Source organism: Sceloporus undulatus, chromosome 3 (genome assembly GCF_019175285.1).
Source record: "Sceloporus undulatus isolate JIND9_A2432 ecotype Alabama chromosome 3, SceUnd_v1.1, whole genome shotgun sequence".
Taxonomy (NCBI): Eukaryota; Metazoa; Chordata; class Lepidosauria; order Squamata; family Phrynosomatidae; genus Sceloporus; species Sceloporus undulatus.
Genome location: NC_056524.1, coordinates 47,120,258 through 47,221,251, shown reverse-complemented (window position 1 = coordinate 47,221,251; position 100,994 = coordinate 47,120,258). Strand labels below are relative to the sequence as shown.

General features: G+C 40.8%; 3 protein-coding genes and 2 non-coding genes across 12 annotated transcripts in view; 4 read left to right on the top strand and 1 right to left on the bottom strand.

Moving 5' to 3' along the window:
- Positions 1-12,886: 12,886 nt before the first annotated feature.
- On the top strand, positions 12,887-57,494 carry RCSD1 (RCSD domain containing 1). Of its 2 annotated transcripts, none has more exons than XM_042460316.1 (6): positions 12,887-13,121; positions 39,494-39,598; positions 41,846-41,935; positions 49,439-49,510; positions 51,411-51,608; positions 54,231-57,494. In XM_042460316.1, exons 1-6 carry the CDS (start codon positions 13,071-13,073, stop codon positions 54,843-54,845), a joined length of 1,131 nt encoding a protein of 376 aa, XP_042316250.1. In that variant the 5' UTR covers positions 12,887-13,070; the 3' UTR covers positions 54,846-57,494. The 2 variants fall into 2 exon arrangements, with proteins under 2 accessions (XP_042316250.1, XP_042316249.1); XM_042460315.1 differs by lacking the exon at positions 12,887-13,121 and adding an exon at positions 30,815-30,919.
- Positions 57,495-62,091: 4,597 nt separating this feature from the next.
- On the top strand, positions 62,092-78,189 carry LOC121926476 (myelin protein zero-like protein 1). 5 transcript variants are annotated; one of them, XM_042459491.1, is made up of 3 exons: positions 62,092-62,149; positions 69,964-70,154; positions 77,773-78,189. In XM_042459491.1, the coding sequence occupies exons 1-3, from the start codon at positions 62,116-62,118 to the stop codon at positions 78,163-78,165; spliced, it is 618 nt and encodes a 205-aa protein (XP_042315425.1). In that variant the 5' UTR covers positions 62,092-62,115; the 3' UTR covers positions 78,166-78,189. The 5 variants fall into 5 exon arrangements, 4 of the variants coding, with proteins under 4 accessions (XP_042315425.1, XP_042315424.1, XP_042315423.1 ...); XM_042459490.1 differs by lacking the exon at positions 62,092-62,149 and adding an exon at positions 65,205-65,312; XM_042459489.1 differs by lacking the exon at positions 62,092-62,149 and adding an exon at positions 65,467-65,684.
- On the top strand, positions 62,158-62,229 carry TRNAP-CGG. Its single transcript has one exon. It is a non-coding gene; the product is annotated as a tRNA-Pro (tRNA).
- Positions 63,509-63,580, bottom strand: TRNAP-AGG. The gene has a single exon. It is a non-coding gene; the product is annotated as a tRNA-Pro (tRNA).
- Positions 78,190-100,385: 22,196 nt separating the features above from the next.
- LOC121925361 (myelin protein zero-like protein 1) overlaps positions 100,386-100,994 on the top strand; it is a 40,819-nt gene continuing 40,210 nt past the window's right edge. For all 3 annotated transcript variants that reach the window (XM_042457417.1, XM_042457418.1, XM_042457419.1), the window contains exon 1: positions 100,386-100,510. In XM_042457417.1, the coding sequence (XP_042313351.1) occupies positions 100,411-100,510 (100 nt within the window). In that variant the 5' untranslated portion in view covers positions 100,386-100,410. The remainder of the gene's footprint in view (positions 100,511-100,994) is intronic.

The window sequence follows — 100,994 nt, the reverse complement described above, 5'->3', positions numbered from 1 at the left end:
AACCTGTTACTCCTTACTCCTCAGCCTTGCTTGTACGTATTCACCATAGCTTTCTCACACAGGTCCAAAACATACTGCAGAACTAATATATATATATACATACATACATATATATATATATATATATATATATAGTTACTCCTTATATATATCCATCCAAGAAAAACAGAGGACATGACCACATGGAAGCTTCAAAAACACTCCTATAAATGTAAATTCATGCTTCTCAGTCATGCTCAAAATGGAGGACATTCGGGAATTCCTCCTGGACAGAAGGTGGAAATGGAGGGCCTGTCCTGGAAAAGGAGGACATGTCTGGCCTTCCTGCCTCTGAACAAATCTTGGCAAGAAAACCCCTGACGGGTTCACCTTTAAGGTTGCCATAAGGTGGAAACAACTTGAAGGCACACAACAACAACAACAAGGCAACTCCATCATGGGATTTTCTTGCCAAGATTTGTCCAGATGAGGTTTGCCTTTGCAAGGCCAGATTAAGACCTTTAGAGACCCTTAAATGCCTTTGTTGCCCCATATATTTCTAATCGAAAATCTTAATAATAAGCCGTAAAATAAAATGTTATTTTGCTTTTGTACTGAACCCAAACTACTGTGAGATGGGTTTATTTTGCTAGATTTGTCTCCGCAAAGTTTTCTCCTACTTTCTTCTAGTTGCAAAGTCTTTGATCGGAGCCTCAAGACTCATCTCACATAAACAACGCATCTGCTCCTGTGCTTCGTAGAGATAAGGCACTGTTGCCTAGTTGTTCTCTTGGGATTTTTAACACACTTCAGTGGAGAAAATGAACGCTCAGCTGAGCAATTTGTGGCCGTTAATGTTTAAAATATAGCAAATCAAATGAGGCTGAGATGCTGGAATAGTAACAAGACCTATATTTGAGTCATTATAAGGTTAATGACCATTATAAGGTTAATGGTGAGCTATGAGAATACAGATGATCTTCAGCTGTGTGTGTTTAGCTCTGATCAACTTTTGTGTTGTATTATATTTGTTTTATTTGCTTCAGTTTAGTTTGTATTTTGTTATTGTGATTGCCATTATTGCTATGATTTATTTCGTATCATTTATATATATTGGCTTTGGATCCTTTTGTTATATATGCAAATATATAATGCAAAGAAGCATTAACACACATCTTTTTACTTTCGGGACTTCAGCAACAATGCATTTCCAATATCGCTTTATTTGCGCAATTGCGTGTGATATTTGCGCAATTACTCGTCATTTTCTCTTTATTTGTGGGATGCTTTAAATGCACTTTAATCTCTCTTTAATGTCGAAATTAGCCCCAGTGTGATAAACTCCTCAGTGAGGTTTCCATGGCTGAGTCGGCATTTGAATCCTGGTCTCCCAATGTCCTAGTTCAACTCTCAAACCACTACACCACACTGCTTCTCTCTCTCTCTCTCTCTCTCTCTGCCAATGATATATCCCTTAAATTCAGATTTTGCCAATGAAACCCACTAAAAAGGGTGCTTTATGGGGGACTGAAATATGGACCTGCTCAACAGCACACAGAGCACTCCCAAAGCCGCCTAAAAAGCCAACAGTTTGCTTCCCTGAACCCTCCTCTAACTCCCAAAAACAGACCAAAAAGGGGAAAATAGTCAAATTGGTAGCTGGAAATGAAATCGCATCACTTTAGGCATGCTGAAATGTGCTACTGTGGTTGCCATGCGCGTGCAGGAAGGAAAAATGGCCCCTGCCATGTATGTAGTTGCCAGTCCACCCATTTTAGACCTTTTCAGTGGTGTGCTGGTACCAATGCCTGTACACTAATCTATTTCTTACATTTTCCCTCCATGGGAAAGCTTCTAGCTGTGCAAAGCACAGGTCAGTTCCCTGTGTGTTAAACCTTGCAAATGTCCCAGTTTGGTAGAGGCAGTCCTGACTAATCTGTTGCTCCACTTTTTCAGATGCTTCGGGAATGTCCCACTTTCTGTCTCTTCCTCCTGCTTTCCCTCTTTGTCCTCATTTTACTTCTATTGCTGAAAACTCAGTTCAAAGTGCAAAAGTAGTTTGAACTCGGCATGGAGGAGAGGAGAGGAAGCAGGTAGAATCTGGTCCTTTTCAATAGACTCAAACAAAAGCAAACTGCTGCAGAATCTCCTGGCTTGTGTGTTCTTCCTCTTTAATGACATTTGTTGTGTTGCCACACTCTGATATTGCTTTGCCACATGTGTCCCTGTTTTCATCTGTGAAATATTGAAAAGTATGGGATATTGGTTCACAAAACTGCCCAGCAACTTCCAGGGATGCAAAGCAGAGCTCTAGCATGTCCATTCCCAGTGCATGCTTTATGGTTGGGTGGATATCTGATAACCTGGAGTGCTAATCTGACCACACTGGCTGTGTTTTTTAATGTACTACCTCAGAAAACACTCATAGAATCACAGAATCATAGAATCATAGAATCGTACAGTTGGAAGAGACCGCAAAGGCTATCCAGTCCAACCCCCTGCATGCAGGAAATCCAAATCAAAGCATCCCCAACAGATGGCCATCCAGCCTCTGTTTAAAGACCTCCAAGGAAGGAGACTCTATCACCCTCCGAGGGAGTTTGTTCCACTGTCAAACAGCCCTTACTGTCAGGAAGTTCTTCCTAATGTTGAGGTGGAATCTCTTTTCCTGCAGTTTGCATCCATTGTTCCATGTTCTAGGCTCTGGAGCAGCAGAAAACAAACTTGCTCCCTCCTCAATATGACATCCCTTCAAATATTTAAACAGGGCTATCATATCACCTTTTAACCTTCTCTTCTCCAGGCTAAACATCCCCAGCTCCCTAAGTCGTTCCTCATAGGGCATGGCTTCCAGACATTATGCAAAGGCAGGCTGTGTTACTTTTGGTTTGTTCTGTCCACTCTTGGGTTCTTGTACTATTGGTACAATCTTCCTGTATCATTAAAGCCATTTTCCCCAGCATTCTGTCATATCCCTGTTCTTGTATACCATCTTTCTCCCCATGTAATTCAGTGTAAAACCCTCCTGATCAGATTTGTGAGACTCCTAGCAATACATTCTTTTCAACTGCTGCAAGGTGCAACCCATCCCTTGACAGAAGTACCTTTTTCTGAAATCACAGCCATGGTCCAAGAAGACAACTCTTTCAAAATAATAATAATAATAATAACAATAATAATAATTTAATAATAATAATTTATACCCCGCTCTTCAGCCAAGATGGCACTATCTGCAGAGCCAGTTGTTCACTTCTTGTATTCTCCCCAGTCTTGGACTCCTTTTTGTTAAAAGGAAGGTTCCCTAAGATTCTTTAGCTTCCTCCCTAGAGCCTTGTAGTCTCCTGCAATACTTTAAAGGCTATATCTTCCTGTATCATTAGTTCCAGCGCAGATCAGACAGAATGGGTAATGATCAACAGACTTGATCAGTCTCTGTTACCTCATGGATCTTCATCCCTGGGAACAGCATATCTCTCAAGCCGTTATGCATTGTTTTATGATGTATTTATATTTTGCCTCTTTGAATGATTTTATATAGCTCCTGAAGAAGGCTTTTGAAATGCCATATACTGGCTGAAACATGTTGGGCTTTTCATTAACAAACCATTGAATGTCTTGAGACACAATTTCTTCTGTGGATTTTATTGGGTGCTCCCAAGTTTTTTGCTTCTTTCCTATAGGGTAAATACACTCACAAATATCATCCAGAGACTTTCCAGCAGATTTTGATTTCCTTTCTGCATATCCCTGTTTGATTAACAGCAGAGCCAACTGCAACAGAAAGTCTTACCTGGTTCAGTATTTTCCACTCAGTGATCACAAGGGGGTGCTACTTCCTTGTTTAGTTTAAAACAATGCTCTAAGAAAGAGTCCAGCCACTGGCAGTTACTAAAATGATGGCAATTGTTGTGTCTGATGAGCTTCACAGGTTTTGTTTCATTTTTAAGTCTCTCTCTCTCTGTGTAATGCAATAAGTCCCCAAGAAACACTTGCTGGATGGATGTGCTGATATAGTTCAGTGGTCCCTCCACATTCACTGAGGTTAGGGGTAAAGCTCCCCTGAGAAGGTGGAAAAAACACAAATTTTAAAAATGCTATTCTTTTTACCTAAGAGAACACCTCTAGGAATCTCCAGGTTCTCCAGTGCAACTCTATGGTCAACGTCTGCCAGATGTTGATCATAGAATCATGTTGGTGGACTTACAAATGCCTAGAGAAGTGCTTTCTCTAGCAACTTCTAGGTTTCTGACGTTTCACTTCTAGAACATGGCCACATAGCACGAAAAACCCACAAAAAACGATGGATGTCGGCCATGAAAGGCTTCGACTTCACAACTTCTAGGTTCTCCAACACAACTCTATAGTTAGCTTCTGGCAGAGTTGCGTTGGAGGACCTAGAGATTCCTACAGAAACCATATTAATCAAAACCGCAAATATTCAAATCCACAAAAGTCAAAGCTGTGGTCCAATTGTATGAAACACACCTCAGTGGATTCTGAGACACAGAGGTAAGAATTTGAAATTACATAACAATATTAATTTAACTGAAATCAGCCAAAAAGTTTGAAATAAAATATTGCAAAGAACCCCAACCCCATCCCACTGTGCAACTGTTGAATATGGGCTTTTTCAGATGGGCAAATAAGATGGGAGCATAGCAGGATGCTCCCGTCACTGTTGTGCAATTTGGTGAAGATTTTCAGATGACGTTGTGTGACATCGCAATAATTCCACCATTATCCCGTGAATAAAGAGGAGCATTCCATCCACTTTTCATTCACAAGACCTTCCTATGAATTAAAAGCAGCTGGAAAACTCCTCTTTATTCACAGGATAATGGCGGAATTATCGTGACGTTGCGCAACATCATTTGAAAATCTTTGCCAAATCACACAACACTGATGAGAGCATCTCACTATGTTTCGCTCTTTTTTGTCCATCTGTTTCTATAACACATGTGCAATGTCTTCTTCTCTCATGACATAACAACAACAGAAATACTGATAAACCTGATTCTGGAAAAAATCAAGTGATATGAGTAAAATAGAGGAGAGCAGGTAATGGGCATAGTTTTAACTCTTTCATATTCGCCTATTCAGAATGTATGGGATCTTCATAAAAATAAAAATAAAACCCCTGAAGTCCATGTCCCAGTGTTTGAGAAGGAAATACAGATTATATATTTTCATACTGCTGTGGCTTATTTCTCATCTTGCAGCTGTGTTATACATTATGATTTCTCAATATATATGTTGGTTCAGACAGATTTGATTATGCTTTTTGTCAGCCATTAGCAATCTTGAGCATATTTTAAAAGCAAAGTAAAAATGCTTTTAATAAAATAATAAATCTTCCTTCTTCTACTCTTTTCAACGGTTTTTTCCTTTTCTTTCCTTTCCTTTTTTGCCAGACGGAAGCATGTTACCACACTTTCACAAGAGAGTTGCTGTTTCAAGGCTGTTGCACAATACGCTGCAGGGTTGCCGAGTATAGCTCCTGTTTGTTCTTTTCAGCAATAATATATATATATATATTTAAAAGCCTAAGAAAACCCTCTGAAATTCATGGGGACGGCAAAATCGACAGGCGACTTGAAGGTACATACACAGTGAAAGCAATATGCTCCAAGCTGGGCTAGTCCTGCATTCTCAAACTGTTCTCATTTTGAGAGAGGTCATTTCTGTCTAGATAACCTCTTCCCTCTGTCCAGATAGCTGTTCTTTAAGGGGAAGGGCCAGCCCTTTCTCTCAGCCGCCTGTTTCCTTTATGAACTGAGCCAGTCCAGCTGTGTCCTGATAACAGTATTCCACCATGGGCAGGATCTGCCTTCTTTCAGGATAACATTGTTATTGTCTTGGCCTTATTTCTGCATTACACAATAGAGTCTGAAGATTACCACTGCCTCTGTCTGATGTCCATCAAAGCAAGCTATCTGACTTTTTCCTCCGTCTTCCTCTGGAGCTAGACCAGCTAACACAACCTGCCTGTGCTTCTGGTCTAGTGTAACCAAAGCTTGGGGAAATTATTTTTGTGAGTTTAAGTCCCAGAATCCCCTAGTGAGAATAACCAGTGCCCACACTGGCTGGGAATTCTGGCAGCTGTAGTCTGCAAATGTTTCCAAACTTAGTACAATGGACCCTTGATATCCACTGGGGTTTGGTTCCAGGACCCCAGTGGATATCAAAATCTGTGGATGTTCAAGTCCCATTAAATACAACAGTGTAATAAAATGGTGTTCCTTATATAAAATGCTAAATCATGATTTGGCATTTATGTATTTTAAAAATATTTTCAAGCCGTGGATGCTTGAATCCATGGATGAAAAATCTGTGGATGTGGAGGGCTGATTGTATAACTTAACTAGTTTCTCAATAAAGTAAGAGCCATTTTTTCAGATCATGTAGATTCATGAGCTGTCTGGATAAGGTTAATTGGTTCATGAGTATGACTGCTTCTGTGCCTATTTAATCCCCGGGCACTTTCTGACAATGGTCAGACTATGTACTCAGCCAGCTTTCTGTATATAAGTGACAACCACTAAGATGAAAGACTCTCTGGGATTTGATGGCTACCTTTGACCTCTATTACAGCATTTATCTAAAAGCTGGAGAAACCAAGGGTTGCCAAGTGCAGCCTTTTCCTGTGCTTAATCCTTTTGACTCTTTGTTAGTTAAAGCTTTGTAGCATCAATACTGATATTGCTGAAGTAACTATGATGGGCAGTGGCCTTCTCCAAATGCACCTGAATCATATTATGAGCCAGGCTAGCTTCTATTACAAAGCTAGAAAAACACAGTAGGAGAAAAACTCAGTGAGGGCTGCATCTGCACTGCAGAAATAATCCAGTTTGACACTTGTCACAACTCAGTGCTATGTAATTCTGGGAATGGTAGTTTGTTGGGGTACCACAAGTGGTGTGGTACTGGAAATGGCTATTATTAGTCTGCACATTCGCCTATCAATCTCCTATAAAACTGGATAATTTCTGCAGTGCAGATGCAGCCTTCATTAAGAACTAAATTGGGTAAAAACAAGATGATTGAACCTATGACTAAACAGAAAACATGCAGGGGTAGTTGTGTTGGCCATTTAGTAAATTCAAACAAGGGGGAGAGGGTGCAAATTACACAAATGACAACCAATTGGCAAGAAAAAGGCCACAACTTTTATTGAAAACAGCAAACAAGTAAAAAAGAGGGTTGACCTGAAAGCATGAGATCTGGATCTGACATACACCACGAACCAAAATGCCTCCCTGGTCATGGCCAGGCTTCAGGATGACAGAGGGGTAACTGGCTTAAAGCACGTAAGCCAGTTAAGGAGCCGGTTATGCGCAAATGCGCATCTTCACCCCATGTCACCAGGGAATGCTGAATCGATGCCTCCCCAGGACTGGTGACATTACAACCCTCAGCACCCCTGTGTCCCAGTGGGACTCCTGATCCAGTGTACCACAGTCCGGGAGACCATGTCCACCAGATCTAGGGCCTATGCTACCGCCACCCCTGAAAGTTGTGACAGAGCATCACCAAGCCTAACAAGGGAGGGAGGGTGGGGAGCCGACTCAAAATGGCTCTGGAAGCTGTCCTACATAGGCCTGCCAACTAATAAATGGCCAGGGCCCGCCCCTCCCGGCCTTCCTGGCCAATCACCAGGTGGCAGCCCCCGTGCCGCCCGCCAATTGGGGCCACTTCCGTCCTCGCGTCTCCCAGCTTGGAAGTGGCCCAGCAGCCCCTGTGGCATGGCACTTCCACTCCCAGAGCTCCTGGGAGTTGAAGTCCACAAACCACGTGGACTCCAAGCACTGCAGCAGGGCTGCAACCCAGGAGAGACCCACTGCCTGGTCTGGCCGTGCCGGCAGCACCTCCACTGGACCGCCAGGGAGAGCGACTGCCCCCTCTCCCAGCAACTGGACCAGCCCAGTAAGTCGGGTGGTCCCATTTTGAAGCTCCACTGGCTTCTTCATCAGGCAACATGTTACATACAGGAGAAAAATTAGAGATGTTAGGTCTGCCGTCCTTCAAGAATTGGCAAGACTCTGCAGTGTTATGCTCTGTGGAGTGCTACGTTGTGACTGTGTTCACATGTCCTCAACAGCAGCTGCACAATGGCATCAAAGCTGTCAATAGTACAGACAGTTCCAACTGATTTCACTTCCTGTAGAAAAGTCCCCCAAGACTTGCAGCATTCCTTTGGTTAGAGAAAGATCTTTCAAGATATACTTAGCCAGTCTTTGGGTCACAAGCAAAAGCAAAATTCCCACATTGAAATGGCTTGTGTTCATTTCCTGTTGGTATTGTTAGAGAAGGGTTAAAGGCACAGACGCTGTACAAAAACAGGATGTCGACTTTTGATTTATTAAGCTACAAAATGCAAATTCGTTTCCGTTCCTCCCCTCTTTAATAACAGATATAAGTACTGTAAGAACAGTCTGAGTGGTCAGATGCCAGTGTTCAACATCTAAATGGAAACCTGATCAGAACTGCTGCATAGTAATCTCCTTACTGGCAAAAGTTCTCCGAACTAACAGCCAAATAATGCACTGATGCACACATGCACAATGCCATTGTACAAATTCCAGTTCTAGTGCCATTTTAAGCCATAAACAAATTACTTTAGAAATAGATTGGATCAGTTATCAAGGCTTGGCCTTTTCACTTGCACATATGCACTCAGGAAATAAAATGTCCTTTTTTTTATCCAAATTAAATAATTCTGTATAACATGTGTGCATTTGTCTGTCCATACCATTGTCAATGAGTATACACCCCCTTTTTGGACTGGAATATATGATGTTTGTTTGGGAATAATTTTGTGAAAATATGTTCTGGTAAATACAGTCAGCCTTCCATATCCAGCAATTTTTTATCCATGGATTCAAGCATCCATGGCTTGAAAATATTTCAGAAATATAGACATTTCAAAAAGTAAACCTTCATTTTTCCATTTTATAAGGGACACCATTTTACTATGCCACTGTGTATAATGGGGCTTGAGTATCCACAGATTTTGTTATCCATAGAGGGTCCTGGGTCCAAACTCCATAGGATACCAAGGACCCACTGTACTGCAAAGGTGTTAGAATTATTTTGATTTCTTATATGAAAGCATACATATGAAGGATAGAAAAGCAGCATGAAAATCTCCCTATTTAAGGCATAGTTTTGATGTACTTACTGGTGTGTTTCTCAAAATGCCAATGCTCACTTCAGAGTGAGTGTTGTTAAAATATTAAACTGTTTTTCATCTTATTGATTGTCACTTTGTCTGTTTTTCAGTTCTCGCCACATAGAGGCTGCAAGATTAAAAGCTAGCACAAAAATCTAGCTTTGCTAAACCCCAGGAGTGTTATTCCGGAGCTCTCCCAGACTGGTCTAAAGAAGCATGAATTCTCACAATAGGGGTCCCTCAGTTTTGTTGGTTGTTGTCACCTTCCTCTCTATTCTTTTGATTCTATTGAGGGGCTATTAGTAGTAATAAGAGTTAGTAGTAATAATTCTTTTTTTAAAAATGGGTCATCATTGTCAGGGTGGTTCTATGTGTGAAGGGCAAGTTTTAGCCTCTCTAAAACTCCAAAACTCTAAAAAGAAATTAACAAGGGGGAAAGAGGGAGAAGAGAGAAATTGTTATTCTGACATGTTTCAGTATTAAGAAACAGTCTTGAGAGTAGGAATAAAGAGTTGTAGTTGGTACAAGGAATTGTCAGGAATTTATCTGGGACAACAAAAATATCACTAAGGACTTTATCATATGGGGAAAATTGGGAGTTTAAACAGTGATTATCCTGTGAAAATCATGCAATCACAATTAAGTTTTTCACACAATGTTGTGATTAAAGAGCTATTATCCCAAGAATAATCAGGCAATAAACAGCAAGAAAGCATTCATGGGGAATTCCATGAATGATTTGTTACTGTATATTGCCTGGGTTATTCCTGGGATAATAACTCTTTAATTGCGAAGTGTATTAACATCACAATCGCAATCATGCGATTTTCACAGAATAATCACTATTTAAACCCCCAATTTTGACTGTGTGATAAAGTCCTTGGATGGTTTTGTAAAATACCCAAGAAGAAACCAGCAACGGTTTCTTCTTTTAGAGGCTTTGCATCTAATAATGGACTTGATCTCTCTATTACTTATTCTAAAATGCCATTCTTCTGCTATGGAGGGTATATTTGAAAGAATTATTATGGGGAGGGTAACCTCTTCCCCCTCAATTCTACTGATGCTCCCATCAATCCTACACACCAGCTGTTTACATTTTTAAAAATATGTACATTAATTGTATTTCTGCATTAATTGAATATTTAATTTGTCCCTATAAGTCAAAGATTCATACTGCTTGCCTCAGATGACATTTCCCATCTATGAACTCTGAGTTTTGGTGATTTCCATAAATAATATATTTTCTGCATAGTCCTTGTTTCTGGGTTTCCTTTGTTTTTTCATAGCCCTTCCCTGCCTTTTTGGGACTAGTAGCCTCATACCAGACTAGAGAAATCTATGGCATCAGCTTAGTGGAAGACATTTCCTCACTAATAGCTTAATTCTAGATGTACAGCTTTGAAATAAGTCCCACTGAATTTAATGGGGCTTACTTGCAAATAATGGAAGATGCAAGCTGAAATATAAATGGTTGCTTCACACAGCAAATTCCTTCCTGCAGTTTGGTGCACCAGAGTTTGTTGTTATTATGTGCCTTCAAGAAATTTTTTGTTGATCATAGGATAACCCTATCAAAGGGGTTTCTTGGCAAGATTTGCTCAATGGGGTTTGCCTTTGCCTTCCTCTGAGGTTGAGAGAATATAACTTGCCCAATCACCCAGTGGGTTTCCATGGCCAAACAGGGATTCGGACCTTGTTCTCCAAAGCTATTGTCTCAAACCACTACATGACCTGAGCTTGTTGTTGTTGTTGTTGTTGTGTGCCTTCAAGTCATTTCTGACTTATGGCAACCCCAAGGCAAATCTATCATGGGTTTTCTTGACAAAATTTGTTCAGAGGAGGTTTGCCATTGCCTTCCCCAGATGCTGAGAGCATGTGACTTGCCCAAAGTCATCCAGTGGGTTTCATAGCCAAGCTAGGAATCGAACCCTGGTCTCCAAAGTAATAATTCAACACTCAAACCACTATGCCATGCTGCCTTTCATGACCTGAGCAAAGAAAAGCTAATTCAGATTGGACCATACATCCAGGGCCAGTGTGGTATAGTGGTTTGAGGGCTGGACTCCAACTCTGGCGGTCAGGGTTCAATTCCTAGCTCAGCCATGAAACTCACTGGGTGACCTTGAACAAGTCACATTCTCTCAGCCTCAGAGGCAGGCAATGGTAAACCTCTGAACAAATCTTGCCAAGAAAACCCTGTGACAGGGTCATCCTAGGATCAACAAGAAATGTTGATTATGTGCTTAAGTGGAAGGCAAACAACAACAAACACAATATCCCAATGATTAATGCTACACTCTTCTTATTCACAAATGTTTGGTGTTCTAAATTAATAAATATTTTTCTCTGATATCCTGGAGCCAGAGTTAAGATAAAGGAAAACTGATTAAGTTGCATCATTTCCTTGTTGCAATGGAAAACAGAAAATTAGGAACAGATGGATAAAAGAAATCTCCTTGACCCTGCACTGTAATTTCATCAGCTGAAGTGGCACTTTGCAGAGAAGCAAACAGGATAAACACACCTTTGGCATCCGACTCCTTTCTTTAACATTAATATGGTCTTAATGTAAAAATTACCCAGACTCTTGTGGTGGAAAAAAGCACAGTCAATAAATTTGTTGACCCTAAAATTCTGAGGTCTTACACCATAAAATATTAATAAAATGTATATGATAACCAGGGAGAGGTTGACATTAAAGTTCTTAAACTTCACCTCTTAAATTTAGATTCTAGGATATTCATTTGACAATACTGTATCCACTTCCATCAAGACAATGTCATCGAAAGTTGCCTTATACTGAGTCATACCAATGGTCTTGTGACTCCATTATTGCCGAGACTGTTTGACAGTGGCTGTATAGAGTTTAGCATTCCCTGCCCTACTTGGAGATGCCAGGGATTGAATCTAGGACCTTGTACATACCAAGCATGTGCTCTACCACCAAGCTATTAGCCTCCTGCTCTTCCGTTTTGAAAGCAAAAGCCAGAAGCAAAGAGTCTAAGGGGTCATTCACATGTCAGGGTTTGTTTTTTCAGCGCAATGATGTGATGGGGTTGTTATTCACACTAGGGAACTGTATTGATCTGCATCAATGTTCATCTCTGTGAGTTTGGTCATTCACACATGCAAGGATTTGAATAAAGATGGAGCCGATGATAAGAATGGATTTGGAAACACTTTTTTGGTATGCAGTGTTTTATCTCGGTTCTATTATTCACACTACCGACTATGCAGATCTTTTTTTTTTTTATGGGGAAAAACCTAATATAAATTATCCCAGATTTAATGGGGGGGGGGGGGTTTTGGCACCCCCCCCCCCCAAGTAATCAGGTGCATTCGGGATGTGTGTGAACAATGGAGATTTAACCCAGATGGAACCTGGGTTATTTAGTGTGAATAACCCTTTTGGCTACATCCACATTGCAGAAATAATCCGGTTCGACACCAAAGCGAATTATTTCTGCAGTGTGGATGCAGCTTAAGAAACCCATGGAAAAGTACCAGAGCAAACATTCTCACCAGAAAAGATGATGCAACATGAAGAAGATTGAGAAAGAAATGAGGAAACAAACAAGGTACAGAAGAGTTGGTGCCCCCTATGTGTATGAGTCTTTCTTGTGCCCTCCTCTCTGGGAAAGGCAGTATCTGTTTAGATTGGTGTCTAAATTTAAACCCCGATGGCTTTGCCTCCTTCATCCGCCCTCCCCACCCTCCCTTCCTCTCCGCCACCCTCCCCTCCTTCCTTCCTTCTTCTCTCTTGCAGGCCACATAGGGCTCCTCTCAGTGTTTAAGCTCAGCTGAGCTGTGGCTGGGATATTCACACTTCCCAGCAGTGTGCGTCCTTTTTTTCCCTTGCCTGTCAGAAGCGTTGTACAAAGGGACAGGACAGACAGAGGGAAACTAGAAAGAGGAAGGGATGGGGGAACAAGTATTTCCCAAGCACATCCCACAACTGCACAACAGAGAGGTAAACAACAACAAAACTTTTCTTTCTCTCTTTTTCTCTCTCTTTCTGCAGAACTTGATTCAAACAAATGTGCATCATCTTAAAAACAGCTCAAATGACTGGCTAGGTCCACTGTCCCCACATGTCTGTGACTCTCTGGGTTTGCAGTTTCTGATCTAGCTCAGGGGTGAAATGCCAGACTTGCATTTTTGCCCCTTACTTCGGGTCAAGTTGATGTGTTTTGGCCCCAGAAATTGTTCAAGAAACTCTTGGAAGTTCATTCATTTTTGATCCTGTCACTAAGGAATGCATGCTTAATTGGTCGCTATTATTTAGAGTGAAACAAATGCTTTTTTGAGAGCATGTAGCAACTCAGTGTTAAACTTCATAAAGTATTCATAAGCTGCTGCTAAAGCTTAAGCTTCTTTTTCCCCGGTTTGGAATGTTATAGCTGTATATTCTCATAACTGTCATTGTTGCTCAGAGCTCAGCTTCTTATCGCTCACCCGTGGTCATATGTAGTGTTTTCTTTTTCTTTCTTTCTGACCTGACTCTTAGTGTCTTGTATCACTATAAATGTGAAAATCCAACAGGTGAAGTATTTCTTATCATGAAAAGGCATTAGTCAGGTAGTTGTCGGGTTTCTGCCTGACACATGTATCTTAAAGGCATAGGAGTCCTGCCAAGAAAAAAAAACCAATAAGGTAGATAACTCTATAAATCTTAGTTCAAAAGCAAACATTTTATTCCCGCTCTAGTTTCTTATGTGTGTCTTTTGAATAAAGTTTAGAGTACTGATGTTCTATCAGCAGGACCTAAGTGAGCTTAACTTTCTCTATATGGCTTATCATCCTCTTAGATATTGATATGCAAGTTGTAGGTTGATATCTAGAGGGAGGTGGTTGAATACTGTGTGAGAAGACAGATTTGTTTGCAGAATCCCAGAGATTAAAAGGACCTGATGGTTTGGATTGTAGGTAAATGCAAAATTCTTTAGGTTTACATATGTGTTTTTCAAGTGTACATTTTTTTTAAAAAAAGAAGAAGAAAATAGATATTATAAAGGTTTATACATTATAAAGAAGGCATGAGTTCTTTGTGCCATAACAGTCAACAGCTCATACCTTTATCACTCTCTTTACTTCTAGATTCCTACTGTATGAACGTAACTTGGTATCTAATTCTGATAACTTCAGTGTAGTCTTAGGGTGCACGGTGGAGTTATTGCATAATAATTGCAGATTGTTTGTGTGCTATCTATTTTTCTCAGCTAAGTGTTCTTTTTTTTTTCTTTTGGCAAAGATGGCAAACCAAGCTATTTTGTAGCTTATCCTTCAGGCAAAGCATTCATTTCTATTGTGACTGCTATGGAATATGGTTGTGTGGAGGGGATTGTGGTACATTTGGTGAAGAGGTCCAGCTCTGGCTTTGTGGCTATAACATGTTGTGATTGTTTTTAAAGGTTTCTAAAAACAGATTAATTCTTCACAGGTTACACATCTCTTTTGTTCCATTGCCTCCATAACCCTAGTATGAAAGTATTTATTTAGTTTGATCTTTTGTTAAGTGGCTAAATGGACCTTCTACTCTCCCTCGGTGATATGTGTTGCCATGTTGTAAGCCTTTCACCTTGGGTTGTTGTAAAAATTTTCAAGGTAGAGCACCTAATTCTAAGATAGCATGCATGTTTGTTATTAAAAGGGGGGGAAGGGTACTAGGCAAAGGGAAGCTACACACACACACACACTGGTTAAAATGCACACTGCCCAGTCAAGATATCGTGCTACTGTGATTGAAAAACAAATTGCAAAAAGAAAAGATGGGCCTTGATCTATCATTTGGAAAGACCTCTAATTTCTCTCTGTCTGTATTCTATCACACCCTAAAGCAAGGCGGAAATAGTGTAGCCCTCCAGGTGTTATTGGATATCAGCTCTTCAGCATTTTTCACCAATAGCTATGCTAGTTACATATGCTAGGAATCACAGTTCAGTGTGGAAAGATCAGGGATACATGATTCCCAGCCTTGTCCTTAAGAAAAAGTACATAAAGGAAGGGCTGGAAGTTCTCACCCAAGCCAGCAAAGACAAACAGCTAAGCAAAACATGATCACTCCCAGAAGAATCAATTTCAAGATGTGTTACGTCCATTATGAACTATTATTTGAGAAGAAAACAGTTGCAAATCAAATTGCATATTGAAGTTTCAGAAGACTGATTGCATTTGGCCTTTTTCATCCTTTCATTGTAATCTCTCTCTCGAAAGATATATCTTGCAGATTCTTTTCCAGAGAACATACTGAGAGTGTGTGTGTATATAAACTTAGATATATCTTTTTTAAAAAGTACAATTTCTAAAAGCAAAATCTTTTTTATTATTATTTTGGGGCTGGCAGCAAATCGAATCACAAGATATTAATTACTGTGCAGAGAATCACATGCACAAAAACAGCTTACACAGTTAGAATAAACAGTGGCCACATCCAGGCCATCAGAACAGAAGCACAGTTTTCTCAGTTCCCTTTTCCTATATGTTCCAGAGCTCATCAGGAAAGAGAGAAGAGTAGAGAGGTAAAGGTGGATATTTATTTGGTTTGGGGCAATAATAACATTCTAGATCTAGAATATTAGATCCAGATATTATATTACAAGATGTCACTACAGGGTTTAGAGCAGGGGTGGGCAAAGAATGGCACAGTCGGCCCTTCTTATACACGGATTTTTTATACACGGATTTAAGCATACACGGTTTGAAAATGTTCCAAAAAAGTATAAATTTACTTTGATGTTCCATTTTTTATTAGGGACACCATTTTGCTATGTCATTATACTTAATGGGACTTGAGCATACACGGATTTTGTTATACATGGGGGATCTTGGAACCAAACCCCAGCGTATAACAAGGATCCATTGTACTGTACTCCAGTTACTCTTGGACTGCAGCTCCCACAGTCTTAACCATTGGGTTTGCTGGCTAGAACTGATAAGAGGTGCAATTCAAGAGCAGCGGGAGGGATACACTTCACCTCCATTACTTCAGAGTAATTATATTTTTATTTTCCTCTGATTTTTTTCCCCAGTAGAAACTAATTCCAATTTTCCCTATGATTTAGTACTCATGGAATCTTTTGCCCTATCTTATGGTTTGTCAACAGTAGTAGTGTTATATATATTGAAACCTTTCAAACCTGTGTATTCATGTGAAAAATAAAATAAAATAAAATTTAACCTTAATGAAAAGAGTTTAAAATATAACACAAGTCTTTTGAAGATTCTCAGCCCACAATAAGTACGGTAAAGTATTTCTAGATTTCTGTAGCTGACAAGGATAAACTTGTAGATTTGACTTCTTGGTCAATAATGAAAGAAATTTCCTCAGTTAAGCCATAGAAAAAGTACATTTCAGATATATAAACTTGGGAGCTTGTTGCTTTAGATCCCACTCCTCAAGCGGATAATTATTATAGAAAGGTAAAGGATACAGATTCTTATCTAGAATAAGAGTTTTGTGGTGTTGTGAACTTAAAATAAAAATTGTTCTCATCAAATAACATATGTGAGCTACATTTGATAAAACTGGCCAGAAGATGTTGACCTATATAACCTTGCCAGGTGCAATGATAAAAATAGTTTTCTGCAGATCTAGGATTAAGGCATAGAGACAACGGAAAACGACACTTTCACTTCCCCTTATGGGAGCCACTTTAATTAGCTTTCATGCAACTCCACACTGTTTTGGCTTGATTAGAGATGGTTACACCCAATACATATTTTAGATGTTTCCCAAAATCAACATTAGAGCAGCAGGAAGAAATAATGTGCAGATGGTGTTGAAATAGTTCATTTCGATTAGTTTCTGGAAGTAATTTAGTTGATGATGTTTTCTTGCCTGATTCATACCATTTAGATTAAAAAAAAAGATTTTGCATAGCAGTTTAGATTGGCATGGCATCTATAAATTAACCACTACCAATAATTGATGAAAGCAAAACACTGCATATTCCCCAACAGGCCCAATTTGGCAGGAACAATCCCAATTAATCCTCTGTGTCCCATTTTAAAGCTGCTTTTAAAGTGTCCCAGTTTATCTCACTTCCATCTACTTTCCATCTTTGTTCTCAGTGACTGCTAACTTAATTCAGGCAAAAGCAAACTGCTGCAACTTCTCCTACCTTTTGTATTCTTCCTCATTAATAACTTTGGTCCTCTTGATCACACACTGATGTTACTTGGATCACATGTCCCAGTTTTCATCTTTGAAATGTTGGAGGGTATGCCATTTAAATGTGTTTGGGGCTTATATTTCCAACAACTATTCATCTGCCTTCAACTTCACAACTATCCATCTGCACTAACCAATTTCTGGACTGTATTCACAAATAAAACAGCCCTATTCACCCTGCTTTGCATTGCTTTTGAACCTACTGGCCCTGAAGTCAGTTATCATCATATTGCCATAGAATTTGGATAAGCCCTTCAGTGTTTTTGCACTTCATTTTTTAGTTTTGCCTTCATTGTATTGTACCCTTCATTCTTCATAGCTTTAGAGAACTTATAAAATAGAAGAGTCTCAACAGAACTCCATGGAAACATATGACTGTCCATGTTTCCTCATAATGAAAAGTTGCTGTTAATTTTTAATTCTTTGTTTGTTCTCTCTTGACTAGCTGACCATTGAAAAACCATTTTCATTCTATCTCACAACTTCTTAAAGTGTATTAAAATGCTTTGCAGTGGGATTTTTTTTTAGGTATACTGTACTATATTTATGCAAAATACAATCAATTTTATAAGATGGATTAGTACTTTCAAATAATTCTGATAGACTGGGAAATTATGATCTTTGTGCATTTAAAAGTTGTATTTGTTCCTCCTTCATGTACTGTACTGTGACCACTTATTCTACTTGCCACAATAGTTTTTAGTATATAAAGAAGATAAATAATGGTTTGTAATTTGTGGGATTATCTCTGAGGTATAGAAAGAAGACCATTGTCTTTTAATAAACTGGTGCAGTGAGATTCCAGAATTAAGCGTCTCTTCATACACTGTCTAAGGCTGCATCTACACTGCAGAATTAATACAGTTCGACACCGCTTTAACTGCCATGGCTCATTGCTACAGAATATGAGCTATTGCGAGCCTTCAGTATCAGCAGGCTGACCATCTATGGAACAGAACTCCTGTGATCACAAATCCCAGGATTCCATAGCATTGATCCATGGTGTCAAACCATGCATTATTTCTGCAGTGTAGCAGTGCCCTCAGTTCAGATCATCAACTGTGATTGCATGGTAGGTTTTACACATACATGTTTATTCTTCACAACTTCCTTTGAGACCAAGGAAAAGAAGATAACAATCTTCTGTCTGTCCCTCATTTGCAGCAAACCATAATTGGCTGTTTTGTTGAAGTAACAGCAGACTGGTTTGTTATGAAACAAGGATCCAACATCAGGATGAATTAATGGCTTGGAGCAATTATTTGGACAAAAAGGCAACCAGAAAGAGTTTCTGATGCCCCAACAGAGCAAATTGTGGTTTCTTGTAACATTAAAAATATATTCCAGAACATCTGAAGTGCAAATATGAGGGGAACATGTTCTAAACCTATATCATGATGTTAGACTCATAAAAGACCCAAGGTTGGCTGTGGTTTTCTTGTGTGTGCCACACATGGAGTAGCAAAACACATTGTGGTCAGTGTGTGTTGATGTATCAAAGTGTGAAGCAGCTTTAATGGAACTATTACACATATAGATTTTGTAAATTCTTTTCAATGCAAACCATCTTGTCAACGGTAGCTTTAACTGCATTACTTAAAGCTTAAGCTATTGACTCATCAATTTAAGTTTTTCGAGGTGTAATGCTTTAAAATAATAGACTAAGCATTTTCCCCAAGCAGTTTCACACAGATCTGAGATGTGGGAATTAAATGTTTCCTGTAGAGAAAAAAAGATCATACCATTCCATTAGATGTTATGCCATCTCCCGTATCTAAATGTACAAATGCATTTTCCAGGTGACTCCCAAGGGTCAAATAATAGAGATGAGGCCATAAGTAAATGAGAGAGCACATGCTTTGTATGCAGATTGTTTCAGGTTTAATTTCTGGGAGCTCCACTTGAAAAAGACTTCATGTATTAATGCTTGAAAAGAATTCGGTTTGAGACCTTGGTGGATTTCTGCCAGGAACAGTAAACAAGACTGAGAAAGGCAATTACTGGCAGTCTACAGTAGGTGTGTGTGTGTGGGTGTGCGCGCGCATAAGCCTACACATATGCAAACTATCCATGCATGATAAAGGAGGTATTTGCAGGCTTGGTGGAAACCAAAGGACTGCAAAATCACTAATATCCCCAAAGTGGGGCAAAAAAAACATGGAAAGGGGAAGAACAGCTCAATCAGGACTGAGTATGATCAAAGACTGATTCTCAAGGGTGGGAAATAGTGAGTTGCTGTTGTTTTGTGCTTTCAAGTCAATTCCAACTTATGGTAATGATCGTAATGTGGACCTAGCATAGGATTTTCTTGGCAAGATATGTCCTTGCCTTCCTCTGAGGCTGAGAAAGTGTGACTTGCCCAAGGCTACCCAGTGAGTTTCCATGGCTGAGGAATTAAATCGAATAAACTGGATGAAGGTATGACTGGCTAGTCATGAACCTGATGCGGAGCATTCCACACATGTTAACATTTGGTTGCAAAGTGCTACTTGTATCTATATATGCATGAACTTCCTGTTTATGCTTCCTGCCTCAACCTGCCAAAACAGAAAGCTTATCAAAGCCCAGTCAGTGCATAATAGGTAGCTCATGATTTACATTCATCAGATCACAGATTTGGCAGGCTTCTGGTGAGGAGATAGGTCTTATGATATCAAGGTTGCCATTGTCGTTTTAAAGTCTGTAATTCACTTGGTAGTAAGCGTCAAATATCAATAGGCAGCAATTATAAATTGACAGTTCTAATTTCCTCTGAGAATACTGAAATCCAAAGTGATGTGAAAACCAAACTACAAAATCTGACAAATCAGAAACATATCTGTAGAGGGTCTGGGGAATCGGAATAAACCTATACTTTGTGCTCATAGGAGTCCTTCATCCTGTATGGTAAACAGGGATGGATGAACATGGGTACCCTGGCTACACAGTACTGAGGCATGATAATGGCATGGCATCCTCTCAATACCACATCATACTGACATTTCCATTAGGTACTAAAATGCCAAATAATGAGCGAAAAGGGGGACAGACTCTATAAAGACTGAAAAGGACATTGAGAAACTGGAGCGTGTCCAAAGGAGGGTGACTAAAATGGTGAAGGGTCTGGAAACCATGCCCTATGAGGAAAGACTCAGGGAGCTGGGGATGTTTAGCCTGGAAAAGAGAAGGTTAAGAGGTGATATGATAGCCCTGTTTAAATATTTGAAGGGATGTCATATTCAGGAGGCAGCAAGCTTGTTTTCTGATGCTCCAGAGAACAGAACCTGGAACAGTGGATGCAAGCTACCAGAAAAGTTTCCAGCTCAACATTAGGAGGAACTTCCTGACAGTAAGTGCTGTTTGATAGAGGACACACTCCCTCAGAGTGTAGTGGAGTCTCCTTCTCTGGAGGTCTTTAAACAGAGGCTTGATGGCCATCAGTCAGGGATGCTTTGATTGAGAGTTCCTGCATGGCAGGGGGTTGGACTGGATGGCCCTTGCGGTCTCTTCCAACTTTACGATTCTATGATTCTATTATATGAGTGCATCTTTTAATTAGGATATAAATTAATATAGTGTTCCTCCCATAAATGTTGTGTCATATACAAGCACTTATTTTTAAATTTGTAGGTCTTGAACAGGACTACAAATAGTAAATAACCATGGTCAATTTTTATTATAAGAAATTGACCAGCACTTATAATAGGCTCCCTCTATCTGGCATGTACCAACTGGCTTTTTTCAGCTCCCATGATCTGTCATTAGCCATTCAGATGAGGATTATGGGGACTATAGTCCAAAACAAATGGCAGGCTCCAGGTTCAGAAGACTGACATATTAAATTCTTGTATCTATTAAACCATTAAACTTGGAGGTCAGGATTCAACAAGTCCAGCAGTTATTAGGAGAAATTAAAATATAGATCCAGGGACTTCAGCCAGTGGTTAAATCCCAAAGAGACACTTGAAAAACCATTGCTACATCACACAAAAAAAGTTCCTGAGCTCATACATAAATGCAAATATGAACAAGAACAGTACTCTGCAAAATGGCTCTATGTAGGAATTTTAAAAGTATTCTATTTGAGAATTCTGCTTGAATTACAGAAGTTATTTGAAGAGAAAACAAATCTTTTTGTTGTATGGGCCAATTCTGCTTTCCCTTACCTCATTAACTAACCTCATGGGGTAAGGAAAGGGTGGAGGGAGTGGTGAAAATTGATGTTTAAAAGTACGCTGAGATCATGGGAGACAAGTTGCTGCAGAAAAATGAAAACAATAGCTTGTAGAAGCATCTTATTGTGAAAGATCTCAGAACACAATGCTCTTTGAGAATAGTTTAAATGTATCACAATCTGTTTTTCCCATGACAAAAGGAAATAACTTCACATTTGAAGCCCAAAGTATCAGCAAAGTGAGACACTTCGGAGTTTATCACATGTAAGGAATTTTGCTTAATTTCGAATGAAAAGAAAGTGGGGCCAGAACGCATTCACATGAATTAGCTAGTTCAGCGAATTTACGTGAATTCGAATTGTGTTCGAACTGACCTCCCATTGCCTGAAAATAGCTTGCCATTGCCCAAAATTGCGTTTGGTAGTCTATCACACAATAACGTTAAACCCCATGATTGCGTTTGGATTGCTATTGGATTATACTTCCAATTTAACTTGTCTGATAAACTCCTGAGAAGTGACCTACACATTACAATCCACTTTTTGGGTGACAGGGACTCTCCTAAGACTACAACAGCTCAGGTCTACACCTGGCAAAACTGTCCCTTAAATAGAGGGCACAAACAGCTTTTTTCAGTTAAAAGAAAGGACACACATTTTTGAAGTGTGGCTGGCCATGCTGGAAGCCCTGGTGAAGGAGCTCATACATGCATGCTCATTTTGCTTGCCAATGCATTATAGGTAGGGATGCCATATCCCAGTGGCCCCCGGGACAATCCCGCTTTTGGAGGACCCCGCCCCGGCCCGGTTTGTCTAAAATCCCAGCTTTGTGCCCGGCCGCCGGGCCTGCTCATGCGGCCATTGCCGCAACTGCTAATGTGCGTGGCCGGCGGCCACCCACCTCCTCCTCCTCGGCAGCGCCACCCTCCTCTGCCTGACTGTGCCGCGTGGCACTTGCCTGGGCAGGCAACAACGTGCGCTTGCCCCGCTAGTGCGCCTGCACGCGGGGCTAGAAAAGAGGAGCTCGTCCTCTTTGGCCAGCCAGCCAGCCAGCTAAAGGGGACAAGCTCCTCTTTTCTAGCCCCGCGCAGCTGCAACAGCGCGCGCTTTCCTGCTAGCGTGCCCGCGGAAAGGGGCTGGAAAGGGGGAGCTCGTCCCCTTTGGCTGGCTGGCCAATGGCTGAAGAGCAGGGGCGGGGCTGTTTCCAGCCCCAATGTGCCATTGGCCAGTGCCAAAGAGCTTTGGAGGAGGAGGAGGAGGAGGAGGAGGCAGAGAGGAGGACCAATGAGGGTAGGCCTCTGGGCCAGGGGGAGGGGAGAGCGCCATTTCCAAATGATGCTGAGGAGGAGGAAGTGGAGAGGTGAGTGGCCACTTCAGCTCTGCCTTATTCCTTTTATTTTTTAATTATTTTTTATTCTTAAAAATAAACAACCCTTCCATTATATTTTATTTTTATTTTTAATCTTAAAAATAAACAGCCCTTCCTTTATATTTTATTTTTGTTTTTATTCTTAAAAATAAACAACCCTTCCTTTATATTTTATTTTTATTTTTATTATTAAAAATAAGCAACCTTTTTATTTTATATTATTTTTATCTGTCTAGAAATAATGCCAAAATGTCCTCCATTTTGATCATGCCTAAGAAACATGCATTTATATTAACATTTTTTAAAAAAATCACCAATTTTTTTCATGTGTCCTCCAATTTTAAAAAATGTGTCCTACATTTGAAAATGTTATCCTACATTTGTCCTACATTTGTCCCAGTTTGGAGGTCCTGACTTATGGCAACCCTAATTATAGGCATCACACAGAGCCTGCTGGAGAAGACCTATCTTGTATGTGACATTAGTCTGTTGTTCTAGTTCCTCATCAAATGGAACATTGTCAGCCAATCTGCAGATGAAACTTTGTTTATCCATAGGAAAGCTGGCAAGCGATATGATTTCCCAGACAGGAAGATAAATTCCATGCTCATTTTTAATGGTGACAAAATTGGATTTGCAGTTTTTTAAAATACAGGAAGTAATATAATTAAACTTGGAAGGATGAAAATGTGTGCTTCTACCTGGATTTGCCAAGTGTGTGCTACCCTAAGGCTATTTTGGGTATTTATTCATAGAATCTTTGAACTGAAAGAGGCCACAAAGGCCATCTACTCAAACCTTCTGCCATGCAGGAATAACTACAGCAAAAAAAGATGCCCATCCAAACTCAAAGAAGGAGAATCCCCGCTCCCTATATTGATGAACAGTTCTTACCTCTTACAGTAAAGGTAGAATCTCTTTTCTTGGAATTTGAATGCATTGGTTCATTTTCTAGTTTATAGAGCAGCAGCAAACAAGCTCACTCCATCTTCTACATGACATCGTTTCAGATATTTTACATATATTCATGCTTTCTTCACATGGCTGAACTACCAGTGAGCTTTAAACATGCATTAGGATTGGAAGGACAGTATTGGAGATATCTCAGGGAGTGGAGAATACCATGATCCAGACATCTGAGGTCAGTGTTTACAACAGCTGTTGCCTGCTGTGGAAGGAAGAAAGGAAGGAAGCCAGTGATACTATTTGTCCTGTACAGCAGAAATTGAGACAGTCCCAAGGCTCGAGTATTTCTAACTTTATATATTTACACACACTCTTTCAGGACCACTGCTTGCTATTGTGTTCTTTTCTGGAAGAGTTACCACTATTTCCCCTAAGGCAAAATGGTCACAATGTAGTACACAGCATGCTGTATCTAAAAATAGCCCACATCAAATGACCACTTGGAATGGTTGTGTAGCTGGTTCTGACTACTGGACTCATTTCAGACCAAATGCTAAAATGCATTGCATTTTGGATTATCATCCTCATCTTATTTCCCTGTCACGCGGTTAAGGAATTATATATAATTTGTAATCTTAGGGAAAACATCACAAAAGTTACTCAGATAAAATATACTGTATAAAATGCAGCAAATGCCAAAATGTGTTATAACAGTCCTTAAAATAAAGTGTACTCTTAGTGTATATGCTTAATGCATACTTAAAACATTTTCTGTATACAAATGTTTTTGAATTTATTGTTGTTATGGCCAATTTGCTATTATCTATCTCTTTCACAAAATCGCTCTATCACATATCAGTTTCAGTAAATCCATCACAAGTTGCAAGCCAGGCCAGTCTAACCCTGATTGTTTTTTCCCTTCTTTACATTACATGTAAATAGTTTCATTCTTTACATTTTTTGGAAACTATAATCTGCAGTGTACACAATTATATACTACTATCCTAAGATAGTAGAACTTTTGAGAACTTGAATCTATATTAACTGTGAACCTTGATATTACACCAACACTTTCTCTTAAAAACGATAATATAAAATACAGTTTTGTTTATCCCTTTTTAAATTCTGTACATTGTTAGAGCCTTTCATTTCCTGTTATCCTTCATCCTTGCAGCAGCTAAGTACAGGTCCGGACCAAAAAATCCAGAGAAATGTATTTTTGTTTACTTCAATGTATTGTTTGTAAAATTTAATATTGCTATTAATTTCTGTTCCTTTAAAGAGATATTTCAAAAACAATAAAAGAAGCCACTACTTACTTTATGGATTGGATAAACTGTAAACATGTGAATCTCTGTAGGAAGAACTGATGCAAGCCTTGCAAATTACAGACAAGTTCCATTAATTTAATTATGGGCCTGCTCTTTTGTCAATTCTTCTTGCCTGCAAGGCTCGCTTGAAACCTCATGCCCACATGTGCGCAGTCCCAAGGTTTGTTTATAGAAAAAGTGGAGCTAATGGTGTGCCTAAAGTGGGTGTCACCTAGTATGTGCATGGGGGAGAACTACCTTTATCCCCGCCATCCAGCCAGATCCCTGCAAGCCCCCAAGTTTTTAAAGTCAAACTGGCAGCTACCACATGGAGCTCCAAAGTCTCCTTCCTCCCCAAAGCCTTCAGAGTCTTGCATGGCTGCTTCTGCCTGCAAAATGCTGGGAGGCAGCATCAGGATGCTTTTCCTGCACCTTCTGCATCAGCCTGCTGCCTTCAGATATGATGAAGGACATTTTCTCATCACTGGTGATGAGGAATGAGTGAACTTCCAGTCCAATAAACATTTCTACTTGGAATGAGAGACTTTCCTAACCCTAGTACATCCTGGGGACGTACTTTACACCTGTGCGGAACGGGCCTGAGTCATTCATTCTTCACCTCAAGCAGCAAAATTAACACTAATAATTTCCCTGCTAGATTGCATCCCAGTTTACTGGTTCAGATGGCTTTATTTCCAGTCTTTCTTCTAGCTGGAGTTCAGTACCCTCAGTATGCAATTTGTCATCAGTGTGGTCTCAGCTTCTTTCTTATTCCTGCCTCTGGAGTTACTCATTCATCATTTAAGGAATTTTCCAACTTCTGATTCAACTGACTCCATCCACTACAGTCATCCCTCCGTATTCACAGGGGTTAGGGGTGAAGGACCTTCACGAATGTGAAAATTGTACAGATAACCCTGTTCCAGGCATCGGAGGGGAGGAGAAAACTTGTGCCGCAGTTCCAGGCATCGGAGGGATCAGGAGAGACCCTGTGAATAACCAAATTCGTGAATGCCGAGTTCGCGAATGAGGAGGAACGACTGTACATTGTTGCTGTTTTTTAGTCCTAGTTAATTGGTTCATCTCCTATACTCCATTACTGCTGTTCCTTTATGTTTGGGCTGGAGAACCTTTGCTTCATCAGACATTACCTCACACCACTGGCAATGCTAGCTGGATCTTCTGGGAGTTGAAATCAAAAATATATGTAAGAGCAAAAGTTCCCTGTCTTTGCTCTTAGCCAGTCCTCCACCACTTGGCATTTACTTTCTTTAAATGTTTAAATCCTGCCATTTATCCAAAGATTGCAGTGTGGCTTACAATAAAATTAACTTAAAACAATAAATAATTACAGAAGGTTTAAAAGATTACAAATATATTAAATAGTCTCTCAATTTAAAAACAGACTATTGAAAAACAGTAAACAATCTTGAACAATATAACTATAATACATGTGCAGCCTGGGAAAAATCAGTTTGGCTTGAAGGCTTTAATAAAAAGCAAGATTTTTATTTCATTTAGCAGATTATTATACACATACCTGAGTAGGTGTTTTGAATGGATGTATGACTGAAGAATCAGTGGAGGGATGCAAAAATGGGGAAATGAAGTATAAAGAGTAATCATTACCTTAACGGTGGTTGATAATAGTTGTTGAGTAGTAATACAGATATCCTTATGCAGATTATCTGTCAGTTTCCCAGAAGTCTTGATCAGGCACTTGATCAAGTAATAAGAAGAAATATTTGGGGCTGATGAAAAGCATGGCCAAAATTTAGCTAGAGGCCAGGAGGAATATAGTTCAACTAAGTCCAAAGAAGAAGAATGCAATCCCTGACAGGTATGCAAGCATTAGTGACAATTTTTGGGAAGCAGTTTGTTCTAGCAGAATACATAAACATTTAGGAAATTGTTCCAACATGTGCATTATCTACTCAGAAGTACAATCTATAAAGGAAAATGTGACTTACTGCCAAGTAAAAGAACTGGCAAATGTAATATCGAAGCTATTGGCAATAATCTTTGAGAACTCCTGGAGAACAAGAGAAGTCCCAGCAGACTGGAGGAGGGCAAACGTTGTCCCCATCTTCAAAAAGGGGAAAAAAGAGGATCCCAAAAATTATCGTCCAGTTAGTCTGATGTCAATACCAGGAAAGATTTTAGAGCAGACCATTAAACAGAGAATCTGTGAACATCTAGAAAACAATGCCATAATCACAAAAAGTCAACACGGATTTCAGAGAAAGAAGACTTGCCAGACAAATCTAATCCCTTTTTGTGATAAAATTACCAGCTTGGTAGATGAAGGGAATGCTGTGGATATAGTATATCTTGATTTCAGTAAGGCTTTTGACAGGGTTCCCCATGACATTCTTGCAAACAAGCTAGTGAAATGTGGGCTAGACAAGGCAACTGTTATATGGATTTGTAATTGATTGACTGGTCAAACCCAAAGGGTGCTCACCAATGGCTCCTTTTCATCCTGGAGAAAAGTGACCAGTGAGATCCCACAGGGCTCTGTCCTGGACCCAGTGCTATTGAACATCTTTATCAATGACTTGGATGACAGAATTGGGGGCATACTTATCAAATTTGCAGGTGACACAAAATTAGGAGGAGTAGCTAATACCCCAGAGGACAGGATCAAAATTCAAAATGACCTTAATAGATTAGAAAGCTGGGCCAAAGCTAACAAAATGAAATTCAACACAGAGAAATGTAAGGTACTGCACTTAGGCAGAAAAATGAAATGCACAGATATAGGATGGGTGACACCTGGCTGAATGAAACTACGTGTGAAAGGGATCTGGGAGTCCAAGTAGACCACAAGTTGAACATGAGTCAACAGTGTGATGCGGCAGCTAACAAGGCCAATGCGATTTTAGGCTGCTTCAATAGAAGTATAGTGACTAAATCAAGGGAAGTACAGTAATAGTTGGAACCAGTATGCAGAAAAATTGGAGCTTGTCCAAAGGAGAGCAACTAAAATGGTGAAGGGTTTGGAAACCATGCCCTATGAGGAACGACTTAGGGAGCTGGGGAAGTTTAGCCTGGAGAAGAGAAGGTTAAGGGGTGATATGATAGCACTGTTTAAATATTTGAAGGGATATCATATTGAGGAGGGAACTAACTTGTTTTCTGCTGCTCCAGAGACTAGGACCCGGAGCAATAGATGCAAGCTGACATTGAGGGCTGTTCGAGAGTGGAACAAACTCCATCAGAGTGTAGTGGAGTCTCCTTCCTAGGAGGTCTTTAAACAGAGACTGGATGGCCATCTTTTGGGGGTGCTTTGATTTAGATTTCCTGCATGGCAGGGGGTTGGACTGGATGACCCTTGTGGTCTCTTCCAACTCTATGATTCTAAGTGTATATGGGACTAAAACTTGAATCTACATTCCCAGTTCCATCCTAACTGTTTATTAGGAGGTAAGTCTTACTGCTTACATTTATTTATTTCCAAGTATGTTTGAGTTTTTAATCCTAACATAAATTTGAATTTTATATTATCTTAGGGGATGTACAGAGTACTAGATCAGAGCCACAGCAACCGCACATTACGGCCCTGATCTGGCCTTTCCGTGGCACAAAAAGGAGCTGCAAAAAGTGGCTCTAGCACCATGGAAAGGGCACTATAACTGCTGCCACCATAGCTTTTCTGCACTCCTTTGGCACTGTTTCATCTGGACACAACACCAGAGAAGTGCCATGATGCCACCTGCCGTGTGGTGTGGCGCATGGCAACATGCCAACATGGTGTGGAGTAAGGGCGTGTGTTGTACGGACACCATGCCCCCACTCTGCCCTGTTGCTGGTCAAAAATGCCAGTCTGTACATCCTGTTAGTTAATTCCCCTTGGCTTCCCAAACACTCAATATTTCCTATTTATGAAATGAGGCATGCCTTGTACACTTTTACTCTAGGAAGTCACTTTATTTACATAATATTTTTCTCTTGTCTCTTCAATATTTCTCAAAACAAGGTGCTCTGAGCAGCTCACAACAGATAAAAATAAGATTTTAATTTAAAAAACAAAATAAAAATACTGGTGAGTAATATTTCCAATGAAAAGGATCCATGTTTCCATCTCTGATTATTCACAAAAACTCTGCCAACTTCACTAATCCCTACAGACAGTATTTAGAGAAAAGAGGCCACTTGCTCCTTGCATACCATAGACAGAAGAGAGGCAGGAAAACATCCTATAAATCTAAATCTACAAAACTAAACACTAGCCAAAAAAACTTCTACTGCATAACTGCAAAACTAAACTATATAAGGCTTTTCCTGGTCTGATCTGTTTTAGATGTATGAGTTTGTATGGCATAACATTCCCATTCCCATTCTCATCCTTTCTCTCTCTCTCTCTCTCTCTCTTTCTTTGAAATATCTTAATGCTTCGGTATATTCCATTTCATGTGCTATACAGCTGAACAATCTTAAAGCCCCCTGAACAAATTACCTCTTCTAAACCAATCCACATTTACTTCGCTCAAATTTACCCTTCTGGGAAAAATTACTGAGAGGGTGGGTTTCTCCCTGACTGAGTTCTATTTCTGAACTGGTGGCTGTCATAGGAATTTCAACACAGTGTAATTCTATTCTGTACTGCTGTACTGCCCAGGCTACAAGGTCACAGAAGCAAGGGGACAGAAGGAAAGATTCTTCTAAATTTGAAATACTGTCCATTATTCAAAACTTTATAGACCATTCTTTTCAAAGAAAAGCTGGCAATATTTACGTCATCATAGTTTCATGCTGTTCACAGATGTTTCCTTTCATTCAACTGAGAAAAGCAAAGTAGTTCAGGTCTAAATTTTGCTTCTACTGTTTCTAGAGCAAATTTTTATCTTTCACAACTTCATAAAGTATTTTTCAGACACAAGCATTACCACTGGTTTATCTACATTTGAACACAGCAGCCCTTATCAATTAACATTAATCATTTGATTACTTGGAGAAACAGGAGCTGTGTTATGAGGAAATCCTGAAACTCTTTATCCTATTGGACAATACTGAATTCTGTTTCTCAAGTAGTGTTGCCTTATTGAATTTCATCCACCACATTAAAATAGGTGGCAGTGATGATGATGATGATGTGTGATAGATGATCTAGAGAATTGTCCTGTAGGGAATGATTATGCATTTGCTCAGGAAACAGTACTTAATGTAGAAGGCAGTGACTGGAACCCTGGTATCTCACTCCACTGTCTAGGCATTGGCAGCAGGTGCAAAAAGGTTGTGGGTACTGTGGCCATGAAATAAGGTACTGGAGAAACATATTGCTTGGAGTTGGTAGCTTTTGCTTGCCTTCTCTTCCCACTACTGTACTAACCTGGAAGTGGGGGGGGGGAGTGGAAATGCTAGCATCATGCACCAGTGGGATTCTCAATAATTTTTGAAAATATAACCTACTATTTTTAGTTATTACAGCATGTAACTGAACCAGCATGGCATAGTGGTTTAAGCATTGGACTAGGACTTTGAAGAACGAGGTTTGAATCTCTGCTCAGTCATCTAGACCCACTGGTGGCCTATCTATACTGGCCAGAATACTCCAGGCTGCTCCCAGTATATTCTGGCCCTAGAGCTGTCCCAAATTCCCCCCATTTCCTCTGCACTTGGTAGCAACACTGGGCGGTTGGCTACACATGTGTTCCACTGTGCTACCACTACTGGCCCTAGTTGACCCCTCTGAGGTCAAGTATGAGACGTTCAGCATTGATCACATGGCTGGGTGCCTTGTTATGACCTCAGAGGGCGCAACTCACACCAGCAGTCACGGTGCTGAATGGCACAGCAGGATGCATGTGTAAACAGCTATGGAGCACTCCAGATTTTTTTGCAAAATACAGAGCCAAAGGTGAGTTATTTTGAACAGTTTGGGCAGGAAAAGGGTGGATTCAGTGCGGAACTAGCCTCACATCATGAAGACATTCTTGCACTCGAATTGGGGATTTGGCCCAGCATCATGTAGACAAGTTGTGGTGAGGTTGTGGGGGAAACTTATTTAACTGACCTGTGTAGACAAGGCCTAAGTAACCTTGGGCAAATAACATTTTCTCAGCAAACAGAATGGCACAATTAAACTTTCTTTATACAGTTAGCTAGATGTCTCCATTTTATACTGCCATCTTTTCCCTCCGCTCCTGTATTCCAAATGGCTCTAGTTAAAGGACCTTTTGTGGCTGCTCTGTCTGTACACCCTGTTTCAATTAGGACCCCAATGTTGAGGGTTTCACAGATATCAGCAAGATATTAAGATATCTTCTGTTATAATAAGCAATTATTTTGAGAAGGACCCCCCACTTGTATTTGTTAATAGATTTCTTATGTTCTTCTGCAAATGGTCTCACCAATCTCCTTTTGTGTAGATTGTCAGCCAGCAAATCTTGGAATGCTGAGGCTTTTAATCTATTACATTCCAACTACTCAAATTGTTTCACATTCAGAGTCCAGTTTTCAGTGATACCATGCAAATCTCTTTATCATGTCCTTAAGCCTCTGTTTTGAGATCTCTATGCACCTACTCAGAACAACGTCACCTTTGCAATGAGATGACTATTTTCTACTTTCTGTATCAGCCAGTGCAATTTGATGTTCTATATTTTACCTTTGTTTTCAATATCATAAATCTTAGCTTGAAAATCTATGTTCATATCTTCTAATTCACCCATCTTTCTTCATGCATTGGACTTAAAATTAAGATTTCATTAGCGGATTATTCTATATTAGAGATTTTTACAGTCCAAGTAGGAAGTTCTGCATCTAAAGGGGCTACTGCTATAGCCTAGTCTTTATGCAGCTGAAAAAAATTCTCAAAAAGTGTCCTCATTCTTTAGTAGAAATATCTTGGCTACCATCTTCCTTATTCTTATCTCATTTTGTACATTTAGACAGGCTGGGCGCCATATCTTCTACTTCCACATTTGCCACTGCTAGCAAAGCAAACTGTTGCATCTACAGTGGAGAACCATGGATCTTCTTCAATGTTTGTTCCACTCTTCATTTTGTTCCAGAGAATTAAGCTCCCCACAGTTTCACATTACAGTTACATTTGCAATATTGTGGTGTTAAAATGTAGGACAAGAGCCAGGATCTGTCCTAGTTCTGTCAGGAAACTCCTGCAGCAAGTAGGATTTTGATCTTCTAGAACCAGACTGCCTCTGAAGACTAAGGACTCTTGGGGCTATCTGAGACTGCATCCCTTCAGAGAGACAATTCAGCTCCAGAATTCAAAAAGGAGCCTGGATGTTCTCTGAGTCCACAAGAAACAATGCTGACTGAAGTCATGAGTATGGTTGGAAGTGTCCAGGCTAAGTGTCTGGCTGCAAGGAAAAGTTAGGATTTGCTATGAGTAGAGAAAGCCAGAACGCAACCAGCCAAGCAACATAAACCTCAGTTTTTGGATTATAAACCTGTCTCTCTGGCTACTAACCTTTAGTTTCAGAAGCCTTATTTGGACAATTCCCTTGCATGTTTGTTGTTCAGAACTTGATGGATTAGACCTTGGATTGATGTTTGGCTGTAGCATCATATCCTCCTCACTCACTTTGCATCAGTCTGTAGCAGAACTGGATCGTTCAGCCTTGACACTGTTTTCTGACACTTGTGGATTCTTCCTGTCTCTGGTTTAAATGAGGCCCAGCACCCGACTAATCCCTGGTCTTTGTCTGTAGGATTTGCTATTGGGTCATACCCAAGATAGAATAGGATAGTGGTCATTTTTCTCAGTAGCTCCCCCAATTTACACAGTCTAGTATAAATTATTTTTACTTTAGAGTTGTAACAATTAGGCTGTAGCCTATTTTGTTATGCTTTAAACACTGCAGACAGAGAATGCAATGTAACAATCAATACAATCTCATAGGAGATTATCAGATGGGGGGAGGAAGCCACGTGTAAAAGGCATACTCTCTGCAAAGTTGCACGATAACACTAAAGACTTTCAGACACATCACGCTTATTCAGGACTTAAACCATGAAGATCCAGGAATGCTCCAGCAACAAACAATTCATGGAGAAATCCTGGGAATTGTTTGTTGCTGAAGCATTCATGGATCTTCATGGGTTAAGTCCTAGACAAGCAAAACATTGTCTGAAAATCATCAGAGCAATTGTGCAACTTTGCCAGGAGTATGCCTTTTTGTTCCCTAATTTCCCCCTGCTTGATAATCTTGATAGAGTACTATCAGACTAGATATCACATTTCAGTAATGTAAACTCAGTGTGCCTCTTTCTTTCCTAGTGTGTATCATAAACAGATGGCCCCCCTTCCCTTTATTCTGCTTTTAGCTTTGCTCAGCAACCTTTTTCTTCATGTATACTGGTCCATGCTATCTTGATTGCAATTAATTGTCATATTTATTATGGAATTTATTAAAATAACCTCTCTGTCACCTCAGTTGATAGATTTCTGATGCTATTACTTTTGAAGATATTTAGGGTTCCTATTAGAGTTTATATTAGAGGTCAGTGTCATCAGTGAGAACCCACATCTCTGCAGGTAGTTCCCAGCAGATCACTGCAAGGCATGGCTGTGTTGCTTCTCTTCTTGCCATAGCCTCATGCCCAGTTGATGAAGACCACCAGTAGTTACAATGAGGTGAGACAAAAGAAGCTACTGCTTGCTCACCTATCTGCTATTTCTCTTTTGAGAACTGTCCATATTAGAGACGAAAGCAGAAGGAGAGCAAGTGGACCACTTAATAGAGGAGAAATGTTACTAAACACATTTTGCCCAAAGAACCCACCAAACCAAAGTACACACTTTTCCCTGCTGCCCTAAACTCCTACAAGACTTATTGTGACATTTGGATTAAATGTTTTCTGCAACAATAGTAATATGGAGAGATGAAAATCCAAACCTTTATGTTATCCAGGATCCTAAAGCCCTAGTAGGATTGCCTATCTTGATGGAATGTGTATGGTTTCAGAACAGTGCTTGTCCCAGTCCTTGCTGGAGTAAACTATGCAATACAGGTGTGACCACAGAAAAAATATACCTAGAGTAGGGTGGAAATCACATACTTTCCAGCTGTTGTTCGACTGCAGCTCCTAGCATCCCCAGCATTTGCGATGCTGCCTAGGCTGCAGGGACATAAATTCTAACATCTGGAGGCCTGAATAAATCTGTCCCCAATCCACAGGAAGGTCACAGTCATTTTAAATTCCAGATGTTTGCAGCTATTTCTTCATAATTACCAAAAGAAACAGATGCACAACCTCTTATACAGAAAAATGTCACAATTTCCTCCTTATTAAGAAGTTTACTAGTGTGCCAAATGCCATGATGGGGAGAGAGGGGGAAATAAAGTTGAGCCAGTATGCAGAGAAAGGATGCTCACTTGGGAGGTCAGTGTACTTAGAACTGCAGCAATTTGTTTATTCAAATCTTCAGATGTGCTCTTTCTTGCGTAGAGGGTCTAGCCTACTCCTGTGCTCCCAATCAGAACAGCCATTGTGGAATTTCCTTCTAGGGACATAATCTACAGACACTTGCAAGCATCACACACCCACTTCCTCAGTAACCTCTGCTCTGCTTCAGCCCATATTCTTCTGGAAAATGAAGAGAGTTAACAATCTGAATAGAAGCTCTGCTGCTTCACTGTTTTTATTCAGAACTATCGACCTCTGTGCCTGAGTTTTTCATCAGCTATTTTTACATATTTGTCCCTTTAGTACTTGCCTCCTGTCTGCTGCTAAAACTGAAGTAGTATATGATAACACTTTGTTGTTGTTTCATGCTTTCAAGTAGTTTCCAACTTAGGGTGACCATAAGGTCACCCTGTTATGGAGTTTTCTTGACAAGACAACCTATCATGGGGTTTTCTTGACAAGATTTGTCCAGAGGAGGTTTGCCGTTGCCATCCTCTGAGGCTGTGAGTGTGTGACTTGCCCAAGGTTACCCAGTGGGTTTCATGGCTCTGTATAGATTCAACCCCTGGTCTCCACAGTAGTAGTCCCACAAAAACCTGTACGCCATGCTGGATAACACTAATTAATTAAAATATTCTTGCTCTGAGACCATATTTGTATGTGACATGCAAATTCAATATGCTTACTGAGCAGGGCTTGGGTAAACCACATTTTTTGAGTACAGCTCTCAGAATCTCTGGCTGAACATGGCCAGTGCTGGGTGGTGGATTCTGGGAGTTGTAGTCTCAAAACTCCTGGATTCTTCTTTGTTACTGGAAGCCCAAGTGGATTCCACTGCTCAGAATGCTTGGGAAACTCCCAATTCCAAAGGTTCTATCTAGAATTTTGTAATGCTAGAATGAAGTCATAATAATACATTTACTTGCTTAGTACTGTCTAGTAGTTTATGTGCTATAACTCCTGCTTTGAGGAGAGAAAGAACACCCCTACTTTCAGTGCCTTAGCTGCCTCAGCCTCAGTTATTCCTGAGCACAAAAAGATGCAATATATGCCTTGTCATTCCCTCCCCACACTGACATAAAATGGGAAGGCAGAAGTAATTTTGCAATGTAGTTATAATTTAAAATACATATTTCTAAAAATAAAAAAGATTAAATTAGATGAGATAATCTGGGTCTCTCTAGCCGCCAATCTTTCTGTCCATGGCCCATTGCCAATTTATTCTAATCCAGTGGTTCTCAACTTTTTCTTTACCAGATATCCCCTTTGAATATCCTTTGTTGCTGTCATCCCCCAGATTTAACTCAAGAGTTATTACCCTAATAGTAGTAGTAATAATAATACCTGAATACTGAACCATTAACAATTACACCATCCATTACATCTTGACTCAGAGGTGCTGGAAGGGGAGGAAGGAATTTACTCTTGTTTCCTCCCACCAGTTTGCAGCTGAAGTGGACTGGATGGCAATGCACAAACCCAGCCAGCCTTTCCTTGGCTTCTGTCATATTATTATTATTATTAGTAGTAGTAGTAGTATGTGTTCATTCCACTGTAGAGAAAAGGTGAGCTGAGCTTCATTCGGGTTTTCATGGGGCCCCTGTGAGGATATCATGGCCCCTGGGGGTTCGTGGATTACAGGTTAAGAACTACTGTTTTAGTCTAAACTTAGAGTGGCATTCTAGCTGTGTCCTGCAGATAAAAGGACTGAACTTCAGTATGCAAGGAAATAGATGTTGTGAGGGAAACACACAAGAGTTCCCATCTAATACAGGAGAAAATGGTGTGTGGGTATGAGTTGTTTAATCTGTCCACTTCCTGGCAACAGTTGTGCCATCAGGGCAAGACTTGGGGCAAAAGGCCAAGGTTTCTCAATTCTGCTGGGCTGCTGGGCTGGGTCATCACATTTTGAAGCAAATGAAGTAAGACTTAAGACAATTAAAAGGGGGGTTCAGAAGACCATGATATCCAGAATATTTAATGCACCACTGTCTGCCAGTTCTCCTTGCAAACAACTCACATGCACCCTGTCAGTTTTAAACAATGGTTGAATTACAGGAAATCCAGAATGACTCTGTTCCCTTATCTTTTTGCGGTACCTCCCTTAACTATTTGCTTAAAAGATTTTGGAAAAACTGGAGGATATTAGGGATTGTGCCTGTGAATTAAATTGAGAGCCTGTTCCCTCACCCAATGACTTGAGCACTGGTTCAAATTCAAAACATCACTTTTGCCCTTGTACTGATTTGTTGCTAACGTTCAGAGGGTCAGAATTTCATTGTGTTACTGCAGGGGTAGGCAACCTGCGGCCCGCGGGCCGGATGTGGCCCGGCAAGGCCTTGGGACCGGCCCCAGCCTGGTTCTGCCGCTGATTGCCGCCAGGGCCTTTGGCGTCTCGCGCGAGGGGCATGGTGGGGCAATTGTCTATAGAAGCCTCAGAAACATACATTTATCTTAACATTTTTTTAAAAATCAGCAAATTTTTTTACGTCCTCCATTTTTTATTTAAAAAGTGCCCTCCATTTGAAAATTTTGTCCTACATTTGTCCCGGTTTACTTATTTAATTAATTTTTTAAAAATTATTTAATTATTTATTTTTTGGCTTCGGCCCCCCAGTTGTCTGAGGGACAGCAACCCGGCCCCCGGCTCAAAAAGGTTGCCTACCCCTGTGTTACTGTTAAAGGGCTCAAACATGACTCAGGGTTGCATCCTTTGGAGCGAGGTCGCTAAAATGAGTACCCAGATGTTGGGGCAATTAGCTTACAGTTGTAAACTGCCTAGACACTATTAGTTCAGTATGAAGCAGTATATAAATGAAGCTGGTTTTTGTTTGTTTAATTACATTAATTAAATAGCTTAAGAAACCAAGAGATGTACACAGAATTGCTGGTTTGCTGTTGCCCCCTAGTGGAACATTTTGTTATTGTTTACTTCAAAAGAACTGTTTTTAAAAGTTTTTAATTAACTTCCTTAGCGTGATATTTTCCAGAAAAATTAAGCTACAAGATCTATACTGTAGTCTGATGGCTGGGCATGGTACGATTTTAGTGTAATGCATTTTGAAACTTCCAGTTTGAGTAAGACTGTTCTAAAGCATGAGACCAAACTCTAGTACAGTTAAGTTTTTGTGACTGATCCGTGCTTCTCTTCTTTCTACCTTCACCTACCTACAGAAACATATATGCTGTTTGCTCACTATTCAAACAGTATGATTGCTTGTCTGGATTTTAAAGGGTGGGTAAGAATTGTCAGGCTGGCCAGATGCTATTTAACTGCAACTCCCATCAGTTAGGAATTGTGAGGAATTCCAGTTCAACAGTATCAGAAAGTTCCCACCACACCTGCAATACTGCCCCAGTGCAATACTGAAGTGAACCAGCAGTCAGTAACAACAAAGATCAGCTGGTGAAATCACGCATGGAGAATTTTTCACCAGAAATATTTTGAATGCCTCTCAGCAATTGCAGAACTTTTCCTGTACTTCTAAATAATCTCATCCTTCACTTCCCCTTTCACTTAAAATCAAAAATTGTGGTTTGCAAAAATCAGCAGTACAGCACATGTTTTGTATTCAGGGGCAACTTCACTCTCCCTCATCTCCACTTTATAACATCCTCAGTGCTTCCCAGTCCTCCTCCTCCTCCTCCTCCTCCTCCTCCTCCTCCACTTCAGACACCCCTTACAATAAATGGCATGGCAAAACCTCTCATTAATTGCACCAGAGGAAGAGTGGGTGCTGATAACCAGAAAATTTACTTGTTAAATCTCATTGGGGGAACAGAAAAAGAACTCAGCACATAACTTGTTAGATGTAACTAGTTATTTTTATTTTCTGGGAGTGCAACAGATTAACTACCGAGGTCTTCTTGGTACATGGGAGATGGTGGCTAATTAATTCATGACTCATTTGATTTAACTAGTTATGCTTAAGTTCAGTCTTTTTGTTGTGCATACCACCTGCATTGGTGATTAATGATAAAATAGTTCAAGAAATGAATTCAATGCAAAACACCATACATTCCAAGCTGTAGCTACAAAATGAGAGCATTGCCTTCCCCAATGAAATTTCCCTTCAGTCCCCAAATATCTGGCATTGCATTGACTTAACATTTCAGTCGAGCATTTAGAAATAGAGTTTAGGCATAGAAAGAAAAAAAGCAAGCAAACTTACCAAAGAACACAGCAAATATAAGAGTTATAATTATAGAATCATAGATTTGGAAAGGCTATCAAGTCCAACACCCTGCCATGCAAAAAGACACAATCAAAGCACCCCCAACAAATGGCCATCCAGCCTCTGTTTAAATTTTTCAGAAAAGGAAGCCCTGCCCCCATGGCCCAAATAAAACATCCTCTCCCCATTCCCACAATGATCAGTCCGGATGATGCAGAGCCAATCCCCAGTTCTATGCAAACCATCCCAAAAAATGTATGGCTGGTTCAGCTCTGAACCTGAGCTACACCAGGGACGTAGTGGGGGGGGGGTTCTTGGGGTCCGAACCCCACCCTTCCGTTAGAAAAATGAATGGTGCGTGCTGCTGCACCGCTACACCCAAGCCCCAATATAATGGTGGCACTTAGTCTGGACCCTTCACTTCCTAAAATCCTGGCTACATCCCTGGCTACACCACTCTTACAATAAGAGATACAGTGGGTCCTTGGCATCCACAGGACCCCCTGTGGATAACAAAATCTGTGGATGTTCAAGTCTCATTAAATACAATGGATAGTAAAATTATATCCCTTATATAAAATGGCAAAATCAAGGTTTGCTTTTTGGAATTTATAAAAAAAATTAATATTTTCAAACCATGGATGCTTGAATCCATGAATAAGGAAAATGGGTACAGAGGGCAATTTCGCTCATAAGCAAGAAAATGAGATGCTTTCTGATACTTTTTATAATAATTTTTGACCTTCCTTCTTGTGGTAAATTTTTGTTTGTTGCTGTTGTTGTTGTTGTTATTTATATAATGTCATCACTGTACATGGTAATTTACAACTAAAATAATTTAAATATATATTTTCCTTACAGTTTCTTTTCTTTTTCCCCCACAGGAAAAGTCATCAGAGACCAATATGGTGACAGAGAAGTCAGCAAGTCCATCTGTGGCACAGCTTGCTGGAAAATTTCAAGACCAGTCATCTATCTCTGGAAAGGAGGTTAGGTACAATTCAAACACAAAAAGAAGAAAGAGTGATTGATTTCAAAATAAATATGCATTAGTAATTAAATTAATTCTAAATTCTTGTTGTGATTGTAACTGTTTAAATGCCAGGGTCATATATGTAATTGCTGTATTGTTACTATTGCCTGGAATTCTGTATCAGCTACTTATTTGTTAAGTTATACTGTATATAAGTAACCTCTCCTTGTCTGACGTCCCAAAACCTAGAAGAAATGTCATTCATCCATGTTCTGATCTCCAGCAGAATAGACCTTGTCTGCATGAAACTGATGTCCGTAAAGTAGGGGAGGGGTGGCGAGTTACAATTGTGACAATATAGTATAAAAATGGAGACTAAGTAGAGGTCATGAATTTGGAACAATTACCTAGATTTACTCAGCTATAACTGTTTCATATTCATGATCATAACTCCCCCTCCCCATCTCCAGTGATTGGCGCACAGGTGAATGAAGTTTCTGTCAAGTTTGGAGGGAGCAGGAGAAAATTCGTGAAGTATACTTAACTAAATAGCTCATACAGAGTTCTGGCTATTAGTAGCATCATCAGCATCAACAACAACTTCTTGCCATAGTGACACCACTTTGTCAATCTTTGTTGTTATTGCTGATTGTTTCTTTTTGCTTCTTTTGCTTTGCTTTGCTTTCTTTTCTATGGGGAAGACCTTTAGTTCAGTAATAGCTTTTTGCATGCAGAAAGTTTGCAAATTCAATGCCTGTCATTTTGAGAAGAGGCTGAAGAAGATTCCTGCTTGAAGCCCCCAAAGCTGCTAACTAGTTAAACAAGGCACATTCATTTAACTGATGTTACTCTCAGGTAGCTGTTTTGTTAAGAGAAAGAGATTGAGAGCCTTCTCAGTAGCTGCTCCTTCTTTCAGGAATTCCCTGCTTTCCTTTCCCAGGCAGGCAAAGGCAATTTTATTCAAGCAGGCTTTCAATATGTAATCATTCTCAGGGAGGCTTCTTATTGGGATGCGTGCTGTGTTTTAACTCTTGAATTTTCAATATAATTTTATACTGTTTAAATGAAATTATTTTAATTATTTTTAAATTTGTGTTGGTACATTTTAACCAATTTTATATGTGAGGTGTCTCTGGGAGAAAGGCGGCACATAAATAAAATATAAATAAATAAAAAGTTAATCATCCAAGTTTGGTGCTCAGAAAGTATCAATAATTTTCTTCTTTTATGTCTCATTATTTGATATTGGGTAGCACTCTCTGATCTTAGGGTAAGAAATATTTGAACTTCAACTTTCCACCAAGCAGCTATTTTTAAAGTAAAGTCAGAAATGTGTGTTAGTGTTGGAATCTCTTCCTCCACCACCCACCCTCATGAAATTAACATTTCTATGAAATTATGCAATACATGAGGATAATCGTACAGTCATCCATTCATATCCATGGATTCTTTATCCACAGCTTATAAATATTCAAAAAAGATATACATTCCAGAAAACAAACCTTGATTTTGCTATTTTATATAAGGGACACCATTTCACTATGCCATTGTATGTAATGGGACTTGAACATCCACAGATTTTGGCATCCATGGGGAGTCCTGGAATCAAACCCCAGTAGATATCAAGGGCCCACTGTATTTGCTTACAGACTATTGTAAGAAGCCTTCAAAAAGTATACTAAAAGCAGTACTGGACTTTAGAGAGTCATGGTGGCCAAATGTAATGTCTGATATTTAAGCATGGTATATTACTTGCTGCTGAAATACTTAAAAGTAGGTTTTTATCTATGCTACACAGCTATAGCAGTATGGTACTGTACTAGTTTGGTTCTATCCCACACAATCCTGGAGTTTGTTGTTCAGTGAAATACTTAGATGTCTGTACTAAACAGCTCTAGTGACGGAGTTCAGGAAGATAATGGTCTCTTGCCAAGAATTTTAAGTACCTCATCAAACTATAAATCCCAGAATACCATGAGGTGAAAGTATGATAGTTAAACCAGTATCAAGTGACTACTGTGTAATGCAGGTCTACCCTAGGTACACTTTGGTCACTACACAGTGGGCAAAGGCCAAAAGAAATAAATATCACAGGGGCTTCTAAAATAGGAAAGTAATTAAAGCTTTCTGAAAAGGAATGAATTCTCAAGACCTTTTCTGAAGCATCACTGCTGTTAGTTCATTCCCTCACATAAATAATGCACTTTTTGATTTACATTTTCTTCCTTATCTGCCACTTGTTAAGTCGTTTTTCTGTTTTTAGATACCAGTGGTGAAACCAACCCGTAGAAAACCACCATGTTCACTTCCTCTCTACACACACAAGGCAGAGCTTGGCCAAAATGGTGAGCTAGTAAGTATCAATGTTTTAAGGATATTGTTGTATATATATGTTTTTCTTTTATAAGATATGACAGTCATTCTCAAGACTGAATGGTCCAATGGTTAGAAAGATGGGGTGATTGGCAGGAAGAGCAAGTTAATTTAGGTACTCTGCAGCCCTGTTGGGACTAACAGCAAAGCTTCCTACTATCCAATCTGGCAGAAACAGTCCTGATTGATCCTCAGCCGTCCCTTCCCTCCCTCTCTCCCTTATGCTTTACTTAGCATGCCTTTAGTATTTTTGTATAATTTTTTCCCTGGGTTTTGTGTGCGTGTGCAAATGTGGAGCTTTGAAGCCCCAAATTAAGCTTTTTAAAATGACTTTTGCTTGAAAAGCAAAGGAATTAAAAAAAAAAAACAATCGTGGGGAGGAGGGGGAAAGGGAGAGGAGGGGATAGTGATACAAATTGTGTGAATGCCCCAGGAATGGCTTTTTACACCTAGGACACTGCGCGGTTGGTGGCTCATTCATGGCTTTTCCCTGTGAATGAAAAGGAATGAATCAGGGATGAGGCAGCTATGGGAGGGAAGTGGCATCATGCGATCAGCATCACTAATGTTGCTTCCCTCCCAATGAAGTCACGATTTAAAAACTAGGTGGGTTAACCTCCTCAGTCTTTCTAAAATTAGGAGCAATGTTGGTCAGAGGAAGAAATGAGTGCATTGTATGTGGACAAGATCTGTAATTTTGTGAAGCTGATGTGGCTATGAATAGCAGCCTTACCCAAAAAGAGTAGCTAACTCCCCAAATCTTTATGCAAAATCCAAGTACCAAAGAATAAAGCAAATCACAGTACAGTACAAGAAACCTTTTTACACTGAAAGATCACCAGAGAACATAGGCAGATAAATGTAAAAATGCAAACTATGATCATTAGGTTAACACTCAAAATATGTAAAATTAGTCAGGCAGGCAGGCAGGCAGTCAACCTTTATTAGGCATAGAAAAACAACATGCATTTACAATAAAATTTACATAAAATTAGTATATACATGAGGCAGTGTGGATGATAAACAACACATCAGAAAGAAAGTGAATGTTCCTTAAATGGAGGGGCACTCAGGAGACTTGGATGGGAGCCATATATAGTGTCACAGCTTGTTAGATAAAGCGCTAAATCAGTCCTTCCAGCTGACAGGGACCAGCATGGGCTTTGCATTCCATACAACTCACAGTAAATGCCTCCTTGAGAAAAGGTACATGCCTTTGCCCAGGCCACTTAACATACTCCCAAATTGGTTCTATAGCCATGGAAGAAGCTGCTTATCTGAACAAGACCTCATAGCAATTTTTCTTTCCTTTTGCGTCTTGCTTTCATAAAACTCACCCCTATCTCTGTGCTATAATTTGAAGTCAAAGATATAGCCATGCTAGTCTGTAAAATAGTATGCAAAGGGTTCTTGCAGCCCTTTTGAGACTAACTGAAAGAGAGAAGTTGGTAGCATAAACATCTTCTGAGGAAGTAGGCTCATCTTCGGAGGAAGTAGGTTCAAGTCTTGGAAAAGTCATGTCCCCAACTTCTCTCTTTCAGTTAGTCTCAAAGGTGCTACAAGATCCCTTTGCATAATAATTTGAAATGTCTTTCATGCTGTATAAATCCACATTTGACTCACAGAGGTATCAAACTGAGGAATTAACTAGAAGTAGTCAGGTTTTCAACCTGATACATCAGCTGTGTCAGGTACTTCCTCAGTAAATATTCCATGGTGGCTTTACATGCCTAAAGCTGTTGTTTCAACTATATTCATTTTTTAAGAGATCAGACCTTGCCATTGTAACATATGCCTCTCCGTTATGTTACAGAAATCTATGTGATTAATCACATAATCTCCAAAATTGCTAGTTATCTAATGGGACCAAAACAAGGTCTGTAATGAGGGTTTAGATCCAATTTATCAAGTACTTCAGATACCCCACAAAAAACTCTACAGAATTTTTACATGGAAGTTTATTCTTACAATTAAAACTAGTGTAGCAGCTGCACCCATTCCTTGAGATGACAGGCCTGGCTACAGTAATGCAATGCCCTGATTACATCCCCTTTGGATTACTGTAACACACTGTATATGATGCTCCCTTTGGAACTTGTTTGGAAACCTCAGCCAGTCCAAAATGTTGCAGATAGACCAGGGTTATTTATAGGGAGCATATAACTGCTCTGATTCAAAGAGGTAGTTATGATCTATAAAGCCTTATATGGCTTAGGTCCAGTTTATCTCTCCCAGTCCAAAATATCTTCAGAGGAATCCAGCAATAATGATGGGTTGTCCTACATGTTCTACATATGTCCTACACTGTTCTTCACATTATGACAGTGTTTTCCAGACTTTGGTACTCCAGGTGTTTTGGATTTCAGCGCCCAGAAGCCTTAGCCAGTTGGGCCAACAATCAGGACTTCTGGATCCTGATGTCTAAACCATCTGGAGGATCAAAGTTTGGGGAACACTGTGTTACGAAGAAAAGCCAAGAGAACAACAAGAGCAGAGCAAGAAACCAGCTGTGTGAACCAGAGCATAACCCCCTCCAACTGGAAACTGGGTTGGAGGGGGTTACCTCCCTCTCAGGACTCAAAGAGGTGAAACATCTAATTGGTTGGCACTACTACTGGTGCATCAAGGAGGAGTAACCCACTCCAGATTACCCTCCTCCATTGCTGGAAAATTGTTAAATTTAGGTTCAAAACATACTGCAGAAATAATCCAATTTGAGACCACTTTAACTGCCCTGGCTCAGTGCTAGGGAATCCTGAGAATTGTAGTTTATTGTGGCACCAGAGCTCTCTGTCTCACAAAACTACAGTTCTCAGAATTCCCTAGCATTGAGCCAGGGCAGTAAAAGTGATCTCAAACTGGATTGTTTCTGCAGTGTGCTTTGGACCTTTATCTGTTTTGCATGGAACCTGATGTGAAACAAACTTTAAGAAATATAGCTGCTGCAATTCAACCTTTTTTGCTTCCCATTCAAATTGTAAGTGAAATCATCAACATCACCCCAGCAAATGCTGGGTAAATTTCTTGGGAATATATAAATCCCTTATTAGTCTGTTTGTGATTTTGTTTTTGTAGACCTACCATTTGTTAGATTACATTCCTGACAAAGTGAGTTTGTAGAAATAATCCCTCTTTTTTTTTTTTTTTTGGTTTTCTTTGGCCCCATTCATACTCACCTATTTGCGCTGGATGGAACTGGGCAGAATCGGGTCCCCCTCTCCCGATTCTCTCCAGAAGCAAGTGCCCACTAAAAATTTACCTCAATCAGGGTAATTAAACCCTGAATGCCCTTGCAGCTCTTCCAGAGAGTTCACATTTGCAGGTACCAGTTTAAAATGAAGGTGCCTTTCCTGTCAATCAAACAGTCCCGCTTTCGTCAGGGTGACGTTTCCTGCAGCCATTGGGCAATCGGAAGTGTGCTTCCCCCTCCTTTTAAAAAAAAAAACAGGCAGCAGTATGCACAGATGCTGTCAAATTTAAAAACCTCCAGGTGAGTGAGTGTGTGTGTGTGTGTTGTGTGTATTTGGGTCACTACAGATTATGGATCTTCCCCTGCTTCTGTTTTCAACCCCAAAATGCAACCTAATGCAATCTCTGCATCCTCCCTCCTTGACACCCCATAATGCCTCATACACATATAATAATAATAATAACAACAACAACAACAACAACAACAATAGTTCCTCACCCCAGATGGCATCTCTGCATCCTGCTTTCCCTCAGAAAAGCAAAAGCATTCTGTATCAATTTGCCAAATTGAAAGAGCAACATTTGTAACATTCGCATATAACAAATAATTTAGAAAAAAAGGCTTTTGCAAAGTGCAGTGCTGGGAGCAATGAAATGAAAGGGAAAGTAGCACAAGCAGACACACATTCTATCTATGTATATGTATCTACCTGTAGCAAAAAGCATGCACATAGTCTGTCATAAATAAAAAGAGAGAGAAAGCTGCCTGCAAGGACAGAGGCTTGCTCCGTTTCCTGTCCTCTCTTTGCCCTGCCCTGAATTGACCCTTTCTCCAGCTCCATCCTCTTGCTCCATTACCCATGATCGCCCTTTGCATCCATCATCCGGCTCCTTCCTCCTCCTCCTCTTGCACCGTTACCCCCGATTGCCTTTTGCATCCTTCCTCTAGCTCCTTCCTTCTCCTCCTCCTTCTCCAATGAAGGGGAGGAATGTTCTGCCCTCTGCCCTCCTTCTGACCTAAATCCCTCCCCTGAACTTGCCCTGATCATGATTGGGGACAAGTTCATATTCGCCAAACCTAGTTTGTTTTTTTTCAAAAGATACAGCTTTTACTCCACTTTCAAAAGACCCATGCTAAGGGGCATTTGCCCCGGAACAGGTATGCAAGTCTTGGATTTGCTTGTGGAAGATTCGGGGCGAATATGAACTTCTGATCTGGGGTAAAAGGTAGTCTGAATGGCCCCTTTCTCCACTTTATTCTGGCTCCAGGATATGAAAGGGAAGCATCAGTGCAATATATCAAAACTTGAGCAATGGGAGGAACTGTGGCTGGCATCCTGTTCAGCAGTTACAATATTTTAAAATGGATTAAGGATATTTTAACTGCTGGGGATTAACATTTACAGTCATGAATGACCAAAGGTGACCCCAAAAAGTATCCTTCAATTCATGGCAAGCACCCCAACCAAAGCATCTCCGAGGCACTAGAGAACAGAGTACTGGGACATAATATCTGCCACATGTTCAAAGTCAACAGTTGAGACAAGCCTTGGGACAAGCAAATAGAGGCAGGACCCTAAGGGATATCTTTTGCTTCCTGCTCCCATGGCACTTCATGATTTGGTTGGGATGCTGAAAGGCTACAAAGACCATATGAGGGGCATCACCAGTCTTGACTACAATGATAAAGCTCTGGCATCGTAGTCACAATGATAATGCAAGATCTTGACCTATGCTTTCAAATAAACTAGCAGGAATGTTCAAACAAATATTTCAAATTCACACAAACCAGTCTCTTCTGGATTAGTGTGTTTTGCTCTCCATTTGATATGTGAGGGACATTTTTTTCTTTATTTGCAGTGTTTAAATTTCAGATTATGAATGTAGAATTTGTTTTCTGCAGAAGCTAATTGTAGCTTCCATTGCCTAAAGCTAGAGAGTGAGTCAGCAACAGTGCTATGACCGTATTCTACTATTGTAAACATTACATACTCCATAGTGTCAATAGCTTGGTAGGGGAAGACAGAATTATGCTTTCCCTATAAAGGATAATACATAACAGCATTTATACAAAATCTCTCTTCCACATGTTTAGAGAACATCACATTCATCACCTCACTGAATCGTACAGCAACCACATACGGTTGGACATTGTTATTGTCTCCCTGTTACAGGAGGTTGGTAGCTTCTTTAAGAATACCCAGGAAGCTCATAGCCAGTGTAAGATTTGAAGTATGAACCTCTGGCCACAGCTTCTTCTCTTAATCACAACCCAACTCCATGCAACAATGCAGGAAATGTACAATATACCCTTAGAGCTTCTTCCTCGCATGTTGCATTCCACAGTTCCCTCGTACTAATTCCATTTTACTATACATGTAGAACATTAGAAAACAGAATAGTCCAGTGGTGTCACTGAGTGAGTGTGGGGGGATCAGGCCACACCAGGTGACACCCTAGACACCTGGTTGGTCCCTCCTGCTGCTGCACTGGAGGAGCATGTGTACCACTTGTGGCTTTGCCGCTGCCCTGCCCTCTCCACAGGGAGGGAGCCAAGGTGGCAGCAATGGCAGCAAAGGGCAGCAGGTGAGAAAGGCAGCAGGAGGGGAGGGGAGGGGAGGGGTAGACCACTGCCACACACACACCCAGCACCAAGCCTGGTGACACTACTGGAATAGTCATGTGGAAACTATGCAAAATGTTACACTGTGGAATGCTTCTGTTCATGGCTGTGGCCAATCACACACACTTTCAGAATAATGCATGCAATTTCTTCTTTCCCATTTTTGCCTCTCCCCCAACACTTAGCATTTTGTGACCTCTGAACATGCTTGGGGAAGGAGGTTACACTCTTTCACATAAACTGACCCGCTAGTCCATGCTGCATAATTATAGCAGTCTGACCCCAGTTTAAGTGCCATGGATGCATTTTGTGGAATCCTGGATTTTGTAATTTGGTGAGGGACTCAGATTCTTTTACCCTGACCTCTAGCTCTAGAGCTCTCTAGAAGAGATTTCATTAGAAAAGACAATGATGCTGGGGAAGGTAAAGGACAGTAGAAAGAAAGGAATATTGTATGCTAGATGGATAGACTCAATAAGAGAGACCATGGGCCTGAGTTGACAGAGAAGTAGAGAATAGGGGGCCTTGGAGACATCTCATTCACAGCATCACCATGAGTCGAGGTTGACTTCAAGGCAGCTAACAACATGTTTGTGCAAAGCTACCCCCCCCCCATATATATATTTTTAATCTGCAAACCCTGGGACACCTATAAGTATACTAACGAGTCATGGCTCGTGGCTCCAAAGTCAATGGGTGATGAGCCCATTCCAGATTTTAGTTCAAAGGAGCAATCCAAGGTGCTTAACCTTGTCCTTGAATTAGCTTCTGTACTTTGGATGGTGCCACAAAATGGGAACTACAACCCTGATGGGATTCACAGGCCAACTAGCCACTACGTATTAAGATTGGCAAGCACTTCTTGTTTCTCAGGTCTGTCAACATTCACCCACTGCTGTTATAAAAGGTGGAGAGGGGGAGACAGGATGCTTACCCCAAGAAGTCCAGTTCCTTTTTGTCTTCTTTACTTTTCTCCATCCTTCTTGATCCCAGTGGGATGTTACTTTATGCATGGGTGGCACTGGGGGCCACACAAGGGGACACCCTAAGGGGGAGGTGACACCACTGCTCCCCAGACTATTGGCAGAAGCAGGCTGTGCCATTGGTCTGTGTACCTTTAAAACACTAGAGCTCAGTAGAAGAGAAAGTGTGAGTGAGCAAGCTCAGTGAGAGGAGAAAGAGAGGCCCCATAGTTTTTTGTGGGGTTTTCGGGCTATGTGGCCATGTTCTAGAAGAGTTTCTATGTGGCTGGCATCTTCAGAGAGGCCCCAGTTTTAAAAAATAATAATAATAAATTTTTTAAATTATTTTTAAAGGCTCTTTAAAAACATGAAATCTTACCAAATGTTCACTTTAATTACATGAGACTATGTACATATAAATACATTTAGGTTGTGCATATGATATTGAAATTTAAAGGTATAATTTTAATTTTGCTAGTTGTTTATGTTACAGCTATTGCCATTACATTCTGTGATATGTGGGTATTGTGATTTATGAATAACATTAGTACAAAAAAATATTACTAAGAATTCTGTATGGTGTGGTATGTGAGGCGATCAATGAGGATGATACCATGAGTTATTGCACTGAGTGACGCCAACTCCAGTGATGCCACTGACTTTATGTAGTAACTGCTGATTAGACCATATCTTATTTTGTTTTCTACAGAAGCCATCTCCAGGTGTTTCTCAGCCTTTGAAGGTAAAGGTCAAAAGCTCTCCCCTGATTGAAAAACTTCAGGTAAGATATAATGGTGTAATCTGCAACTTTTAGGCTGCCATTCTGTACACACTTGCCTGGGAGGATGTCCCACTTAACTCAGCTCCAAAATACAGTTCAGAAATAATCCAGTTTGAGACCGCTTTAACTGCCCTGGCTCAGTGCTGGGGAGTTCTGGGAACTGTAGTTCTGTGAGACATTTAGCCTTCTCAGTTAGAGAACTCTGGTGCCACAATGAACTACAGTTCACAGGTTTCCCTAGCACTGACCCAAGACAGTTAAAGTGGTCTCAAGCTGGATTATTTCTGAACTGTGTTTTGGACCTCTGTGAGTTTTACTTCTGAATAAGCATGCGCAAGATGGAACTTTAAAAGAAGCAGATTTTTAGATTTAATGTGGCTGATTCTATTGGCATATTATCACTATTGTATGTTTTTAAACATTTGTGTGTCATGGCATTTGTGTCTCTCAATAACACCTAGTTTATGCTAGCTAAGATAGTAGTTCAAGGTAGAAGTGTCAGTTTCTGTCCTGGCATTGCAAACTTAGTCCTAGCATTCTTCTGCAAAAGCATCCTAGGACCCCAGCAATATGAGCTCCCTCATATCAGTGTCCTGTTAATGTCACCCAGAGCTTTCAGCTACACTGATCTCCTTAACAGCTGCATTATCTGGGGATTTAGACATGTGAGCAACTACACAGCCACATGCTTTCCTCCTGTGGTATTTTTCTGTAGTCACATGGGATGAAGTGAGAAAGATTTCGGAACTCTAGATGCTTAGAGTGCTCTCTGGACAAAAGCAGACAAGGAAATTTGAATCTAAAATTAATATGGCTTTGTTCACGCCATCCATGCCAAATCACTGTAGATATATTGCATTGGCTGACATGCTGGAAAATCCATAAAGCTTTAGCTGGCACAATACTGTAGTCTTTGGCTCCAGCTATCTGGGAAGAACACCTATTCTGTCATCTCTTCTCTTCCCCAGGTTATTTGTTGACAATGTTACACAGCCATCATTAGCTGGTAAGCCAAATGTTTTAAGAGGAAGGGCTCCCTCATGTGTTCATGGTTAACAGCAAAGATTCCCAAATAGTTTGTAATTTCAAGTCATCACAGAAACCTTACAGCAGAATCAATATGACTTCCCAGATATTGTTGGACTATAACTCCAAGCCTTCCATATCTTTGGCTATGCTGTCTAGGGTTGCTGGGAGATGCAGTTCATAAATATTTAGAGGGCCACCTGATTCCCACCTGTCCCATCTTATCTGAAAGGATTAACAGGAGGCTGGAGGTGTTTTTACACATGGGGGCCCAGTAGTAGTGACTGATCAGAGGTCATAATGAAGGGAGTCCTGATTCACATTAAAATAAGAGGGACTTGCATCAAGTGGGGCCTTGTGACATATATATAACATATATTACTTCCTATCCCACTCCTTCAGTTGTGTAAATATGCTTTATACTGTACTTGGGGCCTTAATACTGCATCTGAAGAATTGGGTTTATATCCTTGAAAACTACTGCTAAAATAAAAACCATTTAGTCTTAAGAGTGCTGCTACATTACTTTTTCCCCCCCCCCCCCCCCCCCCCTCCTCTTTTATTCTGCAACAGATCAACATGGCTATATCTTTGCAAACATTCTGGTTTCCCCAAACCTGCTGATATCTCCCTGTTATGGATTCTGATTTTTTTATACTTGGGGGACTGAGTTGACTAAATACTTGATTCTGTTGGTGATGTTTTAAGTAAAGATTTGATCATCTACTTATATGCATTATTAAATGCACTCTATGTTCCAAACTTTGGTGATAGGTGTGATTATAATATTAAGGCAAGATTTTTAACGAGAGGAAGGCAAGTTTTTAAATTTTAAACATGTAGAAAATGATGGTTATTTTTTTCCCCATTGCAGGCCAATCTGGCATTTTCTCCAGCCTCTCTGCTGCCAGGAGCCAGTCCCAAAAGTCCGGGCCTAAAAGTAATGGTTTCTCCATTTAATACCCCACCATCCACTCCAGTCAGCCCAAAGTCTCATTCAAGTGAACCAGATGAAGTACCAGTAAGTTTTGATCAGCCACCAGAGGGCACTCATCTCCAGTTTTATAACAAGGTATGTGCAAGCAGGATTCAGAAAAGGAAAGGGCACTAGGGACCACATTGCAAGCATGCGACGGCTAATGGGGCACACCAAAGAATTCCAAAAAAGAATGAGCATGTGTTTTATAGACTACAGCAAAGCATTTGATTGTATAGATTGTGAAAAGCTATGGAATGCACTCAAAGACATAGGTGTGCCACTACATCTGATAGTTCTGATGAGGAAACTGTATCAAGGACAAGAGGCCACCATCAGAACAGAATTCGGGGGAACAGAGTGGTTCCCAATAATAAAAGGGGTCAGGCAAGGCTGCATCCTGTCACCTTTGCTTGTTTAATTTATATGCTGAAAACATCACAAGAAAAGCAGAATTAAAAACAGAAAAAGAGGAGTCAAGATAGGAGGAAGCAACATGAAAAACCTAAGATATGCGAACAACACCATAATATTAGTAGAAGACATTCAGGAATTGGAACAATTAACAAGGAAGGTCAAAGATGAAAGTGCAAAGGCAGGCTTGATGCTGAACATAAAGAAAACAAAAATAATGACCACAGAAGAAATTCAATCTAGACAACAAGGAAATTGAAATAGTTAAAGTATTCCCATATCTAGGATCAAACATTGACCAGAAGGGAGACTGTAGTCAAGAAATAAGAAGACTAGGAATGGGAAGGGCAGCTATAAAAGAACTGGAAAAAATATTGAAGAGCAAAGACATACAACTGAGCATTAAAGTCAGAATCGTTCAGGCTTTTGTATTCCCATTTACCATGTACAGAAGTGAAAGCTGAACAGTGAAGGAAGCAGACAGAAAGAAAATCAACTCAATTGAAATGTGGTGCTACTTAGGGTACCATGGACAGCCAAGAAGACAAACGAATGGGTTCTTGAACAGATCAGACCAGGGCTCTCCTTGAAAGCAAAGATGATCAAATTGAGACTATCATACTTTGGCCATATAACAAGAAGGCATGGATCAGTAGAAAAAACAGTAATGCTAGGAAAAGTAGAGTGTAGAGGAAAGAGAGGAAGACCACAAACTAGATGAATAGACTCAATCAGGGGGTTGTGGGCAAGGGCTTGCAGGATCTGGGCAAGGCAGTAGAAGACAAGTATTCTTGGAGATGTCTCATCTACTGGGTCGCCATGAGTTGGAATCAACTCAAGGGCAGCTAACAACAACAACAATAACAACAACAACAATGTGCTAGGCCAGTGATGCTCAATTTTTTTACCCTTGGGGACCCCCCCTCCCTTTATATCTCATACAGACAGATGGCATCCCCTCCCCCATATGAAAGCTCACTGGGAAATATATTTTAAAAGGAAGAGGGATGTCACAATTTAGCATCAATAAAGTATGAAATTCAGGTTGAAAAGCAGTGATAATGCTATTATATACAGCTCTCAAAATTAATCTTCATTCATTTGGGTCAAAGGACAGTTCAATTAATAAATTTGACTGGGGGGATTGTAAAAATGTATATGTCAAAGTCTGATGACTGATAACAGCACATACTGGATCATAATCAAATAATCTTTCCTAAGACTGATTGTATTTTAGGTTTCAACTTTCAAAAAAAACTTAAGGAAGGAAGGAAGGAAGGAAGGAAGGAAGGAAGGAAGGAAGGAAGACATTAGACCTGAACTGCATGCTATGATCATCATAGGATATTCCCTTTAGGAATATATGCTGAGCCACATTATCCTGTATGCCAGTGTATTTTTTCTCTTTCTCTGGACTTGTCTACAGCAGTGAAAAATGTCACACTCACCATGAAGCCAGTGCTGGCAGTCCTCACAACCAATAACTACTTCCAGGAACGAGCCATGGGGTTTTTGCCCTTATCATGACTTTGCCCTAAACTAAGAAAAATCAAGAAAACCTCCAGCGTTTCCCAGAAACCCTGCAGTGATCTCAAACCATGGAGTTCATTGTGCATGTGGACATCTGAATTGGGTCTCAGTTGTCCACATGTGAAGAGCTATGCCATCCCCCTCTCTGTGCTGAGCCACCACTTTCTTATGGGCAGAACCTCTGTATAAAGTCATCATTCTGCTGAGATCAGAATGGCCACCAATGAAAAGGGGATATGGCAACTCCCTTTTGCTGATCACATGATGGGGCACCCCATTCTGACCTCTGTGGATGCAATGGTGACAGCCAGGCTTTTGCAAGTAGTTGCTTGGCTTGTGAGGTCTTAGAGGAAGTGGTGTAGGCAGCACCAGAAGAGATGGGTGAGTTGGGCTGATGCAGTGTCAGCCATGTTCACATTGATATGGCATTGTAATGGATTTGGCCTGGAGTGTGTAGTCACTATCATGGTCAGTCTGAGGCCAATCCAGGGTATAATGCTCCAAATTTGCTTTAGATTAAGCAGCTGGTGTAGAAGCACCCTCTGTTTGTCTCTCCTCCCCAAAAATACACACATATATACACAAATCACAGTCTGTTCAGTTCTCTGCTTTTGTGACATCCATCCTCTCCCATGAAAGAAATAGTGATGCCAAGTACAAATGAGGTGAAAGGGAACTAATGTATGTGCAACAGCAGAGGAATGGAGGCATTTCTGTTAGCTGTTTTTGCTGACTTTGCAGAACAAATTCATTTACAGCATAATGTTATTTCAGGTACGGACACGAGGATCAATAAAACGCAGACCACCATCAAGAAGATTTCGAAAGTCGCAATCAGAGTATGGTGATGACCTAGATTTAGGGGTGGCACTTTCACAACAGGAAAATGGTGCCAAGGAGGATGAAGAGGAGGAGAATGTGTTTGCTGACAAGAGTAAGACTGCAAATCCATTGTCTCCTACCACAGATGGCATAGACAACCATGAGAAACAAAACCAGCTAGTATCTGATAAATCATCCTGCCCAGACCTAGTGCCCAACAGAACAGAACATGGAGAGAAAGAAGAGGGAACTGAAGTAGTGACATTATGCAAGGACACCAAAGAAGATAGGCCACACCAGATCTTTTCAGAGAAAAAACTTGAGGAAATCAAGACAGACAAAGAGAAGAATCCAACTTTTGACACTGCAGAGAATGCAAAGAGAAAGTCATGGCAGAACATTTTGTGGGGTAGGGAAGATGGTAATACTTCTGATAATGAAAATAGAGGAGAGAAGGAGGGTAGATTATGTGAGAATGAAGATGTCCAGCAGGAGTCAGATACACAAGAAACTGGGCTGCCATTGCCAGGAGAAAACATAGAAACTGATACAAGCACCAGAGTGTGATGTCATGTCATTATAATTACTGCATAGACAGAAGTGGGAAATGAAGGTTAACATTGAGTGTCCAATACAGTGCTTGCTTCTGAATGAGCAAAAGTTCCTCCTTAACTGAAAATCCCAAGACTACCAATGTTCTCTGTTTCCTTTGGCAGTTCTTAGGCTTTACTTGCAGCAACTATGGCCATCTTTGACAGAAGATAGCCTTCTGTGTATCACGGTATCTAAGTTCATGATACGCCAAGATGGTGGCACAGAAAAGTCTTCCATGTTGCTGAAGATTTTTCTAGATTTTTCAAGTGGACAGAACTATAACAAACATTAATTATATTTTTTGATTAAAGTTGACATTTCCAAACCTCTTGTGGCCTGTTGGATGTAACTATGCTGTATGCATATCAATTACATGGTCTCCCACAGAACCACATAAAAGACTCCATTCTGGTTTAGTTACTGATGATGGAACACTTTGTATGTGTGGTAAAGGAAAAATTCAATATGCTAGAATACCAGTAGGATCCTTAGCCTTCATCTCTTCTGGGTTTGTGCTTCATCACAGAGGGACAGTGGGAGTGTTTTCACTGTAGGATGCTACATTGACTTGTAGCCTTGAAGGCTATTTATATGATTGTCAGATTGTAGATCACATGGAATAGAAAGATAAACAGAGACATTTGTAGCATGAATAAGCCTTCTGGCAAATGAAAGCTTTAAATTTTGCATTCTTTACAAATTTGACTAAAACAAGAGCTGTTTTAAATCTCATGTGTGAGAGCATCCTATATTTTGCAAAACAGCTACCCATTTAAGAGGCTAGTTCTGAAAAGTGCTGGAGTACACTAACTAATATCCTAACAACACAGGAAGTTACACCAAAACAAATGACTAGTCCATATAGCTCAGTATTGACTATACTACCTTGAGGTGTATTGGACTACCGCTTTGACCAGCTCAACAACTCAACTCAACAACTCAAGCCAGAAGTGTCTCTGCTATCTGGAGATGATGGGGGGGGGGTGTAGTGCATCCCACATCATAAGATATGCAGTGGATTAGGGAAGGCTGGCTTGCACCAACAGCAATTTGCCAAGGGCAGGGGCATTTCTCTAGAGGTGCCAAGAATAGGTGCTTAGACCTTCGACATGCAAAATGTGTTCTCCACCACTGAGCCATGGCCCCTTGCTGTGGTTCATAGCTGTGGCTCTATGTTGGAAACACATCTAAAGGAGATGCCAGATCCGTAATATTTATAGGACATAACAGCTGACACATCAAAATTGCAACCTAGGTGAGAAAATTCATTATCTATAGCAGCATGTTTGTTGTTTAAAACTATTCTTCCCTTTGGAGTTGCTAACCATGATGAATTTTCACTTGTGTACCTATTTGCCTAGATAATATAACTAGCTGAGTGGCAATATTTTTCCTAGTAGTATCAAGGCCATGCTTGGCTGGAGAGATGTCCCACATTACAAGGCAAAAGTGGGCCAGAACAGTGGGATTTTGTTCATTGTGCTGGACAAATGGATTATCTATGTGCATCTGTGCTGCTGGAACAACTCTGCACCAAGAGGCTGTCCTAGAAAAGCAGGCAGCATTTTGTAACTTGCCAAGAAATCATTGTAGTGATGCCATCAGCAATACATTGGGGGAAATGGACTCCAAAACAGATGGGTTTTTGTGGACAGACCACATTCTTGCTAAAGGAGCTCACTCATCTTGTTTGACTGTATGTATAGCTCCCAAAAAGTATTTACAGTACTATAAATACTAAGCCAGGTATTGAGTAGGTCCCCCTTAAAAATTGTGTTGGTGCTGCTAAACCTCCAATGTTCAGATGCGGGTCTCAAAGCAGATTATCATCCTTGTCAGTTGCACATAATATTGTCCAATTGGTTGGATGCTTGTGAACCCAACATTGCTTTTCATCTCTTCCACAAGCTCCTTCAGGCAGAGGCAGAAACATCACACATGTGTCATCTGGTATGTTGGTTTAAAATCCTGTGCAATGAGAAAGGTAGGATACAAATTAAATAATAATCTCACAAACAAAACAAAAAGGCAGGAAATGTTACACATTGCAAAAAGATACCAAAAAGCTAGAAAGGATTTGCATAGTATAAGAATACCCAAAGCCTCTAGTCCAGCATTTCTAGCAGTGGCCAGCTCATACCCTCGACTGTCCTGAATTGCCAGGGACAGTTCTGATTAATCCTCTATTATCCCATTTTTTTCAGCTGTTTTTAAAATATCCCAGTTTCTTTCTCCTCCTCCCACTTTCTTCCTTTGTCCTCAGCTTACTTCCATTTGGTGCAAACTGAGTTCAAATTTGAACTCAAAAAGCATGACAGAGATAACAGTTACTTATTGTTTGTCTCTAGAATCAAATAATCAAAATTTTCTTGCTTCCAAGCATGGGGGGAGGGAGGTCTAGGATTTGTTGTTATGGATAATATTAATAATTGATAAATCGATGTTATACAATGATTTAAGTAATCTATGCCAATATGCATCAATTTTAATTCCATGTCCGTTGTGAATTGTCTGAAGGTGGCTATTTTGTTTTCTGGTCCAGACTTTTACAAATAGAGAAATAATCTCTATCTGTTCTCTCTCCATCATTTATACATATAAAAAAGGCAATTCATATATTAAGATCCATTGTTTTATTTCTGGCTTTTCTAATGTATTATAGCAATGGCTAGACTGAGTGAACTGAAAAATAATATTTTCTTGCTGTAGTACTCAAAATAGACACGTTGCTGATTATGCCCATGGCAAAGTCAGAGAGCCCCAATGCACACAGAGTACTCTTTTTCTGGCAGCCATCTGTCTTACTCAGGCTTTTCGTTTGCCTGGTATGTTTCTCTAGCATGTTTCAAAGTCAAAATGTCCTCTCCTCGCTCTACTGCAAAAGCCAGAGCAGTGGTATGAAGATTCAAGACATTACTCAACATTTCAGTCCCGATTGTGATCTCACATGCTAAATCTAGAGGAAAGCCAGTTGTCAGAACATTTGCTGGAAGGGATGTTCCCTTTCTACCTAATGGGACCTAAACTGGGTTTTGTGATTAGGATGAGCCACAAGACCTTGACAACACTTAGTAGTTACTTATGAGGAATACAACCTGAGGTATTGTGAAAGCTGTAGTCCAAAAAAGTAACTTTTCGGTTTCAACTAAGCGTATGTATGCCAGTTTATGTTCACCATGTTATACTGTCAGCAAGACATCATATAGACACTTTTAGGAAGCAAAGGGACTGGCCTGCTAACCTCAGTAGGCCATACAAAAGGATCTTTTCCAAGCTCTAAGATGTACCCACATGTTCATAATCATATGAAAATCAGTGTGAACTCTTGCAGTTCTGTCTGATTGATATCTGATACAATTGGCACAGAAAGAGCCGACATGGTATAATGGTTGGACTATGACTCTGGAGACCAAGGTTTGAATCCCTGCTTGACCATGGAAACTCACTGGGTGATCTTGGGCAAGTCACACTCTCTCAGCCTCAGAGAAAGGCACAGGAAAAACTCCTCTGAACAAATCTTGCCAAGAAAACCCGATGATAGGTTCACCTTATGGTCAGCATAGGTCAAAAATAACTTGAAGGCACACAACTACAAAGCTCAGACGACTTTGACCAATGTTTTGATGGTTTGCATGTCCTTTAAATGTTGTGAAAAACAGACATCTGTGAAGATTTTGCACCAAGACAGAGAACTGTACAGCAGATTTCCTCCTTTTGTCTACTAGTCTCCAAATCCTTAATTAATGGATTTTGAATTTAAAGGTTATAATTTGTCACTTTAATTCCTCAAGTGCAAGGACACTGAGTTTTTTAAACTAGCCTACAGTGCCAGCCAGCAACAACAAATGTCATTGGAAGAATCCCAAAGGTCCTTGGCTTATATATTCGGAGGCCCTTGGCAAAATACCAATTCAGACACTTATTTAGTCACATCAGCTTTATTGGACGGACACACACACACACAAGATAGTGTAATACAAATGACAGTAAACTAGGGGTTAGTACAACAGAGCTTCCGCTATATTCCCCTCCATATATGACATGGCAAGCAAGGCAAATTTAGGAAGTTATCAAAAACATTCAGGAATAGAATATTAACATTCAGTTATAATGTTCACAAAACATTAATGCATTCTGATCCAGTTCATATTTTCATATTTTTAAAAATATAATTCATATATATTTTTACAAATTCATATTTTCATATTTTAAAAAAGAGGTCTAGCAATAAAAACTCAAAGTGATGACGATCGTAGCAAGAGAGCCTATTTTCTCTTTAAAAAAACAAAAACAAAGCAAAAATCAAGCATGTTTTCACTTTATGTTCATGAAAAGATTCCTCTTAAATGGAAATAGGAGAGAATATATTCTGAATTTTACTTTATTTTTAGGTGTATGAATGGTACTGAAGTGATGTACACTTTCTTGAATATTTCATGCAGAAATTTTACAAACTTATCCAATTTGTGTTGAGGCTAGAACTTCAGATCCAGTGGATATAGGAAGATATAACAGAGAACATCTTCTCAGCTCAAAAGTCCGTCAGATTCAGAATTTGCTGCTTCTGAGTGCATTCTTCTATTTATGTATGAAGGGCTCCAGTTTCTCCTGTGTTTTTCAATTAATTATGTTCAAAAAAATGTAAATCTCATGTTCAGGAGATAAATAGCAATTTAACGTAATTGTTTTTAAAAGATTTTGGATTTTAATAAAAATAACTGCCAATACCAAAATCACATGTGATTGTAATAGCTTAATTTCTATGGTTTTAATTTGTGGCTATTGTTATGTGCTTTCTAGTCATTTCTGACTTATGGCGACCCTAAGGCGAACCTATCATGGGGTTTTCTTGGCAAGATGTGCTCAGAGGAGCCATCCTTTAAGGCTGAGAGTGTGTGACTTGCCTGAAGGCACCCAGTGCCTTAAGATACGAACTGCAAGAAGGTATTTTTTGTGGGTTTTTCAGGCTCTGTGACCATGTTCTAGAAGAGTTTCTTCGTGGCGTTTCGCCAGCATCTGTGGCTGGCGATGCCAGCCACAGATGCTGGCAAAACGTCAGGAAGAAACTCTTCAAGAAAATGGCCGCTGAGCCCGAAAAACCCACAAAAAACTACGGATGCCAGCCGTGAAAGTCTTCGACTTCACATTGCAAGAAGTTATTTTTTCAGATATTTTTCCAGATATCACACATCTGGTTCAAGAAAGCAACAGTCCCTCCAGACAAAGATTAAGATTTTAAAGCACAAATAGACTCATAAAGGATCAGATAGTCCTGGGGGTATTTTAGTCCAAGCTGGCTAAGAGCCAAGGTATTAAAGATAGCCCTTATCTGATATATATTTTGACTGAGATCAAGTTGTGAAATGCCTCCCTGCTCTACATCTTCTTTTAAAGTAGTCATGGCCATAGATTATCTGAACAACACTCTCTTCACAAACCTCACTTGCATTCAAGTTTGCTAAATGGCCAGGAGGCATTTCTCATTGACAGCATCCAGGGTTTCAAGCACATTAATAATAGGTTCTGCAGGCCTGTTCTAAAACATTTTAAGAGATAAGGAACAAAATTGATATTACAGAACGGGCTTGAATTTATGGAGCAGGTTCGCTAACAATAGATGAAACTGTGCTTTGGGAAAAGGTGGAATATATTATTATTATTATTATTATTATTATTATTATTATTATTTACCACCAGTTAAAGCTGTACTGACTTTTGACAGATGCTTTAGTAGATTTTGAAGCCCGAAAATGTTGACGATAGAGATCAGTAGATAAATATTTGAAAGAAACTTTAAATGATAGCTTTCAAGAGGGAAAGCTATGGCAGTCTATTGCAGCAAAAAACGAGAGAATCTTCCAGTAGATTAAAGACCAGTTGAAGCTTTTAAGGAATAGCTCCACTCCTCTCTGGGGCCAGAACAAACTGCGGTTCCCAGAATTCCATAGCACTGAACCACGGCAGTTGAAGTGGTGTCAAACCGGATTATTTCTGCAGTGCGGATGCAGCCAGCAGTTGTCTTCACTTGGCTGGTATATACAAATGTGTATACAGAAAGGAAGTGTAAATAGTAAGCTTAACAGACATGAATAAAAAGTACATTCTGTGACGGCACAATTAAAAATGTCTGCTAAATAAGAAGTGACTGTTCAGAAAGGCATTAACTGAAGATCAATAAATCATTTTAGATTTGTCACGTCAATTAACACTAGTAGTGGGGCAAAGAACTACAGTATTGTCTCATATTTAACCCCAAGAAAGAGACATGTTTAACTTATTATTTCAGAATATAGCTATGGGTGAAACATTTCTTGACAGCTTACATTAAATTTACGTTAATGTGCATAATGACATTGTACAAGCCATCAAAGCAGGTTACAAAAACTGTATGCATTCAGTGTTGCAGATGGCATGATGGGGCCTGACAGTGACTGACACAACATTCCAGGGGCAGCCATGTTTGGCCATATAGAGCAAAGTACGACGACAACCAAAATCCACAAAACAACAAGTCTCTTTTATGGAACCGATCAAAATGCACAAAATACAAGTCGCAAGCTTTCAAAGCTCCGCCGGCTTCTTCATCAGGCAAAAAAGATGTTAAAAATCATATAGGAAGAAATAAAAAGCATGAGGATGGTAGTCACAGGCCTGCGTTTTGTCAAGATGCTGTCAGTTCAGGTGTTATTGGAGGGGAATTAATACAGGCAGAGAAAAGCCACATCTTGACACAATGCAAGCATCACTGTTTTGTGTATTTTTTGTTGTTATTATAGAACATTTGGAGAGGAGGGAACATGTGTTACAAGTGCTGTCCCTCTCAAGTTGCATCCACTACACTGCAGAAATAATCTGGATTGACACCACTTTTAAATGCCATGGTGGCTCAATCCTATTCTGGGATTCCCTCAACAAACTACAACTCCCAGAATTCCATAGCATTGAGCCATGATGACACTTTTGTGTCAAACTGGATTATTTCTGCAGTGTGGATGCAGCCTGAGATGGAATGGGGGGATTTTATGTAAATCATAATTTTGTGTCAAGGAAAACAGCCCTAGAAAGGAATGGATTTACTCTGGAAGCTGGCAACCAAACTAGAAGGAATCAAAGGGAAAAGAATTCCCCCTTGTTCATTGCGAAGTGGTATCTCCCTGTGCCCTTAAGAGCATCACCGAGACTGTGGACGGAACCATTTTGCAAGGCAGAAGGGGTGTCTGTTCCAGCTTTGCAATGGGGCGGGATGAGCGTGAAGGAGTCAGCTGAGGAAGAACAACGTAAGAGCGGCTCGTTGGTCTAGGGGTATGATTCTCGCTTCGGGTGCGAGAGGTCCCGGGTTCAAATCCCGGACGAGCCCCAAAAAATGGAGGGATTAGTAATTGGTCACCCCTCCCTATTTTGGGGGACCTGGATTACTTTTATGCTCCATTCCTCAGCTCTTTATGGGGAAGGAAGGAGGCGTTCAGGGGAGAGAAGGCAATGCCTGGCACTTTGCCCAAGAAGGGAGCAATGGGGCAAAACTGCTGCTGGCTGATAGGTAGACCAGACATGTCCTCTTTTTCCAGGACCTGTCCTCCATTCCAACCTTCTGTCCAGAAGGAATTCCAAGATGTCCCCCATTTTGAGCATGGTTAAAAAGCATGCATTTGCATTCCTATGAGGGTGACCAAACGTCCTCTTTTTCCAGGACGTGTCCTCCATTCCAGCCTTTTGTCCAGGAGGAGGAATTGCAAAATGTCCTCCATTTTGAGCATTACCTAAGAAGCATGCATTTACATTCCTATGAGGGTGACCTCCTTTTCCTGGACGTGTCCTCTATCCCAGCCTTCTGTTCCAGGAGTTGTTCCAAGAGGCCCTCCATTTTTAGCATGACCTAAGAAGCATGGATTTACATTTCCAGGAATGCATTTGACTTTTATTGGGTCAGGTCCTCCATTTTGCTTGAACGTCCTCCATTTTGCACTTCCTGGTCCTCCTCCTTTGCAGTCATGAGGACATCTCACTTGCTGGGTATTAAACACCCTCCGGAGCTGAGTCTGAAGAGGAGGAAAAGAAAACCCCTCTAAAAATAGTCAAGGAAAAAGGAAAGGAAAGGCACAGCCATTACTGTATTACTATTACTATTGGCATTGAAGGCAGGATAAAGGAAGCTCAGATCCCTCTTTGATGTCCCTCTGCAGACAGACTGCATTTATTACCTTGCATTTTCTTCTACTCTGCATACTGTTTGGGTATTAGAGGTGATTGCAGGCAGAATAAGAGGAAGAAGAAGGTTCATAGACAGAAAGAAACCTCCTCCTCCTTGGATCATTGCAAAAGGCAACAATATATGTATGTATGTATATATATATATATATATATATATATATATCATAATATATATGATTTAGGTGTATATATTACATATATATATATATCAATACATACGATATATATATATATACACACACACACATTTCTAAATCATTATATATATATATATATATATATATATAAATAAGTGATGTGCACTTGCATAACAATCCGTACTAATAAAACGTACAGCACATTCATCAAAATGATTTGGGGGGGAAGCCAGCTGTAACGATGACATAACTTTTATTCTTGGTTTAGTATTGAAAAGGAAGGGAAAAAACGGGCTCGTCCGGGATTTGAACCCGGGACCTCTCGCACCCTAAGCGAGAATCATACCCCTAGACCAACGAGCCGCTGCGAAGGAAGCAATCTCGATCTTGCAGAGGAAATTGATTTGTTTGCCTTTTTTTTTTTTAATGCTAGAGAGGAGTAGATCTTTTTTCCCTCGAAACTTCCTTTCTCTTGCTTCCCGGATACTGACCTCCTTGGAGCCATATTTCAACATTTAAACAGCCCCCCCCTCACTCTTGCAGGATACTGATGATGATGTAAGTCTCTTTGCATAAAGATCCCTGGAGGATGTGTGCAGAGAAAAACAGACAAGTGGGTGAAGGAGATAAGCCTGCCTTAACAGCTGCCCTAAGCAGGCTAATATATATTTTCACACACAAACACACACACATATGTATATGTGTGTGTATGCATACATGAATATATATATATATGTATATACACACACATATGTGTGTGCGTGTATACATATATACGTACTGTATCTGTATATATGTGCATGTGCATAATGTACTTACATATCCATATTAAATATCCATATACTGTATGTGTGTGTCTACACATGTATGCACACACACACATATATGTACTGTATATACACACACGTGTGTGTATATGTACTTAATATGTATGTCTATAACATATACATGTGTATATATACATAAGTATACATACATATATATGTGTGTGTATATTTATGCATACATATATATGTATGTGTATATATATGTGTGTGTGTATCCATATTAAATATCCATATATGTGTGTGTGTATATATACATGCGCATACGCATGCGTGCACACAAAGACACACAGATACTGTACTGTACTTATAAAATCTGGCTCCAAAATAAAAACTCTTTAAGAAGAGTGGCGATTTGTGAAAGTAGAAATGGGGGGAAATCACTGGAATGCATTTTTGAAGAGCTTTCAAGTGGTTTTTATCAGGTTAAAAAAATCAGTTCATTTGAGGTGTGGTGCTGGACAAGAGCGCTGAAGACAACATGGATGGTCAGAATGACAAACAAATGGGTCCTTGATCAGATCAAGCCTGAAATCTCCCTGGAAGCCAAGAGGACCAAACTGAGGCTGTCATATTTGGACCGTATCATGATGAGAAATGACTCATTGGAAAAGGCAATAATGCTAGGCATTAGGAAAGGCAATAATGTACAGTATATACTAAAGTATTCACTGTTTCTTTGCTTGAAAAATGAGTATGATGGGTAGGACATTTGGTCACCCTGTAAATATACCAGAGCCAAGTATTCACTGTTTTACTTGAAAAAAATGGTGACCTTGTAAATATACCAGAGGCAAATATTTGGGCTTTTGTTTTGTTTTTTACTTGAAAAATGTTTATTATAAATATATAATGTTTGTGTGTGTGTGTATAATACATATACATATATACTAGAGCCAAGTATTCATTGTTTCTTTACTTGGAAAAAAATGGGTCTCAGGGTTGGGGCACTTGGTGCCCCTGAGAATTAACAAAATGGCCTCTTGACTGCTTTCCTGTCAGGGCTGAGCCTGGCCCTGCATTTTCCTCAGGGCTCTCTCCCTCCCTCCCTCCTCCAGAACAATGGCTCAGCGATGGGAGTGACGTCACAATGGCCTAGGGGGCGCGTGGAACGCGGCCGCAGGGCGCGAGGGAGGGAGGGAGGCCGCAGGGCCGCCCAGGGAGCGAGCGCGAAATGGCGGCGGCTCTGCAGAGGGCGCGCGCAGGAGGCGGTGCTCCAAGGAAGGGAGGGGCCTCTCTGTGGCTCCTGGCGGCTTTGGCTCTCGGCCCTTGTGAGTCACGTGGGAGGGCATGGAGGGAGGAGCCAGGAGGAGGAGCCTCTCTAACTAGCCTCACTTCACCCTTTGCCTCCTCTCCCTTTGAACCTGAGGTCTCCACTAGGTGGCACTTTCTCTGTCAGGACAAAGGCACACACTCTCAGGGACGCGTCCTCCATTTCAGCCTTCTGTCCACAGAGGATGTCCATCATGTCCTCCATTTTTTGAGGATGACCTGAGAAGCTTGAATTTATCTTTCTATGAGTGTTTTTTTTAGCTTCTGTTTTTTGGTCATGCCCTCCATTTTTCTTGCATTACCTGCAGAGGTCCTCCTTTCCCAGGACGCGTCCTCCATTTCATCCTTCTGTCCAGGAGGATGTCCATCAGGTCCTCCACTTTTGAGCATGACTTGATTTTATCTTTCTATGAGTGTCACTAGCTTCTGTCTGTTTGGCCATGTCCTCCATTTTTCTTGCAAGCCCTACATTTTGCGGTATCTAGTCCTCACTTGCGGTTAGGACATCCAGCCAGGGTGCCAGAGGTCCTCCTTTTCCAGGACATGCCCTCCATTTTTCTGCAACATCTGTCCAGGAGGAATTCCATCAGGTCCTCCATTTAGAGCATTCCCAAACTTTGGCCCTCCACATATTTTGGACTTCAGCTCCCAAAAGCCAGAGCCAGCCAACTTGGTCACTAGCCAGGAATTCTGGGAACTCTGAAATCCAAAAACATCTGGAGGACCCAAGTTTGGAAACCACTGATTTGGAGCATGACCTCCCTTGTGGGTAGGACATCTGGCCAGGGTGGCTAGAGGTCCTCCATTTCAGCCTTAAGTCCAGGAGGAATTCAATCAGGTCCTTCATCATTGAGCATGACCTGAGAAGCATGAATTTATCTTTCTTGCAGTGGTCCCCAAACTGTGCTCTTTAAGGGGATTTGGACTTCAGCTGCCAGAATCCTAGACTATTTTGAAGTCCAAAATCTCTAGAAGCTATATTATTATTATTATTATTATTATTATTATTATTATTATTATTATTATTATTATTATTATTATTAAGCTTTATTTATACAGTGCTGTAAATTTACACAGCACTGTACATATGATCTTTTAATTAATTAATAATTGATTTAATTAATATATACTAGAAACATGCACTCACTATTTTTCACTTGAAAATAGGTATAATGTCAGCTCCCAATCCCACAGTTAGAGCTGTGTTTCAAGGAAGGGAAATGTACAAAACTAGAAACTTTTGAGAACAACAGTCCTAAAGCATCCTAGTACTGTATTATGGATATATTATTCTTCTAACTCAGCTGACACTAGTAGCCTTAGAAATAAATATACTGCTTGATTATAAAGCACCACAGGTAGCAACACGGAATTAAGACTACACCAATTATCCCTCTGAAATGCTATCGCCCTTGTAGATTGCCTTTGGCAATTCTTTAGTGACTCTCCTAGAAAGAACGTAAGAGGGGGGAAATCAGACCAAGGCCCATCTAATCAGCTTTTTATTTCCACTGTGGCCAAGAAGATGCCCATGGGAACGCATACAAGCAGAAAGGTAGCACAGAATCACTCATATGTCCCCAAACACCCATATAACAATAACTCCTTCTGGTGGAGTAATACATAGAAGTCATGGCTAGTAGCAAACAATAGTTCTATCATCCATTAATTTGTCTAATCCCTTCTTAAAGTCGCTTAGGTTGGTGACAATCACTATACTATGTGATAGTGAACTGCATAGCTTAAAGATTCCCTTTTACCTAAATCCAATGGTCAGGCCAAGTTACAGTAGATCCATTGAAAAGGGTCATAAAAAGTCCCCAATCATTCAGTGAAATTTTAGTGGTCAAAATCTGAGACCTGAGAACGATTTCCTGTCTTGTTATAGGAAGCAGGTCCTGGTGCTATTACAGAGGTGATATAACCAGGGGCAGGTGGTGGTAGTGGCATTAAGCATGAAGCGTTAAGCATCAAACACAGTTGCACAAAGTATACTATTTAAAATTTAAAAGCTCATTGACGACTGGCATCCAGTTAGTGGCATATGCAGGCATGAGTCCACCTTACACCTGCATATGTCACATTTTATGAAATCCAGTGTGGTGTAGCGGTTTGAGTGTTGGACTGCAACTCTGGAGACCAGAGTTCGAATCCCCGCTCAGCCATGGAAACCCACTGGGTGGCCTTGGACAAGTCACATGCTCTCAGAGGAAGGCAAAGGCAAACCCTTTCTGAACAAACCTTGCCAAGAAAACCCTGTGATAGGGTTGCTATAAATTGGACACGATTTGAAGGCGCACAGCAACAACGAGATCTTGTATTGGTCACTATAATGGTTGATGTTTTCTTCCAGCCTCTGCAACAAATAAGGTCCCTCCCGTTTACCATTTATCTGTTAATCCCCACCATCACCACCACCATTCTGTCAGTGTGGTGGAGTGTCAGGGCGGGTTGGAGAAACATGACTACTGTATTTCCATAGCCAGAATGATTACATCATCTGCAGACACTTCCAGCATACCTTAGCAAATGGTTAAATTTTGTGTCTAGTTTGGGGACATTGCCAGATTTGTCTACAATGTTTTCCCTCTCTTTCGCCTACAGAATAGCCACAGAGAAGGTGGGTTGGCTAAACAATGAGCTGAAGGAACATTCAGTGGACAAATGTAGCATAGTTCCACATGCAAAACTATTATGGTATGCTATACTATATGGGAGCCCAGCAATTGGGAAATGCATGTGCACACACCTTTGAAGGCAGTACTCTTGCCCCGAAATTCCTCCCCATTACCCTGAGAAATGGATAAGAGGGGCTAGGGCACAAAATCTGTTAAACCTGATAAAACAAATTAGATCACCATCTTGCAGGGGTGCTTTAGGGTGAATATTGTACTGCGGAAAGAATGGGCTGGATAGCTTATGCCTTGGTGTATCCCTTCCAGTTCTTATGATTCTCTCAATTCAGTTGTCTTCATTTGTAGTCAATAGACTATCAAGATTATCTTAAATGATTTAAGTGTTTATCTTCATTTGAATTGTTAGCCTTTCAGCCTAATCAAATGACCAAAGCAGAGGGACAGTTTTTTAAAAGACTGAGAAATGAAGATTTGTTAGGGGAATTGGTCAAAAGTCAGAGAACGTGTGATATGCTTATGCAATGGAGTTTTTGAGATGCTGATGCAAGAAGCCTGCCTGCCTCTGTGGCAGCTGGAGGAGAGAAGTGGGAGGATACAAGCGTAGTGTAAAGATCACACATATTCCGTAATATATGATGCTGAAAATGTCCTTTTTCAACATTCCTTTGCACAGAGGATCATTTTTTCCGTTTTGCTTATAATAAATATAACATGGTGAGATGATTTTGAAAATAACTAGTGAAAGAGAATAAAATGATCCTGTGTGAGATAGCATAATTTTATTACTGAGCTGACTAACTTTTAAATGGGAAATGCATGAGTTCAAACAAACTGGAATCATTTTGAAGAAAAGCTATTTTAAAATATTTATTGGTAGGTTTTTTTGTTTGTTTGTTTGTGAAATGTTAATTTAGACTCATTAGACTTAGTTTAGAACAGAGATCTTTCTTCTTTATTTCAACAAAATGAATTGAACTATAACCAAAAGCTTCTGTCATATGTCTGTGTAGAGATAATATGCACTGAAGTTTTTATCTTGGTACCGTCTTAGTGTAGTTTCAAAACAGATATGTTTCATCAGTTTCTAATCAATGTTCAAAGAAAGTCATTTAAGCTCCTATCTTTAAAACAATTCATTTCAATACTTGCTTAGTTTTAAACTATACTAAATGAAAATTTTATTTCAAGAAATATAACCTATTAATTTTTAAAGCTAATGGTGGTCAGGGAGATCAATAAAATTAGTGTTGGAAGTGTGGCAAACCTGCATACATAATTTTATATACCACTCATGTTCCCCCATACTTGCCTAAAACACCCCAAATGTTATTTTTCCTGATAGGGGAATTATCCCTGCCTCTTGAGCATTGGGGTTGTCATTGTCTGGAAATACTTTATAGTACAGCACTCAGAAATACTGAAGATGCCTGTTGGTGAAAAGATTTCTGGGTAGTTGGACTAGTCATTTCTAGCACAGGATTCTGACAGCCTCTTCAGACTATGAAAAGTTTCAAGCTCTTTTTATCCCATCTAATCCAGCATTTGGTTTGCAGCGATAAGTACCAAAATCCTCCTTTGAAACTTTAAAAGCGAGATAGGAGGGCAACAGGATTTCCTCTGCTTTAGACCACCTGGCTAAATTTCAAAGGTGCTACAAGATCTCTCTATAACTTTAGACTACCTGTTTGTTCAGAAAGATGTTGCCTCTAGGAATGAATGGCCTATTTGAGCTATCATGACTAATTGCAGGGTCTTTCATAACTAAACATGGAATGGAGCTTGCCATTTTTGAAATTCTGCTGGATAAGTGCGGCTGGGGTCCAGGCTGCATCCCGGTTGCACATGCAATAACACCCAGTTTTGAGTTTTCAATCCTGCATCTATATCAGAAGTATTTCTCCATGCAATAATCTCCTATATCAAATTGCTAAATTCCTTTCCAGACACATTGCTTTATGAGTAGCTTTGTCTATCACTGCATTTTTTAAACTATGTAATGTTATTGTTTGGAAAGGGACACAGATGGCATCTTGTTCAATAGAAGATGTTTTAATCATGGATGTGCCCCCACCTACTGAACTCATTGTGAAAGCTGGGACAGATGCAAGGCTTCCGTGCACATTCATATCGTCAGAAGAAATTAGTACGGCAACCTCTGTTACTTGGAGCTTTCAACGGGAGGCATCAACTGCTCGTCCCATGACGGTAAGAGCTGGTGTCTGAGGTAAGGCCAGACATCAGTATGAATTGGTGGCTAATGTGGATGACATTTTAACTATTCCTTATATTTGTCATATGCATGAATATCTTATTCTTAACTGCTGCTTGTCCTGAAATGAGAGCACTCGATGGCCATATCCTGCTTGTCCTCAAATGTATTAAAGAAATTCATTAAAGAACAAACAAAGGTAGACTTTGAGCTGTTGCATTCACCTTTATCTTCTGCTCTTTCCCTTCTTTCTCACTATCACATCTTTGCATATCTCTATCACATCTTTGCATATCTCTGTGGCCTGTGAAATAAATACCTTTTTATTTTTAAAACTCAGTCTAAGACTGGACACCTTACAGGACTAGCTCTACAGTGGGAGACACTATGTTATAGTTGTGCCATCTCTATTTATAATTCTGGATCTAGAGAGTGGCACTGGGAGATTCCCTGTTTAGCTTGTCTTTTCTTTCCACCTAAACCCACCCTTCACTATTCCTTTTCTGTTTCTGTCGACGACACTTCTATTCAACCGGTTCATCAAGCCCGCAGTCTTGGCTTCATTTTTGACTCTTCTCTGTCATTTATTCCCCAGATCCAGGCCACCGCCAAGGCCTGTAGATTCTTTCTCCACAACATTGCCAAGATCCATCCATTCCTCTCAGCCTCTACTGCCAAGACTCTGGTCCATGCCCTAGTGGTTTCGCGACTAGATTATTGTAACCTCCTTCTGACAGGGCTTCCTCTTTCACACCTCCAACCTTTAATCTCTGTCCAGTATGCCCGTAGTTCACATCCGCCTCGCCGCTTTGACCATGTTTCTCCTCTTTTCTCCTCCTTCATTGGCTCCCCTTCCCTTCCGCATCCGGTACAAGTTTTTTATTATTGACTTTCAAAGCCCTCCATGGATTGGCCCCTCCTACTTATCTGACCTCTTTCTCCTTACATTCCTACTCGCACCCTCCCCTCCGCTCTTGTAGTCAAGGTCTCCTGTCATAAGCCCTTATCAATGAGTGTGGAACTGGGGGTTTTGGCGCACTGGGTGGTTCGAATTCGCGTTATTTGTCAAAGTAACCATCATACAAGCATTCGAATGGCCCAATCCGCACTCACGTGAATGTGCGAGCTGCCGAACTGAATGCGTACGGCTCCTCTGCTCTTTTTGGAGCGTGTTGGCCAGTGCGCTGATAAGGGGATTGGCGATATCCCGGATTTTTGCTCTGTTCGATCTCTCAGTGCGAATGGTCTGGTATGAATCCCCAGTCCCTGAACTCCGTCGCAAGACCCCCAGATTCCAATTTTGACTTCCGGTGGGTCTTTCCTCTTGCCGGTTCGAGGGAAGCGGGGGGGGGCGGTTCCAGCGGCCTCCTCCTCATCCTCCCGGCTTGAGAGGCATCCCTGGCTGCATCCCAGGCAGGGAAGAGGCGCGGGGCCGCGTGGAATCGCGGTTCCAGCAGCCTCCTCCCCTCCTCCTCCCGGCTTGGGAGCCAGCCTAGGCTGCCTCTCAAGCCGGAGGAGGAGGAGGAGGCCGCTGGAACGGCGGCGATCGCCGCGATTCTAGCGGCCCTGCGCCTGTTCCTGCCTGGGATGCAGCCCAGGCTGGATCCCAAGCCGGGAGGAAGGAGGAAGCCGCTGGAATCACGGCGACCCCAAGAAAGGCCATCCAGTCCAACCTCCTTCTGCCATGCAGGAACTCTTAATCAAAGCATCCCCATTGACAGATGGCCATCCAGCCTCTTTGACAGCCGCTGGAACTGCTCCTCCCCCCCCCAGAATACATACACACACACTCACACACACCAAAACGCAGAACCGGGCATTGCTAATTTGTTGCAAGGGAAGGTCATGTTTACGTTAAAACCAAGCAGGAATGTAGAGAGGAAACAGTAATGGGCACGTTGTATCGCGATTGTTAATGTGCATGAGCTGGCTCTCCAGCTGTTTACCGGCTGTCATGACGGGACCATCCCCCTTTCACCCCGGAAGCGTTTAAGGTCGCAACCCATGCAGGGCACCACTGAGCATGTGCGAGGCGGCCGATAAATCGGCCAATCCTCATGTTGAGCACCGTGGTGACAAAACATTCTGCACTGAATGCACTTTCGCGCGAATGCGGATTGGCCAATTTGAATCCTGCCAAGCGGAAGGACTCCCAGGTAATGACAGTACATTGCGTTATGACGCGAATTCGAATCGCCCAGTGCAGAAGACCCCCAGTTCCACACTCATCTGATAAGGGCCATAGTGTAGGACTAAACCACTGCCCCCTCCCAATTCATTCATCCTTTCTCGCTTGCTGCCCCTTACTCCTGGAACCCCTTCTTCCACCACATGCACACCTCAATCACTTCTCTACTCAGTTTCAAAACGAGTTAAAGACGAATATTGTTTTAGAGAAGCATTCCCAGAGGTGAGCCCCTCTCTGACCCAGGAAGCCTCCTTTTAAGCATCCATTAAGAAGCCAAGCCCTTCCTCCAGTCCATCTGCCTTGGTCCAGGCCTCGGAGGTGGAGAAGAACTGCTGGACCTGATCCCATTCCCCACCACCACTCCCTTCTCCTTTTGTGTCGTGTCTTCTTAGATTGTAAGCCTGAGGGCAGGGAACCGTCTAACTAAAAGATTGTATGTACAGCGCTGTGTAAATTTACAGCGCTATATAAATAAAGGTTAATTAATAATAAAATAAATAATATAATAAATAATATAATAATAATAGCTGCATGGATATTAAGCTACATGGTACATAGAGTACAGTATCACCCTAGGCCAGGGCTGTTTAATATCGATATGAATCCACTTGGTGAAGTCATGAAGAGTTTTAGAATTATGTGCCATCAGTAAGCAAATGACATTCACTATATTTCATTTTGTCATCATAGTTGGGGCTGTGTTGGTGCTGCACCAGTGGATTGGGTGAGGATTGGGTGAGGGCCATTAAACTAAATGTGAATCTTGATAAGATGGAGACTCTATGGACTGGCAGTTCCTTGGTCCTGGAATTTGATATGTGACTTGTCCTTGATGGAACTGCCCTCTCCACAAGGGAGCAAGTGTGTAGCTTGGGAGTGCTTCTGTTCTACAGTCATTTCTGTCACTGGGAGTCCATTTGGACTCTGTGGCCATGGACCAGATTTACCTAGTGCAGCAGCTAAGGCCTTTCCTGGATAAGGATAACCTGGTCACAGTAATTCATGTGATGCACCCTACACGGGGCTGATCTTACTATGCCACTGCAAGGTACTCTTTGCTGCTGCTTCTGTTGTTATTGTTAATTGTCTTTAAGTCAACTTTGACCTGTGACAACCATACATTTGAGAGACCTCCAAGTCACCCTGTCCTCAGTTGCCCTGCACAGTTTCTGAAGATTCATAGCCATGGCTTCTCTGACTGAGACTATCTATCTGGAACATGGTCTCCCTCTTTTCCTATTGCCCTCTACTTTACCAAGCGTTATAGTTTAGGTGCATTCTTTCTTCTCATTATATGGCTAAAATACAACAACCTCAGTTTAGTCATCTTTGCTTCCAAGGAGAGTTCATTCCTGATCTGCTCTAGGACCCATCCATTGGTCTTTTTATCAGTCCACAGTATTTTATCAGTCCACTCTTATCCAGCATGAGTTTATTCTAAAATGAGTTTATTATTTTCCTATCCGTTTTCTTCACTGTTCAGCTTTCATGGCGATATGTAGAAATGAGAAATACGATAGCATAGACAATCCTAACTTTGGTATTATACATCTTTACATTTCAAGATCTTGTCTAGTTTTTCATAACTGCTCTTCCAAGTCCTAGTCTTCTACTGATTTCTTGATTGCAGTCTCCATGTTCATTGATGATTGAGCCCAAGTGCATTTCTTTCCTCCTGGGGTCCGATGAGTCCCCCTCTCTGGACTCCTCCTTGAGGCTGAGGGGGGAGCCTGTACTTTTTAGCTGGTCCACCCTGGAGGAGCCCCATGAAGTCCTCAGTGGGGTCAACCTCTGGGTTGTTTATCCCCCTCCCAGAGTGGGGTCCAGGGGTCTCCTCTATCTGGGAATGAGCAGGAGGATCCAGGCTGGGGAGGCCTTGAGATGGAGGGGGAGTGCAGTGGAGGGGGGGCTGTGGGACAGGAGGGCTCCTGGGGGGGAGGAGAAGGTGCCCCGCCCCCACGCAAAGAGGGCTACCCCTAGTCAGCTATTCTGGGGTGAAATGCAGGGCATTGCTACCTTGGCTCTTCTCATCCTTTTCATTAATGCCAAGGAGGGAAAAGAGGGAGAGGCAGTGGGAGGATTTTCTCCCAGGGTTGCAGAGGATATGAGCAACCTTGAAGACTAGTCACTTGGGGGCATTTTTCATATGTGGCACAATGCTGTAGCCCTCTGTTGTACCCCACCCCCTTAGTTCCTCCCATGGATGCTGACTGCACCAGCATTGGATCTTTATTTAGAGTTTGGTGACATCACAGTAGCGTCCCAGGACCCCTGTGGCTGTCTGGCTAGTCAGCATGCAGTGGTTATGTCTAGCAGATAAATAAGTGACCAATCTCTAACCATTCTACCTGGGTATCTGCCATCAGGTGATTGCAGCATGTAGGTTGCAGACTGATTGCATCAACACGATTAACACATGATCTTCACTGGAGGTTTTTAAACAGAGGCTGGATGATCATCTGTCGGGGGTGCTTTGATACTGTGTTCCTGTATGGCAGCAGGTTGGACTGGATAGCCCTTGGGGTCTATTCAAACTCTATAATTCTATGATTCTATTATCTTGAACTGTTTTATCTCTTCATCACATACTTTAAATTTATGTAGATCTTCTGTGCTCATGATTTTTGTTTTGTTGCTGTTCAACTATAAACCTGCCTTTGCACTTTTTGCTTTGACTTTCTTCAGTAGTCTTTCCATATCTGTGATATTTTCTGCTAGTATTATGAGTTCAGTCCTGCTTTTCATATGATGTTCTCAGCATACAAATTAAATAGATAGATTGATAAAATACAGCCTTGCCAATTGGAATCCATTCTATTCTGTATTCTAGCCTAACAGTAGCCTCCTTTCCTGAGTACAGGTTACACATCAGGACTATGAAATGTTGTGGCACACCCATTTCCTTAAGTGCTGTCCATAGTTTCTGTAATGTATATAATTAAATGCTTTGCTATAGTCTATAAAGCACGGTCTGATCTTCTTTTGAAACTCCTTAGTACGTTCCATTATCCAGCGTATGTTTGCTGTATGATGCCTAGTACCTCTTCCTTTCTTGAACCTCACTTGGACATCTGGCAGTTCTCGCTCTATATCTGTTAAGAGTCTTTGTTGTAGAATTTTAAGCATCACCTTGCTTGCATGAGAAATTAATGCAATGGTTCTGTAATTACTTCAGTTCCTGGTGTCTCCTTTCTTGGGGAATGGAATATACTCAGTGTTTCCAGTCTATCAGCTATTATTTTGTTTTCCGAGTTTGTTGACATATTTTTGTTAAAACTAGAGAAGATTCTTTCTTTGTAGCTTGTAGTAACTGTATACAATGGACTAATCTTAAAGACTGTGGGCAGTGCACACTGCAAAAGCTAGTTTGTTGGCTGGAACAGCTTATAGAAACAGTATAATACTGCTTTTAAAGTAATTGCACTGGCGGCCAATACATTTCCAGTCTGAATTCAAGGAATTGGTATGGTATGTTTAAATCTGCTGGTGGGGGCTCTCCTGTGTGTGGGAGTGGGAGCAGTAAATAGTAGTGTAGACATCGGAGAGACCTTCCTCTTGGAGGCATGAATGCTGCTGCTATTGATTTTATTTTGGCACCAAGTTAAAACTTGGATTTTTGTTAAAGACGTTCAGGTCTAATGATTTCATCCAAATTTGTATACATACATGGTTTTAGATTACCGTATAAACTCAACTGTAAGTCAACCTCATGTATAAGTCAAGGTCAGATTTGGGGGCCAAAATTATGGATTTTGCCATGACCTGTGGATAGGTCGAGGGTAAAACTTGGAGGCTATCTTAGTGTGCGTATATGTGTGCTTAAGGCAGGAGAGACTCTCACTGAGGCTTTTTGCTTCATCATTTCAGCTGTCGTTTCAGCCAGACGCACGGGTGAGAGAGGGACTCTTAAACAAACAGCAATATCAATCAACCACCCAGGCCCCTTTCTGCCTGACTCCAGAGAGAAATAAACTCTCTGCATGGTATGGGGAAATCTGAAAAAGCTGCTACCTCATTACCATAGTGATCCATAAATAAATTGACATAAAATGTTGAGGTCAATTTTGGGACATAATTTTTTAGACTTTTAGATGAGTATCTATGGTAGTTGGTGAATCTCTCCCAGCAGGTCATTCCACAGTCTAGGGGCAGCTGATGAAAAAGTCCTCTGGGAGACCGTTGCCAGTTCTAGTCCTGGCCATCTGAAGTAAATGTCCCCCAGAGGACCTGGGTGTATGGGGCAGAATATATGGAAGGAAGTAATCCAAACTATGGCTGTATCTGCACTGCAGAAATAATCTGGCTTGACACCATGGCTGAATGCTATGGAATTCTGGGGATTGTACAGTGTGCCCACATCATATGTGGACGCACCATACATGGCTTTCAGCATATGCTGAAAGCCTATAGGGAGCCCATGGGAATGTGCGGGGTGCAAGGGGTGGTGCGCCCCATTGAGAATAATTGGGCTTGCCACCATGCTGCTGTGCCAATGTGCCATGCACGAGACCCCATTATTTTCAATGGGGCTCAAGCATACACGGTTTTTTTACTTGGGGCGGGGGTGGAACAGATCCCCTGCGTAAAAAAAGGGCACACTGTAGTTTGTTGTGGAGCTCTGCTGTTGTGCCACAACAAACTATACTTCCCAGAATTCCATAGGATTGAGACATGAAGTTAAAGCGGCGTCAAACCAGATTATTTCTGCAATGCAGATGCAGCCTATGTAGGGCTTTAAACCAACACTTAGTACTTTTCCAGGAAATTAACTGGAAAATTGTACCAGCAATCAGTCTGGCTGCCATGTTGTGAATTATCTGAAGTTTCGAAACTTGATACAAAGGTAGCCCAAAAGTCCAGCCTTGATGTGACCAGTGCATGCACAACTATCTTTAGGTCTTCTAGGAAGGGGTGCACCCGGCATATCAGCCAAAGAATTCATATGAAGAATTCTATCTTTTAATTTTTTAAATAAAAAGTCACATCTTTTTTCTTAGATCCCCAAATGTGTGATTTTATATATAGATTAGCCATTCTGACTTTACAGATTTTTTCAGGTGGAAACTTAGCAATGCTGTATTGAATATTGAATCCTTTGGCTGCAGTCCTGCATGTATTGAGAACAAGTCTAATTAAACACTTTGAGACTTATATCATCCTAGTAAATATGCATAGTGTTGTGCAGCTACTCAAGAGTGTGCCTTTCTAATTATAGCAAAAAGAAAAACTGGTGGTTTGGTTAGCAACATCTCAAGCTATTCCCTTCTCAGAATGTATGGTCAACATGCAAAAATTTCCAAGCTCCATGTAGAATCCAAGTTGTATGCAGTCAGCTTAACTCTAGGGGATAAGTAGCCATTGTTTTAAAGCAAGAAGGAAAATCAAATGTTTGTGCAAATGTAATGTATTTGTCTTTGTGATTACAGTTTTTCTATTATTCTGATGGGAAGGAATATAGTGGGAAGAATACACAATTCAATGGCCGGAGCAGGTGGGATGGAAACTTCACTATGAGTGATGCATCCATCATAGTAGAAAATGTGCAGCCTACAGACAATGGCACTTACTTCTGTGATGTCAAGAACCCTCCAGACATAGTTGCTGAGCCAGGGCAAGTCAAAGTCAACGTTTTGGAGCCAGAATCACCAATAGGGCATGGAAGATCAGCAACAGCAATCCCTGAAATTGACACTGCCAGTGACACTGCCATAACCAAAACCACAACCTCTGGAAGCATTTCACTTAATGGGGCATCATTTTGGCCACTTGTACTTACATTCTCCTGCATTTTATCATCTTTTCCAAACTATTTGTTCTGAAAATAAAGAACATCTCTTAAAGAAGGTAAAGCGTTTTCTGCTATCATTTCCAGGGTTAACCCACATCACACAGTTCTAGCACTTTAATCGCTATGGTTCCATCCTGTGTAATCCTGGGATTTGCTATAGTGCCTTACTAAATTACAATGCCCACCATTCCAGAGGATGCAAAAGTTAAAGTGTGTGTGTGTGTGTGTGTGTGGAGGGGGGAGTGTAATAGTGCTATAATTATACAATGTGATAGGAAAAATATTTGTGGGGTGAACATTTTCAAAAAAGTCTAGGGGGAAAAACTATAAAAACACAGTAGTTTTATTAGAACAAAATAAAACAATGGAATGTGAGAAGAATAAAAAGATAAAATGTATACAATCCTGCAAACAGACTGACTTGTTTTGGTCTGTGTGCAAAGCTCAAATGTAAATAAAGTGCTGGTTTTACCAATATGTACGAGGCTAGAGAACTGTAAATCCCAAATAATGTACCAAATGTATGGAGGTGTCATACATACAGAGTACTAGTACAGATACAAATAAGGTTCTTAACACCTCCAAGAAGATGAATAGAAGGGATAACAGAGTATGCCCATTACAACTGAGAAATGAACCAACCAAGACCAAACGCATTTCGACTAGGAGTCTTCACCAGTGGTCAGGATTAACTGGTGTAACAGCTTGAAAAATATATATGGAAATGTGTGGAGACATCCACTAATAGTAAGCAAGTATTTGTCCAATATGGAGCTTGTGCGGTACAGAAACTTGGATGTCCCACAGATAGATACAAGCCCTGGAAGAAACACTTCAGCTCTCCCTCTTTTCCCCCCTTCTTCATCAGGAGGGAAGGAGAATGAGATTGGGGAAAGGGGGGGGATAAAAGGACTGGTGGGCTGGCAAGCACGGAAGCAAAGGATCTGACAGACTTTTTCAGCACTGATGTTAGTTGATGAGAGTCTGGACCAAAAGACAGGTGCCCTCCAGCTAAAATTCTGGGACATCTGACTGCAGTTTGCAGGGGATCCAGCACACTGGGAGTGTCTTCCACAAGTGACTATAATGCTGAGTCACCAACCTGCTGTGCTGTTAGAAAACATTATTTTAAAAAATCAAATCATACAAAAATTATTGTATGTCCACTAAGTTTAGGAACAGATAACAGTGTGGAAAAGTAAAGCATTTCCAGACACCGAAACAGTGGAATAGACTGGCAGGATGATCCTCCTTTGCATTTCTGTAAACAGTCTGAATAGGCATCTTTGAGGAGCGCTTTAGTTATGTAAACCTGCAGGGCAAGGGATTGGACTACGTGGCCCTTGCCATGCTGATTCTTTGATTCACCAACCCCAGACCATGATGATAGGCTATATGAGACAGCACACACTGAAGTTTCACAGACTTATAATAATTTTCTGTCATGTGGTTGCACTAGAAAGTGTCAAATCACTGCAACTTCAAATAAGCCTTCCATGTGCTGTATTGTGCTGTCCTTTTGTGAGGAAGAATGCTCTGATAAATGAATTTGGAAAGCTGAAATAATGTTGCTCAGCACAGATGGTTGTTGAATCAAAGACAACATCTCCATATTTCTGCTTGGTATGTATGAACATGTAAATGTGGCTAATATCTACATATTCAGATATGTATACATGTGCATCTGGATTGTGTCTAAGAGAAACATCCTAAAAGCATCTGTATTGTACTTAAAATAAGCACCTCCAGGCCTGGAACTTGGTTTGTGATCCAGAACTGGGAGGAGAAAAGCAAAGGCTGGGTGCCATTGTCTTGGAGGCACTAGTATCTTTTTACCCAGAAGCCCGCATAGTTTGTACAGGCTTCTTGGCATGGGGAAAATCCAGACAGTCAAAAGACATCCTTGTTAGCCAATGGAGGACTTTTCCAAGCAGACATGTAGGTTTCACACAGGTTTGTTTGGAGCATGTAACAACATTCCCTCTGGATCCTCTGCCTCATTCCTGCTTCAGTCTTCTCCCTGTTCACCACACCTCAGTCTATGTGGCATTATTACAAACCTTCCAACAGTTACTCTCTTGTCACAACTTGGACGGTTTTGGCATGGGATTGTATCCAATTTAGGGAAGAAGGGCCTGTGTCCATGATACCCAGTTGGAGATCCCTTTATGGGATCTTAGAGGTGTATGCAATATGAGTCATGCTCAGCTTTGAAGCAGAAGTCACAGCCTCATCCTCAGGTGGCAGAGGATCCACAGAGTGGCTTTCACCTATGGGGTAGCCAATTTCTAACATCTTGGGTTAATCTCAATAAGTGGGCTGGGTTAGTGGAGATCATTGACCGTCAGGCAGGTTGTCCAGTGTTTGGATCTGAGTCTCTCTAGGTCCAAGTCTCTAGAGCTGTAACAAATGTGCGGCTTTTATTTTCTTTGCGAAGAGCCATTTTTCCTGGATTTGTTACTGGATCCCACAGTTTCTAAAATTACAATTGTATGCTTGTTGAAAGCTACTGTGGTACTTTTAATGATTATATGAGCTGCATTTGTATCATCTGATTTCATATGTAATTCACATCATTATACCACGCTGAACAGAAACACTGTATTTTACACTGCTCCACTTGCACACACATGTGTAATATGACCTGCATGCAAAAATGTAATAAATGTAATAAAATAATAAATATTTTAAAATGTAACACACGTCCGCCCAGCTAGAAATGGTGAGACCACATTTTCAGGACCTAGGTGTCACCTCAATAATCACACCCCTGATTTCACCCCAATCCTGATTTGAGCGCAGAACACACATATAAAAAAGCTGGTTTTTCCTAAAATTGCAAAGTAAAAGGTGGGTTTTTCTAAATTGCACTGAAGCCTTAAAAAGCACTATCATTCTGAAAACGGTCACATGTTGTTCCAACAGTACTGGATTTTTTCTTAGTGGAGAACCAGCCCAAGTGTCTTAAAACACAGACATAGGATTTTCCCATTGTTTAACTGCTGAGTACATTGTGTTTCCTTTCCCATCTGTTTAAGAAATGGAGGAATACATAGACAGAAAACATTTCCTCCAGTAGGTTAGCTGTTTAATGCCCCTTCCTCTTTCTGTATCAGTCTGTTGAAAGTCCAAGTTCCCCTTTTGGTTAATTATATTGTCTCTATGTATTACTTAATGGCTATCAAAAAGAAGCCAAGAGCACAATAAAATGCATTCTGCCACACAGCTAAGATACAAAGGGTCCAAGACATGATTTTGGACTATAGGAATTAGTCATTTTCTAAACAATTATGTCAAGGAAGAGGAGATTGGAAAAGGAAATCCATAGCCTTTCCAGAAAATTAACGAGACAGCAAAATGTATGAAATGGGGAAGAAGAATTGTGTGTATACTTCTGCAGACACACAAGATGTGGTTTTGCATAGAAAAATCAGCTTCCTGAGAATCCACATTTCTGTTTGAATATGCACACAAGTGCACACAACACACACACAAGCAGGTTTTTAGCTTTTATGCTGTGAAGATATGCTGAAGAATTGATTGTTTGATTATGGGGATTTAAAAACGTAAAATATTTCAAAGGTGTATACAACATTAAGAACACATATGCTATAAACAATAAAATAAATAAATTAACAGATACTATTAAGGTAGGCTGTGAAACAGATGATAGACTGGACTATACAGGGGTTGTTGTTGTGTGCCTTCGTTATGTCCAACTTATGGTGACTCTAAGGTGGAACTATCACAGGGTTTTCCTGGTAAGATTTGTTTGGAGAGGATTTCCCATTGGCTTCCTCTGAGGTTGAGTGAATAAAGCTGAACAAATCTTGCCAAGAAAATCCATGATAGGATCACCTTATATCACAATAAGTTTGAAATGTCTTGAAAAAACACAACAACAAATTCAGGTGTTTGCTTGGAAGCATGAAAATGAGCGGTGGGAACATGGGCATGCAAATAAGCCCCACTGCCTGAGACAAGATCCTAATGATCCTTTTAGAGTATGGTGAGAAAATTCATATGGCCTAGCTTTCATAGAATATTATTTGTATGATTAGTATTGGTTACAGAGCATAAGATCTCTAATGAATAAAATACAACTATGCCCCATAGAACATGGGTGAACAAAGTGTGGCCCATAGGCTACATGCAGCACCCCATGTGGCTCCCTGGCACCCTAACACTCTCCCCCATATTTGTACTTTTAAAATGTCCTCTGCTGGTGGCAATTGCCATCTTTTCAGGGGTGCAGATAAACAGATGGGGGTCCTTTCCCCCTCAGAAACCAAAAGTGATTTTTAGCATACAAGATAGTGTTGCCCTGTTTTCTATGTTTAGAACACTGTCGTTATGACATCTAACTAGCTGCCACACAGCTCTGAATCCCCTGCTAGAATTTTGATGCCATAAGATATTTAGAATATATCAGATCAACTTTGTATGGTTCACCCACATATCTTTGACACCATGTGTATTTGTGTTGTCAAGTTTCAAACCGAAAGCTTTGAAAATGTAAGGTTTAAAAAAGGCTTCACATCAAAGGATATTCTTGTAAAAGACTGTTTCAGTACCTGAGCAGGATTTTGTTCACTCTGTCGTTAACATTCTAGTTTTCTTGAGGCAAATGCCTTTCTGTGAAGCCAGTATAAATACTTCTTTCCCTCTAAATTTAGACTTATCAAGATAATCATCTCAGGGTATATAAGAAACAGTAAGATCCTTAAATTGTTTTTCCTGTAGTTATTCTTTTAGTAAAATGCTTCCCCCATAAAAGCTACTATTAGCTACTGATGTTAGCACTGCCTGTCTTTCAGTCCATTCTTTAACTCTGTTTACTGTATGCAACAAATACTCATGGTATTTGTATTGTAAGGACTTTGCTTCCACTTAGAACTAGGATGTTTTATTTTGCAGAGAAATAATGCCAGACCATAACTTCCTTGTGACTGAATTATGATTAAGAAACCATTAAGATACCTGGCTCTATTCCATAAATGCCATTGAAAAGAAGGATAATCAGAAAATCCAGAATCTATCCAAAGGGAGAATAGTGAATGAAAGAATGCGGAAGAAATGGCTGACTGCCTACAATGAGAAAATACAGATCATCTTATCTTGAAATCATGCTAGACCATCTTCTCAAACTTTAGGCAGTTAAACTGGATATGACATGAACAATTAACACTGGGAGTTCTATTATTCCACAAAATACTATAAAATAATTTAAAAAGCAAAGCCATTTTGAAACACCTCTCTCTGACCTTCATCAGGATCAATGAGATTCCAGAAAATTAAGCAGCATATTGCACTAACAATCCTTTTATTTTCTTTAACTGCGTGCTACAGAAAAAGCCCACATCATTTTAATCTGCATTATGTTTGTTCAGACACCAATAATTTTAATATACTTGTGGTAATTAATCAAAGTTGTGAAAAAAAGGACTGTGTTTATGTGTGATGCTACTTCCTCAAATACTGGATGACTGAATGAGCTGTAATGAGTAATGTTTATCTTCCCTGGGGCATAAGCACAGGGAAATGGAGCATGACTATTCTTTAGAATCAGGACAATTTTTATATTATTTACTGTATATTAAGCTATATTTTAAATAGAGTTTTCAGTTGTGCACTACCACAATGTTTTTATTGTCTGCTTCCTGTAGATGTCAAGTCTCTCATGGCTCAAGCCCTCCCATATAGTAACTAGTGGGGAGAGTGAATAGACAATACTCTCCATGGTCAGGGGATTATGGGTGTTGTATTCCAACACGCCTGAATCGGAGAAGACTTGCTTATGAACAAGCAGTTAAATTCATTTACTAAACTGGTCCATCTGGCTTTTCTTCCATTCAGTGCAGGCAATCTGTTCCAGGTACTGCCAGTATTCATACAAAAGGTCCCAATATGGTGATTATGGCAGGGAACAGACCTTGGGCGGTCTGCCCGCACCTTGTTTTGCTGTGCGAGGAAGCTGCAGCAGACAAACTGCACAGCTTCCTCACACAGCAAAAAGAACCCGCAAAAAGTGTGTTCTTTTTGTGGCGCCATTGTGATGACGCAGTGCACCAATGGCACACTCACGACATCATAATGGCGTCATGACATGTGGACGCTAAGCGTCCGTTGCATCAAAATGGCGGCACCCATCTGTACAGGGTGCCTCCATTTTGATGTATGGAATACGTGCTAGGGTTGTGGGGCATTTGTAAGCGACGCCCCGAGGCAACCCTAGCACATATTCTTTAGGTCCTAAAAGGCCCATCTGTACTGGGCTTATGTTTTGAGGGGATCGTGACAATACATGACTTATTAGAAAAGATAGTAATGCATGGTAAGGCAGAAGGCAGTAGGAAATGAGGAGGACAACATTACAAGATTATAGACTCAATCAAGGAAGCCACAGCTCTGAGTTTGCAAGACCTAAGCATGGCTAATAAAGCTTATGCTACAAAGTTTTAATTTCTCTTAGTCTCAAAGGCGCTACTAGATTCCTTTGCATACTAAGTAGGGTTGTTGATAAGATAGTGACCTGGAGGTCTCCCATTTACAAATGTGACCATAAGCTGAAGTTGACTTGACAGCAATGAATAACAACCACCACAATAATCGTGCCATAGCAGTGTGAGCTTGAATGATGATGACTCTGAAAAACAGGGTTTAGATCTCAGTTTCTTTTCTCTCCTCAGCCAGCCTCGCCATCACCTCTTAATCAGAGCCAGTGGGGCCTCCGCTGGCTAGATTCTGCCTTCAATTACAGTATCACAAATAACAGAGCAATGGAATAACAATAACAAAACTTTTTGTATACTCATACTACTATATTAAAAAATTGACATATATTATAGAAGTCCAAAAAATTTTTGTCTTTGACATTCATGGTCCCACTTTACCTTAGTGCCCAGCTTGAGTTTTTAGACCTGCCTTGTCTTTCTTTTTTGTCTTCAGCAAATCAGTCAGTGGCAAGTCCACTTGAGCAAAACTGAGAATAAACTGTATAAAAGTTGGCAGAACCCAAGAAATTCTGCAATTGCCATCACATTCTCAAGGGCTCCCAATTTAGAACAGCTCTAACTTGTAGAGTCCATTTCTATGCCCTTATTTGAAATATTCCAATCCTTGTTATCCACTGGTGTTTGGTTCCAGGATCTCCCATGGATAACAAAATCCGTGGATGCTCAAGTCCCATTAAATATAATGGCATAGCAAAATAGTGTCCTTTATATCAAATGGCAAAATCAAGGTTTGCTTTTTGGAATTTATACTTTTTGGAATATTATCATGGTGTGGATGCTTGAATCCGTGGATTAAAAAAAATCCGTGGATAAGGAGGGGTGACTGTAGTTGATTTCTCTTTATGGAATTCACACTTTGACAGTTTTACATATAGCTGATTGTCCAACAACATTTTTAGCACTTTCCTTATCAGGCTCACATGTGATTTAAGCTCTTGTGAATAAATCAAAACATCACCTAAACAGACCAATACCCCCTTGTGCAAATATTCATCCAGCACTTTATTGATCAAGTGCATAAATATTCGGAGAGCTCCCGTCCAAAAGGCATGACAATGTATTCAAAGGAACTAAGAGGGCAATTAAAAGCAGTTTTGAATTCACCCCCCTCCCTTATTCTGCCAAGAAAGTAAATTCTCTGAAGATCCAGCTTGATGAACACCTTTTCTGTTGTCAACTGGGCCAATAGATCTTTCATAAAGGAGATGGGTTATTTGTTTGAAGTTCTAACAGCATTTAAGCCTCAAAGGTCCATGACTAGCCTCAGAAGCCCATCATGGGCAGCGTTGCCAGGTGTATCAACCCCCTCATCCACTTCTGTGGGAGTCATAGAGTACAGTGTAGGTTAAGCAACTTGGCCCCCAGTTCAGGTTCAATAGTATAGTCCAACTTGCACTGGGGAGACAATGGATCACATTCCTTTTCAGTAAAAACTTCTGCATACTCCCAGGGAATGTCCAGGTCTCTCTTCTCTTGTGCTCCCCCCAATATCTCTGTCCCCACTTTTGGTGCCACACTCTCAGCCACCACCTCTTTTCTTGGGACTTTAGTTAATGTACATATGCAATAGACAATCTGTATTTGGAAAGCTAATCTTCTCAGATTTCCACTGAATGCTATGATCTGAAATCTGAGCCAAATTAATCCCAGCATTTGAGGATAGTTAGTTGTAGGAGCCAGCACAAACTGGATGGCCTCCCAATGGATCCCTACTCCCCAAAGGTCAAACAAGGTCTGGTCCCTGATCAAGACCTGCCAGCATGTCACTCCCATCCATTTGGACAAAACTAATGGGTGTGTCAAGCTTTTCAGTTCATAATCCCAATCCCATAGTCACCACAGGATTCATGAGACAGCTGGTATACTCAGAGTCCACCACTGCTATCAAATCCATACTTCCTTCCCCTCTCCTGTGAGGGATCCTCAGCTTGACTTGCATAAAAAGAGGGCTGTGCCTCCACTCACCATGGTCTTTATGCTCCTGCTTTCCCCAGTCTGCCTTTTGGCACTTTTAAAGGGAGACTCTTGTTTCCCTTAGGCTCTTCATCACTCATTGACTCTTCTGCCTGGTCCTTGTCTGCTGTTCTGGCTGCCATTGCTGTTCCTTTTATCCTCACCAGCTGTTCTTTCTGGGGGCAACCTGCTGACAGATTACCCTCCTTGCCACAGTGCAGGCATAGCCTGTTCTCTCTCAGTCTGGTTCAGGCCCCCAACTAGATGGCTGGGGGTTTGTGATTTTTCCTGTTTCCTTCAGTGTCAGTCTTTCAAGTTGCTTGTTGAACTTTACTGTCTGCCTAACCATCTCTCCTGCACAAGGAGTATCCCCTTCATCAGAGTGCCAGTGCTGTCTCTAGACAGTGCCCACTCCAAGATACTAGGGTTCAGCCTGTCTTTGAAATACTGGATTTCAATAGCTTCTCACCAATGTGGTATACGTGCTGTCACTTGCTGAAACTCTTCAACATACTTAGCGTACTCTTGTATCAAAGCCTTGTGCGTGCTTTCTCCTGCCAGAATGGATCCTCAAACTGTACGCACAAACTTGTCATGAAAAGCTCAAAAATCATTCTGCTCAGGAGCCATTTGGCCATACAGGTTGAACTCTGCCTCTCTCTTGAGATGAATAGTGACATCCCTCACCTTAGCTGCTTCAGACTGGAAGATGGGCTCCCACTCAGTCATAAGGAAAAATGGCATTCTCTCAACCCTCCAGTTTAAAAGCAGCTCCCAGGGGCCATACAGATGGATGGCATGCAGCCGCCCCTTTTAGCCCCAGATCAGTGCTGCAGCAACCGCATGCAGCAGCACCGATCCGCTCCCTGGAGGGAGCAAAAAGTAGCCGCCCCAAGCAGCTCCCTGGAAGGGGTGTCAGAAGTGCCATGGTGATGCGTTATGATGCCACTTCTGCACTGCACCATTTGGGTGCTGCACTGAAGGTGCATCATCATGGTGCACACCATCTAAAAGGGCGCGCACCAAAATGGTGCCCAAAACTGTAAGGGCTTTAAGCATGTAGATGCTCAGCCCTTGCGCCATGCACAGGCCGCCAGTCATCTGTCACCACATAGATGAGAGTCAGCTGGGGGAAACTGGTGCCCATCCTCATGCCCCACCAGAACTGGTGGGACCAGCTACCCAATTTACTTTGCCCCTCATGGCTGGTCACTGCTGTCTCCTCCCAACATGAGGGTATGTAGGAAGCTTCGCACCTTGGCCAACTCCTCCCAAAGTTGCTGCACCTCAGTGGTACCAGTGCATTTGGCCACCCCTCAATTGAGTGGCTCCCAAAGTCTTGAGGTTAGTGGAGGTTGCTGCCCCATCTCATACATCACCTCCTCTGAGCAGCAGGCATTTTGCCTCTCAACTCCAAACCCACTGTTCTCGTCATCCTTTTTCAACTGCATGTCTGCGATGATTCAGATCCAAGAGAGAGTCCTGACATCTGTAATATACAGGCTAACTCTGCTCCAGGAAGAAGATTTCTGTAGATTCAGAAAGGTTTTCATGAGTAAGCAGAGCAGACCACAGTATACAGTTGTTGTCAGGACTGAATATTTTTTAAAAAATAAATAGTCCCTATGTATGTACTTTATACAATATTTATATGACAGGACGTAGAACTAAGGAAGAAGAAAAAAGAAAGGGAAAAGAAAATTTAAAATGAAATTATGGAAAAATAAAAATTACTTAAGAGCAATCCCAAAAACAAAAAGGTTATGAAAGAAATGAAAGCCATAGTTTTTTGTTAGTTTTTCAAAGAGTTTCTTCCTGACGTTTCGCAAGCATCTGTGACTGGCATCTTCAGAGAAATGAAAGCCCTTCAAAAATTAAATATAGAGTTAACAGTGGAAATAGAAGCAAAAATAAAATATAACAAAGAATTTTTTAAACATGCAAATAAGTCAGGGAAATGGCTATCATGTAAATTAAGGAAAAGATGAGAAAAGAGAGTAATTACAGAAATAAAAGAAGGACAGAAAAAATATACAAAACTGGAAGAAATAAAAAAAACTTTTATCATTGTTACAGGGAGTTTTTATAAGAGGAGCCAACAACAGTAGAAAATATGGAAGAGATAGAAAACTATTTAGAAAAAGAAGAGATGCCACAGATTACAGTAGAACAAAGAAATCATCTAAACAGACCAATTATAATGATGGAAGTAATTTGTTGTTGTTAACCGCCCTTGACCTCAGATCCACAGTGACCCTGTAGATGAGACATCTCCAAAACTCCCTAACCTCCACTGCTCTGCTCAGTTCCTACACATGTTGCAAACACTGCTTGTAGCAAACATCCTACTTCTTACTAGTCACAAGTTTTGTGAGACTTGTTACTTTGTATTTTTATTCACATTTTAGATTTTTGGCATAGTTAGATAACAAGAGACAAAGAACGAACAATGGAAACATTAATGGGATTACTGGGAGTGGCAGCTAGTACAAATGGAAGAAAGTTTGGTTGTGGTTTGTTGTACTCCTATGCCTAGAGGGAATGTCTATGAAGATGTATGAGCTGTTCCTTTTGGACCCAAGGCAGTTTTGGATGAAGAGTAGCATTCTTGCCTTATGTAAAACTGCCCAGTGAAGGTCATGTTCTCATTTGTAATTTTCCGTGCTAGACTATTGCAGTACTGAATCATCTTCCACAATTTTACAATAAGAGCTCAAATACAGCATAAACAGCTCACTGATTGACGACATTTTTACTTTACAATTTTAAAAAATTGTGTTGGTGTACTTTCAATTGACAACATTAGATTGTGTATATGGGATTTTTGCATACTACCTCCTGTTAAGTTTGCACTGTTGTTAGGTACTCCTGTTAGGGTGGATTTAGTTGTACCCCATGAATGAAATTGTTCTAAATTGTACAAATTAGTACTGGATTGGCAAATTTTCTTTCTTTCTTTCTTTCTTTCTTTCTTTCTTTTTCTTTCTTTCTTTCTTTTTTTTAATTGGCAAAGATTTTTTAAATGACTGTTTTTAAATAAAACAACTTTTTCTAGAAAGTATAACTGAATGAAACTTGGTCAAACTAATCTAATAGTATTGACAACAGATTGAAGATTCTGTAAGGAAAAAACAACACAAAATCTTTTTGTCTAATTTAGAAAATACCTTTTTTTTTCGTAACATGAAACTGCTGCTATCTGAATGTGCACTTTGTTTTTATCTTGTTCTTCTTTCTTATCTTTGGTCTCCATGGGCTTTGCTTCCAGCCAGAAGAAGCTGGTATATTGTGAATTCTAAACTTACAGTATTACTGCTTTATTCTTGTTTATTACATTGGCAAGGGCTTGTCTTCTAATGGTTTCAGTGTCCTACAATGAACAGCAATTTTATATCTTTTGTACTGATTATTTATCATTCTTGTTAGTATTATAAGAACATACAAGGGAATGTTCTTTTTATTTTTTAAGTGGTGGACAATCTAATTGGGTTTAGGGATCACATTTCATCCCCCATAATACACCAAATACTGGAACTAGTGGGGTCATACCTAATTGTTGCAAACAAAGGGTCAGGATCAGCAAACATTAATTTTCCCCATAGTTTTTAATTCCAAGTATACAAGAGTATATCTGTGCATTTCCTGGCTAATCATGCTCATAGAAACAGCCTGGAAGTGCGTTAACTTTGTAAGCAGTTGTCTGTACATGCCTTGTTTACAAGGCTAATATAGCTTCCTGGGAGTACTATTAGCCAAAGGAAAAAAGGCACGCGTTTTGTGCATCCAAACAGCCAGTTTCTGACATCATCATGGCTCATACAGTGGCAGGAGCTTGGTATACCCTTGTGAGGCTCAAAAGTGGATAGAGAAATGATCTGGTGTTTAAGGATGACTTGGAAGGAAGGTGCATCCCTCATTCATGGGGGTTAGTGCAAATCATAGCAATCCTGAAAGTTGGAGGTGACCCACTTACAATGGGTTCCTAACTATAGGCTAAGCTCTTTACTGAATGGCACATAGAAATTATAAACAAATGGTAAATGGCTAAATGCCAAACTAATTCAATGGAGACACCTGAATTTATCCTTATGAGGCAGATTGGCTTTGATTAAAATGTTTATCTTCCCAAAATTCATTCCAAATGCTTTTTTTTTTTTCCCCCCCCCCCCCCCCCCACCCTTTTTTTTTTTTTTTAGGCTAAAGAAACTAAAGGGCAGAAGCAGAAAATTTTATAGGCTTTCAAAAGAAATTCAGGTTTATTAATTTGGTAAAATATACACAATCTAGCAAAGGTGTCTTACATATTCCTAATTTTATCCTTTAATTTGAAGCATTTCAGTTGAAATAAACAGTCTTTATTAAATCTGAGGACTATCTTCAGTCAACTTGTATGGAAATGGACTCTGAGTATAGGTAAGCATAGTTTTTTTTTCTTTCAAAAATTAAATAAGACAGCTCTGAGTGGGATTCAAAATCCCTTTCTAAAACAAACCTCAACAACTGCCTGGCAACAGAGGATGAAATACCTGGTAGGAAGACTGTCGCCTGTGCTATCTTTTTCTTCACATTCCTTATTCTCTCATAATTTTACACATTAGCAGCTCAGGGCTTTCAAAAAATCCAACCTCTGATTGGTTAGTGAGCTGTTAATGGTGCACCCATGAGGTTCAATGTATTAACTTAAAAGATTTGAAGCCCTTCTGGCTACAATTACTTCTGATAAGCTCATTTGCCAGTGTATGGACTAAGCACCATGGCCCTCTACAACCACTCACCCAGTTTGAACACATTTGTGTTAAATATAGTGCACACATTAAGGGCTTAGCTTCCCTGTTTTATAAGTTTATAGTAGACATAAAGTCTGGTAAACCAACTGATGCAAAATTTGGTTGCGAAACAGAGTTTGATATAGAAATCACAGATAAGGAATGGTGTAAAATTTGGTCCTTCTTTCCCTACCATTCCTCCTCCTCCAGCAACAAGGAATGTACACTAAAATTAGTCCATAGATGGCACTGGACTCCAGAGAAGCTTACAAAGATCACCCCTGATGCCTCTCCTTTGTGTAGGAGAGGATGTGGCAATAGAGGCACCTTAAAACACTTCTGGCTTGACTGTCCTAAAGTCAGTGACTTTTGGAATGAGGTTGTACAGCTAGTTGTTGAAGTAACCAACCAGAATTTTAAGTGGTGTATTGCCTCACTCCTCATATCTATATTCTGGGATAAACATGCAAATGTGCCCCATAAGGAGCCAGTATCTTTTTACTTTCACTTATGGGAGTAGGCCAACATTGGAAGATGCTTAACAATCTGTCCACGCACTTATGGCTACCCTGGGTCTGGTCAACTGTGTCAGCCAAGAAGCCTACTTCTAATTTAAGGTGAGTCAGAAATTTAAAGACAAAATACCATGTTGAAAATATGGTTTAACTTTATTATGTATGCTGATAAAATGCCTCCTGTAGCCCCCGTTCCCTGCTGAGATTTTGGAGAAATACTTTTTGATTGGGACTATGCAGTACTCTGCCATTGAAATGTGAAGTCAGATTAAGCTAAATGTTGTTAAATAAATAAAAATAAAAACTTTATTTATATACCGCCTTTCCTATAGATCAAAGCGGTTTACAATATAGTGGGTATGTGACACATGTCACAGTACAGAACAGTAAAATACCTCACTAATTACAAATTCACAGTTTCATAAAATCTAAGCCATATCACAATAATTAAAACCAACAGTTATGGGGGAAGTTTTTAATCTAAACAGAATTGGGAGGGTATGCTACTTGAAAAAGGTGAGTTTTTAATGCCTTCTTATAGGCTTCTAATGTAGGACAGAGTCAGATCTTATCTGGGAGAGAGTTCCAGAGAGATGGGGCTGTTGTCATATAAGCCCTCCGGTGAGTTGTAACTAATTTTACCCTGGGGCAATCAAGTAAAAATTTCCCCATTGTTCTGAGGGTGCGGGGCGAATTATGTAGGGAGAGGCGCTCCCTCAAGTAACTCGGGCCCAAGCCATATAGAGCTTTATAGGTAATGACCAACACTTTGTATTGCGCCTGGAAGCTAATAGGCAGCCAGTAAAGAGATTTTAATATAGGTGTTATGTGGTCCGATCTCGGGGTACCTGTAATCAATCTGGCTGTAGCATTCTGAACTAGCTGTAGCTTCCAAACCTGGTACACAGGTAGCTCCATGTAGAGCACGTTGCAGAAATCCAAGTGAGAGGTTACCAGTGTTACCCATGCTGCCTCATATAAATTTTGGTATAAATGATAACCCTTAATGACCCCTAGATGAACTCTAATAGCCTGTCCACCATTGCCAGCAAGGCATGAGGACATGTACACACACTGCTGAGGGGCACCCACATTATCATATCTAGAGAGTCGCATAAGAGGATTATCATAGGACCAGGAAGAGCAAATGTTTACCTTGCCTGAGGCTCTTGCCCCCTCCCAGGGTCTGTTGTCCGAGCAGCTTAAGACCACTAAAACAATCAGACAGGGACATCCAGGTGAAAAGAAAGTAATTCAACACCTTTGTTCTCACCATCAAGCACCTTTGCCAGGAGCAAGATTTTGCCTATAAATATCATCAGATTTGCCTGTTCACTGGGCCAGTCTGGATTTCAGGCCATTCCATGGCTGAGCCTCATGCCATCCTCATCATATTCCATTTGGATTCCTGGAGGGAGTCTACATTCTGGTACGTATCACCCCAGTGATGCCTAAAATCCTATTCCATGCTAACCTATGCTTTTTCTGAGCCTTGTATGTGTATGTGTATGCCAGTGAATCGTATGTGTTTTTCCCCTTATAAATAAATTGGTTATTAATTCTAGAAGTCTGTCTCAGCTCCATTTATTGGGACCCCCTGGTCTACTCCGTATACATATCAGGAGACGATTCTGCAAGGGCCATCGTAGCAGGCCCTCCTCTTGCAAAATTTGAGCTAATAATAATAATAAAATTCCCCTAAACTGATCCTTGGCTACACCAGTGCATGTACTATAGTTTCAAGGTCCTTTCTGTCCAGACAGGGACGCAGTTGGCGTATCAGCCGAAGCTGATACCAAGCACTACTGGCCATCGCATCTACTTGAGATGATAATTGTAGAGATGAGTCCAGGAGTACTCCCAAACTGCGAACTTTATCCTTTAAGGGAAGCTTAATCCCATCAAGGATAGAATGGCAAATTTCCCTGTCTGGACTTGGGGTACCTATCACAAGTACCTCTGTTTTCTCTGGATTCAGCTTGAGTTTGTTTTCCCTCATCCAGGCCATTACTGACCCCAGACAGGCATCCAGAGAGGAGGTGCCATCCTTAGTCACTGTATCAGTCGGAGACATGGAGAGATAGATCTGGGTGTCATGAGCGTACTGATAACACCGTGCTCCATGCTTCCGGATAATCTCACCCAGCGGCTTCATGTAAATGTTGAATAGCATGGGGGATAGAATGGCGCCCTGAGGGACGCCAGATGTCAGCTCTCTTTTACGAGTGCTAGTATCCCCCAGCCTCACCGACTGGAACCTTCCCGAGAGGTAGGAATGGAGCCACTGGAGCGCAGTGCCCCCGATACCCAGCTCTCCCAGGTGTTCCAGAAGGATACCATGGTCAATGGTATCTAAGGCTGCTGAGATGTCCAAGAGCACTAACAGGGTCACTTTTCCCCTGTCAATGCCCAATTGTTGTTTTCTTTTTGAATGTTATGATGTTATTGTTAATGGACATGCCTATCTCTCTTTATAAAACAATCAGAAAAAAATTAATAAAGAATGAAAATGGAGAAAAAAACTTTGTCAGAATATATCAGAATGACTTTGTATTGTTCACCTAAAGCTTTGATGACGTGTGTGTATGTGTCCATTAAGTTTTATATTATAAGCTAGCTTTGAAAATGTAGAGAGATGTTGTAGCACCTTTGAGACTAACTGAAGGAAAGAAGTTGGCAGCATGAGCTTTCATAGACTTAAGTCTATTTCTTTCTTTCTTTCTTTCTTTCTTTCTTTCTTTCTGTTGCCTCAAAGATGCTGCAATATCTCTCTACATACTGATTCTACAGACTAACCTGGCTATATCTTTGAATTCTAGCTTTGAAAATGTAAGATTTTTTTAAAAAGCCTTGTATATACCATATGGCTACACAAAGGAAACATCAAAAGTTATTATTGTAAAAGAATGTTTCAATACCTAAGCAGGACTTTGTTCACTCTGTGGCTAACATTGTAGCTTTCTGGATGCAAGTGTGTTTCTGTGAAGCCAGAATAATACAGTACTTCTTTCCCCACAGACTTATCAAGGTAATCACCTCAGGGTATTGATTTGTATCTAGGAAATTGTGAGATTTTTAAATTGTCTTTCATATAGTAATTCCTGTAGTAAAATTCTTCTCCAATAACACCTGCTAATTGCTACTGATGTTAAGAGCAGTTTAACTTTCAATCCATTCTTTAATGCTATTTACTGTATGAGACAAATATCCATAGTATTTGTAAGGACTTGGCTTCTGCTCAGAACTAGAATGTTTTATTTTGCAGAGAAATAATGCCAGACCAAAATTTTATTATGGGTGAATTATGATTAAGAAACCGTGACAAAAATTCTTGGCCCAGGGATACTGTGCCTATTCATAAATGAAAGGAAGGATAATCACAAGATCCAGTGTCCATATTAGATTGTAAAGGGGAGAATAGTGAATGAGAGAATGTAGAGTAAATGACTGACTGCCTACAGTGAGAGAATACACATCATCCTGCCTTGAAATCAAGCTACACTATACTCCTAAACTCTATACAGTCAAACTGGATTTCTACCAGAACAAAAACATGAGCAATTAAACACTGGGAGTATTATGCAATAATACTATAAAACAGTTTAAAAAGCAAAGCCAGTTTGCCATACCAACTTTTTCCCCACCAGGATCAGTGAGATTCCAGAAAATTAAGCACCATATTACACTAACAATCCTTTTATTTTCTTAAAGTGCATGCTACAGAACAAACCCCCTTTTAATCTGCATTATGTTTTGTTAAGACACCAATAATTTTAACACACTTTTGCTAATTAAACAAACTTCTGAGAAAAGGATGCTATGTGTGTTTGATGCTGCTTCCCCAAATACTGCATGACTGAATGAACTGTAGTGGGTAATGTTTATTTTCCCAGAGGCAAAAGCACAGGGAAATGGAAAACGGAAGTTGCTAATACGGCTATTCTTCAGAATCAGGACAATTTTAAATTATTTATATGAAGAGATATTTTTGAAGACAGTTTTCAGTTGTGCACTACCATGATGTTTTTTCTCTCTGTTTCTTATAGAGATCAAATCTCACATGGCTCAGACCCTTCCATACAGCAATTAGTGGGGAGAGTGACTAGGCAATGCACCCCATGGTCAGGGGATGATGAGAGTTGCAGTCCAACACACCAGAAATAGGGGAGGACTTGCTTATGAACAAGTAGTTCAATTTGATTACTGAACTGGTTCATCTGGACTTGGTTCCATTCTGTTCCAGGTACTGCCAGTATTCATGGAAAAGGTCTCAATATGGCCCACATATTATTATTATTATTATTATTATTATTATTATTATTATTAACCTTTATTTATAAAGCGCTGTAAATTTACACAGCACTGTACATACAATCTTTTTAATTGGACGGTTCCCTGCCCTCAGGCTTACAATCTAAAAAGACACGACACAGAAGAAGAAGGGAGTGGTGGTGGGGAAGGGCCTGTCTAGTAAGATAATACATATAAAATACATAGCAATACAGGAAATGATTCAATAAAACAGACAACAAAAGAACATCAAATAGCAAGTGACAATTATGCAATATACATACTGTGTTGCAACTACCATATTCTGTAGCCTCAACTGTCCGTAGAAGCCAAAATGATTAAACTGAGACTATTGTACTTTGGACATATCATGAGAAGACACGGCTCATTAGAAAAGGCAATAAAGCTTACTAAAGTAGAAGGCAATAGGGTTAAAAAAAGGAAACCCACATTACAGCTTGATAGACTCAGTTAAGGAAGCCATGGCTCTGAGTTTGCAAGACCTACGTAGGGTTGTTGATAACAGACTGACATATTGTACAATATGTATTTCTAATCACTGAAATCACCTGCTCATGTAGTTGAGATTACAATTTCATGCAACTAACAAAATGGGATGACTCACAATACTGTACATGCTAATCTTAATGGTGCCTCTAGATTGAGTTTCTAGTGCAGTAGTGTTCAGAGGGCAGGGTTTATATGGCAGGGCAGATTAAACATGAGTACTCATCGGGAACATAATTTACTGGAAACTGATATCCATTCTTTCTGTGACAATATCTTAAGAAAAGACGTATGTAGAAAGATCTTGTAGCACCTTTGAGACTAACTGAAATAAAGAAGCTGGCAGCATGAGCTTTTGTAGACTTCAGATGCATATATTCCTCAGATGCACTAAGAAAAGATGATGAAGGATATGCCAGTTTAAAAACAACAACACACCCAAATTTTGGGTCAAAGCAGGATCAGATTATACATTTATAAAGGAATTAATTCTAAAAGGAACGAAGACATTGAAATGTGTTCTGTGAAAGAGTGGCAGTATAAGAATTGTATAGCTAGCCTAGAACATAGCGAGGTACTTAATTACAGCATTTTTTTGTACAGTATTAAAACTAAAGTACCTTGGGCCAGCATGGTGTAAAGGTTTGAATACTGGACCAAGGCAGTGTGGTGTAGTGGTCTGAGTGTTGGACTAGGATACTGGAAGTTGTAGTATCCTACTGTAGTTTGTCATGGCATCAGACCTCTATGACAGAGAAGGTTAAAAGTCCCACAAAACTACAGTTCCCAGAATTCCGTAGCATTGAATGAGGGCAGTTAAAGTGGTCTCAAACTGGATTATTATTTGTGCAGTGTGTTTTGGCCCTTTTGTTTGTTGGACCAATGTTATCCAAAGGCCTCAGTAGGGAGTGCTTGCTGTCAGTCATCATCAACTTGAGGGAAAGCAGCCTATTAAGGAGGCTCAATATACATCCCCAATCCACAAAAAGGGAGATACAAGAGACTGCAGCAACTATAGGACCATAGCACTGATCTCCCATGCAAGCAAAATCATGCTCAAAATTCTGCAACATAGATCACACAGAGCTTTTGGGTGGTTTTCTGGGTCAGTTCAGGGTCACTTCCGAAGTGACTGCACTTCCAACGATGCGGTTTCAGGTCGTAAAATGACTGTGTTATCAGACGCCATTGATTTCTATGGGAGCCCTTTGCGAAGTGCTTCAGCAGTGTTTCTGAAGTCACCCCTGATTTTGATAAAAACGGGGAAAAGTGACTTCACAGAATTCGCTTCCAGGCTGCCTTTGATTGCACTGCGGATTGGTCTGGTCTGGAATGCAGCTTTGCTATTGCTCTGGTACTCCACTGCAAGTGCCCCAGGAGGAGGAGGAGGAGGCAGCCCCCGTCCCTTCCTTCCTGTGGGTGCCTGGCACCCATGGGAAGGGAAAGACGAGGAGGAGGCAGCCCCCCAGTCCCTTCCTTCCTGGGGATGATGCCCATCATCCCTGTGAAGGGAGGGAGCCGGAGGAGGCAGCCCTCCCAGTCCTTTCCTTCCAGGGATCCCTGTCACCCGCTGGAAAGGAGGGAGGAGGAGGGAGCCCCGCCCCCAACCCCTTCTCCTCATGGGGCGATTCGAATCGTTGAACCCTCCGGTGTGGTAATACAATGTGCTCTCACTCCCCTTTGCTTGAATCCGCATCACGTGACTTGCTTGGAATCGAAGTGACTTCGCTTGCCCCTCATTTCGGAAGGACAACAGAAAGGCAGACAGGTATGGTAAAACATCATGTTTTTAGCTCAATCTGCATTGCTAGACAGGAGTGACTCTGGATCTGGTGTGAAAAAACATCACACTTTGCATTACTAGAACAGGAGTGACTGCGGATCTCAGCTGCAAACCCCACCACATGTGAGAAGGTCCATGGAGAGAGAAATCCCAGAGGTACAAGTGGGGATCAGGAAAGGAAGAGGCACTGGGAACCACACTGCATGCAGTGCACCAGGGAATTCCAGAGAAAACTAGCATGTGCTTTATAGACTATAGCAAAGCCTTTGACATGAAAGGCTATGGAATGATGCCCTTAAAGACATGGGAGTGCCAACACATCTGATAGTCCTGATGAGGAATCTGTACTCGGGACGAGAGGCCACTGTCAGAGCAGAAGACGGAGAAACAGTGGTTCCCAATTGGCAAAGGAGTCAGACAAGGGATCCTTTCACCCTATCTGTTCAACTTGTATGCAGAACATATTATAAGAAAAGCAAGCTTGGACAGAAGCCTGAATGTCCTTCATTTTGAGCCTGGCTTAGAAGCATGAATGCACATTTCTATGTGTGTGCTTTTTAGCTTTTATTTTTGTCACGTCCTACACTTATTTCCTGAGTGTCCTCCATTCTGAGCCTGGCTTAGAGGCATGAATGTACGTTTCTATGAGTGCGCTTTTTAGCTTTTCTTTGGTCATGTCAGCTACCCCTGAATGTTTTCCATTAATTAACAATTTGTAAGCTGCTCTGAGAGCATTTTGGCTGAATAGCTGGGTATAAATATTCTAAATGAATAAATAAATAAATAAAGTACACTTATTAAATGAATGAATAAATAAAATACACTTGTTAAAATACAATAACAAAAACATCATTTTTAACCTGAGAGGACACCTCTCTATGAATCTCTAGGTCCTCTGGCGCAACTCTGTGTCAATGTCTGACAGATACTGGTCCTAGAACTGCACTGGAGGAGCTACAAAGGCCTAGTAGAGTATTCCCTCTAGGAATCTCTAGGTCTTTTGGTGCAACTTTCAGTTAAAGTTGACCATAGAGTTGTGCTGGAGGACCTAGATATTCCTAGAGAGAATCCGTGAACAATCAAATATGCAAATATGGGGGGGAAGAGTGTATAATAAGTGTATAATAAGTGCCTTTATTTTTATCTTGGTGGAGGGTTGGCGGTTATGTAATTTTATGATTTACTGTATAATGTATTTTTATCTTTTTTTATTGTAACCCCCCTCAATCCGTAAGGAGAAGTGGGCTAAAAATTATGATGATGATGATGATGATGATGATGATGATGATGATGATGATGACAAAGGAGGCTCCAAATGAGGCACAGCATTTTCTTGAGAGGAAAATTATTGTGACCAGCTTTTATTTATAGGAAACTGTAACTGTGAGGTAAGGAATAATAATAATAATAATGATAATAATAATAGTGAAAAATAATAATGAATAGTAATGTGAGGTCGGTGTATTTTGCAACCAGGTGGGGCTACTAAGGGGAGGAGCAGTGATTATAACGGTAGGAATAGAGGACAGAGCCCTTATGCCTCAGAGACTCTCCTGGGAGGCGAAGCGGGGCCAACACCTCCTCCCTCTCTTGCCCCCCCCCAAACTGCAGACATAATGGAACAGTCCAAAGGCTCCGCCTAAAGCCCAAAGGTAGCTCCCCATCACGTGACCGAAGAGAAGGAGGAGGCGGGGCGGTTCTCTCCTCCCCAATTGCCCACTTGGGTTGATGGACACCCGCGCCGCCCAATGGCTCCCTCCCGTGAGCAGCAAGGGGCGGGACTCGCCGCGAAGGAGGCGAAGGGATTCAGGAGGTGTGCGTGATTGGCAGCTCCTGGGCTCAATGGCTGAGCGGGGTTCCCCCATGGCTCCGCCCCCTTCCCCCCTCGGCTTTTGCTTGGGCGGGGAGGGAACAATGGGAGGAGGAGAAGGAGGGGGAGGCTGGAAAATGGCAGCGGCGACTGTGAGGAGGACGTTGCGGGGAAGAGGGGATGGCTGCGGCCGGAGGGAGCGGGCCTGGCTGCTGGTGCTGGCCTCCGCGTGCCTGGGTGAGTGCGAGCGAGGGACGGAGGGGCTTCGGGGAGGAAGGGAGGGAGCAGGGAGCCTCCTCTTCTCTTCCCTCTTCGCCTCCAGAGCCCAGGACGGAGGAAGGGGAGGCTCCTCCGGGGAAGAGCAGGCGCCGCAAGATGGAGGGGAAGGAAAGCAAGACACAGGGATGGAGGACGCCAGGAAGCTGAAAGGTCTCTCCTGACAGTCCTCCTCAAAATGGAGGGCGGGTTTTGTAGGTCATTGTTTCCAGGTGGGAAAGGAGGACCTCCGGCCGCCCTCATTGAAACCCCTGGCTTTCATTCCTCCTGGACAGAAGGTGGAAATGGAGGACAGGCCCTGGGAAAGGAGGACGCCTCTGGCCACCCTGCTCTGTGTGTGTGTTTTGGAGGCCCAGAGGTTCCCGTCCCCTGGCATTTTAGCCATGCTCAGAATGGAAGTGGAGGACAGGCCCTGGAAAAGGAGGACCCCATGGAAACCCCTGCT

Bases quoted from the DNA above. Each gene is read 5' to 3' on its own strand.
- LOC121926476 (XM_042459489.1), top strand. From the start codon at position 65,558: ATGAGTGTTTTTTTTAGCTTCTGTTTTTTGGTCATGCCCTCCATTTTT. The intron at 65,685-69,963 runs GTCCTCCACTTT...TTGTTTGGAAAG, and splicing joins TCCAGGAGGATGTCCATCAG to GGACACAGATGGCATCTTGT. The intron at 70,155-77,772 runs GTAAGAGCTGGT...TTGTGATTACAG, and splicing joins CAACTGCTCGTCCCATGACG to TTTTTCTATTATTCTGATGG.
- RCSD1 (XM_042460315.1), top strand. From the start codon at position 30,848: ATGGCACAGCAGGATGCATGTGTAAACAGCTATGGAGCACTCCAGATT. The intron at 30,920-39,493 runs GTGAGTTATTTT...TTTCCCCCACAG, and splicing joins TGCAAAATACAGAGCCAAAG to GAAAAGTCATCAGAGACCAA. The intron at 41,936-49,438 runs GTAAGTATCAAT...TGTTTTCTACAG, and splicing joins TTGGCCAAAATGGTGAGCTA to AAGCCATCTCCAGGTGTTTC.